The following is a 144,179-nucleotide window of genomic DNA, read 5'->3' as shown; positions in this document are numbered from 1 at the left end:
CTAGAAAAGGGAATATAAACCCGAGATATACCTGACTGCACTAAAACCGTCGAATTAGAACGCAAGACAAATTAATTTGAATGACAAACTCGCGAATTTGGCCGGGAAATCCTATATTTATAGGGCATGGGTTGGATCCACTGAGATAGAATTCTGTTTATGCATTGAATTTATTTAATGAAAGCCACTTAGATGAATCTCCCTGACATATGACATCACATTAGTTTCCGCTTCTCGCAATAATGCTCGTAATTGCCTGTGTGGCAAATTCAACAGCTGTGGTCTTCGTGATGTCGAACAATTAATTTACAAAGTCTAGACAGGGCTGATATCTCAGACTGAACAGAACATGTTTGGGACTTTGTTGGAGAAAAAAATAACCCTTGTTTATAATCAGAAATCTTATCCGGGTTAATCTCAATAATATTGTTATCTACGTTAGATGTGGACGTGTTATAAATTAATTGATGGTAATTTTCAAAGTAGACATCAAACAATATCAAATGTGAATAGGAAATAGTGGAGCTTTTACCAAATCCACCGTTTGAAGTTGTATACCACTTTAAAAAAAAAAGAAATAGAGAGGAAGGAAGCTGGAACAACTTTAAACACCCCCTGAATATAATTTGTTTAAGAGTACAAAAGCCGAAACAAACCCCTTCCAATTAAAAATTCACGTTCTACGCAGGTAATTCAACCCAATACTTCCATCTCCTCCAAAATACATATTTCTCTATCTTCATATTTTATCGATCCTTTAAGGTATGATACACCACGTCTTTGCTATCTCAGTTAGATGTGAAGGAAGTCATTGTGACGTTTCAGACCAAATCGTGATACAAATGGCACAGAGGGTTGTTATTACAAGGAAATTAAGTATTTATCATGTTCGTGTATTGTGTGTATGCACAATTTCGTCACAACTACGTCGTCTACGTGAACACAAAATTGGACAAGGAACACTTTGAAAAGAGGGAGGTATATTTCGAAATCAAGCTACGTTCAATTCTCGTTTCTTTAGTACTCAGTGTTAGTTTTCGACATCGATCACGTCTTGAGGTTAGAAACTAACATTATTACGAGAGCGTGTTTAATGTACTGCTCCATCCCCCCAAAACAAATTGCCTGACATAACTTTATTTAGTAATCTAAGGTAGATATTTAGCAACTAATTTTGATTGCTCGTAATTTTCTAGCGAAAAGAACAACCTCCCCCAACCCCCAATCAAAACAACAACCAACAAAATGATCATTTTATCTTTAAGCAAGCCCTTGTCAGCGTTGACACTGTCTAAGATCTCGTTCTTCGGTTATTTAATTTGAAAAGTCGTGGAACAGGAATGGGAAATGAAATAGTGTTTTGTTTAGAAAATTCCGTTTTTACAGAAAATATTTCCTAGGGTTGCCAGAACAACTGTGTCGACAAGTTAGCCCAAAATCTCCAAAGCTGAAATATTTTTTTCCAACATTTTTTTTTTCTTCAAAATTTAAATGAACCGACAGGTTAAGAACCGGTCGTCAACAACAACAACAACAACAACAACAACAACAACAACACCATGCGTTAATCTACGTTGAATGTAAAAATAATTTTTTAAGGCACTGCCATCGGAACTTAGATGTCTTATGTCAGGTTTGTATATCACATTTTCTTTCAAAGGGTGACTTTCGTGGAGAAGTGATACTGATACGTCTGCTCTTGAATCTAGACATGACTGTCACCATGGAAACGCCTCGCGCGCGTAACGTTACCACACACCTTTGGTATTCAAATATGAGCTCAGAAAATTGGCCTGAAACAAGAGCAAATTCCAAGAAAGTGACAAAGTATTCCACCGACCAACTTGAGAATTGAAATAAAAGATGTTATAGTAAATGAGGGAGTGAATTCATTTAAGATAATTCGAGACTTTGATTGCGATGAGCATTGTTTGTTGGGGTTATAAAATCTTAATTGCTCACTCTGTAGCGAATATGAATCACTTACGCTTTTATGAAAATGATATGATACATTTTTAATAAAATATAATTTGTACACAGTTCGGTAGAAAATCTGTGGCAGGTTACCAAGGATAAAACAACTAATCACATAATACTCAATATAATGCTAATGTTATTGCTGTTGCAACTGGTTAATTTTCTTATACTAAACAAAAGTCACGTTTGAAGGAAATATCAGCTAACAGGTTAGTGTGGTCAGACAAGTTTTGAAGTAAAGAAAACTGCAGCTTTTCGGCATGAGCTCATGATAAACAGAAAAATAATCTTTTCGTTTCCAGTCATTCTACAATGTTGTACTACTAATACCATTACAGAAACTCAGGGACATTTTTCAAAACCTAAGCAGAAGAACTCTGTTATAAAGGAAATATTTCCTACTTTTTTACTGCTTTAAATAAAAAATAAAAAACATTACAAATATTGCAGTTATTAAGCAGCCAGACTATGGGCAACCTTCTCATGGTGGCATGATCCGATTCTTTTAACCTTGGCCATTTTCCGACATACCCTTTCTCAAAATTCATAATTTCAAAATCAAATATTAATCCATTAAAAACCCTTGTGATTTCTCACTTCATTTCATAGGTCGTGTTTTAAAGAAAAAACATTTCACGCCTTCTCTTTGGAGCAGCTAGACCATGAAGATCAATTACTTTGGTAAAAGCATTGAAGCGATTTCAAGTCGTAAGGTTTTGATTTCCAAGCTCACGTTCATTCGATTTCATTTCGCGCCAAAATAAAAACGCCTGATTGTACAGCACACGTCTGCGGGATCACATTACCGTGGCGGGAAAAGAGAGTAATTACACGCTCCATGTTTTAGGAATAAAAACTGTGATTTCCTTTATCTCGTTTTGACCTTAATATCAGATTTTTTTATTGCAATAAGCTGATTTTTCAGCCAGACGGGGATTATTACATTCAAAATCTGTGTAGGATGTGTTTGATAAGGTTGAGAACTGATTATAGTGAGGAAGTTTTCCGTAGCCATTTTTACGTTATCGTGCAAACATCTCGAACAAGTTGCATAGCAGCTATACGCAAAAAGTTAACCATTAAAGTATTGCTTACTTTGTGTGAGCATTGCTCATGCCCATGTCACAGAGCCAGATAACGGCGTAATGTTTTGCAACATAGAGGACCGGATAAAAATACGATTTGTTTAATCAAGCTTAATTCACCCACAAAGTCATTTTGCCAATGTTTGATTCCAGTGGCGGATCCAGTCGGTGGGAAGGGGGGGGGGGGGCCCAATCCTTGAGAAAATATTAGTTGCGACTCAGCCACCGGTGAATAAGCGGGGGGGGGGGGGGGGGGGGAGGAGGCACTTTTATTTTGGTCCAATTTTTCAGGAAATATTTTACGCCGACTCGGCTAGCCGGTGAATAAGCGGAGGGAGGGGGGTGGGTGAGATCACTATTTTTGTTTGTTTGGCCTAATTCCTGATAATTTTTTTTTTTTTTAAATAATTATTTTTGGATGTTGTTGACCCGTCAGCCCCCCCCCCCCCCGTGAACCCGCGCCTAAAGAGGATCAAGTCGGCGACAAGGGGGGGGGGGGGGGTCAAATCTTAATACAAAATTTAGCGCCGACTCATCCGGCCGGCGAATTAGCGGGGGGGGGGCGCTTTTGTTTTTGTTTTAAAAAAAGGTTAACTTTACGTTATTATCCTATATTTTTTTATCGTTTTGGGGGTTGGGGCCGGGGGGCCGGGCCGGAAAAATTGCTACGTGGATCCGCCCCTGTTTGATTCATCAAATTAAGCAAACTGTATCTATTTTGTCGCGGCATGCAGACGATGGTTGACCTTCTTTCAAAGTCATGTGATTAATAGTAATATGCATACTAAGCCGTTCATACAAAACACGTACATGAAATGCTTTAGAATGGAATTGAGTCATGGTCATGCAATTACATTGCTAATGAAACTGTCAGAAAGCATCTGGGACAGGTTGAACAAAAGACGTGGTATATATATAATTTGGTGTTGTTATGAATCGCTGTAATACATATTTATTAGAATTACTATGTTATATCAGTGTATATTGCGAAATGTACACACGCACACACACACACAAACACCCACACACAAGCACCCACATGGGCATTATATACTTCCCCCAAATTCGCTCGAAGGTTTGGTCCAACTTTTCAAATGTGAGGGCATTTTTAGACCATTCCTTTAATAATGAACATTACTACTTCTGTGACAATCTCTATTAAACATGAACATAACAAACAATGAGAAAGTTCACGAATTAAGTGTCACCTTTACCAAAAGTCGACCTTCTAGTTTACCGTTCTGGTTGGAGTGTTGACACATCATGACCTTTGAAAAGACCATCGGGATCAAAAGTAGATTTATTTCGTATCTTTCCATTTGGAAAAAATGATCAACGCTTTCTAGCAATAAATTTGAAAAGGTCAGTGCTTTCTGCAAACATCTTGCCTTACAAACATATGCTTCCTGCTTTGGGCAAACACGCCGCCAGACGTCAAGGTTATTGGACACACGTGGTGGTCGTGGAGAATAAAATGCTGGCGGCAAAATTTATGATTCACCCGTAAATGCGATTCCTAGGGAGAAGCAAAGATGCGTGTCAAATATGCGTCCGTTTTTGGTGATCGAGAACAATATATGATGTGTATACGATATTTCTTCACTTTCTTTCTAGACTGAATATGAAATATCTCAACTTATTACATGACAAAATAAAAGGCCCGTCCCACATTTTGTTTATAATTTCTATTATTTGTGTATCTGCATATTTACTTGCTTACAAATATTATTCAAAGCACATTTATTATCCATGCTAATAATGGCCGTCATCTGGGGCTGAGGCCGCCATCACGTTCAAGATCTAGCTTAAAATGGCGGTCTCCTGCATTTTTAATTTGAAAATATGTGTTCTAGGAATGGTATAATTATTTAATTGAATTATATTATGATATGGTTATACATTTATTTGATTTTTGTTAAAAATATATATGAACCCAGCTTGTATGGTACTTTGTATTATGTTGACAAATGCAGAAATAAAATAAATCAAACAATTATCAATTTGTTACTGTCTGGGGAATTATAGGGGAGTAATGAAAGAGTTAATTGTGAAAATAAAATAAGATTCAAAGGCTTGTATATTTACATTAAAGTTTAAGGGCCAAACTAAGAATTTGATTTCGGTAAATCGGCAATACAAAACAAGAAAACGACAGGTGGTCTGATTGTGCTACAAAGGTCAAATACTTATTCTTAAATTCATGAACCTGAAAAGGTCATATCTGTGCCAACGGGCGCCTGTATAACCTCGTTGTAGAGTGATTTAATCATTTGACTCGGATTCATAGCTCTTTGGATTGAGCCAAGGCACGGCATTGGTGTCTTGCATTATCAAGGAATTTTATCTACACTGCTTCTAGCTACCCAGGTGAAGAACGACAACCAGGTAAGGATGGAAACGTCGTTGTGGTTGGATTAGCTTCTGCGCGCCTGTAAAATAGGGGATTGATTTGAATGCCACCACGTTTGAAGGGAGGGTGTGCACTTTCATATGCAGAAATTCAATTTGATCCAATTTAATTATGTTTTGTACAACCCTCGGAAATATTTTCTTGTAACTGGAAAGACACATTTTCTATAAAAAAACAATTAAATATCATTAAAAATCTCACAAGAATATGATGTAGTAATAAGACACATCCCAGATATTTTTTTTTATCAGAATGAAACACATGTCTGCAAATCTATTTATGTCGTGCACATTATCCAATGTACTAGGTCACGTTACGCTGCACATGTCGAAAATGTATTAAGGCCACTCATCATTAAGATCTCACTATACATTTACTGGCATCGAATTATTTCTAGATCCTTAGTGCCGTTGTCCTTAAAGCTGATGACTAGATGCGCACGTTCTCAGCCACCAGAACTTAAAACATGTCAAATATGTAACAGAGTATAGTGAATTACTATTGGGAATACGAGCCTAAACTGCTATGGCATTTCAAAACTGTAAGATATATCATTGTATATTAAACAACAAATCAAATATCTCTTTTAATTTGGTCTTATTTACGGTACCAATTTTACACCTGGGTCGAGAGGGGCAGATTTGTACAAAAACACCTTGTCAAAAAAGGCAATCAACAAGCGGGTATCGACCCCAGGACCTCTCGTAGGAGAGCCTTCACCAATATACCACAGTGGTAGGTATTACATTAACTGGCATAATAAATGGAATGTGCGTGTTGATCAAAGAGGGGGCGTGGGGGGGGGGGCTAATGATCTTTAAAAGCCTAGACATCGCTGTTCTCTTTTTGCCTACATCTCCCTCTTTTACACAGGCATGACAAATATAGGTGAAACCAGAAGCTCAGGGGAAACAAAACAAAACAAACAATCATGGTGGAAGTTTTGTTTTCCGCATTATTGTGGTGGTCGTGTTCATCCCATTGGAATGCAACAAGCACTACATTACATTCGGTTGAATTACCTTATCACCATAAACTCCGTATTAATATGCAAATTTAGTGATGAAAAATTCATTTTTCATCCTCTCTTGGTAACAGAATTCATTGAATTTTGTCAACAAATTAGTCATGATATTTTGCAGGTGTCTCTAGATAGTTAACACAGTAACCTTTTAGAGTAATTGAATCAGGTTAATATGACCTTTACCTGTATAATCACGATTTGATCCATGTGCTGTGCTGGTCGGGATTATTCCAAGGAAAATACAATGCAAAGCGACCATAATCAGTTATGCCGACCCACTTCTATTGAATGCCTTCAGATGGTAACCTTGCAATGTCTTTCACTTCTCCTTTTTTATATTTGGGTGGTTATCTCTCTCCCCATCTCTCTCTCTTTTCTCTCTCTCTCACACACATTCACTCACTCTCTCTTTTACTTGTCCTATGTGGGTATTTTTTATTCAGTCTCTGTTCTTTTTGTTTTGCTCCCATTTTCTTTCCCCCTTTCTATTTTATTCTTCATCTTCAGCACATCTATCTCATTCGGTTTCTATCTCTCTCTCTCTGCCACTCGCAAGCCGCGGCATTTTATAATCTGCTCCTTGTTTTTAATTTCTACTTCATCCTCTGATTTTAATATCTTTACAATAATCTTTAGAGAGGCACGAGGCACTTAGTGCATTCTCACGTCTTCGTGATGCCAACCAACACCGCCCTGACTACCAATCCTCGGATTTCACAGACTTTTAACTATGCATCGCTATCCACTAACGTATAACCCTCCAATGCAATGCGCTTTTACATTTCTGTTAAACGAATGCGACTTATTCATTAATTCAGTATCGCTATTTGAACGCTGTTAAAATGAATTCATGTCATCGTGCTATTCATATCACCTCATACGCAATTATTGCGATAACATGTGCCGAAAAGGTCACGATAAGTGATAGGTTGTATGATTTGTATCAATCATGTATATATCAATATAAAAAGCCAGCTACGGTATTCAGTTTGTACTGAGGATTATAAAAACCATGGCAACCGATGAAAGATGATTATAATATAATGACGACTCTTACCTTGCCAGATGCATACAGACAGCAACTATTAACGTAGCCAGCCTTATTTCTGTTGCCATTTTGACTGTTTTCCTCCGTCTTGCCTTTCGGTCGGATGAAACACCTGCTCGTGGCGGTACGTTGGATAGGAGTTCCGAGCTGATTACCCTCGCCCCGTTAAGGCTCTGACTTCAATGCAAAGGGGCCGAGTGCCCGACGACGACGACTTGTTTATTGCGCTTCTTCGGGATTCGAAGAGGATAACGGAAGATAGAAAACAAAGATGGGACCGATCAACTTGGAGACGCTCAGGACATAAACTTGATGGTAGCGATAAATCACTTTCTCCCTCTTCTTGGCGTGTTGAAAGTATAGTCTGTAGTTCAGATGTAATGCAATATCACGGGTGTTAGTTGACGCTGCATATAAAGCTAGCTATGGCGAATTCAAACGAGATCGTAAACTTCTCTTTAAATCAGGCTGCGACATTCGACCTTTGACACGTCACCTTTGGAATGACAGAGCATGGTTTTGTAGGAAATAATATGCTAGAGTAGTATATGCGAATGAACTTGCCGGGGACGTCGAGAAAGCCGGCTTTGTTATTTTTGCCCGCTGCCCGGGCAGAAAAGGCGAAATGAGCGCTGTCTATTTCGTGTGCCTAGCAGACGATGCTTGTTCGTGACCAGGTGACGGAGAAAGGGGGAGGAAAAAATACAAACGCGGGAAACGCGCGGCATGATGGGAACGTGTTTCGTTTTGTTCTCAATCATAATCAGCAAACATGACCGAAACAAAATCGATTTCTTTTCCCTGTATTGCCACAAAGAAACCCTTTCATAATTATTTTCCTACTTTCATCAACAGATGTTCAATCGCACTGCTCTGTTATTTATGATTCTGTGTTATTTTTTAATCTTACTGAATGCGTCTGAAAATATAGTATTTTAGGACATAACTCAAACTTACATGTAATATTATATCTACATTTTTTTTAATATGACCTTTTGTGAGATAAAGTATTCACACTATCTTTATTGATGTGTTAAAAGGGTGGGTACGCTAAGATTAAACAAATAGATAGTCTTTTTTCAATTTTGTACCAGCTAACCGAGGACCTTCAAGTATACCATGATATGACTTGTAACATATGATATAAAAGTTGGCTGGGTGTCCTCGTTTGTTTTCTCCTCTATGTAATCATCTGTATATAACCACTTTCTCGTCTAAACCTGGCGTTGTTTGCCTGGAGATAGGGGTATCCATTTCATGTTGCCCATATCCTTGCGGATTAGAGTCTCTCCCTCTCCCTTGCATAGTAATCTCAAGATTCCAGCTCATCAAACAATGCTATCCGACGTCTGGAAATAGATAGGGCCGTCGGCATGTATGACTCGCCTGCCTCATCCATGTAGCCTCCATTCAGTCTTGCTATAAACCGCGTGCCTTTTTTCACGATGTTGAATACGATATGCTACGTGATAAGTTATGTAAAATGCAAAGGTGTTACGATCTTCAATACGAACAACTACGTGTCTTGATATGATAGACGATTGTTTTTAATGATGTCCAAGACGATATTATATGCATCTTAGTACGCCAGAAGCTTATTTTAACGATGTTTTGCGAAATGCTTAGTACGATGTTCTGTACGATATGCTACGTTACCAGGTGAACGAATGTTGTTGTTGGTTATTGTTTTATGTTATGGCAATCAGCCAATTTTGACTATTATCACTAACAAATACTAAATTTAACGATTTTGAATACGATCTGCTGCTTGTTTTGTCAAAATATATCAATCCATGATGTTCAGTACGATATGCTACGTGCCTTATTATGAACGAAGTCACTTTGGTGTTAAGTACGATCTTCTGCCTGTCTTGATAGAATAACACATGCTTATTTTGGTGATGGTTAATACCTTTCTCGCTTGTCTTAATTTACCAGATACTTATGTTAAACGTGTTATTTACGATATACTACGTGTCTCGTTATGTCACATGACTATCTTCACATTTCAATAAGATCAGTTGCGTGCCTTGTTGTACCAGATGCTTATTTCAAAGATGTTTACAACTGACTTTGACGAACCGGAATCATTACATAGACCTAATACATCAAACGATTACGATGTGGTACGAGTATTGCACGAAATTCAACAAGTGTACAGTGCCAACTTTTCCGATATATTTATTCAATAAATCGTATTTTAGAGTCTTTCTTTACTTTGCATAATTCCAGATTAACACGTTTGCTTTACTGAAAACGCACCTTGAAGTCAAGTGTAAACAATGATTTACGTATTAACATTTTCCCTCCGGATTTCGTTAGAAGCCCGTTGCCTGAAAAAAAAAGACAGAGTATTGGGACAAATCGTTATTCATAAACGTAGGCTAAGCGTCGTGTAAACTGGTAAAAGAGGAGGGTATGTAGGCCTAGTTGTAGAAAAGGTGAAGATGAAGGACCACTCTGCCCTCACATTGGAAAACTCATGAAAGTACAGTCAACCTTTTTTTTTTAAATTCATTCAATTTCTCAGTCTAGCAACATACAGACAAGAATAGAGGAGGAATTCGGTGCCATACTGTTTTTATGTGAGTTCATAATTATGTCACCAAATGAATATAAAAGATGTACCATTTACCGCAAGAAACGTTGGAATGATAAAACTGCAATGAGATCTGAAAAAGGGCTATCCCTTATGTCAACTTTGCCCACTATACATAAAGAACAAGACATGGAACGTGATAAGCACAATTATAGTAGTTAAGGAAGAACAAAATAACAAAGCTTTGCAAGAAGGGTTTTAGTTAACCTGACCATATACTTAAAACCACCGAAGGAATGTTGTATTCAAATGCAATTACGACTACCTCTGAAAGAAGACTAAGTTTGGGCAGGCAATAATGATGGGGTCGAACGCCAATAATGGCAAACGCGTGAATCGCTGGCGATTGATTTAATCAAACGGACAGTCTTCAAAATGACTTCTCCGAGACACTCCAGCAAAAGAGCTACAGCTCATTGTCAACATTCCAAGCGGATGGAGGCGGGCATCTCTCCGCGAAGGTTTTGGACAAGAGGAGGTAGCAGCGAGGGCTTTGTCAACGCATCAAGATGTGTTATTTGAACCCCCCCTCTACTCTTTCTCTCTCTCTTTCTCTCTCCCTTTCTCTCTCTCTTTCTCTCTCTCTCTCTCCTTTCCTCCCCTTCCATCTCTCTCTCTCTCTCTTTCCCTCTATCTCTTTTTATTTCTCCCTACCTCTATCTCTTGTTCTTTCTCTCTCTGTCTCTCCCCTTCTGATTAAATTGAACAGTAAACATAATACGCTAGCCTATATTCTCTCACTAATGAATTAAGAGAAGTAAAGTAAATCGAAGGGTTAGTCTTCATTAAACGCATTTTGCGTCAGTTACATTGGATAGTTTTTTTTATCATAATTCTGCCATTTATCAATCTAAAAATCTATAAAATGTTTATGTTTATTTTTCAGGCATAATTAATTGTAATTTTAAGACATTTTTTAACAAGTATATTTAAAATAAAAAATTAGAGGGTATATGACGCTGTTTCTCTTTTAAACAAAGATATTTTAATAGTTATAGGAAACGGCTGCATCATTTTACTAAAGGAAATGCAAGGGATTTAAAAAATCCCATTCTCCTCCTTGTTTTGTCTCAGACGTGACACAGAAACCTGCATTTGCAAATAATTGAACAAATGAATCGAGAAAAGATAGACCGTCGAGGCAGGTGTGTCTTGTCTAAAAGCCACATTTCTTTCTCTCTCTCTCTCTCTCTTTCTCTTTCTCTCTCGCTCTCTCTTTCTCTCTATTTCCACCTCTCTCTCTCTCTCTCTCTCTCTCTTTCTCTCTATCTCTCTCTCTTTCCTCTCTATTTCAATTTCTCTATTTTTACTTGGTATTTATACTCATCAAGCTCATGTATCTATCATAATGCACCAGTATCGTATCCATGTTAAATGACTTGACAGTGCTCCTTGAAATTAATATTTGATCATAAATGATTACAAAAAACACAATATATAACTCTTTTCGTTTATTGATAACTATTCGTACATTTTGTTATGTTATCAGTTGAACCCTATTCATTTTCTCCACCCGCCTATCCCCCCTTCTCTCTCTCTCTCTCTCTCTCTCTCTCCCTCTCTATCTCCCTCTTTCTAACTTTCTCCCTCACTTGCGCGCGCACACAACACTCACACACATACAAGCCCACTGTCTCTCAATTTCTCTTTCCCTCTCCCTCCCTCTTTTTCTCTATCTCTCACCGTTTTCTAGTTTATATCCTGGCCGCTCCCTCCCCACTCCTCTCTCCTCTCTCCTCTCTGTCAGTCTTTTCCCCTCCATCTCCCCCTCCTCTCTCTCACTATCTCCCCGACTCTCTCCCTTCTTTCCCTTTCTCTCTCTCTCTCTCTCTCTCTCCCTCCTCAGGTCCCGTCATCAAAAGGCGGGATGGCGGCGGGTAAACATATAGTGTGGGATATAACACGCATGAGTGATCCGCAGAGAAGACCATTAGGGGAGAATGCACAAGCTATATTGGATTTCGAACGGATGAGCTGGCGTAGTCACGGGGGCAAATGACGGAGGGCAATCCCAGATATCCGTAGAGGTGTCGTAGGTCGAGTGGTTTGATCACTTGCCTGGGAATCTAAAAGGTCATGGGTTCGAGCCCCGGAACGGTATATTAGGTCCTTGAGTAAGGCATTTTATCTACATTGCTCTTCTTCAACCAGGTGTTAAATGGGTACGTGGTAAACTAAGGTATATAGGTCAATGCAATTAGATTAGCATGTGCGCGTCCATATAAAAAAGTGACTAGCTAGAATGCTACCCTAGGAGTGGAGAATGTGCACTGTCGTGTGAGGAATAGTAATTAATTCAAGTGATCGAGGTATTAATAACAATATTGTAAACACTTTGGGCCGTTGTAAAGAGCTTTATAATAAACCATTATTACTATTTTGCATGATTTTGCATGATATCCAACTATAAAGATAATCTAAATCATCAATCACATGAGAGGAATATACATACAAATCGAAATGCACCTTTCTCAGAATTTGTTACGTTGTTCAAAATAACACTTGTATTACTATTCTTTTATATCTTATGTATTATTATTATTCGCATCCTAATTCTTTAAATCCTAAATCGTTGTTAAGTGAAACTTTGACGGTACTGGCCGTCGGTGCTTTCATTAAGAATACACGTCATAAAAGAAGCTTTACTTCCCTATCCTTATAGAAGAATTATTACAATATATTTTTTAAAAAACACTGGTATATTTTCAATTTGACTTGATCATCCACAGAGTGTTTTCTACAAGATACAAAAACAACGACGTTTTGTTTTTCAAAAAGGCTTTTTCACACGTTCCATTACATTATACTATTGAAGGAGAGTCAAGGGGAAGAGGTGGTGGACAGAGAGACAGAGAGAGAGAGAGGGGAACACAAAGATAGAGACATAGACAGAGACAGACAGACATATAGACAGAGGGAGGGAGAAAGAGAGGAAGGAAGGGGCTCAGAGCTAAGTAGAGAGGGAGAGAGGAATGTGGCTGTAACATTAATCTAGTCTGTGACTTTCGTATACCGATACAAATAGTGGGATAACAAAAAGGGGGGAAGTATCTTGAATAGAGAATCACATAAGATGTAAGAATATGTAAGTAGAGGCAGTAAGGGGAGAGTAAGACTTGGAAAGATAAAAAACAAAAGTCTTTTTTTAATACCACCATTTTGATATTTGACTTGTATTGGACGTACACCGACTCGAAGTTGCGAAGTCTAAAACATCGTCGCGAAGATGGCCTGAAATCATATAGTTTATGGTTGGCCTGGCAAATCCGTGCCCAGTGGCGAGAAAACCGGTCATCCGTAGGCCCGACACCAACTTAAAGATGTCTTTATATCTCTTCCCAATGGTAATCCTATTATAAATGCTTATTGGTGGCGTACTGGTGACTTTCCTAAAAACATACGAATGGAGAGGGGCACGATGATGACGTCGCACCTTAGGGAACCTTGAAGAAGAAGGTAGCGTTCGAGTAAACATGATGAAAAGATCTATGGGTTTTGCCATTCTTGGTTTATATTACTGGGGTGGAATGACCTAGTAGAAATATCTCCTGGAAATGAATGCTTTAATATGCCCTCCATCCGAAAGATGTCACGAAAGAGTTGAAAATTGGAAGAAAATCGCGTGTAGTCCCATATCTCCATTTCTATGTGCAGTGCATTTGATCTTGTGGAAGTTGAAGCTAATTTCTTTTTACTTTGATCACCTGAAAACTTCACATTATATCATCTCTTATGCATAACATATCATTCTTTCTAATTGCTTTCAGAAGAGTTTCTTTCACAAAGCAATGCTATTTACCATTACCGAACTTTAGCATTTATAGACGAATATAAGAAACAACAATGCATTTTATAAATGTTAAAAGCAGAGCCTAATTGAAGTGCTGGTACTGACAAAATAACATGTACAGACGAATTGTCTTCTTAACTTGTTTCTATATACCATTTTTCTATTTTTATTATGGACTTCCTCTTTAACAGACACGATCGAAAAAGTGGACAATGAATGATAAGAGACTAGACGGGGGGAAATCAAAATCGACAATCCCAATATTTTTTATCACGCAGTCCAGTAATAACGTTGACCTAGGTGTTATAGCAGTGATTTTAAGCGAGAATAATCGATTCCTTTAAATTGTGCTCTAACACCCCATTTGCTGCATGAAAAACACTTCGTTGATTGTTAGTACAATGTACGTGTGATTTTCAACGAGACTTTTGATTATTCGTAAAATTGGTTGTTCTTAAACTCGAGTTTACCAAATGCCTGTTATTTACGCTCAACTCAATTATTCATAATAACACCTAGACGGTTTTTACAGGGCACAATGGTACCACCGGTTACGTCCATAACAGCCTAGTTCTGCATGGGGGGTGTTTCACAAAACCTCTGTTCAATGACAAATGACAAACAGTAAAAGAGTAAAAGAAAATCTACTGATAACCAATCTGAAACAAGGATTTCAGTAGCTTATTATGACAAAAACTGTAATTTGTCACTGATGACAAGTTTTGTGAATATGCATTTTGAGAGAAAAAGTGGCTTCAGTAAGTTTGCACGGTTTATCATGCGGTAAATAGACTCTCTACGACAGCAAATTTTAAACACCCCCTCCCAATAAAAATAATTACAAAAATAAAAAGTGAAAAAGGAAAGAAAGAAAAAGGTGCTGTCAATCATATAAAATTTTAAAAAGTACAACTCAAGTTTGATACATGACTCCACACTCTAGGAATCTGGGGATAGGTCTCCAAGCTCGATTATTATATTAGCCCTTTATTTATTGTTTTTCATAATGAGCCAATCAAAATAGTTTGGCAAATATGTTATAGTCTTGGTGATTTAATGATTTTTTTTTTCTTTCCGATTCTGATTATTTGCCATCATCGCTAGAACTCATGGTCATCTTTAAAATCCCTAAAATACAATTTTCGTCTTATCGTCATGCGAGCTTACCTCTTGAGAAGAAAAAAACACAACTCGTTGACGAAAACCTAAGCAAGAGGGGAGAGAATGGAATATGATGAATAAAAAAAAAGTGTTTGCATGATGTTGCGTGCCCTTAAAACTGTCCTGTTGAATTGAAATGGATAATTGGGTATTGATTCTTGATTTCTGAAAATAGATTGCTTTCGTCGCCTCCAGAAGGGCAGCATACCGTCAATTATGCTAATCATGCCGGATCAGAGGCTGCCCTTGGAGGGTGGTAATATGAGAGCCCCTGGAAAACAGAAGTCGTCAAATTTGGAAGTCAAAGGTACTTTTTTTGGAAGAGAACCGTGTGTCTCTCCGATGCAGTGTCCGCCCGATTCGACTTTTATCTTCTTGTTTGGCGTCGTGTCCTTGATAAGATGGAGTCATGTTTCGCTAAAAATCAAGGTTTATAATTTACAAAGTGGTTTAGAGGTAAATCGTTATTATTGTAGTAATTACTTACATAAATAACATAAACATGACAAAAAAATGGTTTGATATTTCCGTATTCAGTTACTCTCTTGATGACTCTAAATGTTTTCTGTTGCTCTAGCAAATTATACATAATATTTATTGTATTTAACTTTTTCAAAATACACATATATTTAGCAATATGTGAATTTGAAGTTTCAAATCAGAAGAAAAGCTTCTTTGGAAAAGTCATTTTTATCCTTCTATCCATCGCAACTAAATATCTTGACTTTTGTTGCTTTACCATGTTATCTCGTTGATTTTTATTCGTTATCTTTCCTGCTTTTTTGTTTTGTTTTGCTTTTCCTAATTGTCTCCATTTATACCTAATTATTTTCTTTTTTAATCATTTTGGCATCTAATTTGTCCTTTCCAATCATTCATCATCCATTCCCTTCTTAAATTCGACATGATACTGAATATATTTGTAACAAACACGAGTGATCAAATTATACCACACTGGTTTGAAATCGCTGTGATTTGCAAGCGTTATCACTTGTTATGCATCCAGGGGGTTGAACTCAATACTGTAGAATTATCCGAGTAAATTACCTGCTGAACTCCAGTTACCGGATAGAATAGCGACATCCAAGATACGAAAGAAGCCAGCGTTTAACATTTGTATTGTATCGTTTATTAGGCTCGTCCGTTACAATTACAATCTCGACATGAACACTTGATGCCGTTGTCGATTTACATTCAAATGTAACATTTCTAAAGCGATATATCTTACACATTAATGTTTTATAAAAGAAATTAAAGTTTAGTGGAAGAAAGTATAATGTCTTGCTATAAATGAGAGTACCAGTCATACGAGTCGAGAAGCTTATCGCCAATTCGACTACTGGGGATTCTAAGGGATAGCTTTCTTCCCCATCCCTCCCCCCCCCCCCTTGTTTCCACCTCCTTCTCTCTCTCTCTCTCTCTCTCTCTCTCTCTCTCTTCTTTTTCCCCTTTACTGTCTTTCCCTGTCCTTCTCTCACTCTCTCTCTCTCTCTCTCTCCTCTCTCTCTCTCTCTCTCTCTCTCTCTCTTCTTCCCCTTTACTGTCTTTCTCTGTCTTTCTCTCACTCTCTCTCTCTCTCTCTCTCTCTCTCTATCTCTTTTATTCTCATTTGTTTGCCTTGAATAACAAGAGTCCATCTCGAATCCTTTACATCGTGTTGTACACTTTCTTCATATTCAGAATATTGGCGGTACTGTATCATGAACATTTCTTGTCCTCATATTTCATCCATCTCGTTGCTCTCGGAGTCAACTTTCTTCTGCTATGGGGTGAAAAGCCAAGGAAATGTGATACATAGTTGGTGATGACTACTTTGTAAACACGTAGGAAAACCTGGGAAGCAACCTGGACGAGATTGCTCCCACCGGATTGACCTAAACCTTGCCTTGGGTCATCCTCGTTCAATACTTTAGGTATGGTATTTCATCTTTCCATCTTTCCATTTGTTTATTTCTCATTTTTTTCTTCTTCCTTTTTGCTTACTTTTCAAAAAGTAGGGCACGTAAGCTTCTTCGTTCCTCTTCATCTCTCTCTCTCTCTCTCTCTCTCTCTCTCTCTCTGTCGTTCTACCCCCATCTCTCTCCCCCCCTCTCTCTCTCTCTCTCTCTCTCTCAGCTTTTTCTTCCAGGAACACGTGATAGGTCTACATTTAGGTTGCTCATCGTGCTCTTTGTTTCTGTTCATGGAAAAGACTAAGATGTTAACCTTTTATATTCGGTAGCGTTATCGCAGAGAGGATGGAGATTTGATTTTCGTTTGTATCTTTAGTAATGCTATGCAGAATAGGAACATACTCCAAACACAAACTCAACAATTTCTAATCTGCCTCTTTAGTCGTAAATATCTTCATCACGTTCAAACATGAAGGTATCAGAAATTGGAGCAACGACAATGTTGGTTTTGAAATCGTCACTCAGTGTATGTCATCAAGGTCATTAACATGCAGCGGAATATGTGTAAACGTAATGTCAATTTATCACTCCATATTAAAATAAGTCGAATTGTGTAAAAAAAACTGGAAGACATAATGTGATAGACTTCCATCCATTAGTGACAATATAGCTACGTGATATTTTTTCAGGAAAGTTGAAGCTTAACATGTCTGAAATAAAAGTTGAGTACAAGTCAAACGGTTTAGAAAAGCATTGGGACCGGTTGATTATGTAGTACTTAAGGATTTGTGTGTACTCTGAGGTTTTGGAATGATCAAAATGATAAGGAATCGACTAAAACTGATTAAAATTACATGCAATTCAAACGGGAACGGGTATATGGGACTACGAATACACTGTGTGTATGACAACGATAAGAGCTTAAGGTACCAAATATGAAACTATTAAGACATTTTCTTTTAAAGGGACTTGGTATTTCATTTGTTCGGATGAGAGAAAATGGTGCTAAGGTAGTGACTTCAATGCTAGATGTACAATTAACGAGAATCTAAAAGTTTGAGTAAAAAGGGACCATTATAAATGAGGGTTAGTAAAGTAGAAGGAATATAATTAGTAGCATTTCATACACAAACTTTGCATTTTTTCCCCATCAACCTTCAACAATGTTATCGAGTCACTTTAATGAAACTGTGATCGGATAACGTAAAGGCTAAATGTAAGCTAGGAGATAAAGAAATCTTGGAATGGTAATTTCATCATTGTCATTTGCAGCAATAAGCAAAATACCTCCCCCCCCCATTCCAGATTATTTAAATTAATACTTTTTGATATACTCTATACATTTACGCGTGACCTACAATTAACCACTTAACGAAATATCGTTAAAAATACTACTCACTGAACTGTACACTATATAATTAACACCCTACTTCATCATAAATAATTACTCATACATGGTATTTTTATTTATAATAAAGCAAAATTAATTTTGATTTACAAATTACCCTTTATCCAGAAAAATTAATCACGTGGAAAATGGACTTAAATGGGCTTTTGTACTAGAAATATTGTTGATGGGTCACGATACAATACACCGTTATGTGTACACTGCGTATTTTCTAACTGACCCTTACGCCCAATTACATTTTTTGCATGGTTTCAGGAAGGAAATTAAAACGTGGGAAAATCGGATTAAGTTTTTAGCGATATTAAAATCAATTTGAAGGGTTGAATCTCCTGGTATAGCTGATGGACTTGCTAAATTGGTATCTGAAAAATTGCGAGCCGCCAGACAGAGCCTGCTATACAAAATGATAACTCAAATTTCTATTTGCTAATGAAGGTCTTAAATATATTCAACGACAATACTTTTTCCCTTAGAGCGGCGGACAATACAGATAGAAGTGTTTATGCTCGTGAAAAGAATTCCAATTTTGTTTATCGGAGGGGGATATAGAAATACGTATTAAATACACTAAACAAATTTTAAAAATGAAGAAAAAAAAGGCAACATAACAAATAAAACAACAAAACATTCCTTTCTCTTCCTCTGCCTATCCCCATCCCCTCCTTCATACATCAAACAAACACCCTAGTAGAGAAAAATATACAAAGGGATCGGGATTCTCTTTTTCTTTTACTTCTTCCTTCTTTTCCTTTTACCTTCAGAGATCTGAAAGTATGCCAAATCTTTCATTCATCAAACAAACACCCTAGTCGAGAGAAACAACATTGATGTTTTTCAGAATGAGAGGGACAAAGAGATCGTGATTCTCATTTTCTTCTTCTTTCTTCCTTCTTTTCCTTTTACCTTGAGAGATCTGAAAGTATGCCAAATCTTTGCCTTAGTGTCAATCGGCTTCCTGCTCTTTTCTCCTTCTCATTTTTTTAATTTCCTGTCCCTAACAAGATCTTTCACGCGGTCACAGATTCCCATCGGGGCAGGCAGGGGGTTGTATATACGGGGCGTCATCACAAAGAGTGATGGGAAATATGAAAGAACAGTGTGCGCTTGAAAGAATGAATCAGAGACGGGGGGAGAGAGAGAGAGAGAGAGAGAGAGAGAGAGAGAAAGAGAGAGAGAGAGAGAGAGAGATTTACTCCCTCTCTTAGTAAATTTGAAAGAAATGAAGACAATACAGTCTGAGAGAGGCGAGAGGGGGTGAACATAAGGGGGGAGGGAGAGGGGGAGATGGGGAGGGGATTTATGTAGGACAGTGCTAGATAAATGAAGTACGATGATACCAGGAAGGACATAATAACTCTTGGAACAACCACTCGACTCACTCTCCCCTTTTCCTTCCCCTCCCCCACTCTCTCTCTCTCTCTCTCTCTTTCTCTCCCCCTCTCTCTCTTTTCTCTCTCTCTCTCTCTCTCTCTCTCTCTCTCTCTTTCTCACACTCTTTCTCTCTCTATTCATCTATCTATATACCATCTATCTATAGCTCTGTCCTCCTCGCTGTTCCTGCCTCTCTCGTTCTCCAGTTCTTTTTTCTTTCTTCTTCTTTCTCTTCTCCCTCCCTTTCTCCACCACCTCTCTCTATCCTTCTCTCTCTATATAACTATATCTCTCTCTCTCTCTTTCTCTTCCCCCCTCTAACTGGGGATGAAAATGAGGGGAGGGAGAGAGGAGAGAAAGCGATATAAATGGAGAAACGAATATCGAGAGATAGGAGGCAGTGGAAGACGAATACAACTAAAACGCGCTCGAGATACCCATGAATGCCAGTTTATCATGTTTATCATGTTCATATCTAATTGAACGCATCTATGAATTAGTGACATTATGTATCTAGTATGCAAACATGTAATGCACTTACAATGTTTGCATACATGTACTCTTTTACAAGGCCAATGAAGTATAAGCGGGACTCAAATATTTATGCCTTTACGTCGTAATAAAGAGGCATGCAAACCCATATGAATGGCACTAAACGCGTCAAATCACCAAGTACTTGTACTAATACCATCCATTGCAGTTAAGCCATGATAGTATATCAAGGCTACAGCCTTTTTCTCACTATAACAATTATCTTCGAAATTGCGAAAGATTCCTAATTGCAGAGCTTATGAAACGCAATAACGACAGTGGAGAGGGTAGTGGTGGAGTAATCGGTCAAAGGCAAATTTTAAAAGGACGGGCACCTAACGACCTGACTACGACTAGATTTTCAAAGTTAATTGAGAGTAGGATTAGGTTTGAAATTTCAAAGGCGTCTTTTATGTCTTGATTAAGTGGCATTATCGTCTTTAAAATGTTATTCTCGAATTAACGGGATATCTTGAACCTTCCTGTTAGAGAGGAGACGATATCAGCTGCATGTACACGTTCGTTGGCAGTCGCGCGACTAGAGTGACGTCACTACGATTCGCGGCCGCTTCGACCTTTTTGCTGTTTACAGAGCTCACAACCCCTACATTTCGATAACTATCATGATTAATATTTACATTATTTTCCGTACCTAAATCAAGAAGAATTATATATATCTTAATCCTATCGAAGTATTTTCTTGAAAATCCAGTCGTAGGCAGGTCGTAAAACTCACAGAACACTCTACGATTTCACTGCGGTCCGATCTAAGAAGAATCTGCGATAGCCTTGGGTATCAACGATCAATCGAGAAAGATCTTTAAATTATAAGTTTAGAACAGTATGAAAATGGAAATGTGCTCTGTTGCAAGACTCCTTGTAGGAGAAATGGCAGATCAGAACCGAATCGTACTGATGTCAAAATAGTCGTACGGTTTAAGACCAGCTTTTACTCTGGCGGAAAAGATTCACAGTGCCAAAACTTTCGACATTAGTATTCATATCATTATTCAGAACCTTGATCAAGAAGATTGTGTTTCTATAAAATTCTATATCTAATGTATGCGATTTCTCCGGAAACCAGATCACAAGCTCGTCGTATATTTATCCTTGTGCTCAAGTTGAGCGGTGGCCTCAAAAAGGAAAGCCTAAACTCGTTGTGCACCGATTTGCGATTTACCTCATTGGCGTACCTCCCGGTATGTATTTCAATCTAGGCGACTCTTTCGTATCCCTTCGTCCACTTCACTGTTCCACTGCTCCTAAAAGCACCTCTTGGACGCATTAGGGATGATGTTGGTTGTAACTAAGGCGTAACCAAGGAGGCCCAATGATACATCCTCCCAGCTTCTCGGGAGATGCTCTAAATATATTTAAAGGTATGGATTGCTTGTGATGGTGAAATGACCATTTTTAAGCTGAATAGGACCTCCTACTTTGAGATGCTTCGACTTTTATTCCAACGACATTTATTCTGGAGTTTATGATGTCAAAAGTAAGTCTGAGCTGCTTTTTTCGGGGGGGGGGGGCAGGGAGTGGGTACACACATAATAATTATATATGTACATCTGGGGTTTATACACAAATCCGAAGAGTCGGGTTTAGGATTGCACTTGGGTTTTAAGTTAGCTTTAGGGTGTTAGGGTTTAGGACGGGGTTGAACATTCTGTTATAAGTTGTATGTGAAATATTTAAAACATGTCATACATCTTTTGGAGGATATTGGTTCCCCCTGATTGCGAGGAAATAAGAAATTTGACTAGGGTAAGGAAAGTGCATGCTTATTGCCAGAGACCCTATCTTCCTCCAACATATTTTACATTTAAAAAGGAAGAAGAAGAAAGATTGCGGATTAGTTCAACGCAAAACCTAACACAATTAACTACATACATGATATAACACTAAACAGTATGACATACATGTATATATATCCATAATGGATCAGAACTAGACTTTCTGAGTGGCTACTTTGAACACTGTATCCCTACTATCATAGACTTACGTCACTCATATGGTCACGTGACTCCTATAAGGAGGCACATGATCCAATAAATAGCTTGAGGGCTACTTGTTCAGTTTGCCGTTCTGCACATTGCCGTGACAAAAAAGACATTCAACGGGCTACCAATTCTATATCTAGTTAACTGCTTAACTTTCTTATTTCATCGCATGTGTCAACATTTCCAATTAGAATAAAATCATAAGTTAGCAACATCATTTATCCTCTTTTGTGTGCTCGAGCATTAATACAGAAATCCAATAAACAGATTATAAACCGCAGTCACAACGACGGGACCGGTACCAGACCGGCAATTGACAGACTGATCAGAAATTACATAACCTTCCCCTGAATGGTCCTTGTCGGTTATCCGTAAGTTGGAAGGCGGTTTAGCGGTGTGACCAAGTTGTCACATCAACGAGACCGACATTCATCTCACAAATAGTTAAAGGCCGAATGAAATAACATTATCCTAATAAAATGGCAATTTTTTTGTCGGTGATCGGTTGATTGGGAATCGGATTTGCGGGCGTAAATGATGTGCCTAGCAATTAGACCGACTTCTATAAACGAACAAAGAGTGAAAAACAGGATAAAATTACAATTTGTTGTCGGTTATCGGTTGGTTAGTTTGCCTTGGTTAACCGTCAAGGAAGGACGTCGTCTTAAGTGAATAAGCCCGGCAATATTTCCATGAATAATTCATCAATCTTAATAAGATATGGTACTCCTTGGATGAGATTCATTTTTATTTTTCGCTATGTTTTGTATTTTGAATGATTAAACAGTATGTGCGAGATCTGATTATCAATTTACATGGTTTGGGGCGCTACAATTTTGTCAAGGTCGGCCGGTTGCTTACGCACGAGGGGGAGGAGGAATTAAAAAAATCCAATGGGGAATACTTTTTCGTTGCGAATTTCGACCTTGATTTCAAGGATAAAAGCATGTCTTCAGATTTTTATATTTTAATTTTTCGAGAAGGCATAGCAAGGATATTTACTAAACAGCAGAAGAAAGAGCTGACGTAAATAATGATTTTAATATGTTTAATATGTTTGTCTTGCGGTAGGCCTAAACTGCCTCTAGGAAATGTTCCCCTAAGATCACCAATCTACTAGGGAAATTATCCATGTACAATCACCTCCCCCCCCCCCCCACACACACACACAAATACACTCAAATACCCACTCGCACAAAACTACCCCCAAAACCGTGTGCGTGAATGTTTTCTTTTTATCGGTGGTGGGGTCCTCATTTTAAGTTCGGAGTTAGGATGAACATTATGAATTGGCTACGTTTACCCCCCCCCCCCCCTCCTCCCCACATTCTTCTTCACATTCTCCCATTAACCATGGTATGATCCATTAGTGATCCCACTCAAATCCTCTCACACTTTTCACATCGCTAACTACCACTCATTAGTCTTCACCACTTAAGTTACCTTTCCTTTAAACCGAGAAAAGGTATTTAAGAAATGATCAATACAAATTACATTTCATTTCTTTTATCGTAAATAGGGTATCTGGGTGACGTTAAACAGCTTATGTGTGAGTTGGCAATGACCACGTCCCCACGGTATAGTGTTGGACTTCGCAAATGCATACTTCATAATTTCATTTTCCGATTTCTCCTTCCTAATTTAGTTTTAACTCTGCATGGTGCTTTGCTGACTGATGAATAATGTCCCTCAAAATCAGGCTTCAAAGCTTGCCGCATCTGGGCTAATTTGAGTGATGAGAAGGGTACTTTCAAGGCTAGGGCGGCCACCGAAAGTGTGTGAGAAAATGAATCGAAATTCGGAGGAGAGCCTCTTAGAGCTTATGTCGGGTCTTATTTATTCGTTAAACTTGCTAGTCCAGCGAAATTTTGCTTTGATAAAAAAGCAAAACAAACGAACGTACATGGCCTCTAAAATTATATTTTTAAAGCATTATAAAGTACCAAGAAGATGAACATGTTTAGACAACACAAATATGTTTTGTCATACGGTTTCGACGGTTATACATTTTGAGACTGGAGGTATTCATGTTCTGACCTTGTTCTAAAATATAAATTGTAACCATGGTAACTTAACGAGCGGTTATACATTCCATCAAGCTTATTTGATTTCTTAGTAAGAAGAGATTTGAGTAGGGGGGGGGGGGGAGGTACACAACATGTTTCTAAGAAGACCCCTGCCCTCCTCCGGTCTGGGAAATGCTATATTTATATCCAATAACGTTAATAATATACCTTATTTAAGAGAGGTTGTAGAAAAGGGATAAAACTTAAACAAAATAATGTAATAATAATGTACCAAAATTAGAAATAGATAGAGGGAGGGAGGGAGAGAGAGAGAGAGTCTGTCAACTTACCTAAACTAATTAATACTCCAACTAAATTTAGAATGAAAATTGTCACCATCGGGGACGATTACGCACGCAAAATGAATAACAAAGAAAGTGGTATTAACACAATCACGACATTTCAGTTGATTTCATTAGGGACTCCTCGAGATATGCCCATTAATAGCGAGGGATGTCCACTTTATCAGCTTAATTCCTCTATCATTGTCAATATACATGTAGGAGCATGCTGAAGCTCTGTGTATGTTTATGGAAACAAGAGAGAAAGAGACAGATTGAGAAACAGATATAGAGATAGATAGAGAGAGATAGAGAAAAGGAGAGAGAGAGAGAGAGAGAGGGGGGGGGGGAAGGGAGAGGGGAGAGGTAAAGACATATTTTGATAGAAGGGCGCATTGTCACGGGGTGGGAGTATGACAAAGAGGCAGAGAAGAAAGAAAGCGACTATACTTAGACCTCTAATTATAATATCCATCGCAAACGAAGCACGATTTCTCCCTTGTATAAGTTACAGTCAATTTGCATTTTAAACCTTGTGTAGAAGAATATATCCTTATGGGAGATGAATGCAAACTGACTATTTTTCCCGAGGTTAAAGAAAAGTCATGCGAAATATGAGCACTAGGTGTTTGTGGGGCAAATCCATCTCGTGTCCCCGAAAATCTGAAGGTGAGAAATATAAAAAATGAATGGTTCGATTGAAAACGGGGTAAGGTAAAATAAAAACATTAAGATTTCCCGAAGGATGTTGCGGATATCATAGAACCTTGGAAAATGGGAATGACAAAGTAATTGTCGGATCGACAAAGCTGAAAGATATCCCCCAAAGAATTACAATAATATAATTAAGTAGTTTTTAAATTTGTGATTTGGTTCATTTCTTCTCTCAAAGGTAAAATAAATGTGGCATGATTATTTACCAAACGGGTATATTTGCAGTATTGACAGAAAAATGGTTAGATTAATCGTTCGAATACGAGAACCTCTACCTCCCAGCAGACTCTTTAAACAAAGACCAATTTCCAGCACGTGACCTCCGGAAAGAAAAGATGTTACTTTGTTTACAATGCATTGTATTGTTGTATCGTTTGACCTTTTTCATATCTGTATAATTTCTTTGTTTAACAGTTATTTGTTTCTCTTTACAATTGTTTTTGTCTGACACGCAACAAGGGATTTTTACAAGTCACTTAATTAGACGGATACGTGAATAGTCATAAGTAGGTTTTCTTCAGATGCATGTTAAAATACAATGTCGAACAGTCTTTTGATATGTATGATCTCAGCGACATTATTTGTGCAAAAGAAGGTTGTAATGCTTGAGTCCTTGTAATACTAATAGGCGTAAAGATCAGACTGTCTATATAAAGATAAATCATATTAAAAAATATAAAATAAACAAAGCGGAACCAAATATAACAAGAAAAAATATAACAAAACAAAACCGCTATCCGCAACAAATTATACACTTCGTATATTTTAGCTGGATAAAAAAAATCTATATGATAGGCTCAAACTTCGAAGAAAAGACTGTCAAGGGAAAAACACAAATTACTATTTTTACACCAACTGACAATATATATTTTTAGATCTTTCTCTGAAAGAGAAACGCAACATGATAACAGAGGATTCATTTCACATCAAATTGACATGCCCGGCTTACTTTTTAAGAATAGCCACCGCGGCTCTTTCGGGGCGCGAAACTAAAATTAGCTGCGTGACTATTGACAAACGCAGTGTATTTGTCGACTTTCACCGTTTCTTTAGATATCTTTCTACATGTATGTGATGTTCATAAACGCCTTTTTAAGATAGAAAGGAGAATTGCTGTCCATAAGGTTGTAAAGGTTCCAGTGTCTTTGGAAACATGACGTGACACTGAAAATCGCATTGGCAGCGCATGGACAGCTATATGCTAACCATTAGCGTAGCCAGCATTTTCGGGAGTTGGGCGAGGGTAAGGGAGAGGGGGCACTAGCAAAATTCGCTGGTCAGTTTTTACAAAATTTCTAGTATCACACTTGACTTCACGGCCTTATTTTTGTTCGTTTTTATTTGTTTCGTTTTTGTGTATATTGTAAAAAAGATTACTTGCTTTCGCCATGTTTGTCACAAAATAAGATTATAGTTTAAGATTAGGGTTTGAGTTAGGGTATATGGTTACGTGATTTGAGATTCGCTTAATTTTGAAAACTGACAACGCAGCAAGTGACGTCGGAGCATGTATCGTGCAACTAGTAAACGCCTAGCTTTATTCGAAACACTAATTTCATCAAGTCTAAATATCGTACTCGTATTGAATCAGACATGCTTTGAATTACAAGAGAAAGTGTCTTTAGGGATGAGGGTCCAGTTACCATGGTTTCTGACGTGATTGTGCATGTTAATGTTTTCGCACCTGAGTCTGTTTTAATGACGACGACACAATTCGTGGGTCCTATGAAGTTTCGACTGGACTCAACGTCACAGGAATGCAACGCTGAATAACGCCGAAATGCTCGTTGATCACGCGGTATCGCTTCGACTGCGTTATTTCTTGCGTTAATCAAGCTTGTATTAGGAATGCGTTATTGAACGCGATGTTTTTTGTACCACCACTCTTTTCTCATTAAAACCGCGTTACTTGCTGACGCAGTCATGTAAATAACATTTCATGAGCAACTGGAATTTCTGCTCGCTCTCTCTCTCTCTCTCTTTCTCCCTCTCTCTCTCTCTCTCTCTCTCTTTCTCTCTCGTTAACCTCTCGCTCTTATTCCTATCACTCCCTCTTCTTCCTATCACTCCCTGGAGCTGTTTCAATTCGTTTCACATTATTTCCCCCATCATCAACCCCCATGTACGCTTTCTGTCAGAGACAATATGGTGTTGACGAAGCGGGGAAACGACCCCTCATACTGACAGTGGTCATTTCCGATGCACATTCCTCAGAGCTTTCGCGTCTTTAACAATCCTATCCATCACGCATTCATTCTTCCATCCCCGGCCCTCCTCCAGAAGAAAAAAAAAATCTAATCGTTCTCGATCAGTGCAACAATATCGAATCGAAAATAGATAGGTGCATCACATTTCACCTACATACAGTCAAGACCTCAGTCACACCAGCAAGACCGACTCCAGACCGAGAACAGACCGAGCAAAAAAAAAAATCATAATCAAATGGCCAAATAACGATGATTTGAAATCGGTGTGCAATTTGTTCGACGGTGAGACTTGGGTATAAAGGAAACATGACCATGACAAACGTTAGTTTCATATTTTTATGTTTGTTTAAACAATATACCATACTTGCCTTCATATTGCTTGGCCAATGATAAACGTGAGCTCTGGGTGATAGTCGACTCATGCCTGTTGGACACAAGGCGTTATTTTCCTGACGGAGGCCTGCGTCAACGATTGGTGCAGTCTTGACGCGCATTTTGGCAGTGATATTAAACAGTCCGACAAGTGAATGAAAAACCAATCTTTTAAAAATCTTTTTAATAGCTGACGTATGCGCTAATTGCCATCAAAAACTTGACTGGCGCATTGAATAACGCAATCAAAATGATACAACGAGCATTGCACATAGTTCGTAATTTTTATTGCGTTAATGTATACGCTGATAAAATCTCAAAGGGAATTTATTGCATGCTCCAAGTAGTTCAAAAATGTTTGCACTGTTCCTTTTACCATCAAATGTTGTATGACGTCACTCTGTCATTGCGGTATGCGCGTTGCACACGAGGCGTCGATTGCCTGACGTAGGGTTACGTCAGTGAATTGTTCAAATAAGCCAGAAGACAATAATCATATTAATCTATTGTTCAGTTTTGAGCTCTTTCGTTTTTGTATAAAATGTTTCACCGTAATCTCTTCAACTTGAGGTTAGACCTGTGAACTGTGCCTTAAAAGAAAACGGCAACTTAAGATATCATATATTTCTGTGCCATTACGTTACCTTAATTATCTTTGGTGTACTTCGATTGCTTATTGCCCCAAAAGTTTGGAAATAACTTCGCGAACCTATGCAAATGAATTTCAGAGACAGCCCCCGTTATACGGATATAAGTACTCAAATTTACATTGCAAATATATCATAAGAATTCAACAAGAGTGATTTTCCTCGTTACGTTATTTTACTTTTCTCTTATCTTCATCATGAGGAGCTCTGGTTTATGCAGGGGTCAATCTCTATTTACCTTAGAAAGTAATTATGGAAACCTTCTCTCGCCCATCCATTTCACTCAAGACATATTTGTACCTCTTATTCATAATGCTTACTCCCCATCTGTTTTTTTTTCTTCCCGGAATCAGAACATGGAAAATGTCAACGGAAAACGAGGTAATGGGGTACTCGAGATGACAGGTCATAACCCATAAATCCTCTTATACCAAAAAATCTCATATCACATGCAAATATTTTCCCTTAAGCCGAGATCTCGTTGACGGCGGCTTAAGATCGGGGGGAGTGGGGGGGGGGGGGCATTAGAGATTATAAAGACAACCGCTATAATCATGTCGACCTTTAGCGGCCCACTCAATCATTTTTTTTTCTATCCAGAGTGGATATAAAGTCTCCTTGCTGAAGATGGATGAGTAGTTACACAAAACTGATTTAGTATTCAATCACGAAATGGAAAGGCGCCTTCCAAACTGAATCTGCTGATACAAACCCTCTTCGCCGCATCCTTTATTCTTTCTCCTCTTCGTTGAACTCAACTCCTCTTTTCCACGCTTTCACGCATGGCGGATTCGGTAAGAGCGGTAGCAAGTTTTCGGCGGCAGAACAAGGTTACCCCTCCCCCCTCATCAATTAGTGTTGGCGTTGAATTAAATATTGATGATGACTGAGGATATTCTTAAATTGATCACCGTGTAGGTACTGGTCTATGTTGTGAATGATCATTCCCCGTTTCTCGTTAAAAGTATTGGAAACACTTTGATTGAGTATGGACACTTTTTATACTTTGAGTAAATGAAAATATTAAATTTATATCATACTTTCATTAACAATAAGCAACGTTTGATATAAAACAGATAAGTCTATGCATATTTTGTATTGATTATCAAATCTGTCATTTTCATCAGTTTTTAATAAAAACTGATGTCTCTTTGTCCATTTGTAAATTGAATAATAACGTGTATTTTCTATCTTTCTGTTTTTGTCTTGTATCCGTCATGTATTTTGTATGTTTATTGAAAGTTATTTAAACAAAATCCCATTTCTGAATATTGTTTGATATCAATACGAAATCATCAAATGGTATTCCCAAATTCCAATTGTAAAAGATCAAAGTATCTCGTTCTAACTTTTCGCAAGCAAGCTTTTCAGTGCACAAAAACAATATTTTAACCCCCACTTCTAATTTCCCAGATTATGGACCATAACAAATTTTAGTAAGAAGGTGAGAACAAATTGTATCCCGTTCCAAAGGCAAAACTGAATTAAGGATGCCATGTTAAGGATGCCATCCCTCCTATATGGAGAGGCTTGGCATTACCCTCCCCCAACAAAAACTTCAACCCCCACTAGAAATTGATGAGGAGTCAGTGAAGCGGGATGGGGCGGCTTAAATTCCATCAGATAATCTTCTTTTCTTTTATTGTCTGAGGTATTGCTCTACGTCATCACTTAGTAGTAGCGCGACGTGTGTAGTGCGCCGACATCGAAAATTGCGATTAATTTTAGGGTTTGTTAGCGCGAAGCTGATGTAACTTTGAAGGTTGTTTCATTTGAAGGGGCATCGGTGTAGCTTTGTTTTTTCTTCTTTCAACGAAATAGATATCGGGCGATATCAACATTTGCTTATTTGTTTGTTTGTTTGTATGTATGTTTGTTTGTTTGTTTGTTTTAGGGAAAATGAATAAGAGTCGGCAGCGGGTATGTGCCAATTAAATCTTTGACAACAAATTAGAGTTTTGTTTCAGGATAAACTTGTGAGATAAGTCCCTTTGCCCCTGCCCTTATTTAGCGTAAATGCAATTTTGTTTTCAAATAAGTACTTTCATACATCGAATACATCGAATATTTTAGTCTCCTGATCCCCTTTTAGTCACCCATAATTCATGATATCTATTAGTGGAAGTGACGCTGTTTATGCATGTTTGACAGTAACTAGTGATCAATCGTTGCTACTATTATCATCGAATACAATGTGATATAATATACAATTCACTTTAGTTCCACGTATAAGGTATGATTATCATGATTAAATGTCTGTCATGATTAAATGGTTATAAAGGTGTGACAATTTATTACATGTGTCTGGCTATTGAGATCATCCATTCTTCATTTACTTGCCACCCCCTTTTGTCATGTTAAGTATTTTCATCGTTATAGTTCATAAGCACGTGATTATCGCTATAAAAAACGACATCCATGATGTATGATGCATTGTGCGGAAGTGACAGTTATTTAATCATCTTTCACCCCGATTATAATTATATTGGAACTCTATTATAATAATAATTGACGATTTCTGAACTACTAGAATGTGTTTTGTTGGCAAATAATGAATGCAGTGGCATGGTAACACAACCCTTCCCCTCCTTTTGTTGTAATGCTACTCATTTGTGGAAAAATATATACTTTGAAGATAACAACAATTGCTCGTAGTTAAAGGGAATCTACGTTTCGATATTTGAATGGAAACAAAATATATAATATTGTGTTACTTCAAACAAATCGTTCTTAATTGTATCAGCTTCTTAAGAATACAACTCACATGAATTTAAGCATGCATCTAGAAGAGTAATACTCCTCTCAGCGAAATATGGTCTACTGACAAGCGTTGAGTGCTGTTGACATTGTTTCTGACCGCATTTTCACTTTTCGAACACATGCTTCCCTCTTTTTTACGTGGCCTATGATGAAAATGTTTCATACTAATTGAAATATTGGTATCAATCTCGATCTTGATATTGATCTCTGTAACATTTTTCATAGCTAGTATATATCATTATAATCTTGCTTAGGAGGAGGAGGGGTGGGGGAGGGTGGGTGGTGGTATTTTGGTGACAAAGCATAGCCCCAATGATCCAAGCATTGGAGGTAGGGACGGCCTCGGTAGGTTGACGAAATGTGAAGGAGCGGGGCATCGAAACATATATATTTATCCCCTCCCTCCCTCCTATTGAAAGACAATAGTCGAGAGAGGAGGGGGGGGGGGAGGGGGGGGGGCTACTTCCCATTGTATTCCTCGAATCTTTCTTATTTCCTCTCTTATTTTGATTTTGTTTTAATTCGAAGGTTGTTTGTAGGCAAGTGTCTTAAGTTTCTCTCTAGGTCTTCATGTACAAGAGTGGATTATGCAATTACATGAATATATCTTTTTAATTTTCACGCTTCCCATCCTCTTTTTAAACGCAAACAAAAACTTCATGTCAAGTCAAGCGCCAAATAACTTCCAACATTCTTGCAAATACTCTATTACCCCCTCTCTCAAGTCGGTCAGAATCCATTGGTTTATTTCTGCCCTGCCGATCCGTACCATCACACCACGTGGGTGTATCCCCAAAAGACGGTACATGACTTGTTTTTCTTTAATTTACCATCATTTGACGAAGCATCTGCGTCGCAATTCTATAACGGAAATTAAGACATGCCTCCAACAGCAAAAAATACAGCTATAATGAACAAGAATAATGTTACACCAAGCATCACTGCAAGGCCATTGCAGCTCCCCTGTTACAAAATTATATCCTTTATTTTGAGTCGGTGTTAGGGGAAAAGGATAAAGAGGAGAGAGAACGGGAGAGAAAGAGAGGAAGAGAGAGAGAGAGAGAGAGAGGGAAAGGATATGCAGCTTGTGGGCTCTTCGCCGGCTGTCAAGAGCGGGAATGCGAATTTGTGCAGGCTACGATGAGCGCATGCGTATTAGAGACAGTCCGATGTCGCCTGGCAGCAATAGGTTTTATCGAGTAGTGTCGTAAGTAACGTAAGTTTAGCACTGTGTTATGAATGCCGCATCGCGAATACGCCGGTGGCCCATCAACTCATCGCCGTCCCTTCCCCGCGACATATACGTACTCAACGTCTTTTATCATTTTTTTTTTCTTGATGGCGCTCGGAGATTGGGAACGTACAGGTGCAGTGTGGATACAAATCTTCGCAACATAAAGAGGCCGACATTGGATATTTGCTTGTGATTATCATCCGGATAAATATGACCCTGCTTTTGGTTCTGATATCGCCGTTGCTTTTGTTTCTTACGCTTCGAATGGGCTCGGGATTAGTGCAATGTAGGTAAGGATATGATTGACTGATTTCTACTTTTTGCTGCAGTATGTTTACATCGGGGTAAGATCTCATGAGCGACGGGCTGCTCCCCCGTCGATATACATGGTATATAAGGTCGACTTAAAGAGTAAACGCACACAAATAACGTTTATAATTGTACAAATGAATTGAGAAGATGTCATATTCTGCACGTTCGGTGCATAAGTAGTAACATGTGTCTTTCAAATTGACTGTAAATAGGGAAAATATAACCCATGCTTGTTTGTTTTCAACCTCCTAATGCACAGAGAACTCGAGGCGCGGAAAATGGACAATAGTCGGCGAATAGCGAACATAACAGCCGCCATTAAGGACATGCTGGAAGACTATGATATCAGATTGCGGCCCAGATTTGGAGGTAGGACTAACATGGCAGGATCTGCCAGTATTGATCTAACCAATGTTTACCATGTAAGACAAGTAGGGGTAGAGGGATGGTGTTAGCGAGGCGTTTTGTCTCCTGGAGAATTTCTAATGAAAGCTCCCCGGCCCTCTGTCTGAGTCTTGAGGCATAAATAATGCAAGTCGTGTCGTGCAGGTGCTTTGCTTTTCCTTAAAGCACAATGTCTAGCAATGCTAAGGTTTGTTTTCTTTCTTTGTGTCTGTTGTTTTAACTTCCACGTAAGCCACGCCAACCATCATTTACCGGTAACCCCAAAATAACCCCGACACAACCCACATGACTGTTACCCTCTGTATGTTGTATACTGTTACCTGTATACATGTACCTCTGTATCGTTATGTTGCTACACAAACATGTAATTACAATACGGATACTGTGTGGGCCTATGCGAAGATGCGTTTGAAGAAATGCGTTGAGTGGGAAGTAGGGGCCCCGTCTATTCGTTTAATATTATGTGATTTTTATTCCTTTTATCAAGTTTAAGACAGAGCTACTTGTTTTTCCCACAGCAGATTCATCTTAGATTTTATTGCTGTTGTTTGTTGATTAATATCTATCGTAGTTAAAGGGGTCTTAAAGTGGATCACGTTTTCCACGCATAATATGAAAACAATTTCAATTATAAGAAATAGCATATTATGCATCTGTAGAGGGCATTGTAATATACACGTAATGTCACAACGAATGGCAATTATATATATTTTTCTAAACATAATTATTAAACATGATTACTATTTACGTCACAGAGCAATAGAATCATCATTATCATTACATTGTTAGTAATACAAATACAGTATGATAAAAAAAGAAACACACCCATTAAAAGGATAGTTACTGTGATACACCACTATGGTACATACATAAAACATTGTGGCAGTAAAAACATCAACATGTATGGTAATAAATCGACCTATAACGAGTATGGCGTTGCCATCAAGATATTCTACATGTTTCCACGATGCTTACATAATAAATTTGTAGCTCAATCTTTGTCCATAGTTTCACTATTTTTATCGTCAGTTTTGTTGTTTTTGTATCATTGTCATTGTATCTTTATTAGTAGTATCATTATTATCATAATTATCATAATTATTATCATTACTGTTATTATTATTTGTAAAATTATTTTCAATATCATTAATATTACTACAATTAATATTGTTGTTATTACTATAATTAATATTGTTACTATTGTTGCTATTGTGTTTAACTGCTTTCTCATTTGCAATAAGAATAAGGTTACATTATTTTGTGATTTTGTTCATAGCTCAACAACATCAACACCAACAAACAAACAAACAAACAAACATCAACAATCAAACAACACTAGATATATGAACAGAAAAGCAATTAGGTAATATTTCCCTTAATGTGTAAACATCTACTGTAGATGTCCAATACTATTGCTGAATTGAATTAGATGTCTCGAAAGTTATTTATTTTTTTGTTTGTTATTTTCTTGTTATGCCATAACGTCTATTGTAACATGGGTTCAAGAATGTAGCCAATAAGAAGCGACGAAATAGATCACGTGTGCGTGCATAAAATTTCACCATGTGCACGGGAAGTGCATTTTGGTGATAGCAACTGTCAATTTCTCGACTTTATACTCGTATTGTTGACCCATCTTATAAAACAAATAATATATGAATTTAGCTCAAGCATTTGTGATATGCACTGCACCTGGTTAAGTCACAATGACATTGACAATGAACTCGACGCGTCTTGTTCATTATCCTACTGTGACTTAACCTGCGTGCAGTGCATATTTACTAATGCACTTGCAAAACTGTATTATTTTATAGCATTTTATGGTTAGCTTGATATTCATGTCCTTTCATGTATTTTTAGTTCAGATAAATATCTTGAACTTGGATTAATGAATTCAGCTATACCAAAAGTAGAATACATACGTATTACATAATACAATGTTGCCAATTTGAAGAATGGTTGGTGATTATGATTACTCTTTACGACATCATGTCCTTGATATGATAAGAGGGTTCATATTTTATAGAGGCTTGTGTTTCGCTAAAAATACCAACGTAATGGAATATCCCAAGTTAATATCTCTTGAACAAACAATCATACATTTTGTAACGCGAGACTTCGCGTGCCTGGAGTCCAATGTGAGTTTTGTAAACACGGTAATGCTCAAATTATGGATTTGCACATTTAACGGTTCTCTATTCTCTAATCTAATTGTCTTTTTATTTTAACTATGTTATCATAAGTTTCTCAGCTATTCAGAATACACTATCTGCTAGACTCATAACGAAACACGTGAGGGTACATACTGTGCGCGTTGACATGATCAAATCACTAGGGTAAAACAAGTAGAACTCACAACAACACAAATAACGGATATTTAATTTAGAATATACTTGCTGATGCTGGTTGTTTGCAAGTTAATTGATTTAACAGCAATTTTCGTTCCTAAAACAGCGAAAACGATGTGACTACAACCTCTCATGGATCGTTATCATTCCCATGACACTCTAAATGGTTGAGCCAGACATTTCCTCAAATGTGAGGATTTATGTAAATGATATGAGTCAAGGGACATCAATCTATGTTCATTTCTATTTAAAATGGAATATAATTTTGTTTATGGGATAATACAAAACGGTGTGATGCATTTTAGAATGGATGGTGATTATACACATGGTAATAATCATGATGGTATCGAATGGAATGAAATCATTTCGACCATGCAGCTTTGGAAACTGCTGCTTTAACATATATCGATCATAGAAGTACTTGGATTTATAATAACGGCGACTGCTATTACTACTAGGCCTACTACTACTACTACTACTACTACTACTACTACTACTACTACTACCACCACCACTACCACTACTACTACTACTACTACTACTACTATTACTATTTCTATTATGTGTACTACTATTATAGCGTTAATGACTGCTTTGAGAGACATAGTTGTTTTTATACGCTCAAGGGGAAGGTTAAAATCGAGCTATTGCCCGAGGCTTTTACTACTACTACTACTACTACTACTACTACTACTACTACTACTACTACTACTACTACTATTACTATGATTGTTACTACTACTACTACTACCACTACTACTCCTACTAATACTACTAATACTATACTTCTATTTACTTCCATGACTTCTTTTCCTACATGTATACAGTATATACTATTTTGTCTTGATACTTTAATTATCCTCTTCGATTTGGTATACGATTTGACAATGCATTTACCCTTAAAGCATGTGAAACATCATTTTAGTACCAACCTAACATGATATTGCAGATTTTGTGCAGATACAATTTTTTATTTGGTATATATTCAAGGCATTCAAAAGATAAAATGCGAGTGAAGAGGGCGCTGCTTTTTATTTCTGAATTTATTACATGGAGCAATACTTTCCTTCGAAATTCTTGCTACGGCGTGTCCCAAGTACACATAGTTGATAAATGTGTAATTCATAACGGATTTTGCATCGACATGACTTTAAGATGAAATAACTGTTCGATCCCGAGGCTGTGAAGCGATATAAAAACACATTTGCACAGCACATAAACACACACACATGTATAATGAGCATGTAATATAAACATTTGCATGAAATATGAGAGAATGGGAAGAGGAAAACGAAAGGAAAAGCGACCACAAGAACAGCAGAAAAGAACAAATAAGAACATGCATGTTACACAAATGTTAGGCATGCAAGAATAGCTTGCCTACTATGTTCTAAAATTCTAAGGTTGGTAGAAGGTTATTCCAATTAATGTGGAGTGGATTCCGCTTTTAACCGAAGTGCATTCTACTAAAATAAGAAGTGACGTGACCACTAAATAGTATGTGTCTTAAAAGGTAGATTTCCACTCGTCTGCATTAAATTTAGTCATGGAATGAGATTGTAAAAAAAAAACTGTCTGAAAGCAATTTAGAAAGGCTGATAGTAAACTGTAAGGTTTTGTAATCATCTAATCAATAGTAGTTGACCCCGTCCTGATGAAGAGTACTTGCATACCACACACAAATGTGTATATGGGACTACACCCATATTTTAAATGATTATGTGGTACAAACACTTCAGCTGCTTCTTATCATATCTTGAAGGACATCTTAAGAGCAATTCTTTTCAGGGGACATTTCTGTCATGTCTTTCTTCCAAACCACTATACAAAGAATAAGAAATCTCATAAATTATTTGTCGGCTTTAACAGAACTCACCGTTCTGTTTAAAGAGAAGGTTGAGTTCTGGGGAGAGTGAAAAATAGATTGTGAGCGTTATCATTGTTATTATGCAAGTGTGGAAGAACATCAGATAACGTTTCCTGAAAAGCATGGCTCTTCAAATGCCTTCATATTATAAATATGACAAATAACAGCTTAAAAATGAGGCCCGATTTTTATGCCACATGTTTGTGTAGTCCCATATACATATTTCTGTGTACAGTTAATTTACAAAGACTAGGCCAAATTTCTTATCATTTTGATGATTCCAGAACCTTGCCGTACACACCAATACTTATATGCTAGATGATCAACTTTTCTGATCGATTCCACAACGTTTCTTTCACAATGCAATTGCATGACCAGACTGACTCAACTTTATCTTTAAGACATTACATAGGACAGATCTGACGACACGACATCGTTCAGTCTTGCAAGAAAATTACTAATCAATGATGGGCGGGACTTTGACACGTGACTGTTATGACTAATTATTATCCAATATAATGTGGGATCCTTATTATTTTATTTAATGATCTAAGAGGCCAATCGATTTGGATCATAAACGCTTAATGGGTCTCCCAAGGTTGTGTCTATGTATATGTATCATTGATCGTGAAGTGTGCATCATGGTGGGGTCATCGAAGACAGGTCGCACTACTTGTAATTGCCCTTTTAGAAGAAGAAAATACGTTCCATTTCATGTCAAGTGCGTAATAGTATGCAGACACCTGAAACTTTTTTGTAAAGATCATAGGTTCTTTGAAAGAAGATCGTATGGAATCAGGCTATAGATACCTCTCCAATGTTTCTGTTTTTGTTCACTCCTTATTATCATCATTCCCCCCCCCCCCCCTCCCGCCCAGTTTTGTCCTCCATTTCGATTCTTAATTTCATTGGCTATACGATACGATATATTGTGTTATCACAAGTCTCGTTACTATTCTTGAGTCTAGTATTGAGAAGTTTCTAATACCACCACGTCATTGTATATACATGTATATTTAAACCCCCCCCTCCCCCATCATTAATTTATTAGTTGAACAATACTTACATAAAAAACACATGATTGTATTGCTTACAAAGAAAAACACATGAATTATACTTATATCACATAATTAATGATACTTTTTAAAACATAATTAACATTAAGACTGTTAAAGGCTACGGTGGGGGAGGTGCGATGGCTCAGTGGCAGAGCAGTGGTCACGCGTCCCTTGGTCGCTTACTTTAATACAAACATACAATTGCATTCTTGGTAGTCAGGTAAAATGAATTAAACCCAAACAACTTATGAATATTCCCCGTTTGTGTTCGTTTTCCATCAACGTGTAAATTTGTCTTGATATTTTAGGAAAATACTTTGTGGCACTTACATTTCTTATTTCAATTAGCTATTCCTATCATTGAAGAAATAGCGGAGTTAAGTGGTTCTATTCATCAATGAAATACATTGCATTGCTGTTAATTTGTTCTTTTATTCTTTAATTGCAATAATGTTTCATTCTCATTCATTGCTCGAACGATTGATATTTATTCAAATTGAATATGGAGTCAATACATACCCAGAGCGTATAAAATGCGACTTATTTCAATTATGCACTCCATAGCGCGTGAGAGCGTTAGCTTCACATCAAATATTAAACTTTTCAATTTGGAATTGGGTCTCTCAAATAGAAACTAGTTTTCAACAATGCGAATAGAACATAAAGGTCTACTTACCTTCTATTTCTTGAATTAAATATCGAAAATTATATATATATATTTTTTTTAATTTTTAGCTCACTCATACCTTAAAGGTACTATGTCCCATTTGCAGGTCAAAAAATGAAAAAGTTAAATTCCAACTGCATTTGAAAGATAATACTAATTTAGAACTTCCCTAAAAAAAGGTGGAGCTTGAAAATGTCTTCAAGTGGGAAAATAACGACTATTAGTTGTCAAATCGACTTTAGGGCAATAGAGCCCAAAAGTAATAGTCTTAAGTTTCAGACAATTGTACCGAATGGTCATACGTTTTATGCTGCGCAAAGATTCAATCAGTTTAATCTTGGCCATCACAAGAAGTGGGTTATTGATGTAGACAAACGCTTATGTACCCTTTACAACTCTTTTCATGTATGTTATTACCAAAGAAGAAAAAAGGCACTCAGTCACTCAATAGTGTCTGACAGTGAAGTCTAGCAAGTAAACGGGTTTCCTTGCATAATTTGAATATGAGGACACTGCTAACGTTTAAATTTCACAGATAGGACATACATGACATATTCATAATTTCTACAAAGTTCTACAGAATTTGAGGTTGGCTGCAAAAGGGAAATAGTACCTTTAACAATTACTGTACTCGTCCTTTTTATGTTTACACTATAAATCAATAGATCCGAATTTGAATGATGGTAGTACAAAAGTTGGGTTTGGTCATGACAGTTAAATTGCACAAGGAAAACATATTTATTTGTTTAATATCAACTTTATAACATTTTCTTTAATATCTAAAAATTTGTCTTACCAGATAGGGTTCACTATGGTTTGAGATAGTGTTCTCCATTTGCCAGACACAAGGAACAATTTTTCTCAAAATATTTTGAACATTACTAAAAGAGACTTTAGATTCCTAGTTCATAATGTAAGTATTAACGTTATCCAGCATATATATATATATATATATATATATATATATATATATATATATATATATTATATATACATCTTTCTAAGACCTTAAAAACAAAATTTATAACAAATTTAACAAACAGATATACATATCGACCAACAAAATATAATAGATGTGACCGAAGCACCTCGACATAATCCTAAACCCTTTGGAAAAGTTTACGTAGGCCTAAGGGGATATCATTTGGGAATGCTGCAATGTGCTTTACATTGGCTTTTGTCAAATGTTATTTTTATACTATTTAATCTCCATTTCCGCAAACTATTTTCTTGTACAAACTAATGTATGTCATCAAGATTAATATATTGATACGAAATTGAAACTCTATACACAAAAGGGCATATCGACATCGAAAACCGTTAGCTCGACTCCAACCTACATTTGGTGATTCAATTATATTGATTACGTAGATAAAATGGGATAAAACTTCGATTTTAATCTACATCGTAGACACTTCTTAGTATAGAAGGCTTGGAACGATATACACAAGCTACATGTACGTAACATGTTATACAAATTAACTAATCCTCGAATGCGTTCATTACTTTACAGTTCTTGTCTTCCTATTTTCTGTGATCCAATCGATTCCATATTTAAGATGCAAGAAACGTATCCATGCAACGATGTTCTTATGGTAACTTGTCTCATGTATGTACCAGGGGAGTTCCCAACAAGCCTTGCTTTCCTGGTTTTAGCCTCCTTCTATTTTTTGAATTATTTGGACCACTGTTAGATTGTACCGATCTTGAAAAAGGGAAAAAAAATGTCTTCAATTCAATTCATTATTCTTTTCCGATTGGCATGTTCTCTAGACTGAATTGTAACACTATACAAATATCCACCAAGGTATACGCCTGATAAGTAGATGATGTCTTGCAAAGGGCATGGATTACATCGAATGAATGGAAAAAAAAGTGTTGTATATACATGTAGTTCTGGTACATGCATGACTTTATAAACAGTGACATTTCTGACATTAGGAAAAACTATGAACTAAAAAGTAACATCGAACATAGTGTTATTAACCGATGCATTGATATCATATAGGCACCAAAGTTTTACCCCCTTTTTAAGTGCAGATACGAAATCCAGACACTATGCTATTCCAAGCCTCGTCGCTTGTTTTTAGCAGTGCGTCTATCCCTCTGTAATTCGATCTCCAAAAGTAGACCGGAAATCGGGGCGTGTCTGTCAATTGCTACTCTCTTGCAATGCATGCACCACTTTTACTTCTATTTCTGTGGTATCAGAGGTAACCCGAGACGGAGAAAAAAGTCTCCCTCACCGAACATGATTATATTTTGATGAGTTAGAGCGTCTGCGATATTAATAACGCGTGCTTATTTTCGTCAATTTTCTGTGCAATTATTTTGTATCTTTTATGTCTTTTTCCAAAATTGATTTGGAATTGTTCTGCAATTATCACACATGCACACTAATTCTTGTGGATGGTTTTTCGATCATATCAAATTTCGAGGGGATCAAATTATTTGCGTCATTGTATCTCGCCAATCCACGTAACAAAATATGCTTTAAAAGTAAAGGCTACTATTACTAAGAATTGGCGTAAGAACATAAAACTAAAAACTTTTTAAAAATAAAATAAATGTTATTCTGAAATTTCTTCCATTTTTTCTTTTTCTCCAAACATGACGAGTTATTATTAAATAATCTGACCTTAACGACTCTCATTGTATCGTCGCTGTTTTTACGAAGTGACGGTAGTGAAAAAAAATTGCATTCACTTTGCGTTACGATTTTCCTCACTACCGTCACTTCGTGAAAACAAGGACGGTATGATAGATAATCATCATAATAATTATCATAATAGTTTATCTCTTTACAAACTTTGTCGTCATATTCATTTAATGTAAGGCCATATCCATGAATAAAATTTAAAAAAAACAAGAACAACAACCGATCAAACAAACAAAAAATAAAACAAGACTGGGGCTAAACATTTATGGGCTGCCGAACACACGTTAGTGCCATAACGGATTTTGGCATGCTCCACCCAACCCCCAATAAGTAGTTATTGGAGCATCCGAGGTCTCCACTAATACTTTCCACGTTACTGTTTTCACACTGAAATGGCCGCGTCAGTTTGACAACCTGTTAGCTGCTGCTAGAGAAAGCACAGTGGGGGCTTATTCCGCCGCACTCCTGTGACTCTTCGTATAGGTGGATGAAAGCTTATGAAACACTCACAATTAAATATCGATATCTTTTACGAAATACGTGTTATTTTCTTTAAAGTAGGGGCAATTATAACAGAGTACAATTGCAATCATACTGAGAAAAAGTGGTATAAAGACATGCGTGTGACTTTAGGCTATGCAGTTGCAAAACTGAAGAGGAAAGAAAACGAACATTGAAACATTTTAATTGAATATAAACATGCGTACAGGTATCTCTCTCGAGGCTATACATTCTCAAAAACTAGCCGGAAAGCCACAAACATTAATATGTAGTGTACGAGGGCGCGGTTCAGCCTTGATATTTAAAGTTCTACTTTTTGTTCTCTGCTCCCCAACTGGGATATACATGCACACTTTCTGCTTTTGACATGCTTAATACGCCTCTACATACGCCTCTACAAATTCATAATATTTCAAAAGACTTTCATTTTTTTTTGTCTGGGGTATAAACAATACATACCACTGGGTAATGTTTACCCCCAAAGCAACTTGAAATGAGATGTATTACCGAGGGACGACTGCAGACATTTCGCCCTACATTTAAGTTCTAATGTAACCTACCTTTTATTTGCATCCACTTAGGCGCCACGAAATTAAGCAGTCTTCCGTGGATTAAAACCTAAATTGTAATATCCCCAAAGGACTTGCCAGAAAAACCCAATTGGAACTGCTAAAACAATCATTCTGCTAGGCCATGATTGATTTCTACAGTTGCATCGATAAAAACAATGAAACAAGTAATCGCGCGTGAGCTACCAACTTGACCTTGACACAGTAAATGTTTGCACGTGGGGGCATTATTCATTATTTCAATAGAAAGACGTCCTTGAGCGCGAGCGGCCATGGAGACTTTAGTTATAATTTGTAACATTAATAACAGGGGAATTAAACTTTTCCCCTACCTTTAATGAAATATTTACAATCCGAGACCTTTAAAAGGAGGCAGATTATGCTGAATGTAATATGATTTGCTTTCTTTGAAAAAGAGTAAAGGACTCGACCTTCGATAATAAATTGCTTGAACAAAAATCTACAATTGTTGAACAAAAATCATGGCCTTTCATAACAAAGAAATTACAAATGCAAAGATAACACATAATACACATGTAAAATCCAAATTGAATAAAGACACATCATGATGTCCATTGAATCAAGAGAACTGATTTTTTTCCTCTCTAGATTATGCGTCATTGACAAATAAAAGGTAGATGTTTATACATCCACCAGTTCACAATTGACTAAGTATGTTTAATTGTTTCCTAAAAGCAAATACGTTACAGTTTTGAAAGCGTGCGAATCTTATTGACATCAACAAAGCTCTCGCATTGTCGTTAATGTATCTTTGAAATAGGGTTAAAAGCTGGACACCGTCCCGCGTAACGAATACAGACGTATTCGCCTTGAAAAGATAGTTTAATCAACCCTTTCATCTGAACAGCGTTCCTGTCGATCAAGGCTTGAGTATTCTATCTTTTGGTGGTTAAAAATTCAACTAATGGCAAATTAAAGTTACATTCATGGATTTTCCATAGCATTTACGTCCACTATCGATGGAGGTCACTTTTTGTTTCAAATTAAAGTTTCGACTTGGCGAACAGTATACCTATGAGGTTAGAATTGTATTCAAAAGAAGCAGGGGCATAGCGATGGCTCAGGCATTACGGGGGGGGGGGGGTTATCAGGATAGGAGGGGAGATACGAATTTTCACGAAAAACGAAAAGCTGAGGGATCTGGAAGGGGTCCTACATGTATGATCTTCTTTTCTCTTTCCCGCCCCCCCCCCCGTCTCTCTCGTCTCTCTTACCATGCTAATAGAGGTTTTAGGAGGGGGAAGTGTAGGGGGTATCCACCGAGTACGCCCTTCGCTGAATGGATACGCCACTACATGTAGATTCATACCTCGCTCCATTGCAATCAAGGATAAGGGCGGGGGGTGGGGGGGGGGCAAGGTTTCCGTGTTGACACGGTATACTACTGCATAACTGTTTGACAACCACTATGATATCGTGCACATAGCGGGTTCCATCAGTTTGAACAGGTGATTGACATTTATGTCGCAAAAGAGCAACGAACACGTAAGAGCTCCTCTCTCGCTCTCACACTAAACCAGACAATCAAAGTACATGTATAGATCTTTTCAAGAAATTACATTATTACAATTGGGGCTCTTCGAGACTATGTGTGTGTGGGGGGGGGGGGTCAATGTTCTATGTCTAGTGATAATGTTGACATCGCTATGTTCATGTTCCTTCACTTATAACAAGTGGGATTCTTTTATCCTGTCAGAAACTGAAGTAATCCAATTGAGGCTAAGTGTATTTTGTATTTGATGAATGCCTGAAAATACACGTATCTGGAGTGTTACTACAAAAGTGTTTTAGAATTATCACCTTCATCTGACACGTTAGTTGTCCAAAATCATTTTAATTCATTTCCATTTATTGTATGTGTTGGGTTTGACCAGATGAGAATGAAAAATTCTATACAGTAGGAGGCCCTTTGGGTGTGCATAACTTTTTACTGTTCATCAAGTAAAATCAAAACATTCCTTTTTAAATTTCCCCACTTCAAAGACATTTTATTTTTGGCGTTATTTCTCGAATACGAGGCTGATGCAAAGTCACACCTATACGCTGCGATTGGTTCTAAAAACTGGGTTTTTCATTGTCACGGTCACACTTAGAGTCAACCTTCTATCCAACGACAGTGCTAAGTGCTGAGACCACATGTAAAGATTCTGTCATTTCTTAATAAGTACATGACAATTTCATGCTGGGCACACACGAGGGTATCAAATATTGTTGTAATACTAATAGTATCTCAAGGTGTTATTAAGACAGTGAGTTAAATAAGATAATTAAACGAACACCTGAAGCTCTTTTCCCCCTTGTTTGGTGATTAAATCTTGCCTGCTTGATTGGTGCCTTGTCTGTTCCAGACATTGGCGATTAAGGCTTTCCATCTCCTTCTATTTCTGGTTCTTTGTAATGTGATGTTGCTTCTCTTACCAGTCAACCAAAAGAACTTATCCATGTATTATAATGCGCTGCCCCCCTCAATTGTTCCTGTCAGTATCATGTTTTCTGTGACTTCTCTTTTCATAATATGCCCAACTGACTAAAGTTGTCTTTTTCTTATGATGTTAAGGAGAGATCTATCGACATATACCTCATTTAGTACTTATAATGTGCCATAAAGTCCCGCTTTTTGCATGGACATCTTTGGTTTATTAAAGAATTTGCCATAGATTTATATAACATTGATTGCATTTTCGACCTGTGCCCTCTCTCTCTCTCTCTCTCTCTCTCTCTCTCTCTCTTGCTCTCTCTCTCTCTCTCTATCTCTCTCTCTCTCTCTCTCTCTCCCTTGCTCTTTCTCTCTCTACCTATCTCTCTCTCGTCCTCTCTTTCTCCCTCTTTCTCCCCCTCTCTCTCTCTCCCCCTCAATCCCCCTTTCCCCTTTCTCTCTCTCTCTCTCTCTCTCTCTCTTCCTCTCTCTCTCTCTCTCTCTCTCTTCCTCTCTCTCTCTCCCTCTCTCTCTCTCTCTCTCTCTCCTTCTTAATTCCATTGAGCACGTCTTAATGGAACGGAAATAACACAGGCGTCAAGAGAGCCCCAAGTCAATTTTGTTGGGGTACCCGAATACCTCAGTCACACGGACGAGACCAACACCAAACCGATCACATACCGAACAAAAATGGTACCAAACCTAATCGCCAAGAATTGCACCGTTTGGGATCGGTGTTGAGTCGGTCTACCGGTGTGACTGAACTGTTACCCAGATGAGACACTGGTATAGAAGGCCTAGAGATATTTGTCACCGTCACCTAAGCTTTAATCTACCTGAATGAGAGCGTGTGTCTAGACTCCCTTACTCACCGAGGTATATGGTTATGCACTATTTCGTAGACTGTGGGGGGGGGGGGGGCATACCTATACATCGCCATCTTAAAAGGGGAAGTCCACCCTGATATTGAGTTGGTTTTAATGGAAGCAGACAAAATAATGAGAGGAACAGGTCAGCAAAAGTTTGAAGAAATATCTGACAAAACTTGACTAATTTTTGAAGCTGCGATCAATCAAACACGTGTTGGCAACTCTGTGACGTATCTTGCGAAGTCCCTTCCCATTTGCTATGTACTATAAAGCATTTATAACTTTAAATTTACCCTTTTAAAAATTCAATTGTTTCATAAAAACCCCTGTACGGAACAAGTCTACTCCGTCATCAATAACTAAGAAAATGAAAGTTTGTGAAATGTTCTGTACGGAGAAAATTGGAGAGGACCTCACCAGGTACGCCACATTGTTGCCAATTCACGTTTCACTGATGACAACTTCCAACAAAATTATAACTTTGTTTAAAAAAAATTTAAAAAATCGGATTTTGCTTAAACCTTCACTGTCCCTTTCCTCTCATTTAGTATGCTTCTGTCAAAAACTAACTTAATGGTGGACTTCTCCTTTAAAAGAATATGCGGTTTTAATAAATTATTTGAAATGCCTCCAAAGCCTACGGCGAGAAAGGATAGGCCTCGTGCCACCTTTTTACTAGTATAGATCGAGACATTTTGCCTAGAAAGAATTCTACACACTTTGCAACAACAGTACTGTCTTGCAGTCGATCCCTCAAAATTAATCCCCAAAGTAGTCTCTCAGTCTATTTTATGTTTTATGTGCATCTTTTTATTTTCATGTACAATGTTTATGGTTATGCTGCATCTCAAAACCCATTTCATTTCTGTGCAAAACCCTCTCCTAAAGTTTGTTAAATCATGCTTTGTAGGTCGGTAATTCTATATTACCTCTTTCGTTATTCCGTTTGAAATAGGCAAGTAAAGTAACAGAGCGTGCTTAATTTCGTGTCCGAATGTGCTAGATATGGAAATAGGCTATATAATAAAAGTATGTGGCAAGCATTCGAACCTAACTAACATTGTATCATAATAAGGGACTACATTTTTCCCCGGTCAACGCATCACCCCTAAAAAGCACTTTCCCATCGATCGCTCTTCGTTACCCGGTATGAATTTCCATCAATACCCGTGTCGAATAATGGAACAAAATGTCAAATCGCCAATTGCTTGACAGATTTCCATTTGGTAGGGTGTATAATGCCTGTTTGAGCCCCGATGTAGTTCTAAATTAGTTTTGTCTGAAAGCTTTAGATCCCTGTCCAGTAAGCTGGGGACGTCTGGAAAAGAATCGGTAGATTAATGGGGTTACAGAAATAGATAGCGCATCGACTAATGAGTACATGTGTTATATGAACGCATCTACGAATTGTAATTGTATAGATTCGAATAAGCGAGGGGAGTGTGTGAGTATGTGAGTGTGTGTATATGTATGTGTGTTTGAGAGAGAGAGAGAGAGAGAGAGAGAGAGAGAGAGAGGGAGAGAGAGAGAGAGAGAGAGAGGGATAAATAATCCTTGTGGTTCATTGAACTTACAGGCGGTCCAAACACAGGCTTTGTAGTTAATACAGACTGTTCATTCCCTATCCTGATACATGTACATACTAAATAATCATGAATTCAATTCAATTTCTTATTTTGATGTCATCCTTAATGCATATGCCATCTTAGTTGGTAGCATACGATCATGACAATAAATTCCATGATGGTATGATAGCGGTTGAGCGAAGCGAGCGAGCAACATGTTGTGAGAATCTTGTTCATACTGACTGGTCTTTGATGATGCATTGTCAAATTTCTCAAGGAGGGGAGATAAAAAAAAAAATTTAAATACCAATGTGCTTATAGGCTCTACAGCTTTTCAAATTGTCTTCTTTTTTCGTTCTTCATTTCGACAGGTCCAGCCATTGACATAGGTATAGACATCGAGATAGTATCAATAAACAGCATTTCAGAAGTTAATATGGTAAGTAAAATGCATTTTGTTTTACATCTTTCATAATGTTGTTTACCAGGTTGATTCAAAACACGCACAATATTTAAGTTGTGTTTCTCCGTGGAAGCATTTTTCGACCACTTTAATAGGAGAGCAGGGAAGAGAGGAGAGAGACAGAGAGACAGAGAGGGAGAGAGGGGGGGGGGGGGGAGTGGGAGCAGGAAAAGAAAAGAAAAGAAAAGAAAAGAAAAGAGTTACAGGAAGGTAGTGAGAAATAGAAAATATGAAAAGAATGTTGTTTACCAGGTTGATTCAAAACACGCACAATATTTAAGTTGTGTTTCTCCGTGGAAGCATTTTTCGACCACTTTAATAGGAGAGCAGGGAAGAGAGGAGAGAGACAGAGAGACAGAGAGGGAGAGAGGGGGGGGGGGGGGGGAGTGGGAGCAGGAAAAGAAAAGAAAAGAAAAGAAAAGAAAAGAGTTACAGGAAGGTAGTGAGAAATAGAAAATATGAAAAGAAATTATTCATGTTTCGACATAATCAATTCAAGATACATTTGACATATTTACAGCAATAATTTGTCGTTATTCATTTGTACTTTTAAGACGGGTATTAATATTTATCTTTTTTCTCTTTAAACATTTCACATTTGGCACTCGTGATCTTAACTGTCTTTCCCATTATTCCTCTCTTCTTCCTCCTTGTTCTTAGCATTCTACTTCTTTTTATTCCTTTGAAATGTAATGGGTTACCTCCTAAAAAGGAAGCAAGAAGAATAGTTTTTTTGGAAATTTGCGCGTTTTGTGATGTTTTTCTTAGAAAAGCTTTTCAAGCCATTGTTGGACAAGGTCCTTTGCATGATTATAGCATCTTGTAACACGATGTAGATATTTTCCCGGGATTCCTGCTACGGATACTTTCGGAGAATTACACCCGTGTTCAATTTGTGCGATAAATTTGTACTTCATGCCACTAAATTCCATTTTTTCCACGTTCATGTTGACACGACAAACAATGTACTTCATTGATCATTTCCAAGCCAGGGCTCTTGCGATATAAGTTTGCACGAAGTACAGAAAAGCACACACCACTGCTGACGATATGGATTGGGTAGCAAAAACTAATTAAATGCTCTCAACGCCAGAATATAAAACTGATACGCCCTTTTGTCTACCAAGTGTAACGGTCGATGAGCATGCATGAGATCGGGTGAATGAATAAATGAATGAACGCACGTGTTATTTTTCGTTAACAGGCTGTTAAAAGCAAGTGGGTTGAGTTTATTGGCTGGATAAGATGTTCTTAACATGGAAGTACATGAAAATGTTTAAGATGCAGTTCCAATTCTTAATGTATTTATATTGTTGTGGTTGTTGCTCTGGTACCCTTTTGAGAATCACTTGTAAGTGGAGGAGGGAATTCGATAAATACAAATTCTCCTTTAATATAATTGACCCTTTTTGCTACATGAATGATCATTCATATATACATCAATGTTTAACACTTTTTACCGACGTTGTGGTGCTATTCATAAATAATAAATGTATTGTATTAAAGTCATCACAGAAAGGCAATATTCATGACAATAAATCTACAATGGCGGAAACATTTAAGTTCATTTGATTGTGGTCCTTGCGATGTTACGAGGCACTGTGACAGCTATACGATGCATTATGCATAGGATATCTATTACACACCTGCATTCTATCAAGTCCATTGTGCAAACGTCTGGTATTTCATCTCGTGGACTTTATGAATAATGCGCATACAAGCTATTTACTGCGGTCTTCCTTGTTCACCCCCACTTTGGTCCCCTTTAGAAAAACCGGTGACTTTCACGAGCAGGTAACAATTCATCAACATGATAGACTGCTATTTATACATACAACTGTATCCCCCAGAGTCATGTTTTACCCATGCTTTAAGCAAGAATAATTCTCCTCATTAAAGTCCTAATCCATTACATGAAAATGCAAATGAACGCCCAAAGCCGTTTAGTCGTTCTTTAAATGTGTCTCGTTTTATTAAAGTGACAAATGGTCGTAAGTCTACAGTAAGTTAAACGCGGCGTATTTGTAATGACATACGATGTTAATTCTACAGGTAAAATGAATGCAGGTCGTTTGGAAGTTTACAAATGGTCGTCAGTTTAATGATTATGGTTGATTGTTAAAAATGGTTTGTTGAAAAAAGAGGGCAGGGATTAATCTTTCGGGGTAAAAGGAGCTTTAACAATTTGTTTCCTTCAGAATAACACAAGTTGCTTTGGAAGGCTATTATCATTACCATTCATTTTATTTAGAACAAAGTCCTCTTCTTCCTGTAACAGATAAGGAATAGAATATTCTTGACATGAGAGCCTGTCATAAATTATCCTCCTATTAAAAGATACCAAATTGTAACAGCTAGATTATTATTATTTTTTTTTTTTACAAACTCTTGTTATTATATGTATGTATATATATTTGTTGTTGTTTTCAAAAAGCAAAATGTCATAATCTTTACGAGAGGAAAAACGCGTTTCAGAAAAATCGGTTACCACTTCGTGGTCCTTGGTATTTTAACGTTGTGTAGGTTGAGAGAGTGTGAGAGAGAGAGAGAGAGAGAGAGAGAAAGAGAGACAGAGAGACAGAGAGGGGACAGAAATAGATAGAAGGGGTTAATTCCCAGGTACCAATTCACAGCTGGGCAAACTGGAATGGATGGCTTTAAAGTAATCAATTCACAAGCCATTTCTGTGCGACGCAGAAAAAAAGAAATTCATGGTTATAAGTAATATATATATTTCTCAAAACGGCAGCTTCTTTTTGTCAGCTGGAGATCGATATATCAAGAGAGAAAATAGAACAGGGTTGAAGACAATTTTGGTAAGAGACAGCAGGGTTGACACCCTCCCAAAAAATATTACTGATACAGAGAACTAACTTGTGTCTTCATTTTCACTAAAACGATCAGTGAATCAATAATTGATTAATTCAATGTGAAATCACTAGTTAAAAACGATTGAATAAGAAATGCAAAGATACAAGGAACTGGAAAATTGTATATATCATTTGTATTGTTAAAGGATGTATAAGGATGGTCAGTTTGTTGTTTGGTTTATTTTACCTGACTGCATATGTATGCTTGTAAGTAAGCAGTCAGGGGACTGGCAGCTTTAAGTCCTCTTCGAGGGACTTGGTAATGAAGATTAATACCTTACCAAAGGGCACTGGCGCATCGACTAGGGTTTTGAACACGGGACCTCCAGGTATCGAGACCACTGCCCTACCACTGAGCCATCGTGCCTCCTTGGTTGATTTAGCATTGGCTTGGTTTTATTTATGGCGTTTCGTTGACTTCTTTTTATGAGTTTTTCTTTAACATTGAAAACATTCTTTTTGTTTCTCCATCTCACTGTGTAATATAATTGTATATTATGACAGGTAGTTGTTTTAACAGGTGAAAGTTCTACATTTCAAATAAATGGATATTGCAGAATAATTACATCTAACTGCACCCTAATTCTAAAGTAGAACAACTAATCAGAATAAATATTCATGAAAGCAACACGTGTACAATAATTGAACATTCATTAGAGCTTCCGTATTTGAAGTAGGGGTAATGGAGGAGGGGGGCAGTTGCCCTTCTTCACAGGTTTTTTATCAAGAAAATAAAGTCAAAGTATTAGCAGATTTCATAACCTCTAATTTGTAAGGTAATTATGGTAGAATTGCTACATTAGACATGCACGAAATATACAAACGAATCTATACTGCTTGGTCGCAAACAATGAGGTTTAACATTGGTTGGGCGAACCCCCCCCCCCCCCCATGATGAACTACATGCGTTACTTTATTGCGAAAAGCTCTTGTTGTTAGCCCCTCCTAAGGGCCACGGTCTGGATACGCCTCAGACTTCTAGTCAGTATGGGAAAGCGATAACTCTCATAAAGTCGAAACATTAGACAAAGTCGAACATGAAACTAACCCGATTTAGAACACAGAATGAGCTGGGATTGAATATCCAGGCTGCTGAATCACATGCTAAAGACTTTGAGTAATTGCTAGGAAACATGACGAGGTAAAAGATTTTTGCCCGTGTCACGTTTAGGTTTTTTTCCCCCCAAGACGAGACGTGTGGATAATGACGCGCAATTAGCCCGTATAAGTGTGCTATATAGCATGGTAATGTCGTTTCGCATTTCAGCTTCTCGACCAACTTGACAAATCTAGAAAGATATCAGAGAAGGACCGAATCAGGATGAAGAGCATATCTGGTTCTAATGGCGTTGCGTGGGTATAGTCAGTCACGGGGGGGGGGGGGGATCGATCCCCCCAGATACCGAATCAGACGTTCATTTAATTAATTGAACAGGTTCTATCTTGCCTTCTTTCAATCGTCTTTAATAGTGTTTGTCATGATAGTCACCGTCCTTATTCCCTTCTCTATCCATCTCATTATTTTCCTAACCACCTTTTGGGGGGAGAGAGGGTTGGGGCATGAGCCCCTCATATTACGCTCCCATTTAATACTCATATTTCAACATGATCCATGTCAACACACGCTCAAGTCGCTATTTGAAAATTGCTGCTCCTACTTGACGTAACAACATGATCATTAGGGACTTTTCGATTTGCACGTCGACAGCTTTGACTGCAACATGTGACGTCATCTTAAGGCACTGCGCATGTGTCACGTCGTCTCCGTCGTTGATCGAGAATGCGTCAACCTTGATTTTCCTAAATCTAGTACGGTACTAGTTTACGCCGCGTGCGCATAAATTATACAGTTCCTCAGGAAGACAAAGGAACATCCCTTCCCTGCTATTTATGTAAAAATGTGTAGAACAGGTGTCACATGCATATTCACCTATTCTACACATTTTTACATAATAGCAGTGAAGGGATGTTCTTTTGTCTACTACTGCAATTGTTGAGGGTAGAATGGGGAACTGTATATTTTGTCCTCTTTCTTTGTCCGTGATGTTCATAGTGTTACTTCCTACATGCATGTGTATCGTCGAGTGCAATCTAAAAAAAATCCAATTGTAGTCAACATGGGCAGTTTAGTATGTTGACACGCATGATCAGTCGGCGTTCGTCGTGTTCTCGTCCACTCAATCTAAAAGTCCCTAATTTGACTTGAAAAGCGCGACTTCATTTTTGTATATGGCATAAAAGCTAAATAAGGCAACAGCTTATTAGGGACTTTTAGATTTGAGTGGACTGAAACGTGTGACGTCCATTCAAGGCAGTGCATTATTAGGACGTCGATCGTAGCATAGACCTATTGTCTTCGTGCGTATCTAAAAGTCCCTATTGAGCGCTTCTGTAAGACTATCTGTACTGGTTTGCCAAGGAGACATTAGACCTCCCTGAATGGTCACTTACAGGTGATTATCTCATCCAATCAGCTCTTGATTAACATAAGAAAAAGGCCATCACGGGGGATTAACGGTCACCGATTGGGCATTGTTTCCTATATAGAGGGCACAATTAACTATAAGTAGTACAGTAGGGATTTAAATAGTCCATGAAATTCAATGGTACCTTACGGTTTTTTATCCATTTCTCATTCAATGAAAAAATATGATAAGCATCAAGCGTTTATAGTAAGACTGTGTATCATAATATTGATAATTAGCAAGTCCCCTGGATAGGAAGTAAAATCACCATAACCTCAAATTTAGCCACGATGGTGTACTATAATAGTGCGTACACTAGAAGATTTTGTTTCATAATATACGATTTTCTATAGGTCTGAAAGCGAGAATAGCAGAAATTACGGCTACCGCATTGCGGGCACCGGGGACAAATTAGCAAGGTAATGAAACGATCGGAATTAATTTATTTGACAAATGCGGTTAATGAATTGTCGTATTATTCAGTCGTTTGGGTTGGATCAGGGATAGCTCCCGGAGATCCAGGGAGATTGACGTGCTCACTGACAGATAGCTCTGCAACCATTCTATTGTCTGCTTACCTGTATTTCTTATTTTTCTTTTTATAAAAACGTCGTTGCACAATAATTGTGATCGGGATGAATGCAGCACTTCTGATCATTCTTAGAGTCGTGTTGTTTAATCGCATTTAGGCCTAATTAAATCATATCCACTTTACATAAATAAAATAAAATCAATATAATAATGATTAAAAAATAACTATATATGACATTTCAATAATTTTGAGGAGTGAAAATATATTATTTCATTGGAAATAGAGCTGAGCTCATATGGGTGGTGTTCGGTCAGTCAGTTGTGGAAAGCACACTACATAAACCTATACCGGTATTATCTATACATACACTGTTATTGGAGGATGATATATCTATTGTTTATTTGTTTTTCTTCAAATTGTCTTCTTACCCAAAATAATGTGTAGTATTTTGTTGAGTTATCAATCATTATTGACATGATGATGCCTGAGATGAATGGAAAAAATTCAATTCAAATCAAAATGTATTCATGTAGGTAAATAGATAGGGTCATCGAAAAGTGTGAAATGAACATTCTAGGTCAAACCGCTTAAGAAGTCGACGATCGAAGTAATGCGAGTGTTCCGAGGTCAGATATGGAAAGAGAAATGAATGAGGAGATAGATGCGTGGTGTAGAGAAAGAGAGAACGAGAGAGAGAGAGAGAGAGAGAGAAAGAGAGGGGGTCGATGGGAGAAGGTCACCATAAAACCTGTACATGAGTGGATATCAATAATAAAAATAAAAAATAAACATAAACAAGTAATACTACTAATAATGCGAAATAATGTTAATTGCTATTAAAGCGAACATTGTGAAATAATATTTCAATGCACGTAACATGAATTTCCTTGATACGCTCATGTCAAGACAGAAATAAGACTTCAAATGGCCATCGGTCGTTATATTGCCTGACCTATACACCTCTGATCTATACACGGAGTGCCCGTTTACACAATGAAATGATCAGAGACCTGCCAAAGGAACCAGTGGGGGTAATGCTAGACACCTCTAGATGCTTGAGGGCGTGTTGAAGAGGGCTCTCGAGTTCCCGTGGCCATGGTGCTTTCGTCACGGTCACCCAGACTAGACGGGTACTGAACGGTTATCTTACACCACTCCACAGCCTAGAGTGAGGGAGGGAGGGGGCGGTTGGAAGGTGCTTGATTCGCGGGAGCCGGGTGGAGGTGGGAAGAAATGTTATGTATCTTGAAGAAAGAAAAAAATGTATTGTGGAAGGGATCATGTTTGGGGACCCGGGATATATTCGTAGATTCTAAGGTTAAGAGGCTTGGCTTTCTTGAACGAAACTACTGCGGCGTTCTTAGAAACTATTTCGGTTATGATTTTGACGTGTTCACTTGTGATGGGACCATTCACGAAAGAACGCAGGTTTCTTTTTTAAATTAGGGAGGGCGTGAGGAAACTATACGCCTATTCTTTTATGACATTTGTAGACCTGTTCTCTTTCTGCAGCCCTATTTCGATTATAAAAAAATAAATAAATAAAAAAAAACTTAAATTGCAGGTTGACATTTAATAAAGCTCCTTCAAACGCGACATGTGACAGGCTAATAACAGGCCAACTGTAGTCTATTTTCTCTTAACAACATACCAATCCAAAATTCAATTTCCTTTTTTTATATTAACAATATGATGTTATAGACATCAGGATGAACAGCAGAATTTCGTTTGTAAAATCATACTAAAATAAGCATATACATTTTCGGTAATTTATGTGAAGAAGGACAAATTCCCTCTTTTATACACAACCTTTCCTCTATGTAGATCTCTCCGGAAGTCTACCATCGCATCGTCCAGTGCTGTATCGTTTTACAAAACAGGAATGAGAAGCATAAGCTTGCCCTCTGTCTCCATTTTTGTTTGTTGAATCTGTTTTCCTTATTTGAATATCCCTTGGATTACTGCGATCAAATTGCAGGAGACAGAAGATGAAATAGCCACCGGGAATACAGCCCTTCAAGTAAATCCGCAAAATGTCAAACAAAAGGGTCAATAGCTGTACAAGAATATATATAACCATGCAGCACTTGCGATATAGAACTGTAGTTAAATCACCAGTGACAAAACCACATGTATCACGTTTTGGTTGTATACGTTGAGTTGGGGGAAACGCCAATGTCAAAGAGATTATCCATAAATGCAATGACGTCATGAAATGTCACTTTCAATCTATGGTTATATACAAAGCAATTTTTCTTGGTATTCTTACCCGTTTGAATATCAAGTTTGATATCAATCGAAATATATTTTCTTCAAAAAGGCGAGGTTACATAGCCTATAAGACTTTGGATGCTTCTATGCGAATGCCCTGATGTAATTGACGCCAAAGCCTTTTTGCTGTACGGTTAGATGTTTTCTTCTCCCAGAATTTTGGCCCAAATACGAAATAGGTATACCTGCAAGATCTAGTTGTTCTTATTATATCGATGAGACAGGCATAAACATTTGACATTGATGAGAAATAAATTTCCCCTGCGTTTAAGAAAATGAGAAAACTGGGAAGTTTTAGGGAGAGCGAGGTAAAGGTGAAACGAAGTCAACAACATTTACCTACATTTGATATAGTAAAGAAACCTGTTCCAGAACGCATTCCCTATCCACAAAAGTAGAATGAAGTAGGAGGGGAGGGGGAAGGGGAAGGGGAAGGGGGAGGGTGACGGGGGGGGGGGGGGTCCATGTAGTTAGAATGAAGGAAAGGAGGGGGAAAGTGTTTAGGGTAGACATTAAAACTGCGAAGAGAGATGTATTGTAAAATTACACAGGAAACGATAAACCACTGATAACAATAGTTTTAGATTAAGAAGGAACTTCGAAGAACTATACTGTCTTTATTAAACTGAAACAGACTGGGTGAGCCATGTTAACTGTGGCAATAAAATTGAATAGTTGCATTCGGGGTCTTTTACATCTCCTTAAAAAGATTGTCTAGACAATCACACCCTACCCTGAACGTATAGGAAGAATCAAGAAGACGTAACAGACGACATGAATAGGTTACATCCATCAAATCGAGGAACCTTAGTAATATGGGACGTTAGCCACAAAGGACATAGGCCTAATCTTGTTTATATATCGAAGCGACAACTCGTCCCACAGTCAACTGGGATGGCCGAAAATAGGACGCGTCGTGATACGTGGTTATTAAGTGTTCATGTTTATCTCTATACATCCAATGCCACATTGAGATTATTGGATAAACAATACATGTTAAAAAAAAAAAAAAATAACTCCAATAAATTTGGAATGATAAACACATACGACCTTCATTTTAAGAACGAGATAGGAAGTAGATGAGGAGGAAGGGATTGTATGGTAAAAACCCGAATACTATTTAAAGGGGGGGGGGGTGAATTATCAGGTGGGCTGTATTTTCGAATTGAATTGCCCACCATAGATAACAATCAAGATAACTTGTTGTAGAAAGGGCTTTTCTTACAGAAAAAGAAAGAAAAACAGCAAGTAAACATTTTTCAAAATCAGGAAGGAAAAACAAAAATCGTCACAAAATTTATGGGGAGGGGGGGGGGGGGGGGGCAAAAGGACGCTTCGAGCCGAGATCACTCCTAACGAATCGATGATTATTAAACAGCGCCCCGAAAATGGACGATCTCAGAGGGGTAACGACAAAGACCCTTAAACGTTCACACATGCATCGCGGACCGAGGGCATAGACGAAGGGACAGCCGAAAAAGACGAAGTCGTAGAAGAAGAAACTAGGACGTGCCTTGCACAGGCTTTCACGGGTAATTGATCATGTCCCCATGGCTTCGGGTTTATGAAAGACATGTCCCAGATATCATGGAGGTGTAAAAGGGCCACGCATCCTTCCCTAATCGTGCTCGAGAATGGGACTCTCTGGGTGGAAGCTCGTTTGGAGTGAAAGATTTGCTATTAAAGCGGGACTGCACTACGTGTAGCTACTTGCGCCCTCTATATAACAAACAATGCCTAAGGGGTGACCGTTGGACCCCCATGATTCACTTTTTCTTATGTTAATTGAGGGCTGATTTGATGAGATAACCACCTGCCAGTTACAACGCAGGGAGCCATAATCCCTCCTGGCCAAACTAGTGCAGACAAACTTTAAAGAAAAGTGGTGACATGGACTAATATCCCTGCTTTATAATCCCTATTATGTCACCAAATATATCGACCAGTTTACACGATCTTACCAAATATATCATTTTTTGGTAGATGAATTTGATATTAGGAGTAATGCCGTTCGTTTATCTTCATATTAATTCTAATATTACTATTCATCACATCTCACTTCGAATTTCACAAACACGTTTCATTTTCAAAGGGAAAGGCGAGAACTTCCTTTGTAAAAAAAAATAGAGAAGAAGATGACATGCAGCATTGACACGTCTTGTCGGCTAAAGGCAACCGCAGTATCGCAAGGGTTAGATGTAAGGTGAGGGAATGTGGAAAGAACATGAAAGAATAGATTTTTCTGACACAGTTTATATTTGACATGTGTTGAGTCCACCGAATAAAGGCAGGTGTATTGATCTTGTTAGGGTTTTGCACAGTGAATGGTGTTCAGGTTAGCATGGAAATTAAATAACAGCTCATACACAATTATAATATAATTGTTGGTGCTCTTGATGGCGCTTTGATAAGCAGACGATTTAAGAAAACGGAATTAAAGCATGTTTATGCCATGCCATGCCATTTCTCACTATTAAAATCTTAAGATCGAAAACTTGGAATATCGATCTAAAAAATGAGAAATGCATAACCGGTACACATTTTAAATAAACTAAACAATACTTTAATTTCTAGGAATGTTATTTGACTTTTTAAAAAGTAAAAAACATACATAATATCTAAAGAAAATTTTAAGAAAGTGATTGTTTATCCATAATCAACAGCATAATCAGTGATAATGAAATTTCGTAGTGTCCCGTTTCGTAAATATATTTTAATTAAATCGTTTGTAATCTGGCAAAGTCACATCAGATTGGATTAAATCACTCTCTGTCAGAGTTCTATTTACCAGTATAATGGGTTAAGTTGAATTTAGGACGTACGTATAACCCGATGTCGACTTCCCAGCTGAGTCTACAAATTCTGCCGCTTTTAACTTTGCCAAGGTATTACGTCATTCGTGATTCTCAGAAACACCCTGGAGATCAAAGTCACGAATTTCGAAGATGGAGACTGAAATGAAGTTGTAGATGAAGATAGAGTTGGAGCTAGAGAATTTGATTGGATTTGCTACTCTTTATTCGTCAGATTGAAGTTCTGTCTAAGTGTGTAGGGCCCGTGTAAAATTGCATTAGTGGTAGGCCTATACAACAAGTGTTAAACGACAGAATGCATAAATCGTGTGAGCACACAACAATCGTCTGTTAAAAATGGGCACTAACGTACTAATAGAAATATAAAACGACTTATTGATTGATAAATCTGTTCTTTCAAAATTTGGAGGAGGCTATCGAAAGGACAATTGGATGTATATATATACCATCCCAAATAGCTACGGCAAATCATTGTTTATAATATGGATGATCGAGACTAACCCTTGTTTGTTAGACCGGGTATGCGTTGACAATCAAAATGAACATCGGCTTATGTTCTCGTTTCAATCCATTGCACAACTGCCTCTCCGTAAAATGAGTTTCATATGGGAAAATCTGTTTGGATATTTCATCACCGAACGACGCAATCTTCGTTAGATGTGGAAGGACTGTGTTGTTTGTTCGGTCATCGGATGGCTTTATGACATGTCGACAGATACCCGGCTTCCAATGTTTGCAGTAATTGATCTCAACATGATTGGATCTTATTGCCTATCCATTAAACCAAGGTCACGGGACACTCAGTACACCCTGGCACACGCACAAGAACGAAGCTCAATAACGCTGAGATGTCGGTCTCTGTTGCACACGCGGTGTCATTTTGAAGGCGTAGGATTGCGCTAGGCATTTTGATAATGTAGGATTACGCTAGTCATTTTGACTACATTTTTACGAAGTGACGGTAGTGAGGAAAATCGCATATGATATGCGTGACGATTTTCCTCCTGACCGTCTTCGTGAAAATAGGGCCGAATTGCGCTAGGCATTTGGATAACGTAGGATTGCGCTAGTCATTTGGATAACGTAGGATTGCGCTAGTGGCTAGCGCAACCATTGTTATGAGAATGATATCGTACAAAAAGTGAAACCACAATGACCAATGCAGCTACTACTCCGAATTGTTGGCGTCATATCCCAATTTCCTTTACAGACTTAAAGATTAGCGCAGGTAATAGCGCAAAGGAAACGATGCCTCATGTACATTGTCGTTGCGTCTTTGCATGGATGTAGCAGGTATGGTTCGACTTTCCACTTCACGGTGAGAATGAGACGAGTCAAAGTCCCACACTGAATCGCTGAGTTTCACCCATATTGTCTAAAGAAATCGGGGCATTGGGACTGGGGCTCAACAACAAATTTGAAGGAGATCATAGCCCCACCCTTTCGCCCTTTACCCCTCCTCCTCCCACACTCTCCTCAACTAGCGTCTGGGCAACAATATTATCCTGGCTTCCACCACTTCCTGATTTCAATTCCAAGTTTGTTGACTCGCGGCCACTCGGAGAACAGGAGCTAGTTGTCCCATCGTTCAGTCAATAGACAAAACGCCATTCAAAATAAATTTTCTGCCTTGCCTGATTGTTTGCTTTCATAAGTCAACGTGTATTGGCTGGCAGAGGACGATTGGGTATTACTGAATGTCTTGCATGATACCAGTGGCGTAGCCTGGGTTCGGTCATATTGAGGGCGCTGGCTACATGGGGGGTTGACCCAACCCGGATATGTTTGGTGGGTGAATGCGAGAGAATAAGGCTTTATGGTTAGGCTGCAGGAAGAGGTGCAATCACTTTATTTATAACATAGCATCTCTCCTCACTGTTTCTTGCTGTCACTTCTTTCATCCCCCCTCCTTTGTTCTTCAATCATTCTATTGGAGCAGGACAAGTGCTTCCGTCGTAGATAATAAAAATAATAAACCATTCTTATATAGCGCATATCACACAAATAAATGTACATGTAAGTCCCTATACACCAATTATCGTTACCATTAATCCTCTTTGCACTGCTGACTACTTATTCATAAAGAAGGTTTGCGAACGTTTTGGTTATCCTCATAGATTTCAGGGTCAATCATTATTTTCTACCCCACGTTCTGTATAATACTCAGTATTCCTTGTGCATGTGTGTATGTGTGAGTGTGTTTAATTGGGTAATAATGATTCATCATTTGTAGATAATCTTGATGCTATCATCAGATAGAACTGTGTACCTGGAAAATACTTCCGATATTCCCGGTATAACATGTATACAACCCATACTCGACACTACACCTATACTCGGTGAAAACCATACACTTTAAAGAGAAGGTTGAGTTTTGTGAAGAGGTGAAAAATAATTTGTGAGCGTTATCATTGTTATTATGCAAGTGTGGAACAACATCAGGTAAAAAATGTTCCCTGAAAAGCATGGCACTTCATATGCCTTAATATTCTAAATGTGGCATGTAACATCATAACAATCGGGACGGATTTGTATGCCACATGTTCGTGTAGTCCCATAAACATCTTTCTGTGTACAGTGCTTGTAACTTTACAAGACTGGGCCGAATTGTTATTATTTTGATGGTTCCAGAACCTTTAAGTACACAACAATACTGATATGCTAGATGATCAACCTTTTCTGATCGATTCCACAACGTTTCTTTCACAATGCAATCGCATGACCAGAACTCAACTTTATCTTTAACGATGCCATAGTTGTCTCAGATACAATTGTCGATACGTCGTGCCCATATATCAAATTGAGTTGATTCTTTTTCAGGCGTTGTGCTCCAGATTTAAAGTAGGTCGTTGGAGAGTCAAGCGCATGTTTGAGGAATTACTTTTCCGGGAAGGAAAACTCGTTATGTTTCGTCCGGGTCTATAGGATGATTCCTCGCCAACGCAACATGGCGAGAGTATCGTTTGTTCACCTTCTAACTGCGTGATTACTCTCCAATCATGCAGCCATAGCCCCAGGAAATCTGATCATTTTCAACCATTTTCCATAAGCATGGTTGTAAACCGGCCTAGACGCCGGCGTCAGACCGCGTTTTCTGTTTGCAATCTTCATATTTTATTTTCCCCTGTCGTTATGTATTAAGGAAAAGGAAGATTAACAAAATATATAATTGTGATATATTTACAATTCGGCGACCAATTACCCAATGTTGTTGTATATTTTAATGATCCAATGCAAACTGTTCTCTTTTTTCTAACTAACATGGATACCATTATAGGCAACACTTTACAAAGTGCTGTAACTGACCCTTTAGCTTGTCCCTTTACATTAAGCTTTAATAGTAATTGCCAAAATACGTTAGTGCCAGACTGAGATTCGAACCTCCAACCCTTGGATTGAAAGTAAGGTGAATGAACCACTAAACCACGCCACCTCCTTCTATCATCGTTTGTTCCAAAATGGTTGGAGGACATGAGAAGACTCTTTTGAGTGGACATGCGGAAGGACGTACATGTAGGTTCAAGCTCCGACACTGCACATTCCCTTAGATAATACGTTCTATGCTGGCCTCTCCGTACCCACCCAATGGTTGCGTACTTGCCGAATCCGATAACCGATTAATATAATATTTCATGTCTGTAGACCACTTAACATAAAGACGTAAAGATTGCCTATCAGCGCTAACACCCCCCCCCCGAAAAAAAGAAGAAGTAATAATCAGAAAAGAAGGAAGTGAATAAAGAAAGAAAAAAAAGGAATACGAAGAAAAATTGAAAGATATGTTTAAACTATGGTAATATAATAAATCGAATACACACTTATGATTTATTCTAATATTTTCGTTGTTGATACGAAATCAAACTTAATGCAAATTGCTTCATCGAGTGTGTCATTTTTCTATACCTCTGAGTTCTAACTCAAATAAGAAACGGTGTCCTTTGTTCGGTACAGTTTCTTCATAACGTTTCTTAAATGGTTAATATCATGAAATCTTCATAAAATGAAGGTGATTCCGGTGACGGGGCGGAAAAGTGCGATGTCATTACCGCCATCCTCAATATTCTTAAAATGACACATCAATCTGAAAAGCTACACTTTCTTTTCCATGTAGAGATTACATTATTGGGATTTACAGCGTAATAACACAGATTACCTAGCGGTACCGCTTTAAAACTCCAAGAGCGTTCAGATATACCGTCAAAAGAAATGGTGACTCTTCTGGGATTACCTTAATACACTTAGATTACGCCCACGCTCTGATTTTATCGAATATTGTTAATAATAAATATAAAAATGACCCAAGGTAGCTTCAAGGTCTACCTAGTAATTAAGCAGTTTTCAAGACCACATTAACTGGAAATCCAACTATTAATAACCCAGTGGCTAAACCGACAGAACTATGCCGATGACACTATTATTTAGTCATTACCGTATCACTATAAAATCTTAATCCAGGGAAAGGGGTTAGTATAAAATGTACATGGGGAAAAACAAATACAATGATGTAACATTGCTTCAGATTCTGAAACAAAATCCTGGATTTAGTTTATGCTGCAATCGTAATTATAAACATTGTAAACATTCCCTTGAGTTTTACAAGCAGATCGCCTGTCTGATTTTCAAGATATTTATGATTGGAAATCGAAGTCATTTATTGGGGAAAATGAGTATGGTAAAACCGTCACACAAATATTTTTACTTTTTTGAGGCACTTCACAATCATTTCGAAGCGCAATCTTTTAGGGCTTCCATATTACACCATAATTATCACAGACACTGATAACACATAGCGCCATGCATCTCAGATTTAGCATTGTTAAACGATGCCTTTAAACGGCAACCAACGGTAAAACTGAGGAAAGTGGTTGCTGGGAAGAAACTACGTTGATGCCAGTGAAAGTATTACTAATCAGGCCGGAGGAACCAGAATAACAGATATTGCACTATATCAATGCTGCTTCGGCTTCTGGTCATATAGAGGAAATCATCTTCCATCATTCTTCTCCGTTCCCCCTAACAATGTTGCAATTCTAAACAGATGGACTGTAAGGGCATTACCCCATCCCCATTCATAATTCTGCTTGCATATTGTATAGAACTTGTCCTCCCTTCCCCCTTTCTCCCAATCCTTCCACTCAATCTCTTTCCCCCTCATCTCGTTCTTTCTGCAATTCACCCTCTCTCTCTCTCTCTCTCTCTCTCTCTGTCGTCTATGTCTCCCCTTTATTTTGTTTCTCTTTTCAGGTCTATTATGTCTTTCATGTTATTTCACTTTCTCTCATGCTTTACTTTGCTTTACATTGGTAATGAAAACATTTATATAGCTAAATTCATTTACGTTTTGAACAAAAGACATAGTGCTTTTGTTAGTTTCCACTGAGGTCCGGACATAGTAGAAGTAGAAGTTACTTGGTCTTACGATTTTAAGAGATTTCGGAACATTAAGGTTAAACCTGATACTCAATCAACAACAATACTTCGCATTAAAAATGTTGTAAACAAGATTCGATACAAGAATACAGAATAGGATTTTTTGGAAAGCGTGCTAGTCATGACTTGGAATCGTTTCAGCCAACTAGTTGTCACGAAGATACATGTTTCTCCGTTATATTGTAGATTGGGGGGGGGGGGGGGGTGAGATCAACACCGTCAAATTCATTAACCTCGATACTCTACCTGGATGGCACAGGTGACACCGTTAATGAGCTTCCAGGGAACCATCAGTGATGATTCACACCTTGACAGTAACGGCCTTGATGTGTTTACATGATCAATTGCAGGGGACTCATTAACGATTGGAGTGGCCGTGATCTCGGGTGGAAACATGGCGTCAAGGCTTGGCCAGGTTGTAATTGGACATTCGTCAAGAGTGATTTGATTTTAAAGGTTCAATGGGCATGAGGATGTGAAAAGCCCACGGCATGCACACCTTGACAACCTCGGCCTTGGTTAGACTGGAAAAATCTCTCTTTTTTAATGAAGAAGCGCAAAAACCTTGTTAAAGATGGATAATTCGTTGCACGACGATTTAGTGATTCGAATCGTAAGAGAAGGGGAATACACGTCGACTGGATAGCCAGATGTTGTTAAGCAAATATAAACGAATTAAAATCCTGTTAAGCTAGGGGCTAAAAGGTAAAAATCGCCAAGATGGAGGTCGCGTGAAAGGTCATATTGGTGAGAAAATGCACATCATGTCCAATTCGGGGCGATCTTTTTAATGTGCGTACCGTATTTGCACCCGATCAGGGTTTTCTATGATTGGACTTTCCACACGCTTGAAGGATGTCTTTCGTCATGTACACATATTGCCGTCATATTTAGTAACAAGTTGGCTATGGAAATCTTGATAGGCATAAAAGGCTAATTAGATGACCTTGATAGCAATGTCAAAGTCAATTCATCACTTGCTTCTGTACGACACAAGATGACACCGTCTCAAACAACACTTCCAACTGCTTTAAACTTGTCTCTAACCTTTTCAGTATTTTAAAACGAATATTCGATACAGAAAGTTTAACACCAATATTTGAAGAAGTCATCCGTGACTGATCAAATTATTAACCCCAATGACTTTGTAAAGACGTGGCGATTTGTTGATCCATTGATTGCTTGGTCCACGATCTTTGGCCAAGGGAAATGATCAATGACTGAATGTCTGTCTGGAAGGCGTTTATTTATAGACGTCCATTTTGTTTAGCATTTCTTTGTCTCATCTATTCCACTCACCCAGACAGGTGCCACTGTTTTGATCTCCCGTCTTCTGAATATGAATACGACCCCGTCCTGTTTTTTCTTCCGAGAAATGAATAGACACCAATCTAGACGACGAAAAGGTCGAGATTGTTTAGTCTAATGATGATGATGAAGTGATGTTGCTGGAAAATAGTCATGTGTGACGTTCCTTCTTACAGGCTTCTCTTATGTCTTGTGTGGGTAATTTGAACGCGATATTACGCTGTACTTTGGGAGTGTTTTAGTGATGTTCCCTCATATACTGTACAAAGAAGACGAATGATTTTTCCATTTTTGTTAATAAATATTGTCATAACTTGTTGGAATCGGTGAAAGATAGTAGGACTTGCGGATACATTATCTAGCAGAGTGCTTGATGGCGTATAGGACTCGTATCATGTCCGTGCATGAAAATCAATTCTTTGTAGCAAATGTAATGGTTCACCCCCAACACGCTATCCTCTCATTCGCCACCTCTGGTCTTTTTAATATTACCTATATTTCAGTGCATGGTGTGTAGGTGAGTGTAATGCTTTCTTCAGACATGTTAGATTCAAATATGTACATCATATTTAATACTCCAAAATAAGCCTGTTGTTTACCACTAATTGTGTTTGTGCAGTCACATGGCAAAAAGTCCATTACAGGTCAAAGACACAAATTTGGTATTGCTTTCATTGTATTTGGGTTTGTAGTGACAAAAGGTTTCTTTATTATTTATATTTCCTCTTCGTGCTGGTGAATCGTCAACGAAATGACATGCATGTTTGATGTAATCATTTTCATGTTGCCCTATTTTTTTCTCGTTACAGGACTACACATTAACCATGTACTTCCGGCAGCATTGGAAAGATGAACGGTTGTCGTATGACCCTTGCCTTGGCAACGTCTCCCTCAGCGGTATACTAGCGGAACGCATCTGGGTACCCGACACTTACTTCCCCAACGACAAGCGTTCTTTCGTCCATGACGTCACAGTCACGAACAAACTCCTTCGTTTCCATCATGACGGCACAATCACATACGGCATGAGGTAACGTAAATAATATCTGCGCATGGGCAGATAAAGGTCATTTGTGATAAATTGTAAAACCCACCGAGAAGAATACGTGCCCATGTTATGTAATCATTATTCATGTGTGAACCTACGGTACATTCTATGATACAAGAGGTCAAACAAAAGTTTTCATGAAGCACATACATGACTTTGGCATTGATTATTTAAAAATACACAAAGTGGGACTTCTCCATGAGTAAAAGATCTGTGGATATTTGGGGTTATTTGCATTTGACCCATGTGCTAACTACGAAATGGTACATTACGAGGAACCTTAAAAAAGGGAAAGACATCACACAAATAAAATCAAAACAAACAACATGTGTCCTTTAAAACAAGTATAATAATAATAAGAATGTGGTCTTTATATTCGTACCCAGGGTAGCCTCATCAGAATGAACATTGCTCTCTCTCTCTCTCTCTCTCCCTATTAAAGAGCCCTATCATTATTACCCCCAGTATGCCACAGTTGCCAAATACACATTAAATACTCTTGGATCGAGTGGGGTAAAACGTGGGCAAAAAACACCTTGCCCAAGGCTGTACATAAATACCGAGCCTAGATAGAACCCTTTGGAGTGTTTCACAAAGACTAAGATCGACTTTAAGTTGGACTTAACTATGGCAGGCCGTTTATGCCTCTGTTCTCACCATCTACTGGCATTGGGCTATTATATTGAGGGACGTACACATCATGGTCACAAATCTACAGAATTTACATTTGTTGATAATCCATTATTGAAGGTAAAAATATTATCTAAAGATCATAATGATGTGAGCCACCAGTGGCCTGCCATAGTTAAGTCCAACTTAAAGCCAATCTGTTACTTTGTGAAACACCCAGAGAGTCAAGAGATTTATATTTTGGAGCTCCCACGAATATGTGATTATAAAACATTGTATTCCGGTAAGAAATCCAAAAGCAGATGAAGAACTGACTTCCCTGACATGTTGTCTTTATAAAAAAAAGATCTTGATGTCCTTACCTATGAAAGTCATTAGGTCATTCGCTCATTACTTGATACTTATCATTACAACCTTCGTGCGTGTGTTCCGCTCCTTGAAGAACGCGCTACGATTCACATTTCCTATCAATCATAGCTTCCGACCATGAACAGCGTGAATGCATAGATACTGGTTGTACAGCTATTCCCGCATAACTCGATTAAGAAATGTTTCGTAAGTTCATGGACGGGGCATAGGTGTATCAAAATATTACTTGGTTAATGGATCCATAATTATGAAAACAGTCGTGTGATGCTGAGTATTGGAGGCTTCAAATGGCTCCCATTAATGCTATGACACTTGTATCTTGAATGAGAAAGTTGACATTGGAATTGGGGACACTGCTCCCACCCGATCGCTATAACATAGGTATATTAATGCTACATCCATGCATGACACACTAGTTAAAGTTAAACATGTTCTCGATTCTATCCATTCTCAGTGAAATATTTTGCTGAAGTATACGACCAATAAGTTTACAAATACAACCTTGCTGGTACCACGTGCATTTATCTTACATTTTAAAACCAATGAACAAGTAGCTGCACGTTTAACTTCACATAAATATTAAAGGGATTGAATATCTTTGTCTCAGATTCTGAAACAAAATCTTGGATTAAGCTCATGCTGCAATCATAATTATAAACCTTTAGGTCAGCTAGGAACCCCATGACTTTTGCAAGCCGCTCGCCTGTCTGATTATCAAGATATTTATAATTGGAAATCGAAACTTCAAAAACTGTTTTCCTAACTGTTTTTATAGCGCAACAGTCTTTCGGGGAAAATGAGTATGGTAAAACCTTTTTGAGGCACTTTATGATCATTTTGAAGCGCAATTTCTTTAGGGCTTCTATATTACACCATATCACAGACACTGATAACAGGTATAGGCAATATATCTCAGATTTAACAATGTTAAATGATGCCTTTAAAACAATATTTATTCACGTTTTTATCACTGGTCAGCACCATATATACTTGGAAACGATGCACGAAACCTGAGCAGTAAACTATCTCCGTACCTCAAAAGTCATTTAACCCGTGTGTCTTGAGAATTCAAGAAGGGCCAGAATCCCAGGCATTGCGATTTAGCTGAACCTAATCTTTTCGATCTTGACTCTATTAACATCCCTGCTTGTTCATTCAACGATTCGATGCCCCTGCGAGCAAGAAAACGGATATGAAACTAAAGAAAAGGATGACTTTCGAGATAGATTGGAAAGAAAGACCTTTTCCTCGTCTAAATTACGAATGCGATTCACGGCAAAGGTCTCAACTTACGGGTGTCTCTGTACTTTATCACTCGTCGAAACTTAAGTCTCTATAAACGCCCCCTTTTTTCAATGATTCTTCAAATATTGTGCCGACGTTCCCATAGGAATACATGGGGCCTTGTGAACAAACGCGAAGGGCGAGAGAAGGGAATGATCTAGAGAAAAGACGGGATGAGTAAAAGAGAGAGAGAGAGAGAGAGAGAGAGAGAGAGAGAGAGAGAAAAAAAGGCGGGAATACATTTTATTTCATTCGGTTTATGGCGATCGTCTGCATTTGTTCGCATCTGAATGGCATCGTGTTGCGCGGCCCGTAAAACAAATCGGGGAAGGTTTTCTCTTACTTACGTAAAGTACGCTGAGTAAACGAAACTATTCGAAATTTCATTCGGTTTTATGTGTTCACAGTTCTCGATTTCACTCACACTGCGATATTTTTTTGCGTGATTGCTGGGAATTTTGAAGAAGGTGGAAACTGGGAACAGAGGCAAACAAATATCAATAACCACCCATTGTTGCTTGAATCGAACGAACATGTAGCAATTTGTTTGATTTAAGGCACTTCTCACGTTTTCATGAGACTTTATGAGAATTCATGATAACTTATTGATCATAATTATATATAAGATATAATAATTGGAACTTGAAATGATGAGTTTCAATGAAAATATTATAGGTAGATATGATAGAAACAAGAAAAATTACTTTTTTGTTGTTGCTGGGGTATTCATTTGATTTGTTATTTATTTCAAATATGATAAAAAGCAGATTTTTAAATCACCAAATGCCATTATGCTTTTAATATATGTTGTGTATGCATATTTTCATAATAAAACAAATACCTTATAAATAGAAATGCCTTTATTTCATAAACTGTACACATTTACACAAGAAATATGCGACAAGCTTAATATCAAATGTCACGATGTATGATTTCCTTCTTTCAACGCAATTCTAACTCTGTTATCTGGTTATGAGCATCATGCTGGGGTTCTGACAACTACCAATATCACATTCAACAATGTTTGTACAAGTAACATTATGGTAGCGGAAAAAGTCATGTCTTATGCGCTTTTCCAATAATACGATCGATAAAATATTCATTCATCATTCTGTGCAATAAAACAAGCATATATGGCGTATGGGAGATCGAGAAACGGAGTGATCATGTTACATCGCCAAAACGTAGAGCAGAATCTTGTTTCCCAAGTGGTGCATTTAGTAATTGATGAAAATGAGGGTTGAATAATCCCAAGACAGTGGGTAGATTGGAGGGGAGACGGGGGGGGGGGGGGTGTAGTCTGCCGTTCCCCTCGTACCGAATACCATGCAACTACAAGTTGTATTGATTTGTTTTTGTACGGCCCTTCGAAACGAGAAGTGGTGAGGGGAGTTGGGTCACCTTGTTATAAAACACGACGCATTTAAGATTTTTTTCCCCCTTCATATTATTGATTGTATTGATTTCTTTCCAATGTTCCAATTAATCTTTTATAATGTTCCATTAAAAAATGTTTTCTTTCAATTTCAATTTAGGATTACAAGCGTTGCTTCGTGCTACATGGATTTAGTGCATTACCCTATGGACGAACAGAACTGTTCCCTCGAAATTGAAAGTTGTAAGTGAACGCACTTTTCTCATATCCAAGTTCGTTAGACCCTAGACACGCTAGATTAACTTGATAGTTACTTTCGTCTGAGTTTCCCCAGACTTGTTTAGCCATTTATACAACATGACCCAAAAGGAACGGTCATGGTAAAACGACAATTCTCGAATTCTCGTCATCCTTTAAAAATTATAAATAAACTACTATGGTAAAGGAAAGAAAATATTTAGGAAAGACTCGGCGATAACATTTAATTTCTTGCCATCATCGACGCAGTTCTTTTCCTTTAACATTTTTAATGTTCGCTTTGTTTTCGAAAAGTCCCTTCAATACTCTTTCTTTTGATGTGATATCTAGCGAGGCATCCTTCTCAATCATAAAAGGTCTCAGCGAAAGCTTTCAAATGTCAAACAAAAACTGTCATCAAGGAAATATAGGTTCTATTTAGATTTCGCCATTTGGAAACTGATTTTGTGTAATTAGTGAATTGCATTGTTCCGACCAACCACCTCAAAGCTAACGGGTGATGAACGGTGCTGTATGGGAAGCTCTCTATAGGTCGTCGAGACATACCGCACATAGTACTCGAGCTTCCAAGCATTCCAAATCAAATACAGCTACCATGTTGTCAACAAGTCTGCTCCTGCCAAAACATAGCAGAAATTTATTGAATGGGAATGTTCACACTACACGGATTTAACACCTGACTCCCTAACATCATCCGCTCAAGGCTCGATAACCACCATGTAGAGGTGTTGTGGTCTATAGTGGAAACGTCTCCAGACTGTGGATAAGATGATTCGCGGTTCGAGTCCCGCCCGCGTTACTGATGTCCCTTGGCAAAGGCATTGATCTACATTTGCCACTCTCCACCAAGGTGTTAAGTTGGTATCTGAGCATCGGTTTTTGATAGCCCTAGAATTTGTCTGATTCATCGGTTCGACATTAGAACATGATGCAAGCATAATGCTGCAGACAAAGATACGAAAAATCTATGTATAACGCACTAACATTAATAAGTTGCCTATTTCTTACGGAGCTCCCTCCTACCCCTTTACTCTTGTAGTTTGTCCCTACTATAAATTACAAATCCATGGGACTATGAAGATTTTTCTTTTATGCTACAACGGTTGCAGCGCTAATGGTGTTTGGTGCCGTACCACATTCGGATACTCAACCTTACCTTGAAGAAATTCGACACATATGACATTCTGGATTGTCATGGACGCCTACATAATAGTAATCCGTACTACTTATATTTCGGAAGTCATCGCTCATCGATTCACGACACCTTCATTGCTAACCTCATTCATTATGGTGATGAGCTGCAAGTAAGGCATCTAATAATGCTCGAAAAGGTGTCAGTGAATAAATTGGGGATGTAATCCAATAATGGGAGTCAATTACAGAAGGAGTTATATTGACACCCTTTCCTTTCATTAATCATAAGGAGTTTCAAAGATTGGTTGTGAAGGTCTCTAAGATCTGCCTCAGGCAGTCATGGCTTATTGACTCGTCAAGCAAACGAATTGCTGGGACGATTAACCCAGATATCTATCCCCGCACCACTATACTTCCATGACAAATAATCATTACACCAGATAGTTTAAACCATGGGTTAATCGCTATTACCCGCGATTACGGGTTTGCGAATTGCACATGGGTACTTGTCAGTGGGCTAAGTTATCCGGGTGTCCGGATATAGTCGTGCAGGAGGCGGTTACCCGATAATTAGCTTTGCATAGCCAAAGACGGGCCTCGGACGACTACCCCCGAGACAACTACCAGGAACAACTACCCCCAGACAAATACTCCCCTGGACAGCTACTCCCGAGGAAAGTTGTCCGGAGGATTGTTGTCCTAGAGGATAGTTGTCTGGGGATAGTTGTCCGGGACAGTTGTCCGGGGGTAGTTATCCTAGGGGAAGTTGTCCTAAGGGTAGTTGTACTAGGGGGTAGTTGTCTGGGGGGAGTTGTCCGTGGGTAGTTGACCGGGGGTAGTTGTCCTGGGGGTAGTCGTCCAGGGGTAGTTGTCCTAGGGGTAGTCGCCCTAGAGGGTGGTTGCCCTAGGGGGTAGTTGACTGGGGTGGTTATCCGGGGTTGGATGTCCAGGGGGTAGGTGTCCTAGAACCGTAGATAAGATCTAGGTAAGATGTGAACATGTTGAGGAGATCAGTTGGCCTTTGCAAGGTCTGCCTGTCAGATCAAAGACCATATCAGCCAACGTTCGAATCAAGGCTAGACTGGATTCATTCTTTGTTAAAGCCCCACTGAACTACTGAGAGCTACTTGCGCCATCTATATAGCAAACAATGCCAAATCGGTGACCATTGGTCCCCCATGGTCCCCTTTTTACAATGTTTATTGAGAGCTAATTTCATGAGATAACCAGCCGTCAGTTACCATGCAGGGAGATCTAATTCCTCCTGACCTATCCAGTGGAGATAGGCTTTAATGCGTCTCTCCCCTGATCCATTGACGCATGATATGCCACAGTGGAAAATAATCCGTTTCTCGGATAGGACATTGAATAACGGTTCCATGTGAAGTGGAGTCTCCATCGATGCACGTTAAGAACTGACTGTACTTTTGCCTTGTAAAGAGAGTAGGGGAAACCCCTAGTTTCACCTGCACGTTCCCATCGATAATACTTGGAGGATAGTACCGGTTTCATAGTGATGTCTTGCTTCATGATCACCTATTCCCTCCAGAAACAGCTGGCGCTGAAAAATCATTAATTATACTTTAGAAATAAGATGATTGTTCACAATTTTAAGATCAATCTACGAGAGTTAAACTATAAAAAGTGAGATATTTAATCTGCTAAATACGGGACACTGCGATTATTGATCACTCTACCTATAACATTATTAATGATCAGTAGGGCTTATGGATCCCCTCCCCCTAGCTCCCCTCCCCCGAATATATATTTGTTTTCTTTCTTTTACGCATCAATTAATATGTCATATTTTGTTTTGTTGCTTTTATGTTTATGGTTCGTCTCCGGCTTTTTCTAGAGCTTTGGGTCTAAATATAAATCCCAGGTATGGCGTAGTTCTGTCGTTATGTCTTGGCCTTAATTTCTTGTTTTAAAGTGCATGCTCAAGTCAGATGTCCACAATATACACGATATTCACACTTTGTACACGCACTAGTGAAAGCGACATGACCATGTTGACGGTACTTTCAAACACTGAATTTTTGTTTAATGTTTTCATATTCTCATTCGTCTACGTGAGCGATGCAAGGGTTGAATGTTGATGTACATTTAATTGCCAATCACAGCGTTAAGCGAAATGAAAATCCAAAGCAAAAATGCAATGTTATTGGAGGGATTTCAACCAGTATCAGCATCGAGCTCAGAGTCACGGATACTTTCGAAATTGATCAGCTCGCTATACCGCCACTGCTTGTTCCTTTCCTCTTTGGCTCGGGTCAAATTCACTTTCAGCACCTTGCCTCCCACTCTGCAAATTTGCCCAAGCGCAGGCAGGGGCTTGCGAGCTATAGCAACCAAAATATCATTAGTATTACGCGCCGTCCAAATGAAAACACGGCGAAGTTTACAGTGCTTCAGACCAGCAATGGCGGGCGAAGACAGACTCGGGGGTAGCAATATAGTCTGGTCTAAGCCTCAAGTGGACTTGGTGCTTTGCGTACGTGAACAAGGGACTAATCAAGCCTTCTGCGATCACGACTCTGTCGCCAGAATAGAGTATGATCCGTGTTGGCTCGGTAAACATGGCGTGGACTCGAGGTATTAGCCATCGAGTGTATTGCTACTAGCTCGGCTTGCAAGTTTTCGGACCCACAATTGCCAGTCATGTTTGTTCTCATGTTTGTACTCATATTCTGTCTTTGCATCTCCCCGTCTCTCTTTCTCCCTCTATTTCTCTCTCTCTCTTTCTCTCGCTCTGCTTCCTCACCCATTTTAAGAACTTGCAGCATGCAATAATCAAGCCTGAAGCGATGGTTCATAAATAAATTATGTCAAATTTCCGATTCACTGTAACAAGCTGTTTGCTTGATTTATGATAAACAATGACTTCTATAAATATAGTGATTGTTTTGAACTTATTAACTGTTACTGTTTGAAGGACTTACCTATGCCTAATTGAATACAACGATTGTTTTAAACTACGTCACGACTATTACATTATATTGTTTATAGCAGGTATCATTTTAAAACGACGTTTGCAACTGCGGGTGCCACAAATGAATTTTAACATTGAATCCAATAACTAGACTTAATAAAATATCAACAATATCGCAAATACGTTCAAAAAAACCAGTTCAAAGACAGGTTCAAGACCCCTATATATTTATATATATCACATTTAGCATGACCATATTACGTATATATTCGAAGTTTTTGTTCTGTTGCTATGGGGATTTTCCCGAATTTCATTCTCATTCTCTTGATCGATATTTTTCCTTCTCCAGATGGTTACACAACAGCAGATGTCAACTTTGTATGGCAGTATGGAGACGATTCATTAGAGGGCGTAAACAATATCGAAATGGCTCAGTTCACATTAAGCGACTACAAACTCATAGTCAAAATGCAGAATTTTTCAACAGGTAAGTCACCCCAAAATCGCCTTTCAGAAATTGATTATAGGTAGTCAGAACCAATAACGACCCTCCACTACCACCAACAATAGCGATTTGTAACTATTGTTTTCGCACAGTCAACAGGGGTGCATAGGACAAATGCATTTAAGGCAATGTTACTATAACATTCACATGAAGCGATTATAAACTCAGAGTCAAAGTTCAGAATTTTTCTCCCCCGAGGAAAAATAATTGTCTTTCGGAACTGTTTGATATGTCGTCTGAACCAGTAATGACTCTCCGTTATCATCAGAACTGAATAGCAATTTTCCCCTATTGTCTTAACACAGTCAACAGGGGTGATAGCCGTAAGGGGCAACCATGTAAAGGTCATCGAAGAAATGCAATTAAGGTAATATTACTAAATCTCGCCTTGTCAATTGATATATGCCTATGGCCACATTGAACTAGTGTGAATGTTCACCCCGTTGGCACTGAACAAACATTAGCAATAAATCGCTATTTTGGGGCAAAAGGAACAGTCGATATTGGTACCGACAAAACTCTCAATGTTGATGTTGTAAGAAAGAATGATGTTTTATTGTCCCAGTATTGTCAGCGAATCTCAATTTTATTAGGTTTGTTTCATGTACATTTTAGATCCCTGCCTTGATATTCTTTGGTAAGCCTGTACATTTATCAAGCCACTATTTATGGAACCCATACACATCATGAATGCACATCCGCATTTGTAAGGTACCATTCTTTTTGTCAAGTGACAAGTTTCGAGAGATGATTTATTTGCTTCTCTTCCTTCGTTGATGGAAGAGGAGGTTGTGGAAAGAAGGTATTTCACTATTTTAAATTATTGGATACAGCGATATGCATGCCACCGCTGCGGATTCCAGGAAATTGGGACTGAAGAGCTTTAAACAAATTTTGAATTGAAGCTTCTCAAATCAAATATTGATATCTCTTCCAAGTATACATGAAAGATTACATTCTAGGATCACATCTCTGTTACAGGTTTTTTGTAATATTGGGCTAGCATCTGCATGTAACAACCCTGTAAGAACAAGCGAAGTAGATGATACTGTGCATGCACAGACTCTGTTATGATCTTTAAAGCGGGACTGCACTACGTTTAGCTACTTGCGCCCTCTATATGGCAAACCATGCCTAAGCGGTACCCGTTGATCCCCATGGTCCCCTTCTTATGTTAATTGAGAGCTGATTTGATGAGATAACCACCTGCCAGTTACCGCGAAGGGAGGTCGAATCCCCCTGGCCAAACTAATGCAGATGGGCTTTAAACGAACACTTGGTTCCTGCCTACCATTTTCGGTTTACTTGGTCGTGATATTATTATGTAGATGCGTCGTGGTCTAGTGGATACGTCCCCGGACTGTGGATCACATGGTTCATGGTTCGAGTCCCGCTCCGGATGGCAATAAATAAATCTACCTTTACCACTCTCCACCCAGGTGAAGTAAATGGGTATCCGGTAGGAAGGAATTCCTTGACTGAATTTACACCTTATTATGGCGGCTCGGCAACAGCAGGAATAAAAATATGATACTTTGTATTCAGCGCAGTCGAGTTTATATAGAAGCTGCTTTATATAAATGTACCTATTATTATAAGTATATACTAGACTACATAGCTTTAATGGAAATAGTCAACATCACAGCATCATACACCCTATTACGTGATTTATGAGGATTGTGTGCTTCGAAAGCTACGTCCGGGCCACTAGCAGATTCATTGGATTGGGGCACAACCATTCCCGTTCCCCCTCACTACCTTATGTATACAACCCCGATATGATATGCCCCTTTTTTTGTTTTCGACATGGACATTGTCAGAAATTGTCTGCATTGAACCCCCTCCTCTCACTGTTCAAAATTCTGACTCCGCCCCTGATCGGGGGCGCTGAGCGCCGACTAACCCCTAAGCCGCTGCCACAGGCTTCAAGACCCAATCGATACGACTTGTGAACGATTATTTACCTGCCATGTCATACTTCAATTCCGTTAAGTGGTGGGCCGGGACAGCACCCAACGAACCTGTTCTGGTTCGTCACTCTCCCCCTCTCTCCTTCAATCACGTCATTGTGACGTCATTCCCTGTGACACGAGGGATGTCAGGGGAATTATGGGTCATCATGACAAGACATGAGAGGACAAGACATGCAAAGTCGGGATGAGAAGATGGGGGAAATATGGAGACTCTGGGAAGATTTGGGGAGAGTAGTCGCATAAGCCTTGAGGTATTGGGACAGAAAGCGCTCCCTCGTTAACAAAATAACCACTGAATCTTGACACTAGTATATAAAGTGCATTACAAGCGGTTGGTTTTATCAACATGAGACGAATTGGGAGAGATTGATGGGAAGCAGAATCGTAATGCAATATGAGATATACCAAGAGCTGTTAACATATTTTAAAGACCATGCACAATTTAAATTCAATTTCAATTTCAATTTATTTATTTATGTTTCCAATAAAACATTACAAATCAATTATAAACACTTACAGCAAATGTAGAAATGCATATTGATAACAGAGGGGTAAACTAAAAAGTAATGCTTGTACAAGTGTAAACACCTCAAATGATACTTAGGAATACTTGCTAGAGAGTCGCATCAATCGTAAAATACATTTTGCTTCTTTTGGATGCAGGCAAATTCGTTTTGATCTTCTACTTGTATGTATATTACGTGAAAAAAGAACGTTATTGATATTACATTTAACAAAGAAAAAAAGAACCTCGAAGCGATCTTTTTTGTAGGGTATTATGTCATGTCAAAACTTTGAAAGATATGAAAAAGTTAAAGTGTAAACGACATTTGACTAGCGTATTAATCCAACATGACATTGCAGTAAAAGGGTACAAAGTAATGGTAGATATCTTTATATATTTATTTCAGGGGGCGAGCAGACGTTCTTACGTATTTTGTTAAAACATTACCACGATTTCTTTATTACGAAGAAAACTTTGTTTAATCTATTGTCAAAAGGCATGTTTAAGGTGCTGGAATCACAAACATGGGGAAATATATTTACAGATTACAATTCGTTTATTGTTCGCTATTTATAGTAACATTAATAGAAGTGAATACAAACCACTTAAATAATTCACTGTCATATCTAAATTTTATGTTAAAGAGGCAAACTCGTCGTCTCACATGACCGAAACAGGGGAGCACAGTGAGTCAGACAGAAGCCCACATACAAGAAGAAGTGAGTTTCTTTAACGTTTGATTGTATTAATCTAAAATGTGAGACCTTTTTTAAGAAGAAAAAAATAAAAATTAAAAAATATGTTTCCCATTTAAGTGAAAGGAGGCAGGATAGACACAAAATTAACTGCTTTATATCTATATAAAGTCCACGTCACAAACATGAAATCGGATTAATTTTCAGTTTCTATTGAACATCAATTCTTAAAGAATGTTCTATAAAGATAACCATATGCCTCTAACTAGAAGTAAACAAATAGTGGGTTTCTCTCTTTTTGTTTCCTTTCTTATGAAGGAGATTGTCACTAAACATATCAAAGGAAAGTATAACTCTTATAGAGAACTTAATAGATGTAACTTGAGATAGCTTTACTGCTTTTAGACCAAACCTGTTTCCTTATTGTGTAATCCCATATGGCCATATCCTTGTGCAGTGCTTTTGCTTTAATTTTGGTCTTAAACTGCAAGAATGAGTAAGTTTATAGTCATATGATGAAACCCCACCCTTAAATTATATAACAAAATTATTTGTTCAAAAATGTGTTATCTTTCATTATATAATGTTTACTTGAGTACCGTGCCTAAATTTATAGAATGCTTTCTAAACACGACATTTGAGGATAAACAAATATGAAATAAAATCATCAATGTGTTCATAAACATGAACAGGATGTATAAATTAAAAAATATCATACAAACGCGCTTACATGCACAAATCCTGTAAATCACATTAATGATGCCATTCAATTTTAAAACACCCCCTTGAATAAAATCCTGCGTACACCACTGTCACCACCATCGTCTGTCCCACCCCCTTAGCCTTACACCCAACGCCTAACCATCAACCCCTACACCTATAAAATCAAAAAAACAATTCCTGCATATGATATTCATTCAGAATGTTATGGAAGTAAGATATTGCACGGTATTATTATTAACGATAAGGAAAAAGCGGTCATTAGAAAAAAGGCAAAAGTTCAGGTCTTGCCGAGACTCGAACTCGGATTACAGGATTCAGAGTCCTGGGTGCTAACCATTACACTACAAAACCTGTCATGCTGATACGAGCGTTCACAGTGTTCATATCATTGATGGATTGATTGCTTGCTTGCTTGCTTGATTGATTGATTAATTAATTAATTGGAAATAAGTTCTCGACCTTTCGTGGGTTATCCTGTTCAAGTTGACTTAAATTTGATCTGTTATTCTCCCGCCCCCTCCCCCCGCCAATCAGTGTTATTGAGGGTACGGATATGCGTGTTCCCAGCGAACCCCCCCCCCTTTTTTTCAGCAAAAGTCCGGTTAGTAAAGTCAATACGGGTAGACTTGTTTCTTTTGTTACGAGCCGGAGAGTTTGGGAACACGCATGGTATCCCTCCGTTCACGAAGTGGCCGGGGGGGGGGGGGTGTTATTCTTTGGTGTATGTTGGAAGCTTGACGAATATAAATCAATCAATCAATCAATCAGATGACCAGGGCGGGGCAACATAGACTTAGCAATAAATCGTTTGATTAAATTTTGCGATTGAGTGCATTGATCACTATGTGCAGGAAAGCATAATGACTTCATCTATGCTGATGTATATATATATCTGATAGAAAAAAAAATGATAAAAGGGAAATGTAGAAAGGTCACAACAAAGTAAGCTTAGGCCATTGACCTGGTCAATCCCTAATACCTTAAAGACTGCTAATCCTCTAAACCCATCTCAAACCCCTCTTGACCACCTCTTAGCTAAATTTGAGGGCGTCACTCACAGTGCTAGCCTTCAAGGTGTGTGTCTTGAACATGGTGACCAAGAGGGTGACTTTGTTATTGACAAACGATGTGTCATTTGGTATTAGGCAGAGAGGTATGGACGTCTTCAGGGGTTCTTACGTATTTGGTTTGAAACAAATTTCAGTACTAATAGTGGGTTTTTTAAAGAATCATTAATTGTATATATTAATTAAATATTGTGTAAAATGACGTCATCCATTTGTTAGCATCGGCGAAATAATTGAACTACAAATACAGAAATGTCGCAAGAAACTAAGTTAATAAGGCCATTGACCTAGTAAATCCTTGTGCCTTGAAGACCGATAAGCCTCTGACCCCAATCCCGACCCACTTGACCGCCTCTTAGCTAAACTAGAGGGCGTCACTCATAGAGCTCGCCCTCAAGGTGTGTGTCTTGATTTGGATGTCCTGTAAGATTTAGATTACAGACTTGGTATCATTTGTTGCAAGGACTATTAAAGCCCCACTGCGCTAGTCTGGCCAGGAGGAATTATACCTCCCTGCAAGGTCACTGACAGATGGTTATCTCATTAAAGCAGCTGCCAATTAACGTAAGAAAAGGGGGACCGTGGGGATCAACGGGTACCGTTTTAATAGGCATTGTTGGCTGTATAGAGGGCGCAAGTATCCATAAGTAGTGCAGTCCAGCTTTAAGGGGTTGCTGCAGGTTCAGATTAGAGCTGATTGTGGGTACTTGTTGTAAAGCCTCGTTTCCAGAACAATATCTTCAAAATCATTTGTATTGGCATGCAATAATCATACCTGTATAACATGGTAATTTTTAGGAAATCCGAATGTAAACCAAAGAATAAACAGTCCCTGAATAACTGCATACCTATTTATAACCGTGCCTAAATTTACAGGAGACTTTCATAACACGACATTTGAGGATAACAAAATATAAAAGTGAAATGACTCCGTCTGTTTGCATCGTCTGCAGAATTTATAGGGAACTTTCATAACACGACATTTGAGGATACACAAAGTATGAAAGTGAAATGACTCCGTCTGTTGGCAACGTCTGCAGAAAGACAAGAATGATAGAACTAAAAAAAAAATCAAGTGCCGCAAAAAGTAAGCTAGTGTCATCGACCTAGTTAATCCCATCACCCCATCTTGACCACCACTCGAGCTTAAGTAGAGGGCGTCATCCAAAGAGCTATAGCCCTGAAGGTGCGTGTTCTAGTGACCAAGAAGATTTTACTGACACGATTTGTATCATATGGTATCAGACAGAGAGTGGAAGCCAAGAGCGGATCCCTGATTTGACAAAAGGAAGGGGGCGTAGTTCCGGAAAAAATTCAACAATTTAAAGGGGGACAATTTATGTTGCTTTGTAAACAATATTTGCCAAGTTGGCTAGAAATGCTTAAAAAGGGGCTTTGACTTGGTACCCGCCCATCACACACACGCGCGCGCGCTGTCTGCCAGTGCATGGAACGATTTATTTATTTTTTTTTTTTTGCTATAGAAGGGTGAAATTAATCTTAAGTTTGAGGTGAAAAGAAAGCAAAACAGGGATAAGATAAATTGAACACCATGGGGGCTGTCCTATATATTTCTTTATGTTAGAATACTGATATACTTCGGTGTTCAACTTTTTGTTTAAAGTCATTTCTTGTGGTCAATACTTCCGACTACAGAGATAAACTACATACCCTTAAGATGTTATAACCTTATACATGGTACAATAATTTCGTTTAGTAAAAGTGTAATCTCAGCCACCGGCTTAAAATCCCATTCGTTTCCTCACTCTACAATTGTCGTATCAAAGCCTTTGCATTGAACTACAAACAATATTGAAAAAAGTATGCACGACTCAACGCATAAATACATTTTTAACAGTGTTTAGCAAAGACGATTAAAAGACAAAAAGTGTATTTTCATTTAGACTAACACATTCTTAAAAAGTAACGGTCTACATAAACAAGCTTACGGCATTACAGTGTGTAATAGTTATTATATGAAAATACGTCGGAACTACATGTATAAACGGTACTGTCACTTTGCTAGAACGTTTCATCCAGTCAAATCCAGTCAAATACCCCAAAGCTAACATCCTTTCATTTTCTAAATGGATGATACAATTTTTCAAGTAGGGCAAGAACTGCCACAAGCCGCTCTCATTTAAATGAGTGGGTTGTACCTTTTTTATTTTCTTCTTTAAAAGAAATTATGTCAGACTACGATGATTGAAATTATTCATTATTCCGTTGACTGTACTTTCTTGATCCTATTTCCGGGCTATATCTAACCGTGACGTTTTTTGAGACACGCATCGTCACATTTGATAGATGATAATCCTTTTGTAATGATCCCATCAATGTCATTAATGGTTCGTGACATATTGCGTGAAATAGGAATGCATGAAGCATACAAAGTGGAAGAACGATTTAAACCGTATCAATCACGTCATAATGGTCTATTTGTTGTGTTCTATTTCATAACCTTGCCCATGATCCATATCTGAAAAAGTTATTGTTTGTATTAAAAGAAGGAGTCGGAGCAGAATGGTGGCATTTTAATAAAATGTGATATGTGAACATTAAAGAGAGCTATAGATTTCTTTCCTTTCAAATCTACGAGTACAGATATCATGTAAAGCTCCTCGAGCTGTCCTTAAAACGTTTGCTTTATAAATATTAAGGCAATACCAATAAAAACAACGACGCTCTTTGCCTACGATTCAGACACATTAAGATTTTCTTTTTAAGTAACCCAGTTTTGCCATATACGGCCTTCATACCTAAAGTATGAACAGTTTAATAGCACCAGTGTAAAGGGTGTAAGTTGAAATACATGGGTGGTACGTGCGGGAAGAAAGGTAAATGATTCCAGTGTGCGTTGACACACTAGAGGTGTCAACACAGGTGAAAATAGATTTCGTTGAGGAACAGTTGTGTAAATCATGACCCAAGGAATCCCGTCTTACCGCGTTCTGCTTTTGCCGAGTGATCCTGACTCTTTTCAACTACATTCTACGTAATGACATCCAAACACAGGGACCCACATGACGCTAACATGGAATGCAGTATGTGATGGTGGAGGCATTCCGCTATCATGTGCAGCCACCCCTTACGTGTTAACAGCACCATCAGGCTAGATTTGTGAATTGGCACTGGCGTCCGGCATTTAGAAGAAATATTTAGGTGTAACACCGAGTGCGACTGACTGATAAAGTCATTATGTACATCAACATGAATCGACATCAAGCCGAGTCAAGGAAACTCAGTGAGCCAAACATGCCAAAGAGTACCAATGACATTTTGGGGGGCGTAGTTGTGAGAAAAGTTATGTTAGTACAAATCGAAGAAGTAGCTGTAGTTGTATCAGCAGCGGCTGTGGAAGTAGTCGTATCTGTAGTCGTAGCGGTATTTAAGTGGTAGAAGTTATAGCGGTAGAAAACGAAGGAAGAAGGAGAAGAAGAACTAGTTATAGTAGCAAAGGTAGAAGTAGTAGAAGTAGTAGTAGTAGAAGTAGTAGTAGTAGTAGTAGTAGACAGAAGAAGGAGAATAACTAGTAGTAGTGGTAGCAGCAGTATTAGTATTAGTAGTAGTATTAGTAGTAGTAGTAGTAGTAGTAGTAGTAGTAGCAGTAGTAGTAGTAATAGTAGTAGTGGTAGTAGTAGTAGTATACTTTCAACAACAGAAAGAATATTAATGGTTATATCAATAATCATAGTCCAGATGATGTACGTGTGTCTTAAGATCAGTTGAAATGGGTATCAGGACAAGAAGTGCAATTAGTAACAACAATATACTTGTATTAATGAAAATAGAAATCGTGATGATGAAAGCAGTGGTAGTAGATGTCGTAACAAATAGGAAAGAATAGTGATTTCAGGAGCATTTGTAGCAGAAGCAAACAGAGCTGTTTGAGTACTACACAACACTAGCAGTCTAGCAGTAGTTGAATTAAAATAATCGTAATTTAAACACATGCAATTTGTGTTACAAGGGGGAAATCAAATATTAATCGAACGATTTTTTTCCCCAGAACAACCTGTAATGACTCTTCATCCAGGTACCCCATTGTGCCTCATGACTTCAATCATTTTTTGACCTGCTCTCATTAATAAAAAGCCACCAAACTTTCCCTCATCTTCCATCTACCACCACCACCTTCCCTTACCCCCATGGGACCCTCCACCTATGGGACCCTCCCCCATCTTGCGGTGGCGGTGTTTCTGGTTTGGCAGCTACTTTCGAAGTCGACTGTCATGACGGTATGCCGGCTGCTGCTGACGCGGTCTCTCCTCGCAGAAAACTTAGACAAATACTCCCCCTTCTCCTCTTGGGACTCTCGCTCCGTGACAATTTCTCTATTCCCCTCAAACATTCCTGCGCACATGGAGACAACAAGAAGAAAACTCCTCAATCAATAATCCTGAGAGGGAAAGATGGGAGGGCGGCGTCTTTCTTTTCATATTCTTTTCGCACCTTTATTGTGTGTGCAAACGCTCTTTGCACATCTTTCTCCGCGAGTCTCCCCTCTCTCTCTCTCTCTCTCTCTCTCTCGAAAGTTTCCATTTACAGCGATCACGTACTTGTGGATGGAGGAGAATTACCGAGACGACCAAAAGAAGGGGGCCTGGAGAAAGGTGCACCCGGATTTCTCATATTGTATTTATTTTGAATCCAGGGTCTTAAAGGCATCTCATTGCTTTTACAATATCCCCGTGAAAAACTCCCAGGTCCTAATCATTTCCAAATATCATTATCAATTTTGTGAAATCGACTTTCCAGCGTCGGTTCTCAGGTTTCGTAATTGAAAGGTATTTTCCTCGATATTGGCAATTTGTTGTATTACTCCAAAATTAAATGGTAGTTATATCACAGACATGTGTTTGGCTGTCTTGTTTTCCTTTGCTTTGCTAGTTTTGTTATAGGGTTCTTGAAATGCAAACAAATATATTACAAATGTAAGTTGATTTGATTGTGAATCGTTTTCTGATAAGTTGGCAGATATCTACAGGATCAAGCGAACCAATTTTCATTATTCATTTCCCTTTATGTATGCTTTATGTTGCGAAGTATGTGATGTCAGTGTCAAACCAAATTTATATCTGTAGCTATACCCTTTCCTTTGAGAATGAAAGGGCACGCGGAAAGAAACGAAAAATGTTATTCATAGCATGCTTGTCTCATAATCTTGCATTCAGGCGCGATAGCCCAGTCGGTAGAGCAGTGGTCTCGTAATCCGGTGACCAGGGTTCGAAACCAAGGCGATGCGCTAGTGCCCTTTGGTAAGACATTAATCCTTATTACCAGGTCCCTCGAAAAGGGCCTAAAGCCGTCAGTCTTCTGGTTGCTTACTAACAAGCATTTATTGTTTTCTTAGCTGTCAAGTATAATAACCACCACAATTATTCTTTTCTTCTTCCAGGTTCATATCCTCGACTGGCGTTGACGTTTAGGATCAAGCGAAATGTGGGTTTCTTCTTCCTTCAGACCTACCTTCCATCCATCTTACTCGTCATGTTGTCCTGGGTATCTTTCTGGATCAACCATGAAGCAACATCAGCCAGGGTTTCACTGGGTAAGGAAGAGTCAACCAAAACTTGTCATCAGTGACAAATGACAGCTTGTGTTATAAGCTACTGAAATCCTTGCTTCTGATTGGTTATCAGCAGATTTGTCACTGGTTTTTGTCATTTGTCATTGAAAAAGGCTTTGTGAAACAGTTTACAGTTATCAAGGAACGTCTATTGCACAGCACGCTGTGTTTCGCAGGGGAAGGACATTGTCCATGACGTGTGAAAGGATAGTGTTGAAATAAGGTGAAATAGTGTGGACTTAGAGTGAGACATTTGGAAGTAGTGTGGAAATAGTATAGGATTGTGTAGATATGTTGTGGAACAATGTTTAAGTCGTGTGGAAACAGTTGACATTTACTGTGGAGTCAAGCAAAATGTTGGCTTGTAATTCCTCCAGATATACCTTACATCCATCTTACTCGTCATGTTATCCTGGGTATCCTTCTGGATCAACCATGAAGCAACATCAGTCAGGGTTTCACTGGGTAAGAAAGAGTCAACAAGTTATCAAGGAACGTCTGTTGCACAGAACGATGTGTTCCAGAAGGGAAGGACATTATCCATGACGTAGTGAAAGAGAGTTTTAATATAGAGTGAAACAGTGTGGACACGGAGTGAGATATTGTTTGGAAGAAGTGTGGAAATAGTGTAGATATGTTGTGGAGCAATGTTAAAGTGGTGTGGAAACAGTTAATATTAACTGTGGAGTCAAGCGGAGCGTTGGTTTGTTATTCCTCAAGATATACCTTCCTTCTTTCTTACTCGTCATGTTGTCTTGGGTGTATTTCTGAATCAACCATGGAGCAACATCAGCCAGGGTTCTACCTGGTAAGAACGGTCCAGCAGGTTTTAAGGGGGGTACCATTATGACCACTGCATTTTCCTGAGACAACACGGTGTTCCACAATATTAAAAGGGTTCTATGTCAAATAGATAAAATACAGAGTATAAATACAGTGAAATACAGTGTAATACAGTATGGGGGTGGAGTATTTGATCATCATCTTACTCGACTTGCTGTCCTGTGTGATTTTCTTAATCAACCATGAATCCACATCAGTCAGGGTTTCACTGGGTTGAGAAGAACCAGCAGGCTAAAAGGAAATATCCATCTAATTTTCTTGAAAAACACAGTGTGGAAACTGTTTCACAGTGTAAAACCTGTGTGACAACATGTAGGACTGGGTGGAATCATTTACGATACAGTAAACAACTAGGGTGGAGACAGTGTGAACATTATGTGGACATTTACTGTATTATGCGGACACACAGTAAAATAATGTGGAAACTGTGGAAAGAATGCAGAAACAATAGTGTGAATTTTGTGTGGAGACAGGGGCTTGGAAGAAAACTGTGGTCTTTGGACATGGCTTTGGAATAGTGTGGACACTGTGTAACTAGTGCAAAAAGGTGTTCCACAGTTTTGAAACGGTGTGTATGCAGTGTGAATAAGGTGTTAGCATGGCGTGTTCACATTTTTTCAAATGTGCTATGTATTTACATTGTGGCGCATAATAAAGACTGTAATTCCGTGGCTTTCAACTTTTTGGAAAAGTCCGTTATCATGTTTTTTCCGATTCAACCACTTTAATCTTGTATCTGTAAAAGGAAACAGCAGTCTTAGGCTGTAACCTCTCAATTCTCCATACGAGATCAAGGTTACATGATAAATTTATGTCAACCGGGTCAAGTGTTCAGACATTACCGTGAAAGGGGTATCAATGATAAGGACGACCTAAAAATCAGAATAGGATTCAGACATAAATGTATCTGTTAAAGAGGGCAGGCCATCCACTCGAACTGTCAAGCCCTCTCAAGTGATGTCATTCTAGAACCATCCCATTGTCCTGTGTTTCAACTCGAGATAACGCGGCCTGTCCCCGCGGAAAGATCGCAGCATCACATACACAATGGCATGACCGCAGAAAAAGATTTGATAATTTCACAAATGTTGCCAGTGTGAATACACCGTATTTACTTGGTAGTTTTGACTTTATAATCATGGTAATGGACTGTGGTCATTGCAAGAATTGTGATGTGTTAACACCATATAGAGCGAAAGTGGGACATTTTGGACGCTTTTCTAATTGTGGATGATTAGTTTAGTGTTGGCAACTTTGAACAAACTTTATGATACTCATTTCTCAATTTTGAAATTTGAAATTTGAAATTTATTTGATTTCCAGGTACATGTATAAACAAAATAGGAATGACAACACAGAGCATATAACATTAAGAGTAACAAGACAGTGAAAAAGCCACCAGCGGACGCCTGAGGATTACCTAAAAGAATATCCATTCTGTCAAGAGGTTCTCCACATCCACTGGTGTTACATATAAATAGATTTAAGAAGTAACGGTAAAATAACATAACATAATTCAAGTTCATCCATCAAGCATAATAACTAATAGAATGATTGCATGTATGTTGAACTTTGTGGCATGAAGAAAATAACAATCATGTACGGCATGTAACTGTAAAATAAAATAACATAATTCAAGTTCATTCATTAAGCATAATAACTAATAGAAGGATTGCATGTATGTTGAACTTTGTGGCATGAAGAAAATAACAATCATGTATGGCATGTAACGGTAAAATAAAATAACATAATTCAAGTTCATTCATCAAGCATAATAACTTATAGAATGATTGCATGTATGTTGAACTTTGTGGCATGAAGAAAATAACAATCATGTACGGCATGTAACGGTAAAATAAAATAACATAATACAAGTTCATTCATCAAGCATAATAACTTATAGAATGATTGCATGTATGTTGAACTTTGTGGCATGAAGAAAACAACAATTAGGTACGGCATGTAACGGTAAAATAAAATAACATAATTCAATTTAATGTAATTTATTTAATGTAATACCTGAAGGGATCAGAGATCCGCGCGTAGAGACCTCCACACCACCCCGCTCGAATGCGCCAAAAAGTTCACTCCCAGAACAGCCTCCCACCGAAAAGGCACTCCGACATAAGTGCCAGAACTCAACTCAATTCAATTCAACTAATTTACTTAATTTAAGAAAATCAGCTAAACCGAACCGAACCAAATTCCAACACCTACATCAGAACGCCCTCTCAATGGGAGACTGCTCAAAGAGCAAACCCCTCAGCGCACCCAAACAGGGCGATATAGAGGTGTCCACACACAGATCCCTGATCTCTTCAGGTAAAGTATCCCAGAACCTAGGAAAGGCATAAAAGCATGAAAATTTCAGAGCATTAGATCTTGCAAGTCGATGGTTGAAGAAAAGACTATGGGAGCGTCTTGAACTGGGAACGGGAAGAACATAATCGGGTACATCATGACAACTACGGATGCATTTTACAACAAATGACACCGTCAAGTAAATGAGACGATTATATAAGGGTGGCAAAGCTAGCTTCTCCAGTCGTTGCTCGTAAGTAAGAGTGTTGGAAATATGGTATGGGAAACAAGAACGAGTAAATCGTCTTTGAATTGCCTCAAGAGCTAAGATGTGGTTCTTTTGGTGTGGCAACCAAACTGGGATGTTGTATTCAATGACAGGTCTACATATGGTACAGTATAATCGTTTTAGGACGGTTGCATTTCTGGAGTTTACAATCCGACGCACAAAGCCACATAATCGTGCACATCGGGAAGTCACAGATTGGATGTGTTTACTCCAAGAAAGATCACTCGAGAATATTAATCCAAGATGTTTGTGTGAGGTAACTACATCAAGTTGACGACCCCCCAAATTGTACTCTATATCGATTCCTCTTCTAGAACGTGTAATATGCATTACTTTGCATTTGGATGCATTGAGTTCCATCTTATTATGTGTACACCATTGAGATATTAGGTTTAAATCATTCTGAAGTACATTGCAATCATTTGGATTCTGAATCGGGCGGTACAGTACTGTATCATCTGCATACTGTGGGAGTGAGGAGGATATTATGGAAGGTAGATCAGAAACGAAGAAGTTAAAAAGGGTCGGACCCAACACTGACCCTTGAGGAACTCCAGATGTCACACTGGACCATTCAGAAAATGTACCCTGAAACAAGACCCGTTGGTTGCGATCTGACAAGAATGATTGAATCCATTCAAGAGCTTTTTTACAAATACCAAAATCATGTAGTTTTCTTACAAGTAGTGCATGGTTTACCTTATCAAAGGCCTTAGCCCAATCCAAGAAAACAGTATCGACTCTAGACACTTTCGCGCTTTCTAAACATTTGGCAAGGTCATTGTACAAAGTTGAGGTCTGAGTAGAACAAGAGCGTTTTTCCATAAAACCATGTTGAGATAACGGTATAATACCATACATATTAGAATGTTTAAGTAGATGGGAAGCAACAATTCTTTCCAACATTTTGCAAGGCACTGAACATAAAGAAATCGGTCTGTAGTTGGATATAGACTCACGATCACCACTTTTCAGTAAAGGCACAACATTCGCCAATTTCCATTCACGGGGTACCGTACCTAAACTTAAACTTAGATTAAACATGCGTGTGAGAATAGGGGCCAAAGAATTACCTGCTAACTTTAAGAAACCCGGCAAGATGCCATCGGGTCCAGGGGGCTTTGACGCTTTTAGGTTGTTGATAGCGATTGAGACTTCCTCAGTTTGTACGCTTATTTGGTTCAGGGGTAACATGCCAGCACTGTGTCTATTACAGGCATCCAATATATTGCTAGACATTGTATCAATTGTAGATTCTGAAAAGTTCGAGCAAAAATATTGATTGAACACATTAGCAATATTTCCAGGATCATCATAATGATTGTTATCAAGTTTAAACGTTGAAAGCATTGAAGTTGCCTTCTTAGCTTTTACAAACGACCAAAATCGTTTGGGGTTAGAATTGAGGGAGATACTTGAGATATAATCATTATAGGAAATCCTTTTTTGTTTGTTCACAAGAGTACGGATTTCTACATACTTATTCCATAGATCTGTATTATCATTTCCAGTGCTTTTCTTTGCAATAGCCTTTTTAAAGGCTCTCTGTTTTTTCTTTGACAGTTTAATAATATCTTGTGTTATCCAAGGGGAGCGTCGTCGACCTTTGGCTTGTGCGATTGGTACAGTATCCTTAATTGCAGCATGTATCAAGATACTGCAATTCTCCCATGTTTCATCAACATCAGATTCATCAATGAATAAATCCCACGGTATACATTCAAGGGTTTTCCGTACATCGTATTGATCAGCTTTGTGAAACTGATGGAAGTAACGAGAGAGTTCCTGATGATTATGATGGACGTCAAGATCAAAGAGTACTGAGAAATGGTCACTACTAGCAAGACCTGGACCACTGCGAAGGTTTTTGACGATATCCGGTTCATTGCAGAACACCAGATCCAGCATAGAATGCCTTCCATTGGATCCAATGCGAGTCGGGAAGGAGACCAATTGCGTTAGACCGAGACTGTTAGTAAGATCAAGTACATCTGACGTCTTCTTATCAGGGACATGGGCTATGAGCTCATCATTACTTGTGTATTGTAGATTTAAATTGAAATCTCCTAAGAGGAATATTGATTTAAAATGATGTATTACTGGAAGGATATGGTTGATGGATGTAGTAAGCTCTGTAGTAAAGTGATGATTTGACGAAGGAGGTCTGTAGCACGTGCCTACGAGAATCTTTCCTTCGTTATTAGGCAAATTGATCTGCACCCAAATGATTTCGCATTGTTTACATTCAGTTGCACCTTCAAGATCCAATCTTCGATTTGCATTAATGTTACATTTGCACGCAAACAAGACCCCACCACCATTTCTGTTACGGTCCTTTCTGAAGACGTTGTAAAGGGACTGATCAAGAAGTTCACCATCAAAGATGGCATCACTGAGCCATGTTTCAGTAACACTTAAGATATCTATATTGTCAACAGACATCTTAGTTTGAAGTGCAAGTTGTTTATTGCCAAGGCTTCGTGCATTTAGTAGAGCACATCGCAGGTGTTTCTTGTTACTGACAGTGTCTGGTCCAGGATTTGGATGGATATCACCACATTGTGGTGTACAAATTTGAATTTGAAATGTACTAGTCGTGTTGCTGTAGTGAGGGATTCTAGTTCCCAGGTAGTGCACTTTCACAAAAGATTGTGGATGAAAAGACTTTATTGTGCAGTCTTGAACTATAGTGGAGCTATCAAAATCTCTTCTATTCAGGATGAGGGCTATCAGTCCAAGAATAAAGAGCTTAGTAAGTGCCTCCATTATGCTTCTTTCATACCATTCGATTGAAGAGCAGTGGTCAGTTCACAGATGGATGACCGCAAGACTGATGTGTATAACAATATGGCTTCCACCTTGTTCAGCTTGGAACATTCCCACAAACAAGTTAACTTAAATTATTACTCACTGACAGAAGTAATCCAAATCAAATTTGTCCTCCAGAGTCAGTATAACTCAAATAACAGTTCTTAACAATTCATGAGGTAGTTAGTATAGTTCAATCACTGAAATCAAGCAAGTCATCAGGACCAGATCTGTCACTCTATCTGTCACTCTATATACATCGAACAATGTGATATGATGTTACCCCACTGTGGCCACAGTAAAAAAGTTGCGATGTGATCACATTGAAATGACTTTATAGAAGACGTTGATCCATTCACAGTTTTGACGACGTCTAAACAGTCTTGTTGACAAAGTGTTCACACTTGCCAACTCTGGCCATAGCTATCATGCCGATTTGCACATATGCACGTATATTTCTCTAAATAAACAATTCCAAAATGTTAATACTGTGAAAATGATGTAGACTCATTTTGTCCACACTGGGCCGCAACAAGAATGGCGTTATGAACATTGATTATCAGAGTTTGAACAAGGATATCTTACTCTCTCTCTCCCTCTTTCTCTCTAAGCTTCTTGATATGACCACCTACATGTAAAGATATTTAAACTTAATCTTAATTTCAGGAAAATTTCGCAATGTTTTCATTTCATCTTTACTGTAGTACACGTTGGCTACAGTGAGCATGTTGAGATTCGTCGTGTGCTTGTTTCACAGTGTGTTTACACAGACGATTTAGGACAATAATTTGTTGTTTTTTTCTTTCCTTTTTCCACTCAAAACAGAATATTCACAATTGTCAACATGATAGTTTTTGCCACAAACAAAAAGAAAACTACTAAAATGCAAACAAATTTTGTTTTAAAACAATATACATTCATGAGAAAAACAATTATCATTATAGTCATTTGAGTTTTGAAAATAAATTATAGTTGTTTAGAGAAAATTTGTCCTGACAGAAAAAAAAAAGTTTTAATTAAGTAGTGTTTGACGGTATTCGTGCGATATGTAGCCATATAACAACGTGTTATCACATTGTTCTTATCCTATGGGACGCTACTTCCATTGTTTGTGTATGTGGTTTCACGGCCAAACGGGGGAAACCCCTATTTAAAACAAAATTGGTTGAACGATATCAGTTACTCGGATCTTAGGGACCCTCATGTTTACTGTGTTTTCCCGTTACCACTGTATCTACATGCATTATTCAACCGGATAAATTAGACGGGAATTAGATGTGTTAAGTTCCATGTATTCCATGTTTAAATCTGCCCGTTCACAATTTGTCATTATTCTTATTTCTTCGAATGTTTACTTTTTTAAAGGAATAATTATAAATTGGAGACGTAGATATACCCTTTGGTCATATGGAGGCTAGTATAAACCATATGCAGACATTTAAAGCTACTTTGAACAAGGAATATACAGCTTTTACGATACTAAACTAAAAGTATGCACTCTTAAAACTGAAATGTTAAATGTCAATTTAAAAGGGCCGAGGAGTGACCACTCTTTCAAAGTGTCAGATTCTTTCTTTTAACCTGCTAGATTCAACCTTTATAGTGTTGGATACAGCATGTTCAAAGTGTTAATCTACCATTTTGAAAGAGTGGTCACTCCTCGGTCATTTTAAATGGTGATTTAACATTTCAGTTTTTAGAGTGTGGACTACTTAGTCAAAACGAAATACTGCTAACGTGACTTATAGCGAATATTTGGAGTCAAGGGTTGTTTAGATGTGCACATTGTGTGTTATATCTGTCATTACTTGTTCTTACAGCCTTAAAAACATATTTCAAAAATTGATATCAATTTGAACCAGCCATGATTAATTTTCACTTGGTGCGATGATAAACATTTTTCCTATATACCACAAACGATATCTTTTAATTCATGTGACTTATGTGATAACCTACAAAACTTTACCCACTGGACTCTACAAATCATTTTAGTATTTGAGTCTTCAGTCTTTCAGTATTAAAATAAATAATACTACTTCTTTACTGTACTTTTCAGTCACTTCATTTTGGCTAATGCGAAACATTATCACCGATCACCTTGATCTAATCGATTGCCCTTCCGATCGTTACATCTTCACAGATTAAGCGCGGGAAAAAGGTGGCAACAAATTATTCTCTTCACGTCTGCTCTTAAGCTGTTCGTCCAGTGAGCAAACAAGGCCGCGTACATCCACGTGATACGTGACACCAATTTTATAAAATCATAAAATATGAATTTCTTTGCTTAATCCTTTCCCGTTGAAAGGCGTGTTCAGTCATTTAATGATCTCACAACCTTGAAGGGTTGAAGTGCACCTCAAGGTCAAGTTGAAGGTCAAAGCAATCCTGACGTCACTTTAAAAGAAAATGTAACCTTAGATGTACTAGCTCTGTGTGTATCGACAGACATTTTTAGTTTCTTCTTTAATAAGAAATTCTCTTTTAATAAAAAACAACGAAGAGAATTAAGCATCCAAATCTTACATTGCGCGATCTTTGCATGATATATCCTTGTGCACGACCGACGGATTATAACTAGAATGGCATGAAAACAAATGCATTCTACATACACCTTTAATACTACCTACAAAATATTTAAGCAATACATAAATGAATGTAATATTCCGGGAAGCAAGTAATGGGTAAACCGTTTGTATAGTTACATCACAGGGGTTAAGGTCGCTGACCAGAAATTCCGTCTGGGAGGTAACAGCAATAGCAGTGACTACACCAGAAAGATCACGGTGTCTACAAAGTCCAAGAATCCATGTGCTATTTTGATTGGCTATCACGATTTCGATTCATTCATGATGCATTCAAAATTGCCTCGATGATTTGAAAGGGGGACGCAGAGGTAATTGGCGAAAATGTGGATGGAAATTGAAGAATAATACTGAAATGGAACTGGGTAGATATGTATTCATGTGAGCATGGTCTGCAGTCAATTGGCAAGATAATGGTATCAACATTGAGAGGGTTCCGACGTGAATCTTTAAACGGTCATTCACTTCTTAGATCTACACTGAAATTGCTGATCAGCTTGACAACAGTGCCCACAAAGGGAGGAAGAATGGAGGACTCATATTCTGAGATATAATATCAGGAGTGTCGGCAAAATGTACAATGCACATTATTAGGTAGCAGGGGAGGTGGGGCTGCACCCCTGGCAAGTTAATGAAGGTTAAAAACAGTATGAAACACGATTCTGTGCCAATGGTAGTACGCCGTAATGTAATATAGATGATCAACGTCTTTCTTGGAAGATAGAAATTGAATGATAAAAAATATATATACCGAACCTCTAGTTCGATTTTGCTCTCAAATTCCTTTGGCATGTTTGGTAGATGTGGTAGTTAAGCCTTATCATTAATTTATAGGATTCCACCACATTTGGTGCAAATTTCTTTCTTTCTTTAATTGTTAGAAGCCATATAACAGCGAGTCAATAACACCTCGGCACATCCGGTGATCGGTAAAGTTTAGATTGAAAGTCTTGTTTTGCATCCCTTGTTTATATTCGATTTCCCTTTGATTAAGGCCAACCTATAGGAGTGAATGACCGTATTGCCGATACTATATGGGTTAATCCTCTTCCCAACACAACTGGGGAATCAAAAGAAAACATTCGCGTTGATACCCTCATCAAACTTGTAATGATGATCGAAATGATATACAGAGGAGATAGGCATGCAGGCGATATAGGGGGTATGACAAAACAAAATACCCATATGCACAGAATTACGATTGGCACCTGCTCGGCGCAAAACGGGAAATTAAAGAACGGCAGCTAAGGAAATCAGGTAACCCTAAGGGCCTTCAGTTCAGTCATGTCTGAAAGAAGTTCCTTGATAGGATAGGGCTACTGTCACGTCTTTAGTCGGAGGTTCTCTAACCTCTATCAAAAAAAAAAATGGCGGGCCATATTTTTGCGCTTGGCTTGCCTAATGTTTGCCCGGATCCAGTCGAAATATCATTTCATTTGGCCATGCGTGTAATGATAGCCGCTTCGGCGAGCGCGATCTGCCAAAAGTCAGTTATTGCAATATTTATGTGTCAATTTTATGAGCTGTAATGAATATGATATGTCAATGTATATTTCAGTCCTTGTCTTGTTCTCTCTCTCTCCTTTATTTGTGTATGTTGTTTGTTTTATTCTCTCTCTCTCTCTCTCTCTCTCTTTCTCTCTCTCTCTCTGTCTGTGTAGCTCTACCTCTCTCTCTCTCTCTCTCTCTCTCTTTCTCTCTCTTTCTCTAATGCTCTACCCCTCTCTCCCATTCTCTTTCTAATGATTTAACACCCCTCTCTCTCTCCCTCTCTCTCTCTCTCTCTAATGCTCTACCCCCTCTTTCTCTCTTTCTTTAATGTTCTACCTCCTCTCTCTCTCTCTCTCTCTCTCTCTCTCTCTCTCTCTCTCTAATGCTCTCTCTCTCTCTCCCTCTCTCTAATGCTCTCTCTCTCTCTCTCTTTCTCTAAAGCTCTATCCCCCCTCCCTCTCTCTTTCTCTAAAGCTCTCTCTCCGATATACTCTACCTACCCCTCTCTCGATCCTCTCTCCCTCTTCTTCATATCTAGACTAACTTTCATTTTTCCTCCATCTGATTGTCTGGCATGGCATTCTCTCCTCTTTCAGTTTTCAGTTCGTTGACTTCGTATTTATCACAATCCGATGATCATCTGTTTTATTAATAGAAATATATTATAAAGGGTATCGACTTTTGTCAATTATTGTCATTTTATCGAGTGCGTTGCGACTGTCTATACGTGTCCCGTCGTCCAGACACGGGGTGAATCTCCTGTTTGCCCGTGTGGTTTGGTTTTTAAACCACTTCTGCGATCACAGTAACGATAATAAAGATAACGGAGAAAATTAGACTTATAACTGTTTTAACTATTATGATCCTAATCGTGTTGTTAATTATGTGTGTCTGAAAATTAACATTTTTAATCGTAGGATTGCGTGACATTGATTTTTTACAATTTGTTCCCCTCCTATTCTGAAACATCTTACAATATGCTCATTTATTCGTGGCTGGGGTAGAAGCCCTAAGTGTACGGGAAATTTAATATTTAATTGGATATTTACAATTTAATGTTTTCTTTTTGCTTGTGCAGATCGTCACTCATTAGCGAGTGTTTCATTGGGCTACTGTGACTCATAAAGGTTAACAATAAACTTGAGTTCTGGTAAAATGCAATCGCATGACCAGAACTCAACTTTATCTTTAACTGTAGAATTATACTCATGAGGCGTCTCACCTTATCTCCCCCAACCACTCCGCAGGTATAACGACCGTCCTGACAATGACCACCATCAGCACGGCGGTTCGGCAGTCGCTGCCCAGGATCTCGTACGTCAAGTCAATCGACATCTACGTCATCACCTGCTACTCGTTCGTGTTCGCGGCCCTGGTCGAGTACGCCATCGTCAACTACAACTACTGGCTGGAGCAGAAGAAGAAGGTGAAGGAGGCGCACGGCATCAAAAACAACCCTACGCAGAACAGCAATAATAAAAAACCGCCTGAAGTAAGATATGACCAGGTTTGTAGAAGTGATTGCAATAAATTGCATTTTTGCTTTCTATCGAGTTATGTTTCATGAAATAAATGGAATCCATGGAATAATTTATAAAGCAAGTTATGTCTCAAAGCCCTAAATGAAAACAATTAGTTTTCATTTTGTTTGCTTCTCAATTTTTTAGACAGCGATGAAAATAAAAAGGCTGGTTCCTTTCTCAAGAAAAAAATATTCTTTTTTTAATATTTGCTGTAACCAATTAGTTTAGGATCTGGTATCCTCCCCCCTCCCCCCACCTCCCAAAAAATGACTATTTATATTTATTTTAAAAATGCAATTTACATGTTATTCCAAATCACACTGTCTTTCCTAATGTTCTACATTTAAATCTATTATTGTCTACAGTTACAGCAGTTCAACCCTCAGGTTGCACTACGGCTTTCCCAGGTCGATTCCGAAGACGACATCCTCGAAGACGATGAAATGAAGAACAGCATGGGTATGGACGCCCTCAACGGTAACGACCGCGGTCATCGCCGAACGTCGCTGACGTATAGACCGCAGCACCGGACCAACGCCCAAAACAACGCGCGCAATAACACGGCATACGGACCGCGTTACACGAACGTCAACCCGAGCATCACTAGACGTCGAAAAAAGAAACCGAAGAGGATCCGAGTGTTGCCGAGGATCCGAAATGTAAATACAGTCGACCGAGTGTCGCGAATCCTCTTCCCGTTTTTGTTTTTATTATTTAATGTATTATATTGGGTCGGGTATCTCTACGTGTTGCCTAATAGGTCAAAAAATGAATAGTCGTCATACATATATCAGCATTAAATAAGTTACATGTATTAGATACATTATATCTTCACAGTGTAGTTATTTTATAGTCGGAGCAACGAAGCAATTACTCGGTTTTCTTTTTTTTTTTTACTTATGAATTACACTTAGCCTAAAGTATACATTACATTGCAAGTTAGATATTTTATACTATCATACGAAAAAAAAATCATAAACATCCATAAACATGTGAATGCATGTTTAAGAAAAAAAAAACATTATTGCATACTCCGTACTGTAAATTCTACACCATATAATATTTGCGGTATCATTGTTTTCATTTCAATGATGGAAAAAAACGCTGGGATGTGTACTTGCATTAATCTTGAGTGTATTTCGGAACTTGACCCCATGATAAACTTCCTACGAGTGTACGTTTCAGATATGGATATGTGGAATATAATGTTGCCATGGTAACAATATTAAGGTAATAATGTATGCATACTTAAAATGTGCCACCCTAAAAATATACCAATGCTCTTGTAACTCAGTAGTTTTCAGCTATTTATTCCCAATTACATTTAGATTACATTCCTCCCATTATGTCCATTCGGATGACTATGCTATGCCAATGTTATACCAGCAGGTGGATATATCCCAAAGGAGAACATATAGGGCAGAGAAGGAGGGCGAAAAAAGAGAGTTTGGGAAGCAGAAGAAATTGAAAGAGATAGAGAGGGGGAGAAACAAAGACAGGAGAAGCAGAGACAGAGAGGGAGAGAGAGATATAGGGGAGCAGATAAAGAGAGCGAAAAAATGGGAAAGCAGAACAAGATTGAGAGAGAGAGAGAGAGATAAAGAGAGAGAGAGAGAAGGAAGGGGTGAAGGTGGAGAGAAACAAAGATACAGCTATTGGGAGAAAGGGAAAGTGGAAGAGAACTAAAGAAATTGAAAGTAGATAGAAAGGAGAACAAAAGGAAAGGAGAGTAGAAGACGGGGGGGGGAATAGAGAAACACAAAGAGGGAGAAATTGGGTGAAATAGAGAGAGATAAATGAGGGATGGTGCAAAGTTAAAGTTTTAAATGAGGGCAGGGAGAAAAGAGAGAAATAATATTAATAGCTGGAATATACAGGGAGAATGTGTAAAGAGGAGGAGGGAAGTAGAAGGTTATGAAGTAGATTAGGGAGTTGGAGAGAGAGGTAGCTTAAGACAGAGAAGGAGAGCAGAGACGAACAATGTCAAAAAGAAAAAGACAGAAAGGGAAAGATAGAAGAGTAAAGAGAATTGGAAGCAGAGAGAGAGAGAGAGAGAGAGTGAAATGAAAGATGCAAATAGAGAGAGAAAGAGAGAGAGATATAAGAGGCAAAAAAAGATAGAGAGAGATGAAAGTGGCAAATAAGAGAGAGAGAGAAAGGGGTGCACTTTTCATAGCTTTAGTAATTTTTATTTGGTTTCCCGCTAACCCTCTTTCGTCCCAAGGAATTAACATTAAAAGTCTTTGACCCAATTTTCTTTCATACAGTCCAGAAATTAACTTGGTCCACTTTTTCTCGAATTGAATAATTTCAAGGGTCGATTGTTTTCAAATCTTTTTTCATCTCAAGTCTTCAAAGTCACCAATAATTTACCTTGTCATATTTTTTGTTGGTCAAAGTTGAGTGAGGCCATCCACTTCACGCGAACGATGGCCTTACACCCTCTAGCAGCTCCCGGGGAAACCAGGGGGAGACAAATAAAATAACGAAAAATCCTATCTTCCCCCAACCTAACAGGATTTTACGTCCCAATGGGTTTAGGCAAAGCTACCTGGCTTGGCGGTACTCTTCAAACTACAAATCCAACACGGTAAATTGAATTACAACCCGGCAAAGCCAATTACGAAGTGCCATCGTATTACATGCTTTATCCAACTATGAAATTATACGACACAATCGATAAACGTAAGTGCGTTTTGCGCCTTGCAATTTTGTGTCCTGCTTATTTTTAAACAAGCTTCAGTGGACCTGAGTTAGGACCGAAAGCTGATTCTTTTTCAAAGGATTAAATAAATCTCGGCGAATCATTGACTTAATAATATTTGTTTACGTCGACAAACGTTATTGGAAATATGACAAGAATATTTTTCTTGTGGTATCTGATTGGTGGAAAATTGTCACGTGACGTCGGAGACTATAGACCATCAGTGAAGAAGCCTTTCTGACCCCGTAAGAGGCGCTGTTCCTTGTTAAAACTTTACCTTGCAGGCAAAATAATGTCAACGTAGGCTAATGGAATTCTTTTGTAAACCGCAATACTATTGCAGTCATAATACCCGCTATTTTTGTTTTCATCTAAGATGTATTAATTTAATCGTTCGAAATTTTACCAAATAACTTTCTATCAAGTCTTTTCAAAACACATTTGTATCATTGTTATAATATTTCTTTGTGTTAGTCTTCTATTTCTATCCCACTAATAGTTCTCTTTCGCTCGCTCCATCTGTTTATCTCTTTCTCTGTCTGCCATATTTAGTTCACAATTTGCACGCCTTTTCTATAATTTCCACTAGATCTCTATTACTATTTTTTTAAATTATGTTGTTCCATAATATTGCAATGACAAATGTAACTTCATGTAAGTGATCGACTCATTATCATTAATCAAAGAGAATGAAATAAGAAAGGCGTAGAGGGGAGAGAGAGAGAGAGAGAGAGAGAGAGAGATAAGTGGTGGGGTGATGGATGTTGTAGCCTGGGAGAGAGAAATAGAGAGAGAAGAGTCAGATAGAAAGAGAAGAGTCAGATAGAAAGAGAGAGAGAGAGAGAGAGAGAGAGAGAGAGAGAAGTGGAGGGGTGAATAAGAGAGAGAGAAAGTGAGAGAAAAGTCACAAAGAGAGAGAGAGAGAGAGAGAGAGAGAGATATATAAAAATAAAAAAATAAATAAAAAAAAAACATTGCATGGGGGTAAGAGAAGGTATATATCAGATAGGGATGAACCAATCGTGAACAAATGTATGAGTGTAAGATCAACAGCTACTGCAGACTGAAGTTTATTTGATATCACAGCAGTTTATGCATTTTTAACAAATTATCTTGATACACCAAATATATTATTTACAAGCGCCACTCATAAGCTCATAATAACATAATTTGTATGTGTAACTCTTGAGCTTTGTTTTTTGTTTTTTTGTATGAAAACCAGTTCATTCGAGGTAAATTTATTTATCATGCAAAACTTAATGCCTTTTTACTCATCATCAAATTTTCTATTACAATGTAGGCATATAGATGTGAGTAATACTACCTGTATGTCCCCATGTGTACACTCCATCAATGTAAACCCTTTAATGATAATGTTGTCACGATGGTTACTTGGTATTACCAATAGTTACATACAATTTGTTACACGGCTTTGTAGAATATTATGTTGGGAGAGAGGGAGAGAGACAGCACTTTGAATTTGTTTATCAGATACGTCATCAGGGTTATGTACTATATGACACATATTATTATGACGTTATAACATATATGACTAGATGGAGTATATTTTAAATTAAACGACATGTGTAGTGTTTATGTGAAAAAAGGAATTTCGTAAAGTGGGGACTCGACAAATAAGATGATTACAAATGACAATTATTCTTTGGTGTGACTGAAGTGGTATCGATTATCCATATTTTATAAGATGATTACATTTGTGATAATTATGATTTATATTGCAGTTTAACAATCCACCTTGCTACATGTATTTCAAGTAACCACACCATCATCATCATGATTATAATCAGTCTTGAAACTCTCGGATTGCATTTATATGTGCTGTAAACATGGACAGTCATGTACAAAAAATATTGTCTTTCGCTGATATCCGCAAAACAGCATGATAAAGAACTAGAAGTATTCCGATAAAGGACAAAGCAAAATAATATCATTATATTACTCGTCAAAATAGTTCAAACGAAGTAATGGGTATATACTATCAAACGCTTTATATCACAGTTGTAATCAAAAGTAATCTAAAACACCTATTAAAAAAGCTTTAAACCCCTTTTTGGAACGCTAATTTATACCTTTATTGGAAATTGGAATGCCTGACGCGATGTTTCTTGTCTATATATTTGTTTGTAATTATACGCACTCTGTATAATTTCAACATCATGTTCGTGTTTCGTTAATAGGAAAATAACGCATAATTGGTCATCATCTGTTCGATTCTACCACCAAAAAATACACCCTAAGGGCAACTTCCATTTAAGACAACTACCACCAGGGACATGCAGTATTACTACCCCATATGGAAAATATACCCGGGCAGGGAGTAGGGAGAAGGGGATTGCCCAAAAATATTAACATGATGTATTCTGTGAAGCTCCCCCCCCCCCCCCCACCCCCGGTTATATTTATAACGCCCTTGGCAACTCTGCATATATGGGGGAAATAGTTGTTTTAACAAGAAATGTATCACGTTTCTGCAATGCTTATTGATTGCGAAATATACTGTTTGCTTGGGAAAAATACAATTTGAAAAGCTGTACCTGTTTTAAACGGATCAAGCGCCATTATGGCACCATCATTTTTTCTTCTTCCTAACATTGATTTCTATGATTTCCCCCAGCACTACTTACAAATGACAGATATATATTACGAGTATAATCCTTTTTCGCTTTAATCACCATTTGCTTTTTGAACAATGACATCAGTTACAATTTTAAATACGCAAATTTGACATGTTTACTACCGAAAACTTTCCAACTTAGCATATTACTTCACGTTCATGAGTTAATGTCTTCAAATAATCGATAATGTACGCATTTTTTTTTTAAAGAAGTGAGAGACGGTGAATATTTACAACAGTATAAGAGTATGATAGACATGTCTATTGATATCCTAAGGATCATCTTGATATCGATAGTGCATTTTAGCCCTTTCATTTTACGTTTTATACTTTGGCATGGAATGAGGTTTTTTAAGCCTTAATTCATAAATATATAGAATAAATATATTATCATGTCTAACACTATATCGTGTCAATATTATATAACTATGTACAAAATTTACATACAATGCTTGTGATTTTATCTATAAGAAATAAACTGTTTTTCTTATAAAACCGAACATCTGCTCTACTGTGTTATTTGTACGTTAACTTTGTACAGTGTATTTATAGGTAATGTTCCATCATCATCATTTCCGTCATCATCATTACCATCATCATCATTATCATTCATTATCTTTATCGTTACTTCACCGTTATTTTCATAATTACCATACTTATTCTTATTCTAGTTCACATATATTTATGTTGAATAACTTTAAAGATCGTTGCAAAACAATACATTTATCTACAAACGGTCAAATTAAATAGATGCAAAGTCCCGTATTCTTAACAAAGATCTGTAATAGCGGATTGAGCTACACCTAGGTGATTGAAATAAATGTTTTATGAAGCATCAAGAGGCGACTTTTTTATCCTTTTATAATTAATTAATTGTGTTATAAAAAGGGAAAAAGATTGACAAAATTAATTTCATTGATATATAGTTTTTGCTTAGGCAGTTATTGACAGAAATGTGATAATGAGAACTAAGAGAATCATTAAGGTATAATACACATGCATGGCCATTTGTTGTTCTGCATGTCAGAGATAACTTCAGCCATGTTCTCCTTCTATTTCTTGGTCGTTTCTTTGTTATTGGATTGTCAAACATCGGTATGAGTTACTGCACTCCCTGCACTGCCTGACTTCTTCTTACTGAGGGCGCTATTCATATTTCCTTCCTCGGAGGCGATCTAGAGCCCAGTGAAAGAAAAGAAAAAAAAAAAACGTTTTGAAGTTTGAAGTTTATTATCCAAACAAAAATTACATCAATATAACAATCAAATGTGAATGTTTAATATTGAGAGGATAAATGGAACCATATTGCAACTCATATCGCTATAAATTGGACAGCAGTAATAACGACTATCAATAGTAATTATTTATGTTGGTTATTTTGAACCATACACAATTTCAGATTTCATTTCATGAAGTTATAATCTTGAATTAAATTAGTATTCTATTAATATCTAAATCGCAACTGATTCATCGCTAAAACAGACTGTTAAGTATTTGTAGACATCCAGGGGGAAACAAACGACTGCAGATAAACAATTGTCCAAACTATATATACTACGAAATATCATTTTGTTTGGAAATTTCAATATGTTCCTCAACGTATGAAAAGAGATTTATTTGTATTTTTTTACTACTCATGAGAGTAAATTATAAAATCTTAAGTTCCCCCTCTATCTCTAAAAAAAACAACAAAAAAACAACAAACAAACAGACATTGCCTTTGTGGATTGTACTCCTTAGTTAAGGATTCTTAAATTACTTGTGGACAACAAAACACAGTCGTTCTGATTATCTTGTTCAGAGATTTATGTTACAGTGTATTGGGGGATTTTAGTATTATCGCATACGGGCAAAATTTACTGTTAAGAGTATTTTAGTCATCAAAATACAAGCCTACTATTAAAGGTACTATGTCCCATTTGCAGGCCCCAAAAATGAAAAAGTTAAATTCCAACTGCATTTGAAAGATAATACTAATTTAGAACTTCCCTAAAAAAGGTGGGGCTTGAAAATGTCTTCAAGTGGAAAAATAACGACTATTAGTTGTCAAATCGACTTTAGGGCTATAGAGCCCAAAAGTAATAGTCTTGATTTTCAGACAATTGTACCGAATGGTCATACGTTTTATGCTGCGCAAAGATTCAATCAGTTTAATCTTGGCTATCACGAGAAGTGGGTTATTGATGTAGACAAATGCTCATGGACCCTTTACAACTCTTTTCATGTATGTTATTACCAAAGAATAAAAAAAGCCAGTCAGTCACTCAATAGTGTCTGACAGTGAAGTCTAGCAAGTAAACGGGTTTCCTTGCATAATTTGAATATGAGGACACTGATAACGTTTAAATTTCACAGATAGGACAAACATGACATATTCATAATTCCTGCAAAGTTCTACAGAATTTGAGGTTGGCTGCAAAAGGGACATAGTATTGAGTATATGAGCCTATACATATTTTAAATACATTGGATGAATATTTTCTTATAAAGGTCCATCCTTGATGAAATGTCGATTAGGAATTCTAGGAATGGGGGGGGGGGGACCTTTAACTCACTGAGGGGACGATTGACTTCTGCGCAGTGGCGGGTGTAGACAACTCATCAGTGCCTGTCTCGGATATGCCGTCAGAGGGCGATTTCGTGGGAGCAGGCATGCTACGTCGACGGAGGGACGCTACCAATCTCTCCTGTTTCCGAATTCGTTGAAGGATGTCGCCAAATGATCGGAGGATGTTTGAAGTCGTAGGATTTTGGAGGGAAAAAAGAAAAGATAAGAATATTTAGATTAGTATTGAACCTGATCCTGGCTAAGATTAACACGTTTTATAATCTGCAACATCGGCGCTTTCTGAAATCAAAAGTTAATTATCCAAAACGGGCATCTCAGTGATTTTAGATTTTACATTTAGATACGTCGAAATGATTTCCTTTTTTGTCCTACAATGTTCTCCCCTTTTAGCAGTTTGATCAAACAGTTGCATGTATATTTAAGTTCAAGAGTTCAAGAATTCTGCATGCAGAGCCCTTTCAGGCTGCCTACTTACAATAAAAAAAGAGTAGATTGCATGTGCTTCTTGTGGGAATTGCCCTACTATCGTATGAGACGGGAGGTTTCATCGCAGCCAGAGAACACCAAACAAGAAGACAGCCCCCCTCCCCCCTTTATCATCAGTGACAAATGACAAAAATCAGTGACAAATCTGCTGATAAACAATCAGAAGCAAGGATTTCAGTAGCTTATAACAAAAACTGTCATCTGTTACTGATGACAAGATTTTTGAAATGCCCTCCATGGACCTGCAATTTCTACTCCAGGGCCTCGTCTTTAACAAAGAGTTATTGATCCAAATCAATCGCAATTTTGCAGTCTCTTATCTTTATGCACATAGTTCTGATTGATATCAAATCTTTGTAAAAAAGTGCCTTCGGGGGGGGGGGGGGCATTTAAAAAACTTGTCATCAGTGACAGATGACAGTTTTTGTTATAAGCTACTGAAATCTTTGCTTCTGATTGGTTATCAGCAGATTTGTCACTGATTTTTGTCATTTGTCATTGAAAAAAAGGCTTTGTGAAACGGGCCCCTGATCTCTCTTTTTGAACATTAGTTCATGCTTACATGTGCAATTCTTGCACGGAGGTTGAGCCACATCCTTCGGAACCCACACGAGCTAAGTTCATTGCGGACCTGCTCTTTTGACCGGTAGACGAGATCGACGATGGACACGAGTAGAGCTACAGCCGTGCCTGCCAGGAGGATGTAGAACACACCAGCAAGTTTGTCCAGGTTCAAAGCTCGTGTCTCAGTCTGTGATGAAGAAAACAAAAGTATTTTATTTTATTTTATTTCAACACAAATCAATTGTTCTTCTGCAAGTCCGTGAGTGCATAATTCATTGTAAATTCATTTGCGAATACAAACCTTGTTGTTTGGAAGGGATATTGTTTATTTGAACCATAACAGACACCCCACCCCCCCCCCCTTTGCTATGCCCCAGTCAGCTCCTATGTAAAATTATGTGGAGGGGGGTTATTATGGAAAAGGACAGTTTTTTTCTTTTTCCACTTGTCTATCGGCCAATTTTGTTCATAGCAATAAGCAACAACAAAAAAAAAATCAAAATCAAAAATCAAAAACCAAAACAAATCAAAAAATATATATATATATATTAAACAAAAACAAAAAAAATAAATAAATAACTAATCAGGAGTTTTGAAAGGCATATGGAAAGAAACAAAACGTTTTTCTCAAACATGAATACCTGCCTTTTAATTTATTTTGTTCTCCCCTTCCCTATTATGATTTCCCGGATGGAGCTAAAAAGTGTACGCCAATTGCGTCAATATAGCATACACTTACTGCGTCTGTGGTGTCTTTGACGCACTGCGATCTATTCACCCAGTATTTCTCTTCCAGCCGTCGCAGGGTGTCTCTTTCTCTCAACTCCAAGATGGCCACTGTCAGTTCCTTCCTGTTTCGAGACGAGGAGGGAGAGATCAGACCACACTTTGGGTAAAAGGACAATCTTTGTCTCTAAGACTAATCAAAATACGATTTGTTGAAATCTCTAATTTGATATTTTGACCGAAGCGGCGTACATGTAGCTACAGGGACGGGCACAGTGGCACGTACCCCCATGCAGCCAAATGGAAAAGAAAAAAAAAGGGGGGGTGATTACACCTGGAAGGACATTGTCGTTAGAGAGAACGTGCTGTAAATAGTTAAACAAACGAACCGATCAAAATATCATGACACAAATTCATGTTTATTCATGACAGGGGAGGGCGTCAAGCCATCATCATCAAAGGGGAATTCAATATAAATATTTGTTAAAGAAAACGCTCCACAGGATGGAAGTCAAGGACTACCCCCCCCCCCCCCCTCCTCCTGCCCCCCCCCCCCCCTCCTCCTGCCCCCCCCCCCCCTTGGTTGACGCTACAGCCTCACTTACTGCAATTCAACAAGGTGTTTGGACACTGCTATGCCATAGCTACTCGTGCCGATGGGATCCCCTACGGCCATGGTGTCACATGGTTTCTGGGTCTCTCGGTACTCGTTCATCTTGGACTCGAGCAGGTAGGCGTACTTGCCGTCGCTCTCCCGGACACGTCTCACCCCATCTTCGGTACTCTCCGCCAGGGGAGACGGCTCGGTGTTCGCCATGAAAGACCACATCTTGCGGTAGAGCGGACTGCTGGATTTCTAGGGAGTTCAGAAAAGCAGAGAATTTTTTTGCATTTCAATCAAACATGTTCCTGTCCTAAAGAAAATGGTACTGTGATGACTTTTTCTAGCATTTCAATTAAAGGGATCTGGTAACTTTGTCTCAGATTCTTAAACAAAATTCTGGATTTAGCTCATGCTGCAATGATAATTGTAAACCTATGGACGTGTCGTTCCTTTCTATCTATATACGAGGAAGCGAAGCGAAAGAGCCTTAAACAAAAAAGTGGAAATATTCGAAAACACTCACTGCACTTTCGACAGCAACATATACAAATAGGATATAAGAGACCTCGTCCTCTCTGCTAAAATGTAAGGACGCACCAGCGGTGTGTTTCACAAAGATTAAGATCGTTCATACCACTAGGTCCTCTAACCATTCCTGGCATTGGTTTCTTAAGGGACGACAAATCATGGTCACACATCTACAGAATTTACATTTGTTGATAATTCTTTATTGAAAGAAAACATATTATCTTAAGAAATTAATTGAGAGAGCAATGGTGAGAGCAACCAGTGGCATAAATGGCCTGCCATAGTTAAAAAAATCCGACTTAAAGTCGATCTTAATCTTTGTGAAACACCCTCCAGGTTAGATATACATGTAAGGCAACTGTTGTTCAACATAAGGCAAACTTTAAAATTATGGATGGGGGCGTGACCTGCAGTAGCCCTATAGCCCTCAACAACGCCCCCCCCCCCTCCTTCTCCAAACCGCCTTACACGCCTGCTTACCCTAAAGAACTCGACTGTGGAACCACCCTTGTGGACACCGTACTGAATCTTGGTCTGCGCTGCCAGGTCTTCTGCAGACTTGATGGGAGACTGCATGCTCTGGGTGGTGAGGAACGCTGCAAGGTTGGCCGTGTAAGAGGAGATGATGATGAGGGTGAAGAACCACCACACCCCACCCATGATGCGACCAGAGATGGACCTTTATGATGATGTTGTTTAAGAGACACACAAACATCATGGTACGAAGTCATGCAAACTATATAGGACAACAGTATTCTGTGGACAAGTTACCCCGGACAAATACCCAAGATAAATCCCCGGACAACTTCCCTTTGGTCAAATATACAATCATCGGACTATAATGATAATAATAATGTTCCGCTTATATAGCGCTATCACCTTCAGACAGCTAGCGCCAGTGGGGTAATACAAACAATTTGGCTTTATCTTTTTTATGTATTTGTTATGGTCAGTGGTTGTTATCAGGAGGATAACTGTTCTAGGTATAGGGTATAAGTTGTCCAGGTGGTAATTGTCTAGGGAGTGCTTGCCTTGAAAAAGTTTTATTGGGCCACGCATACACATACGATTTCTTTTTTTAAACAAAAGTACAAAAAAACTGGCATGCATTCAGTAATAAAATGCTAATAAAACCCAAGACATTAATGTATACATGGTTTCTGAATAAATACGGCCGAAGCAAGGTATGTAGGCATGACTTCGATTTAATAAAATAGACAGACACAAAAAAAAAAGATTCAGGATGTAAGTTATACACGAAAGTATCTAATCAAGAACCCCTATTCCTTTTTAAACACAACGCTGTCCTTTTGTGGCGAATGGAAGTTAGCAATTTTAGGAAAAATATGGATGATCAGATTTTGTTGTCAAGAAATGCAATGCTTATTCCTTGCGTGGTAGAAAATTGATGTTTACACCCTCTCTTTAATTATTATCAATATTATCATTTTTATTGTAATTATTGTCATTATTATTGTTGGTATAATTATTACTGTAGGGGTGCATTCCTTTTTGTTCTTTAACAAGAAAAGGAGAAGCTCGCGCATATTATCACATTATCTCTTCCACGTAGTAAGCAGCATGTGAAATAATTCAAAGTTTGTCGAAGCGTTAAAAGACAAGGAAAAGTATGGATGATCAGGCAAGATTGTTTTACTGTCAAGGAATTAGATGCCTGTCTATTCCATCCGTTGTTGAAAATGCACGCTGTTATTATTATCATTGACTTCCTTTAGGTGGGTAAGGGGACATGATTCTGACTTTTAAACGTGTTAAGTGTTAAGAAATTAGGGGAACCTCGTGCCCTTTATCTCATAAGCTTTCCCATAGGGCCCGTTTCATAAAACTTGTCATCTATAACAAATTCTAAATTTCTGTGACAAATTTGCTCTCAACCAATCAGGTGCCATGATTTCAGTAGCTTATAACAATAGCTTGTAACTTGTTATTGATATCAGGTTTTATGAAACAGGGTCTAGACTACATGTATTTACCGTGGTAAAATGTCACTCCCTTGCTGCATGAGGGCGCCCAAGGCAAACCAGAAACTGTTCATGACGTAGAAATCGTTGGTCCATTTCACACCCTTGCCTGCCCCTGTGGCTCTGTTGCCATTGGATACGTCATCAGACGATGAGTTATCCGTTTCGATTCGCCATTCCGCGGTACTGAAGCGACATATCTAGGACAGGAAAAATTACAATAAATGTTGATTGATACAGTAAAGCCTGGATATAAAGACGAGCCAAGGATGCCAGGTATATCAACGGGTACAGTTGGTGTCAAGTGGTCTCTGTTTGCAGGATCAACTAGTACGTGATTCATTGATGGAAACTGTTCAGGGGGATAACAAATACTGAATCATGTCTCCTAGACAGGTTGTCTTTCTATACAGTTGGATGCTCAATCAGGTGACCCTGCACATTGATGGCAGGTAGCAATTCCTCTTTGTTTCAGTTTGTGTGTTCGTTGTCTTTTTGTTGTTGTTGGAAATGCAGAATACCATACCATAATTAATTCAAATGAATCTAAGTCATGATTGAATGAATCTAAATCATGATTGAATGAATCTAAATCATGATTGAATGAATCTAAATCATGATTGAATGAATCTAAATCATGATTGAATGAATCTTAATCATGATTGAATGAATCTAAATCATGATTAAAAGAATCTAAATCATGATTAAACGAATCTAAATCATGATTAAATGAATCTAAATCATGATTAAAGGAATCTAAATCATGATTAAATTAATACAAATCTCACCTGAAACATGATTATGCTAACACCACACGTTGCGAGGGCGAGACAAATCCATATCTCATTGGTGAAGGGTTGGAAGAAGGAGAAGCCAGATGGACGAGGAGCCTTGCTTTTCTTGACCATGATACTAATGCCGAAGCTCATATAGGGTTTGGTGAAGGCGACCACGCGCTCCCGGTCGGTATTAATTGTGAGAGGAGCAACCGATATATCAGCAGTCTGCATGGAAAAGCACGAACAAGATGTTATTTCTTTTCCAGAACCGACGATGAAAAAATGAGGAGTTGAATTAAAGCTCGGACTTGTGACAATAATTGGGCACTTGCATAATCTGTGTCGCTCTGTCTGTCTACATATATATCTAATAATCTGACCTCTCGTTCCCTTTTCTGTCCCATTCTCTCCCCTTTCCTCCCCACTCGCTGTCTTCCACTCTCTCTCCCTATAATGTCCGAAGAATAATGAAAAGCAAAGGGGAGACTTAGAATGAATAATGATTATTAACAAAAAATTGAAAGAACCATAGCCCCCCCCCCCCCCTTAACAAAATAAAAATGATGATAATAATGAAAATAATAGTGATAAATAAATACATCAATACATAAACAAATAAAAATAAAAATACTAAGGGGTCGGTCTTACATTTTAAACAAAAGTACTACTGGCTTACCCCATACATGACTTCCCCGATCATCCCATCCCATTTTCCATTCCTCTGAAGCGTTCCATAGTTGCCATCTTTGACCAGCTGTATGCGGTACTTGAACGGGTAGATTTCGACGATTTTCTTGAGTAGATCCACACAAAATCCTTCAAAGCGAAACGTTCCATCCGGGAGGGTTACATTCATCAGAAAGGGGTCATCCTTCATAAAAGTTTTAAAGAAAAAAAAAAAAGGAGATTATTTAAAAAAGGCCCTTCTAGTAACACGTATTCCTTCAGCTATATCATAATCTATTTTTGATTTTGAATTCTGTGTGTTAATACTTACCATGCAAATATGCAAGTATTTTTTTGACCCATTGGTTCATATGTAATGACCTTATTGAGGTCATACACATACACGAAAAATATTCAAAATATGACTTCATTTATTAGAAGGTTCAACAACGAAATGCTGAGACATAAGAATAGATGAAATCACATGATTGGTATCAAAATAATTACAGCAAAATTGTTACAATTATTTAGTGTACATTTCCACGATGATGCTGGTTATTCAAAATGAATTAGGAGTTACATACATGTATGTAAGCGGGCTGTGAGTAACGCCCCCCCCCCGCCCCTCCCCCTTACAAAAATGTTTACAAAGTCGGAATTTTTAACGAATATGAGAATTCGACAAATTTATAATTTGTTCGTTTTTTATACTCTGAATGCACAAATTTTGTATTTTATGAGACCGTTAATGAAAATAGAATAAAATAACACGATTACAAATGTAAGTAAATCTGTAAAATAATATTTATGTGTTGATGAGGCTAAGAGGAACGTTTCAAACGGTGTATTCAAACCTTTCTACTTACCAATACTGATGAAATAATGAACGTTCTGTTGTCGTAGTCGTGGCTTCCCTTTCGGCCGTGTGTCTCGCTATCGAAGAAGTAGATTGGAGGGTCGTTGTTCTGACTCCATGTGCCAACCTGGAGCGGAGTATTGTCGGGGGGGGGGAGATATTTAGAGAGGGAAGCAACGGAAGAAAAAGAGAAAAGGTAAAGGTGTTGAAAGATAAATCATCATGTTATCATCCTGTAAGTCATGTTTATATGAAGAGTTTAATTCCATAAGGAGCTAAATCCACGTTGGGTATTTCCACCTTCAACTTTGGATACATGTTAGAGGTAATACCCTTGACCAAAAGTATATGGTTTAAACAAATCTACCAAGTATATTTTATTTTTGCTGAATTTTTAAATATTTGTATTCATTGATTTAGCTCATTTGGAATTAAATATAATTTTGTAGCTGATTTTTTTTTCTTTGAAGATGAAATTCAGAAAGTGATTTAGTGCATTTTATTGCCATGTAGGAAATAAGTATTTGAAACCAACAAAAACTCAATGTTGATAAAAATGGATTTAGCTCCTTTCGGAATCAAGCTCTTCTTATATCTATTGTTTAGGAAATTCCTTCAAGTATACAGAAGTTACTTTACAGTGCGTCCCAGAAAAAACGAAACCGAGAAGTATCGATGTTTTATCACAACTTAATCGAAACCATAATTAATGAATGATACATATTTAGAAAGCTTAGAGTCTCCTCTTTCAGTTGATGCTACTCACGTGATGCATATGTTACGCATGAGTGATTAAAAGCAATTTGAAGGAAGGAAACCAAAAAGTAATTTGGCGGGCGGTATCTGAATTTCAAAAAGCAGATTTGACAAAAGACTTAACTCCGTTTCGTTGACAATCAGCCATGCATGAAGACTCTCGTCTACGGCTGATTGTCAACGAAACGGAGTTAAGTCTTTCGTTAATTTCGTTTATTGATACGGCAGGCAGCCAGTGAAAACGAATTCGTTTAATAAAATCATGGAAATGCAAGCACTACTTTAAACAAACAGAACTTTGTCATTCCTCGCTCATTTTTCCTGATTGAGGTGTCATATGAAAGGGCAGAAACTCAACTTTCTAGAAAAGTGAATTTTTCTTCGAAATTCAGATACCGCCCGCCAAATGTCTTTTTTGTTTCCTTCCTTCAAATTGCTTTTAATCACTCATGCGTGAAATATGCATTATCTGAGTAGCATCGCATGAAAGAGGAGACTCTAAGCTTTCCAAATATGTATCATTCATTAATTATTATTGTGATTAAGTTATAATAGAAAATCGATACTTCTCGGTTTCGTTTTTTCTGGGACGCACTGTATGGAAAAAGAAAAGGGAAAGACAATATAGAGCGACGCAAGGAACAGGAAAAGGGACAGATGGACATAAAGTTATAAAAAGAGTACGTGGTGAAAGGGACGATTTATCGAATTGCATCTGGAAATATCGTTAAAACGTTTAACAAATTTGTTTTATCAATAGCAAGCGTCAAATTTCCACATTAAACTTGTTCATAGCCAATCAAAAGCATCGATTTCAGTAGCTTATAACGATAAAGTTGAGTCCCGCTCATGCGATACAATTGTGAAAGAAACGATGTGGCAGCGATCCTTGCAGTGTACTGCAAGGTTGTGGAGCCATCAAATTGATAATACATTTGGCACAGTCTTGGTAAAAGTACCAAGCTTTGTACACAGAAAGATGTATATGGGACCAAACAAACATGCGGCATAAACATGAGACCCACATTTTAAAGCTGTAACATGACACATTTAGAATATGAAGGCATTTGAAGAGCCATGCTTTCCAGGGACATTTTTGGGCTCTGATGTTCTTCCACACTTGCATGAATAACAATGACAACGCTCATAAATTTATTTATTTTATTCTTTATTTTTTTATGGAACGGGCCCTCATCAATTCTTACCTGCTCCACAACTCCATTGTGAAGTCCGACTATTTGAAGGGAATAGTTGGTTCGTGATCCGTTTCCATCGAATTGAACTCGTCCACTTAATTGATTCGTTGCCGTCTGAACAATCAAAATAAAGCAGAAACGGAGCTTGTCATAATCACACTTATCTTTGGTTACATTTTGCTTTCCAAGCCATATACAAACGTGTCCTATTAAATATTAAAGACAAAATGAGTCCAAATCAGTCCAAGTTGTCATCACATTTATAGGCAGCTTTTTGTTTTACAAGGGTTGCGATATTATGGATTTTCTTTGAAATCAATCTTGTAAATGTACCTATGATATACATGATTTTAACATTACTCTCACTGAGACACATACATAATTCTTTAATAGTTATACTCTTTACCGCCACTGATTACCCTTTAACAAACGTTCATCTTGTTTTACAAAAGACGTGTTCTAAAAAAAATGTTACTACTTTCACGACCTTGTCGAATGTATTTTTGTCTGTTTGAAACCAGTTGAGTGTTAAATCATCATGTTACACAGAATTAGCGCCCTTTGTGCCCCAACCTGGGGTGTTCCATAAAACTGTGCGTAAAGTTACGCATGACTTTACGAAAGAATTGAATATGAAGACCTAAATGGGATCATCAAATCCTTTTAATGGTCATTTTCGTAATGGAACCAAATTTAATGCATAAGTCTTTTGAAGTGCCTCAATACAAATTATTCCATTCACCTGATAAGAATAATAGTATCCAAGCTGCATAATAAGTGTTGCTAGTTAGATCAAGCCATAATGTTTGTGAAGTGCCTCAATACAAATTATTTCATTCACCAATAAGAATAATAGTATTTCAGTAGACAAAGTGCAGACTGCATATATTAAGTGTTGCTAGGTAGGTCAAGCCTTAATGTTTTTCCTACCTGGCAACAATTAATGTATGCAGTTCGGATCCTCTCTATTGAAATATTATTATTATTATCAGGTGAATGAAATAATTTGTATTGAGGCATTTCACAAAGACTTATGCATTAAAATTGGTTACATTACGAAAATGGCCTATTGCATAAGCTGAAGTTGAAATATGCAGATGTAGATTAATCTTATCATTATTAACAAAACATTTTAATGCAAAGTGTATTTTGGGCTACAATTTAATGGAGATTATGGGAAATACAGTCACACTTTGTTAAAATGTCAGGAAAACTGTGGGCATCCCATTTGGCTCTTCATATTCAAGTCATTCGTAAAGCCATGCGTAAATTTACGTACAGCTTAATGAAACACCCCCAGATTAGCTTAACGAACCGGTCACCGAAACCAAATGATGTACTCTGTAGTTCATACAAAATCAATATTTCTGTTTTACCCTTTTGATGGCGTCCAAGAGCTCCGGTCCAACCGTTGAAGCAACAGTCTCGGTGCCTTCCTTGACTTGTTTAAAACACCTGTGGTAGGTATTGACCCTCGGTAGCGGTAACTCCCTGCCGCTCTCGTGGATGGAACGCGCCGCGGATACGGCTACTCTGCAGAGGTCGTGAGCGAGGATGGCCTCGTACTTTGATACAAAAACAAACAAATATATTTAAAATAACGAACAAACAGAAAATACGATTACTGATAACCTACGCCTCGTAAACGTACAACGTGAAGATCTCGATAAATGAAATGTTTCTGCTTTTTCCCATTCAGCACGGGTGGCAGTAATTCTGGTATATCAAACAATGATATTAATTATCATTATTATACTACTGCTAGTATGCTACTACTACTACTAATAATGATGATAATAATTATAATAATTATAGTAATATGTCTTGTTTACCCAGGGTAGCCTCATCGGTGTTAATGCTGTTTTCCCTGAGGGCCCTGCAATCCTGTTTTTACTCCGGCTTTAGCCGAGCTACAATGGAAAGGCGCTCAAGAATTCAAGGAATGATCTTCCGACCGGGTACCCATTTACGTCACCTGGGTGGAGTGTGGCAAATGTAGATTAATACCTTGACAAAAGGCATTAGTGTTGTGGCACTGAATAACAATATTGTTATTGTACGGCACTTGTTCTTGCGACGATTTCTCCGCGGCCATTCCTTACACTATTAAACCGAATTCTTAACTTCAACATTGGATTCCTATAAACCCCAAGTCAAAGGTTGCATCCAGTAGTCGTGCTAGCGATCAGACGCAAATGCCTGTTATCACATTATAAAGCCTCACAAGAAGATGTGAAATTAGTTTTCTAAAAACTATTTTTACCCCCCCCCCCCACCCCCCACACACACCCCTGTTCCCCTTGCTCGTGTTATCTTTACTCTTACAATCAATTATCTATGGTACGCTTTTATTTTGAATTTTGTTATCCAATGTATAACAAATTGAGAATGATCCTATTTGTTTAGATTGAAATCAATAACATTTGAATTTGAATTTGCTGGTTTGCTTGACTGAAATTTTGTCTGAACTGTGCCCCCACCCTCTTGTTAGAGAGAGGGAGAATCCTGGATACGTCCATGAGTCTAAGAAATGTATTTATTACCAAAATAAAAACTCTACTTACCCCTACATTGGAGTTCGCAAGTGTGGGATGAGAGTCTCTGAACTTATCTGACCAATCACCGAATAGATCTTGATACGCTTCACTGCTCTTGTTCGTGATCAGAGAAAAGCCGGTTAGGTTCATTCCTCCAAAGGACATGTTACTGGTGTCGATGGTGTCAAAGTCCTGTGAAAGAACGAAGTTAGACGTACATTAAAGCCCCACTGCACTAATTATGCTACTTGCGCCCTCTATAGAGCAAACAATACCTAAGCGGTGACCATTAGCCCCCCATTGGTCCCCTATTCCGTATGTTAATTGAGAGCTGATTTGATGAGATAACCACCAGTCAGTGACCATGCAGGAAGGTCCAATCCATCCTGGCCAAACTATATAGTGCAGATAGGATTTAAACAAAAGTGGTTATGCCGTCTTCTTATTTCCAGAATGTTGAGAAGGACACTGGTTATCCAATAACTCCAAAACGAAGACGAAAAGAGCATAGCTCCTTTCCCCCACCTAAATTGCATGTATATTATTATGGAGATGTCGCCGATGGCTGAATAGCGCTTTCAGGGCCGAGTATCTTTCTTGCCAAAGTACCTTGGGACTCTGTTGAATTATTAGTTTTATTTCAGATATTAGTTCTATTTTTGATAATGTAATTTAATTCATATTTTATTTGATAAATCAGCTTTTGCGTGGGAGTCTGCTATTTCATTTCCTATCATACCACAATGTCCTCGGATCATGGGATCAAGATATGCATTTATGTCATTTCCATTATATATAAACTTTAGTAGTATTTAGAATTTCTGTAATAATGGGTTCGTCATTTTTTCGTTGTAGAGAAAAGGGTGCGCTTAGTGATTCAGTGAATATAACACCACTTGTGTACTTTGAGATATAAGGTACATATAAAGCAGCTGAACAGATTCCTTTCTCGGGAAGTTTTGATCCGTAAGTAACGTTTGTTGATGACACAATCTGTCTGAATAACTAAAGAGAGTATTTGTTTTTTTTCAGATGGCAATTGGGATCAACTTTTTGTTCATTCGTTTATCATTTGGTTCCAAAGATTGAAGAAGAAAATATGACCAAAGATCTATTCTTTCTCTCTCTTTCTCTCTGTTAGAGATGTGATATCTTTCCCATGTTCGACAATTTTTTTTTAATTTTTTTTTTTACCAACAACCAAAAAGTACTTATGGGTTCGATAAATGTTGTTCTCTCTCTTTCTTTTTGTCTCTCTCTCTATCTCTCTCTATCTTTGTCTTCGAATTTTTCTCTTTCGGTTTCACTCCTAATGACCATGAACAAAAATGAGAAGACTTACCAAATTTAAATAAACCATGTGAAAGGAAGCAGTAACCATCTCCAAATCCAGGGACTGTAAAATTAAAGAAAAGGACATAAAAAAGCAAATCTTTATATCATTACATTATGATGACCATGTTATAACATATTGGTACATTATACGTTCATTGTTAAAGCCTCGGTCACAAATACCATTACGAACTGCTACGAACGCCGTACGAACGATTTTCAGACAATGGAAATTCGGAAAGACAATAGAAAAACAGGGAGATTCGTACAAAATTATCGTTCGTAGGAACCTTTGTGACCGTAGCATAAGTTACATTTTTGATTTTTTATTTGATTTCTTTTTGGAGAGCAGGGCTTTAACAATGGCCTGTAAATGTATTTGTTTGCAAAGACACACCGGGTAACGTTTAATTTTTTTCACTGTGCGTAGCGCATTTTAATATCATAAAACTGTTTTTCTCAGGATTTATGCAAACTCATGGAACATCGCCGATTTTATATGTAAAAGGTGTATAACTTAGACAATATAATGACAAAAAGTTGTTTGTGTTGAATATGATTGCATTAATTAAATTGATTAAGTTAAGAATGAATATAATATTGTATATTTTTTCCCCTAAGAGTGTATTTATTCAGGGGTATTTTATTAAGGATATAATGATGTACCCATTAGGAAAATGAGCTGGATCCGGTTGTACGACAATTTCTTACACTAGCAGAATTCCTAATTTCAACCCAAGGCCCGACACTATACCTAGCCTTAACCCTAACCCATACACTATCCTAAAACACAATTGCACCCCAACTAGGCCTAAAATAAAAAACTTGTTGTATATACAAATATACAAAAATCTATATAAAAAAAAAACGGTTTAAAAACAAAAATGCCGACCGTAGATTTTCATTGGGGTCAGTCGCAAAGGGCAATACAACAAGTTTTTATTTTAGGCCCTATAATCCTAAACTTCTGACGAAATAAAGCCCAGAGCAATTTTCGCCAGAGAAAATGACGGAGTACCGGTGCCCACGTATCAAAACGCAAGGAATATAATTAGCAAAAGCTAAGAGAAATAATTACAGTTCGAAGAACAGTATTCGTCAATGCTAGTCCAGTATCACAGATGATCCTATGTTTCCCGGTGTCCTTTAGCTCGACCAGGGTCTCGTTCACCGTATCGACGTTAATCCGTCGATGTGACACCTCGATTCCCAAGGGACGAATCAGCTCCAAGAAGTTATGCAATCGAAGAAACCCTAGAATGGATAGTTATGAATAGTAAAATTAAGAGGCAATGAAATGTTGGTCATGGTTTTAAGTTCGACGAATATGTATCGGCATTAAAGGTAATACAAAGTTTTGGGAAATTTTGAAAATTGGCTGGATAGTGATTCTTTACAATGTTGATATATGTTGATGCCTATGTGAATGTATTATAAGCTCTAGAAAATTTAGCCCCTAAAACACTTCTGCTTTTGAGAAAAATTGAATATCAACATTTACCGGTGGTACTGGTATATTTTGATAAATTTCAAATAACGCCTACGGCCATACAATGGTAGCTGCGACCATAAAAATCTCAGAATATGTAGTTGTGATATATAATTTCCAAAAGGGAATAGCCAATTGGTTGATTTTAGTCAAGAAACATTGTTTATAGTTACATTCATTTTGACCTTTAGAGGGAGCTATACAACATAAAGTGTTAATTATTTACAAGTTCATCACTTTAGACTCGATTTCAACCGCGACAACGATCACTGAATATTGTAGGATCGCATATGCTTCGAATATGTTCATTTACCAATGACCAAGGCTTAATTCTGAAACTCATGATTTGAAGTACATGTACCAATGACCATTTTTGTCGCTTCATTATCTTTTGCATGTATTTGTTCCTTATTTCATCTATTTCATTCTATAAACGTAATGTATTTATTTCTTGTAATTATGTATTTTGTTGAATATGACTGTAACGCCAGTGGAAAACAATTTTCTATGTAACTTGTTTGCAAAGATCAAATACAATATCTTGTATCTTGTATCTTGTATCTTTTATTTGAACTAAATTCATGATTCCATACCAAAACTTTGTATTACCTTTAAGCGCCACTAGTGTCTGAATGCTAACAACGAAACTGATCACTGAAACACATTATGTTAATTAGTAGTCTTTCTGTACCCAATTACCAATGTTGGTTCCTGGGTCCTGGGCCTTGTGTCCTGAGTCTCGTATATTGAATGTGACTTCAAAGGATCAACCCCAGAGGTGAAATGTCATATCTGATTGACAGATGCTTGAAAACCCCAAATAGCGCACTTACTAATGTTTGTTATTCTTCTTTCTTTATTCATATGTATGGTCCAAGATCAAAACAACAATAATTCAGTCACACCATCGACCAAACCGACACCTCACGTCCTCACCAACAACCCACGACAATCCCAAACGACCAATAATCGGTAGGTGTTTGAGTCTGGTCTAGAGTCGATTTATGGGTCTAATACCGAACGAGACCGTAACTACACCGACTATAGACCGACTACAGACCGAAAAAAAAATTACGAAACCCTACCGGAAACAAAAGAAATGGTCCATTTGGGGTCGGTTTGAAATCGGTAGTGCAGAGCGACTGCGGTATGACTAGGGTATAAGCAAATATAGGCCCACCTGTCTGTCCTTCGTAAACATATGCCAAGCTGGTCCAGTGGAAATATTCGATGTAGTCCACCAATGGCTGCAGTACTTGCGGCTGCATGGCCAGGAGATACTCGGCCGTGAAGTCCGGGTACACGTCCCGAGGGGCGAAACTGGTGATGAAGTATGGTATCTTCACCTCTCGGCTGGCGGACGCGGCGTTGTAGATGGTGGTCACGTCAGCATCACCAGCTATCAGCATGCGGTTCTGACTCAGTGCTCCGCAGACTAAAGGAACAGGAATGTGGCAAAAAAGAAAATGAGGTGATCCGACATTAAACTTCCTCTGCACTAGTTTGGCATGGAGGGATTAGTATGTCTCATGGAAGACCTCCCTGCAAGGTTACTGGCTGGTGGTTATCTCATCAAATCAGCTCTCAATTAACATAAGAAAAGGGCATCATGGGGGCTCAACGGGCACCGCTTAGGCATTGTTGGCTGTATAGAGGGCGCAAGTTGCTAACAGTAGTGCAGTGGGGCTTTAAATGTTCCTCCTGCAACTTGAGTTCCAAGCTTCATTTCGCCAGAGTTAAATGTTTAGGGTTAGGGTAATTACAATTGGGTTGCATGCCAGATGAAGGGTTCCTGTAAGTGGTTATGACGAGGCACTTTACGTGGTCTAGAGTTGAAGTTAGTGATTAGTTAAAATAAATTGATACTGGGGCCCGTTTCATAAAACTTGTTATCTATAACAGCTGCTAAATTTCTATGACGAATTTGTTCTCAGCCAATCAGATGCCAGGATTTCAGTAGCTTATAACAGTAGCTTGTAACTTGTTATTGGTATCGAGTTTGATGAAACAGGGCCCTGGAGCATCTGCAGATAGAGAAGGTGTCGTAGAACCGATAATCAACACACAGAGCACAGGAAGGTGGGTATACTGTGGTAAATTTATGGGGACAAAAATGTACTGAACTAGTTTAGAGAGAGCGGGTGGAGGGGGTAACATCCATGTACATGTAGTATAGAACAGGTCATTTGTTAATTCATAGCCTGCCATAAGGCTGCATGCGCGCTATTGTTATAGTGCTTTGTACATGCGAGAGAGCTACCACTTGAGTGCCATGTGCGTGCAATGCAGCATTCGTAATAGCAGTTCATGCTCATTTGACTGTTTGCTGTGTATTTTGCACTCGCTATTCATAGAACCATCGCGTTAATCAGATTATCTCCAAAACAACCTGGCACGGGGGGATTTGGGGCTTGGCACAATGGGGATTATCCATGTGGCATGATAAGAGTTAAAAGTGAATTTGCAAGTTCACCATTCCCCGTTACCGTTACCGGATTATGTATCATCATCATCATGAAGATGCAAGGATTTATGAATTATGTAGTTGTTAGCGAAACTTGAATGTACGTTTGGTTAACGTTGATGGCAGGCTTTTTGCCCCATTACCTTCATTCTGTTTCTTATTCCGAATAAGTGTTATTTGTAAGCTCTGTTTCACTCTTAATATTAAACAAAATATTATGATATACAATAGAGAGAAGTGATGTATTGTTATTGGTATAATATTATCGATTATAAAGGACAATGAGCAATGAGGGTTTGAGGGTGCGTGATTTGAAGTTGTGAAGGCTTGTTTATACATAATATGAAATGGGCGTGGCACACAAGTTGTTCGTGCATAACTTAACCAGATTAGTGAACGGACATGAAAGTATAGATTGTAATTAAGCAGTAAGTTTTCATATATTGGTATTGTTGTTCATCACTTTGTATTCGAACCCTGCTTCTCATCCCGAATAGCTGCCGCTTCAGCTAGGATTTGGCATGTGCGCTGAGGGACAAGTCCTTTGTCGCGGCATCCTTCATTCTATTGTTTTGCTATCAGCTTTACAGGTTTTTTTTACCTTTATAAAAAAAAAGATGATAGCGTCTTACTAGATCAAGCAAGGAGTTGACATAACATACCCTATATATATATGTGTCTGATATAACCGTAACTCTCGGAAAAAATGATCTTTTATTTTGTTCTTGGACTCTTTATTGGGACCATAATTGCTGTAAAAGGATTACAGAAGCCATAAGATTTCGTACAACTTCCCTTTCAACAACAATGAATGGAAAATAGCATTTGGTTAGTCAGTTCTTTCTCAAATATCTGTGATATTATTGCTGTAACATTAATACAGATATAAACTTTTTTTGGTACCAATATCATGTCAACAAAACTCGGTATACTTCAATTTGATGTCGTATTCGTAGCCTGCAAGATCCTGTGTGTCGCAAGGAGCTCTCCGCAATTTCTCTTCCGTATTAGATCATTCCCATTTCGTCTTCCTCTTCTACTACTTAACATTCTTCTCCCTGTTTTATTTTGTTTTTATCCACGCTCGTCCGCCTCATCAAGGCTTTCATGGCACAAAGGGCAGGGTCTAAATAATTAATGGTGTCTCAGCACCGAACGTGTGACATTTCGAGCGGTGTTAATCCGCTGGAGACTTGTGGTGTATCGGACTGTCTCTACGAATAATCACCCTCTTCATGATCCCCTTGCACGCTTGCAACCATGGATGCGTTCCCGTTGCCTTGGTCATTGTTTCGTCCATGAACCTGTTTCATGCATACTATTTGTACCTTGATGACTCAAAAAGCTTGCCACAAGCTTACCTGTCATAGCAACAACTAATGTATGCACAGTAGATTGCTAGGTTTCGTTTAAGAACCTGTTTCATGCATACTATTTGAACAGTAGTTGATCTTGATGACTCAAAAGCTTGTCATAAGCTTACCCGGCAAAGCAACAACTAATGTATGGAAATTAGATTGCTAGGTTTCGTCCGAGAACCTGTTTCATGAATACTATTGAACAATGCTTGCTCTTGATGACTCAAAACCTTGCCAGAAATTTACCGGGCATAGCAACAACTAATGTTGCAAAGTATATTCCATCCATGGAGATACCATTACGCATAGCAGGTGAATTAATTGGTAACTAACAGATCTGGAGAGAAATTTGGATACATTGAAACTTATTAAACGGGACCGTTCACATCGTTTATTTTCGTCTATAAGATGTGATGGCTTAATGGAAAATTCCATAGTTTCGTAGCCTAGAAGCTTACGGGTTCGAAACAACTGCGATGTGCAACTGCCCTTTGATTAAACTTAATGAAATCCTATTTTCCAAGTCCTCTTATCATGCTTGTAGGATGTAACACAGAGGATAATCTGATTGTTAATGTACTATAAACAAAAGTGAAAAGGGCAACAACAATAGAAGTATAAAAAAAATCATTCCACATAGTCTATAATTACAGAGCTGTATGTCCAGATTGGCATATATCAATTGTTAAATCCAGTTTCCAAAGCGGTTAGAAAGACATTGATGTGTTTACATATTTCCCTCAGTCATTTACATGTGGCATTAAGCAAGACAGTGTGGAAACGAAAGTTTCTCCATAACAATATTACTTTATGTTTTTTAATTTTAACTTATGGGAGTGTTAACAGACCAACTCTCGATGTCATGACTTCACACATGCGATCAAGATGGTTGCCGTTCGGAAACATGAATTTTCACAAGTACCCCCAATTTGATCTGTACTATGAATGGGTGTCATGGGGTACCAGGGGTATGTAATGACTCCCTGGGTCCGAACAGAATCCCGTTTCCATCAACGTGCGTACAATTGGATTGCATCGAGTAGGGATACAGTTGAGCGTTGCAATCCAGAGGCTTATTACGAAGCGATCGTGAGACGAAAATGCATGTCAATATGTGAAGGATTGATATGTATTAGTAGGAAGAAGAAAATCCTAGCAGAAAAGAGGAAACAAAGATGCAGGGCTGAAGTTAATATAATTCCATAGTTCTATGATTTCAGTAAATAGGCAGCCCCTGAAGTTTCGGAACTGCTAATAATTATTCGACACCATTAATTCGGCAGTGAATTGTTTTCTCGCATTTCGATGACGAATTTAAGAAGTACTGTAAAATACAAGCCAGATAGATGTTTCAATAAATTTTAGATATAAACAATTGACACCTTTTGATCGTTAATAACTAAGAATTGTAATTTGTGGCAGACTAAGGTTTTTACATCGTAAAGAGGACGGATGTCAAATTAATTTCGAGTAGAGTATAGAACATTTCCTCGAATGCTCTTCTCAAAAAATGCTGGGAATATTCAATTAATTTTCACTTTTTGAAGGAAAAAAAAGAAACAACGCCACAATATCGGTGTGTATCAATGATTAATTCAGATATCGAAAAATACTGTAGGATAGAATTTAAAATTCCAATGCTCCTCTTTTAACCTACAGTCATGAATCATTAATGCCAATGGATAGCAAAACGTTAACAGAATGTACATGACATTGATGTATTCTGAAAAAATTACTGATACACAAACAAGAAATCATTGGCCTCGATTTGTCGAAAATTGGAAATGTAATAAAACATTCAGAAGCATTGTTCTAAGAATAACTTTGAAAGTCTAAATTCCAGTCGGTCTAATTCCCCGTATGTATAATGCCCATTACTTCTGCTATCCATATGGGCTAATAATTAGGCCTACTTAATCATAAATAGTAATAATCATAGACGAAAGGGGTATTAGAAAAAATGTAAATTGGGCTGACTGGTTAATAGACTCTATGAATAATAGACCTAATGGGGTGTAGACTAGTGAGATTAGACCAAATTGTAATTAAACCAAATGGCTATTAGCCTAAACCTTCATTAGACCAAATAGTAAGTAGACGAAATTATTATTGAATCATGCGGGTAGTATAGGCGCGCTGGGTGTAGGCCACGTTTGGGAATTTGGTTAGTAGACGAACTTATTGTAGACCAAACGGCAATTACCCCCCCCCCCCCAATATCATCCTTAGTAAGCGAATTTTGGAACGGCGACGCAAGTGCTGACTACGTGGTATTTAAATGAGCTCGCCACTCCGTAAAAGCTCGACTTCCGACGTTAATACAGCTGAATACCGTCGTAGGTTTAGACGCTACGCGAACATTTTCGCTCTGAGTGCGATCCCCCGCGAAATTAGCGTTTTAGAAGTACCCGTCGCCGGTTGCGAAAACTGCCTAATGTTATTATACTACACTAGCTATGTTAGAACTGTTCAAAGGCCACAGTCCTTATTTACTTAGGTTGGTCAAGATGAAGCTATCTTGGGGATGTTCAAAGACCACTCTCCTTACTTACTTAGGTTCAGCGCTCAAAATACACGGGGGCGATGGGCGATTCGCCCCCGTGAGCTCCATAATCGCCCCCGTCAGGTTGCCCACGGGGGCGATTGCAAAATAAAAAATCGCCCCCGTGGAATTATAAAAAAAGATTATCTTTTCTTTTATAACTTTAACACAATATTGAGTATCAATTTTCAAACCTTAAACCAATGAAATGGACGATGCTCCACATCGTATTTGGTTTACCCCCCCCCCCCCCCACCCTTAGCAAAAAGCTAGATCCGCCCCTGTGTTTTGGAAGTATATGGTAAAGACTAAAAGTAAAGAAAGAATGTAAATAAGGTTGCTCTGAATAATGAGGAGAACATTATGTGCAGAACGGGAATAAATGGAGAGAATGTCATCACGGGCAGGCGCGGATCCAGGATTTCTTAGGGGGGGGGGGGCAAATTTGAAATTATGCGAGCCAAATATTGGTACGTAATGGTGACCAGTATTGACGTAATGGGGGGAGGGGCGATTTTCCCACTCCCTCCTCCGCAAAGCGCCGAAGCTTTGACGTTTCATTAAATCATTAGTGAAAGAAGGCGATTCGTTGCCCGTTCTCGAAAATAATCCTCGTCTGAATTCAGTTTATCCCCTCCCCCCTCTTGCACGAAGCGCGGAAGCTTTGACGTTTCATTAAAGTATTAGAGAAAGAAGGCGATTCGTTGTACCGTTCTCGACTCATAAACTTCGTCTGAATTCAGTTTCCCCCTCGAGCGCGATATGCGGAAGCTTTGACGTTCCATTGAATTATTAGAGAAATAAGACGTTTCGTTGTACCGTTCTCGAAAATAATACTCGTCTGAATTAATTTTACCCCCCCCCCCCCCGTCCGCGCGAAGCGCGGAAGCTTTGACGTTTCATTAAATCATTAGAGAAAGAAGACGATTCGTTATACCGTTCTCGACTCTTAATTCTTGTCTGAAGCCAGCCCCCCCCCCCCTCTTGCACGAAGCGCGGAAACTTTGACGTTTCATTAAAGTATTAGAGAAAGAAGACGATTCGTTGTACCATTCTCGATTCTTAATTCTTGTCTGAATTCGGTTCCAACCCCCCCCCCCCTTCCGCGCGAAGCGCGAAACCTTTCACGTTTCATTAAAATTATGAAAGAAAGAAGACGATTCGCTGTACCGTTCTCGACTCGGCTCAAGGGTTTTAGGCACTAAATTACGGTCAGCTGAGTATCAAGGGGCCCGCCTTAGGGCCCTCGGTTGGGTCCAGGGCCAGAGCACCGGAAGCTCAGGGATTTTAGGCGTTTAATTACGGTTAATACCTTTTTTTGTTGTGACACTGGCAGTTAACTATTTTTTCTTACTTGCTCTCTTTCTTTCCATTTTTCTTTATACACTATTTCAAAAAAAGTGGAGGGACGTCAAGGCTCCCGATCCCAGCCGTTCCACGGGCCCTGACGTGTTTTTCCCTAGGCATCTCAAGAAGCATAGTTCTTGCCTGGCTGTAAATTTAGGAATTTGTCATTTTACAACAAACGCATAAAAAAGTATAATTTACTAAAAAATCTCGGAAAATTATGTCATTTCAGCATTATGTGTAAACCACCGTTATGGAATCAGAAATAAACCCCGTTTGAGTTTTATAACCCCCGAGCCCCCTCCCCAATCAGTACGCCAGTGCCCCCCCCCCCCGATTTACACTTTGTTGGCAATTGATCTCCCCTACGTTTTTTCTTTCTCTTTTTTTTTCTTTCCCTTTCTTTCCTCTTTCCCTTTCCTTTCCCTTCCTTCTCTCTCTTTTCACCCTTTTTTTCTTCTTCCTCTCTTTTGATCCCTTTTCGCTCTCCTTTTTTTCATTTTCCTTCCTTCTCTCTTTTTTTTAGCGGGAGCGGGGGGAGGCAAAGGCCTTTTGCCCCACCCCCATCCCGATCCGCAACTTGTTGGCGGGAAAAATTGCAACTGATATCCCCCTTCTTTTATTTACTTCTTTCTCAATTTTCCTTCCCTTTATTTCCTCTTTAGTGACTGGTCCCTCAGAAACTAGTGCTAAGCCAGTCACAGAGAATTCATGATTTCAACTGATGCCTGTCAGTGCATTGTAAATTTGATTTTTCTTCAAATTTCATTTAGAAATCTTTTCATATTGATAAATATGGTGCATTGGCGTATGGGCTATGGTTGGAGCGTTGGTGTATTATGTTGATTTATCATATTCATATTCTGAATATTTTCAGCGAATTGAATAATATTGAAAAGGATGCAATTCATGGTTGTACTCGATAATGCTCACTTAACATATTCTCTCTTTCTCTCTTCATGTCTTGCATAAAGAAAATATGAAAATAATATTTTGCCTTGATTAAGAAAAATTGAAATTTTATCAGTTTTAAACAGGGAGAAGTAGAGGGGAGGAAATTAATCAAAACAAACATTGAAGAATCCAATTCAGTGTTCTTTCGTGATTCATAAGAATGAAAGTACATTAAAAGGTGAAATAATAAATTGAAGAGCGATGATAAATCAATTCTTTGGCGTTGATTGATTGAACACAAAAATAATGAAACAATATGGTCTGAAGGTCATATATCTTCGAATATTAGAAAGTTTCATCCACCATCGTGTTGTTGAACACTATTTGCAATTTAATTTTACATACATACATACATACATATTGGTATTTATCTAGCGCCTTTACATGAACATGCAATTTTAATGCGGTGACTTGTCGGTTACGAGCAGCAGGTCATTTCAGGCTTCTATATTCTATAATACTATCAACAGATACATGTATCTGGATAGAGACACCTCGTCACATCAAGCTACGAGAAAGTATATCATCATCTCACAGAATTCTACTCGAACACCGCATCGAAATTCTTTTCACCCTTTTTTTTTCTTCTTCCTCTTTTTTGGTCCCTTTTTAGCCCTCCTTTTTTCCTTTTCCTTCCTTCTCTCTCTTTTTTTTTAGCGGGGGCGGGTGGAGGCAACAGCCTGGGAGGCAAGGCCCTTTCGCACCCCCCGGATCTCCTTCTTTCCCTTTTCTTTTCTTCTTCCTCTTCTTTCTTTCCCTTTCTCTCCTCTTTCCCTTCTCATTGACGGGTAAACTTTTTTTTCTCAATTACTTGGTCTATAACCATGAAAACCGTCTAATTTTACTTTAGATTTTCAAACAGTAACAGTTACGACCTAAATTAGGCCTAAGGCCAAGGGCTGTACTCTACATTTTAATAACAAATTTAACGTTAGCGTTAGACTTAACTTTAACTGTTGTTTCTCTGTGATACAAGTGGGATGGGAACACTTTATTTTTTCCTTCTTTTTTTTCCTTCTTCCCCCCCCCCCCCCCCTGGATCCGCCACTGATCACGGGGATAAAAGTATACAGCTATGTAACAAGTATGTAACAAATTTCTAAGAGGGAAAATTCCGACTTAAAAAAAGGATAATGATAAAATACCAAGGAATTTAGGAGTTTCATGGGTACCAATTCAATGGAAATTTGTATTAAAATAAGAGCCCCCGTCAACACTAAAAGAGCCCCCGTGAGAAGGCTCACGGGGGCTCTTTTTTGAGGGGAAGAGCCCCCGTGGACAAAAAATTAATTTGAGTCCTGCTTAGGTTGGTCAATACTTACTTAGGTTTGTCAAGATGAAGCTATCTTGGGGCTGTTCAAAGACCACTGTCCTTACTTACTCAGGTTGGTCAATATGAAGCTATGTTAGGATTGTTCAAAGACCACTCTCCTAACTTACTTATGTTGGTCAAGATGAAACTATGTTAGGACTGTTCAAAGACCACTCTCCATACTTACTTAGGTTGGTCAAGATGAAACTATGATTTGACTGTTCAAAGACCACTCTCCTTACTTACTTATGTTGGTCAAGATGAAGCTATGTTAGGACTGTTCAAAGACCACTCTCCTTACTTACTTGGGTTGGTCAAGATGAAGCTAAGACCACTCTCCTTACTTACTTAGGTTGGTCAAGATGAAGCTATGATTGGACTGTTCAAAGACCACTCTCCTTACTTACTCAGGTTAGTCAAGATGAAGCAATGTTAGGAGTGTTCAAAGACCACTCTCCTTACTTACTTAGGATGGTCAAGATGAAGCTATGTTAGGACTGTTCAAAGACCACTCTCCTCACTTACTCAGGTTGGTCAATATGAAGCCATCTTATGACTGTTCAAAGACCACTCTCTTTACTTACTTAGGTTGGTCAAGATGAAGCTGAGGTTGGACTGTTCAAAGACCACTCTCCTTATTTACTTAGATTGGTCAAGATGAAGCTATGTTAAGACTGTTCAAAGACCACTCTCCTTACTTACTTAGGTTGGTCAAGATGAAGCTATGTTAGGAATGTTCAAAGGCCACTCTCCTTACTTACTTAGGTTGGTCAAGATGAAGCTATGTTAGGAATGTTTAAAGGCAACTCTCCTTACTTACTTAGGTTGGTCAAGAGGAAGCTATGTTAGGACTGTTCAAAGACCACTCTCCTTACTTACTTAGGTTGGTCAAGATGAAGCTGTTGTTCACCTGCACGCGAACCTCAAAGCCCATCAGTTGGAAAGGACTTCCGGTGCTGTTGCTTTGGACGTTGTACTTGATCATGCCTCGACGGAAGCCGACACTCTTCGGATCGTCCGTTGTCACATCCTGGTCAAAGATACCGACTGTTTGAATAAATAAATTTAAAAAATCAATAATTGATTAAAGTTTAACTTTTTCTTCTTCCTCAAATAAGCACCAGTTTTATGCACTGAATATCACAGAAGACATATTTAATAAAGCAAACTTCTAAACACAATTGTTTTCATTGTGGTTGTGCGACCCATGTTATAACCGAATTCCTAACTTAAGCCCTGGACCGAAAACTATAGCATTAACATAAATTCTTAAACAAACCACAAACCTAATTGCAGCTATAACCGTAACCCCATACTTTTAATACTTACTTACGGAGCAAATGTATGTAGGAGGCCGATATAAAGGCCTATATATATATATAATAGAACAAATAATTTGATTTTGACAATCCTCCGTCATGGCAATATACAAATAAACATTCGAAATAAAAAATCCTTGAGAGTTTTCTTCTTTACTAACAAACAAAAGGTCATAGTGAAGCAGAGAACTCTCTTGCATTTTCATTTCAATTGTTTTAATTATTTGTATAAATATATATATGAATATACATATTCATACACATATATATTTTGATAATCTACAGACTACATGAAGATCTGCATTACTGGAAATTAATAAGCGTATCGAGGAAAATATCACCGGATCAACGGAATCAATCCCCGGACAACATCCCTAATTAGAAAACTATTCCAAAGGGTAACCTACTTGTTTACACTACGGACATGGCGGGGTAGTTCCCTAGGGCAGTGGTCGAGATGGTAGTCCCATTTAAGTAGTCCAATGACATTTGACTGGACTGATAACCAAAACAAACTATACTTCTTATCAAAAGTTTCATCACATTATCCTTGTTCGTTAACTTCAATGTTTTGAACGCGTATCAGTAAAAAAAATGTGACCGTTTAAATTCATTGTAATCATATACAATGTTATATGGGGTCAAGGGGCCTGAATTAAAGGGGTAATATCCATTAAATAAGTTTTAGATTTTCTTGAGTATAATGCTAAGGGTACAATACATTTTCGAGGCCATAAAACGATATATCCTACAAGGGCTACCTTGCTTTGAGTTATATAATTTCTGTACGCTGCTCCAAATAAAGCTATTTTGGTCCGATTCTTTATAAAACGACCCCCTCCCCCCCCTTCCACACACACACATACAGACACAAAATCTGACTGTCCATATGTCAGTCTACCCATTACAAAATGTTCCGCCTAGTCTACTTAAGATAGAAGCCCATTCCGGCAGTAAAGCATGACTCTATCGTATCGTAACACCGTTGAAGTTAGCGAGTGCTATCAAGCAAACGTTCCACTTCGTATTTTATTCGAAATCTCGTATTATCATCATGATAATGAGTCCAATTTTCCATCATTCTAATAATATTCCGTAGCTGTGAGCTCATCCTTCCATCGGGTGTATCATTATTGTTCGTTATTATACGATCGGCTAAATTGATATTCGGGAGGCATTGGCAAAGATTTATTGATTTCCCCATGGATCATCAACTATTCATGAACTAATCATGGGTTTATTCCCACTGTCGGGACGTGACTTAACTGGAGATTTGATCTACTTGGTTGGGTATTATCATGATTATAAATCATATTAGTCTACACTCCCCTCGTTCTCGCTCACTCCTCTTTTGCTCTCTCTCTCTCTCTCTCTCTCTCTCTCTCTATCGCTCTCTATCTCCATTTCTCTCTCTTTCTTTCTTTCTCTCTCTCTACCCTTCTCTGTCTCTCTGACTGACTCTCTTTTCGTTTCTCCGCTATCTTCATCTAGGTACCTGTTTGTCTCTTTGAGCATTATTTGTCAGTATCATGAGTTTCTCTTAACTCTTTTCCAATAATTTATTTTTCAGCGAATTAAAGGCAATCATTAAAAGTAGAAATGTGGTACAGGTGAGGAATAGAATCCCCTGCACCATTCATTCACCCGATAGAAAAACAGCTCCTTTGTTCTATAATAACGATTCAATTTGTAAACGGGGTAAATAAAGTCCTTTTTAAAACCATGCGTCCTACATTTCACTTCTCCAAAACTTTATTCGAATGCATGGATTTGGTTAGCACTTCACGACTTACAATTCAAGATAAATAATACGATTCTAGAAAGAAGAAAACATTAATAACGATATGGCAGTATGGCAGATATCGCAAACATGCGAACTTCATATCTAAAGTAGATTATTAAGAAACAGTCAGAAAAACAACAACATAGGATTTGAAAACGACGCACTTCCACATCTTTAGTCCAAATCGTTTTGTTTGATAAAACATTTTTCCAGTTTTTAGCTGGTTGACAGTGCCCTTCTCGATGAGGAAAGAAAAAATTATGAAGGTTTATTGTGCCAGATACATGTATGTTCATTATTCTGGAAACGGCTGAATGTATACATAGGCACCATTAACGGATTTTTTAGATAAACTTTGTCATATTTTTAAGGTTAATTTTCAAGATGTCATTGCAATCATCAGAACTACGAATGGGACTAGATAAAGTCTCCACTTCATGTGAGGAGTAACAACTCAATTAAAAGTGTAAGAAAACATTTGTAACAAAACTTACATATCGTGATTTGGTAGCCGGCAGATGCAACGTAAAGAAGACTCGATATGATACAAATCATAAGGTGAAGCTTCTCTTGTTGAAAAGCCATACTTTCCAAGTTCAAAAATACGCTTTAAAATTAACCGACTTCAAGGCGTGTTCCAGTTGCAGAATAGAAATTGTCCAAGTTTTCGTAACCAGTAGATGCAGTGGATGCAGATGATGGCGTTTCATGAAATACAAAACCAGAACGAGGCCTCACGACAAGTGTTTCCTGCCACCGATCACCCCAGTCCGACGAATATGTGTCATATGAAGTTTATCGGGTGTTGTCGATGTATACTGTATTCGTATAAAGAGTTTGAAAATGTCAGATTAGTTCCACAAATTAAATCTTATAGAAGAAGAAACTCCACTTTCGGATGATACCTCCTATTGCTTTCATATAAATGGCGAGTGTTCAAAGGATCATCATATGCAGCAACAGAGCATTGATTGGATCAACTGACTGCTAGGTGAGGTGTTTGGTAAAATAGAAATCAAAACACGCCAAGTAATGATCTATCAGGTCGATTAGATGATTTGCGTTGTGATCGCTTCAAACCTTTTATCTTGGTTTCAGAACGTCAGCGAGATGGATGACTATACACTTCCCACAGACACTCTCCACAAACAGCTGTTAAAATCTTCCTCTCCAAGTTTAGTATACTGTTAAAGGAGGGGGTGAAGGGGGGGGGGAGTATGTAGCACACTTCTTCGGAAACCGCAAAGCGAAATTCAGAAATGATGCATTGATTTTGTAGAAGGTGAGAAAAGGGATCAAATGCAGGAGGTAAACCTCGTCGAGGGTTCGAGCGCTCTGATGTGCTATAAATAATTGTCGAGACGATCCACTGTGTCACATTAGTGTAGCTCCTCAAAATATTGCTGCATTACAAACAACAACACAAATCAAAAACAAAAATATCCGGGTGTCATGAAAGAAATAAACGAGCATTATCTTACGAGCAGATGACTTGTGTGGCTTCAAATAATTAACGATTGGATCATTAACCGAGTAATGAAGTATTGAGGAGAGATTGAATATGAATGCGTACAAAAATTGAATCCAAGCACCGATCGAAAATAATTCGAAAATGTCCTCATGAAATGGGATCAAGCACGCATTTCTTTCAGACCTGGCAAAAAAGGATTGAATTATGTTACCAGCAGATCCACGAGTTACATCGTACGGTGATAATCAGATCTAAGCAGGCGCGATGGAAATGTTTCGTTTCCCTTTCTTCGATCCTCATGCCTTGCAAGTGAATTATTCCAGTCACTTACTCTCATATTCGATCTTCATCACCTTCTCATCTTCTCTTCCTCTCTCTCTTTCTCTCTCCCTCTCTATTCCTCTCTCTCTCTCTCACGTTGATGGTGATAGAGGCGAAGTGAAACGATCCGTGAATGATGAGCTGCGCTTTACCGAGCCTCGATATCTCTCGCCCGCCGCGTCTCACCCGGGGAATTATTCTCCGGCAAATCACGCTCTTCTGCCGAAAAAAAACTTTTGCAATGACTTTAGTTGATGACAAGGGTTCGCATACAATCATGTATCAGTTCTCTTTGGGGGCGCCCATTTTGGTCGGGGGCCATGGGGTCGGTGATCAATTATGCAGACTTGGTTACTTTTGAATCCCCCAATGAAGAATAAAAGAAGTATAAAGAAAAAGAAAGATACAGAAAGAAAGAGAGAGAAAGAGATAGAGAGAGAGAGAGAGAGAGAGGGAGAGAGAGAGAGAATTAGAGGTAGGTGAAGTACGCAAAGATAGAAAGATGGGGAAGATAAATTTTATATTGATCATGCTAACTGTTATATATGGATGACGTCATACGATGACCCACAATTGTAAAGCTGCGCATGCGCCTTGCGCAATAAACTTGCTTTGGAATCTTATACCATGAGTATCAAACGTGTGCTATTATCTGTCTTGAGTATTCATCTGTGTACCTCAAGTAAGAGTACATAACAGCTATTTTGGCGACGAGGATAAACTTTGTGTTTTATTCTACTTTTTGGTAAAGCTTTGATACCCAGGAATGGCTACTTTCGGAACAATTGGTGAATTTCGGGAGGACGAAGGGAGTTGGTCCCAGTACATTGAACGTATGGGGCACTACTTCGACGCCAACAGCATCGTGGATGGGGGACGAAAAAGATCCATCTTACTAAGTGTATGTGGAGCTTCAACCTACAAGTTGATGTCAAGTTTGACAGCACCAAGAAAGCCGGGGGAAGTTGACTTCCAAGAACTTGTTGAATTAATGACTGACCATCGGGATCCAAAGCCCTCGGTGATTGTTCAAAGGTTCAAGTTCAACAGTCGTGCTAGAAAGCCGGAGGAATCAATTTCGACTTATATTGCAGAGCTTCGACGAGTAGCAATCGAATGTAAGTTTGACACCATTTTGGATGAAATGTTGAGAGATAGAATTGTGTGCGGGGTGGCGGATGATCGTATACAGAGACGATTATTGGCAGAGCCGACATTAACATTCGAGAAGGCAAAAGACATCGCCTTGGCAATGGAGTTGGCAGATAAAAATACGGCGGATCTACGAGAACAAAATCAGAGAAGCGACATGGTAAACAAAATCGCTTTTGCTGGTGGCCGTCGTATGCCAACGCAACGCCAGTTTTCAGAGAAACATTCTAGGTGTGGTCGATGCGGTGAAGGACCCCACAAACAAGGCGCGGACTGTCCGGCGATAGATCGAGACTGTTTCCGTTGCGGCAAAAAGGGTCACTACGTAGCGGTTTGCAAAGCCAGGGGAACGAAAGAGGACAAAAGAAAAGTCACTCATCAGCAGCGGAAACAGGCCAGTTCCAACAAGTCCCGCACCTATCAAATAGCAGAGGAAGAAGAGGAGGAGGAAAGCGAAACATACGGGTTGTTTCAACATTCCGTGAATAAAGCAAAACCTCCGCCGTACATGACGAAACTTTCTGTGAAAGGAAAGGAAGTTAACTTTCAAGTAGATACTGGCTCAGCGGTTACCATAATAAACGAAGAAACATGGCTCTCACACTGGAGTGAGAAGGACAGACCCATTCTCAATGACTCAACAACCCGCCTACGCACTTACACCAAACATTTAGTCGATATTGTTGGGGAATGTGAAGTCACCGTTTGCTATGAAAACCAGACGGTACGCGTGTGTCTAATCGTGGCGAGAGGGGGTGGGCCAAACCTCATGGGACGAGATTGGCTAGACGTCATTAGGTTGAACTGGAGAGAAATCTACTTGGTCAAAGTCGAAAATGACGTCTCGAGTTTGATCGCAGACTACAATGAGTTGTTCGCACCAGAACTCGGGAAGTTGAAAGGTGTGGAAGTTGACCTGGATATCGACGAAGGAGCTTCGCCGAGATTCCTAAAGGCCCGACCAGTGCCGTTCGCACTGCGAAATAGGCTGGATGAGGAACTGGATCGCCTACTAGCGAATGACATCATAGAACCAGTTCAATATTCGAACTGGGCGGCTCCAATAGTTCCTATAGTAAAAGGAGACGGATCAATCAGGGTTTGTGGCGACTACAAAACAACCATAAATTCAGCCGCTCGTTCCGACACCTATCCTATACCTCGAGTAGAGGAGCTGTTTGCAAGGCTCGCAAACGGAAAGCAATTCTCAAAACTGGACCTCTCACACGCATATCAACAATTGGTCCTGTCGGAGAAATCGAGGGAGTTGGTGACCATCAATACCCACAGAGGACTTTTCCGCTATAAGCGACTGCCATTTGGCGTATCGACAGCGCCCTCAGTGTTCCAGCGGACTATGGAATCGTTGCTGGCTGGCATTCCAGGCGTGGCAGTTTACTTAGATGACCTGCTCATCACAGGAGAGTCAACGGAAGAACACCTAAAGAACCTAAAGCGGGTATTGGACGTTCTTCACGAAGCAGGGTTACGCTTGAAGAAGGAGAAATGTGCGTTTCTCAAGGACGAGGTTGATTACCTCGGCCATACTATCACGGCGAAGGGTCTACATCCGACGGGGGACAAGGTGGAAGCAATCACCAAGGCACCAGAGCCAACAAACGTGAAAGAGCTCAGGTCTTTCCTCGGGTTGCTGAATTATTACGGGAAATTTATGCATGACCTCGCTTCTACATTGGAGCCTCTACATCGATTGTTGAGAAAGGAGACAAAATGGCAGTGGGGCAAGGAGCAAGGAGATGCGTTCGCGAGAGCCAAAAAGCTACTCCAATCAACGAGGGTATTGACCCATTACGATCCGAAAGAACAGTTGATACTAGCTTGCGACGCTAGTCCGTACGGCGTCGGAGCTGTTCTCGCACATAAGTTTTCGGATGGATCCGAAAAACCGATCGGATTCGCGTCGCGAACCCTAAACTCAGCGGAGCGCCGATATTCGCAGCTAGATAAAGAAGGATTAGCAGTAGTTTTCGGCGTGAAGCGGTTCCACCAGTACCTATATGGTCGGAAGTTTGACATAATAACCGACCATAAGCCGCTACTTGGACTCTTCGGTGAAAAGAAAGCTATTCCGCAGATGGCTTCTCCGCGCGTCCAACGGTGGGCGATTACGTTAGCAGCATACGAATATCGCATAACGTACAAGGCGGGAGAAGAAAATGCTAACGCGGATGCACTCAGCAGACTACCTCAAGAGTCAACAATCGGGGATCCTCCCGTCCCAGGAGATATCGTTCTACTGATGGACATCCTCGAGAAAACACCTATCACGCCCTCACGCGTCCGTATAATGACCGATAAGGATCCAGTCTTATCACGCGTTCGAAATTTCGTCATGCATGGATGGGTTTCTTCGCATGAATTGAAAGACGAAGCGTTCGGTCCGTATCTGAATCGTAAAGATGAGTTGAGTGTACATGAAGGAGTACTGTTATGGGGAGCTCGCGTGGTGCTGCCCCCAAAATGCCGGGATCAGATGATGGAGGAGCTACATGATGCTCACCCCGGAATAGTCCGAATGAAAACAAGTGCGCGAGGTTGCGTATGGTGGCCGCAAATTGACAAAGATTTGGAGCGAAAAGTGAAATCTTGTGAAAAATGTCAAGCACACCAACGACAACCATCGAAAGCACCGCTACATCAATGGGAATATCCCAGCAAGCCGTGGTCGCGAATTCATGTAGATTACGCAGGCCCGGTAGAAGGTAAAATACTTCTCGTAGTAATTGATGCGTATTCGAAGTGGATGGATGTTCACATCACTACGAAATCGACAAGCGAAGCGACAATAGAGAAATTAAGAGAAGTTTTCGCAACACATGGCCTACCCAACACGCTGGTTTCCGATAATGGGCCCTGTTTCACCAGTGATGAATTCGCCAAATTCATGAAGATGAACGCAATAAATCACATCAGAGGAGCGCCATACCACCCAGCTACAAATGGCCTCGCGGAGAGAGCCGTGCAAACTGTGAAAGGAGCCCTCCGAAAAATGAGTGGTCCCCTTCACACTAGGTTATCGCGGTTCCTGTTAAGTTACCGTACAACACCGCAAGCTACTTCAAAGCAATCACCGGCAGAGTTGCTAATGAATCGTAAACTGCGTACTCGCATTACGTCAGTTCTGCCAGATGTGAACGCAACCGTAGAGAAAAAGCAGTTCGCCCAAAAGATCGCTCACACTACTCACGCCCTTCGCGAATTCAATGTAGGCGACGACGTCCTTGTGAGAAATTATGCTCGAGGCAACCAATGGTTACCCGGTAAAATAACCGACCGTACCGGTCCAGTATGTGGTCAATGTCAGTGTCGACGGTGCGACACTAAAATGGAAGCGTCATGTTGACCAACTCCGAAGTCGAGTTTCCTCATCGACCGCGCGGAAACAAGACTACGCGAACGAAGGTGTTGTCCCTACACTCGATGAAGATGATGTTATCAATTCTGATAACGATAATAATGATCGCGAAGATTATCACGAAGATCAAGTAGACATCCGCGAAGCTCGCGAAGACGACTTCGACGAAAACCGCGACGTCAATCGCGATGCCGGTAGAAAGGATTACCCTAGACGAGAGCGAAGAAAACCAAATTACTATGGATTTGAATAATTTTGGACTGATGCAAACTGCTAATCAGGTTTTAATTCTAAGCAATAAAACCATATCTCACTTGTTTCATATATTTGAAATAATAGTCAATAAAAGGAATTGATGCCTTTACTCATTTGGTTAATTTTTAAGTTTATAGAAATTATTTGATATAAAGTTAATGTACAAGCAAAAGTATACTCAACTTGTTGAAAAAGTGGATTTGCAAACTGTTTATTTGTTTAATCATAGTTTGGATTACCTAACATTTCATACCTACGATATTTGTTGTTTTTACAATTACTGTTTTATAATTTTAAGAAGGGGCTTTAAAACTAAGGGGGGAGAGATGTTATATATGGATGACGTCATACGATGACCCACAATTGTAAAGCTGCGCATGCGCCTTGCGCAATAAACTTGCTTTGGAATCTTATACCATGAGTATCAAACGTGTGCTATTATCTGTCTTGAGTATTCATCTGTGTACCTCAAGTAAGAGTACATAACACTAACCATTTTGATAAACACATCATTCGTTTTTTTTTCTACAGTCGTACAATGCATTGTTCTCCCTATATTTCTAAATAATATTTCTCTATCTACTTTTTATAAATCCAGCCCATTATAAAAGCTTTCTCTTGATCTCTTTAACCCACAAAACGCACAATACACATTGAGAAATCAACTCTCTCTCTCTTTCTCTCTCTCTCTCTGTCTGTCTGTCTCTCTCTCTCTCTCTCTCTCTCTCTTCTCTTTCTGTTTCTGTCTCTCTCTGTGTTTGTCTCTCTAATTTTCTTTCTATCTCTATGCATCTCCCTCTCTCTGTGTGTCTTTATATGTCTGTTGTCTGTCTGTTTCTCTCTCTCTCTCTCTCCCTTTATCTCTCTCTCCCTCTTACCTCTCTCTCTCTCTCTCTCCCCCCCCCCCCCCCCCCCCTCCAACCGTCCACTTTTTTGCTCTAGTTTTCTTTCTATTTTTGCTCTCCTTTCATTGTGTCGTATATTCTCATCCTTCATCAGTTTATAATGACTCACAGATTACATCAATATCAAACTTTATGGGAAATCCTGCCAGACCGACCAAGCCGGCTTTTATTCGAATTTTATCTTTTTGAACAATCTTGAACAATCTTGTTATATAAATGCCATCTAATAAAGGTTTTGAACATCAAAATAATTTCAGTTTTTAAACTCATTCTTGATTTTAAAAATATCAAATGAAAATATTCTTAATATTGCATAATTTCAATCTCAATCGTCCATGTTTACACCTAAATATATACTGACGGTGTATAGAACATTTGCAAAATATTAATTTTAAATGCTTTGATCCGTAACCTGCATGGGGCTTTGCTTTTTTGCCCCACGCCCGGACCGATTCCCTAGGTTGAAAAAACAGAGATAAACTAAATAAGGCAAATGATCTGGAAAAACCTAATGGCAAATCGTCACAATAAAAATAATATATTTGAATCTCTATACCTCCTACAAAAACAAACATCAAACTATTGTTCTTTATTAAAATTTTCACTTGAAATTTGTGTCCTGTTTCTAGTGTCTGACAAAGCTAGAATGGCTACCATGCCCATTTCCCTCTCTTATTATGCCTTTCTGAACATTCCTTTCCTTCTCAATACAATAACTTTCACCTGCCTATATTCAAACCCTTCCGCCTCGTGGGATCGTGGCGTCTCGCCACTCCCATTACGTAATCGTTAAAAGGATCCGCATATACAACATTTTCCTGCTATACGTTGTACCGCAGGAAAATACAATTATCTTCTGTTGAACGTTCCCCTTTTGTCTAACCCCAAAGCTATTTCATTCAATATTTTGCCTATGAGACTTATTCGCTCGTTACAACATTTATATATATCTTTGGATTTAAAGTGTAATGCCATCCTTTCCAACATTCATGCTATCGATCATAATTATAATCTCTTTTATTTAAAGTTGGTATAAACATTTCATTAGGCCATTAGTTACAGATACTTATTAAAATAATAATGAGTAAATAACATGAGAAGAAAATATCAGAATATTGTGATATTTGGAATATACGTAAATCATACATTTAATATCTTAGCTTATAAAATTCAGCTGTATATCCTTGTTTGTCTCTTCAAAATAACACCCATATAATAAAAACACAAGAAATCCCATTTGATATATGAAAATTGGTACTTGTTTTTACAATATACCATGTATATAATCGTTGAAAAAGACTATTATTTCGTGTATGCTGCCCTCTTGGAGTACGTCATCGTCATCTAATCGTTCAATGCACTGCTAAAAAAAAATACAATTAACACCTCAAATATTTACTAGGAAATACCTAAACCAAGTAAAATATAGAATGCAACGTGTTTCATTAGTAAACATATAAGTAAGCAGTAACATTTAGTAAACAGTAACATATCACTTCAACCGACGCGACATATAATTTTTGAAAAACGTTTATTGATGTCATCGCCATAATTCTATTTAATACTATGAGGCCTATCATACAGGAGAGAGAGAGAGAGGGGTGAGAGAAGGAAACAAAGGAGCAAAATAGACAGAAAGAGAGACAGACAAACAGATACAGGCAGAGAGAGAGAGAGAGAGAGAATGAGAGAGAGAGAGAGAGAGAGAGAGAGAGAGAGAGAGAGAGGGGCAAACTAGGCTATTGCATTCCCCAATCAAATATAATTTGTAGTGTGACTTTATGCAACTTTGATTGTTTCTTTATATAAACATGTAAGTATTTATCAATGTTTTGCGTTTAAAAGTGATTTTTTTTTTGTATTACTGAATCAGTTATTGTTATTGTTGTTGTTTTTTTCTCATAAAATAATAATTCATAATAATTACTTTTACAGGGGGGCTTACACCCTACAAGCTCTGCTCTTTAGTCGGCCGTTCTTCCCTTTCAATTTCATGTTTATTTTGTAATGTATTGTATTGTGCAAATCGATCTATATGTATATAATTACGTAACAAATCGATCTATAAAATTATGTATATAAATATGTAACAAATCGATCTATATGTATATAAATATGTAACAAATCGATCTATATGTATATAAATATGTAACAAATCGATCTATATATATATATAAATATGTAAATATGTTAAAATGTACCATCTTTGTAAATATAAACGATTGGAAGAGGAAAAATAAAAGAATTGAATTCAATTCAATTCAATTCAATTGAACAAAGACAGGCAGAGAGAGAGAGAGAGAGAGAGGAAGGTGGATGGGAGAGAGAGAGAGAGAGAGAGAGAGAGAGAGAAAAAGAGAGAGGGAGGAAGGTAAACAGAGAGAAGGAAAGCGGGGGAGGGCGCACAGTCATGATAGACAAAATGAAAATGAGGAGACAGAAAAGAAATGGGAATGAAAACCGGCAAAAATATGAGCATGAAGTTTATGTACCAAAAATGTACCCGTCTGAGTATACAATGTATATCAAGATATTACTTTATAAATCATTATCAGTAAATTATTTCCGCCTTAACTGATTGCACCTTGGAAGCGATATCATGATTTTATACAAACAATATTTTGGCACATTAGCTGAGATCAATTATTACATACATGTAAATCAAATTAATTGAAAGCTAATTAAACGGCTTAATTACTTGAATGAAAGCGACTCCGTAGATTTACTCTTTAAAACTTGTTGATCAGTCATTAAATAGACATTCAATTTCAAGAAGAACATAATTACTACGGTCGTAGAGACTGAGAAGAAAATAAACGAAGACAATGCCAATAATCTAATTAACCTTGCGGACTACCTTTACGAATATGCGAAATTTTATAGTAACGTATAATGTAAATCGGCAATACAATAAAATATTGAAGTATAATCGAATTTAAAGACCGTCAGTACTAGTTTGGCTAGGAGGGATTAGACCACATAGCGAGGTCACTGACAGGTGGCTATCTCATCAACTCAGCTCTCAAATAACATAATAAATAGAGGATCATGGGGGACCAACCGGCACCGATTGGGGAAGTTTTATATATAGAGGGGGCAAGTAGCTACAAGTAGGACAGTGGGGCTTTAATTCCTGAGAATATGTGTGACCGTTTTATAAGTGTGTGTGTTTTTTTTTTTAATGAGATAAATTCAATAAAAAGAGACTATAGTAATTCTCATTGTATCACGGAAAATCCAATGAAGTCATAAATTCATTAGCCCCAATGCGCACTCTACGGCAGGAAAAGGTTATACTCATCTTCATTCTTTCTTTTCCCT

General features: G+C 38.3%; 3 protein-coding genes and 1 non-coding gene across 4 annotated transcripts; 2 read left to right on the top strand and 2 right to left on the bottom strand.

The window, feature by feature from the left end:
- The first annotated feature begins 32,553 nt into the window (after nucleotides 1–32,553).
- Nucleotides 32,554–99,395, top strand: LOC105447122 (gamma-aminobutyric acid receptor subunit beta-2-like). Its single transcript, XM_030980912.1, has 9 exons — nucleotides 32,554–32,867; nucleotides 33,149–33,258; nucleotides 48,206–48,273; nucleotides 66,796–67,016; nucleotides 70,853–70,935; nucleotides 75,366–75,503; nucleotides 85,883–86,035; nucleotides 97,615–97,874; nucleotides 98,256–99,395. Exons 1-9 carry the CDS (start codon nucleotides 32,788–32,790, stop codon nucleotides 98,664–98,666), a joined length of 1,524 nt encoding a protein of 507 aa, XP_030836772.1. The 5' UTR covers nucleotides 32,554–32,787; the 3' UTR covers nucleotides 98,667–99,395.
- Nucleotides 79,697–79,768, bottom strand: TRNAQ-CUG. The gene has a single exon. It is a non-coding gene; the product is annotated as a tRNA-Gln (tRNA).
- A 4,730-nt stretch (nucleotides 99,396–104,125) lies between the features above and the next one.
- LOC590116 (glutamate receptor 2) lies at nucleotides 104,126–133,963 on the bottom strand. Its single transcript, XM_030980195.1, has 18 exons — nucleotides 133,873–133,963; nucleotides 131,156–131,323; nucleotides 121,480–121,734; nucleotides 119,889–120,064; nucleotides 118,821–118,874; nucleotides 117,506–117,670; nucleotides 116,318–116,506; nucleotides 114,951–115,055; nucleotides 113,000–113,116; nucleotides 112,144–112,338; nucleotides 111,477–111,692; nucleotides 110,701–110,888; nucleotides 109,187–109,385; nucleotides 108,180–108,430; nucleotides 107,588–107,699; nucleotides 106,847–107,035; nucleotides 105,785–105,916; nucleotides 104,126–104,404 (listed from the first exon to the last, which is right to left on the bottom strand). Exons 1-18 carry the CDS (start codon nucleotides 133,961–133,963, stop codon nucleotides 104,315–104,317), a joined length of 2,892 nt encoding a protein of 963 aa, XP_030836055.1. The 3' UTR covers nucleotides 104,126–104,314.
- Nucleotides 133,964–135,936: 1,973 nt separating this feature from the next.
- LOC105439883 (uncharacterized protein K02A2.6-like) lies at nucleotides 135,937–139,686 on the top strand. The gene has a single exon (XM_011669408.2). It carries the CDS (start codon nucleotides 135,937–135,939, stop codon nucleotides 139,684–139,686), a length of 3,750 nt encoding a protein of 1,249 aa, XP_011667710.2.
- Nucleotides 139,687–144,179: the final 4,493 nt, after the last annotated feature.

This window comes from Strongylocentrotus purpuratus, unplaced genomic scaffold, assembly GCF_000002235.5.
Source record: "Strongylocentrotus purpuratus isolate Spur 01 unplaced genomic scaffold, Spur_5.0 spur5_scaffold_11, whole genome shotgun sequence".
Taxonomy (NCBI): Eukaryota; Metazoa; Echinodermata; class Echinoidea; order Camarodonta; family Strongylocentrotidae; genus Strongylocentrotus; species Strongylocentrotus purpuratus.
The sequence above is the reverse complement of the archived record's forward strand: the minus strand, read 5'-3'. Positions and strand labels throughout refer to the sequence as shown.

Excerpts from the sequence above, each read along its gene's own strand:
- LOC105439883 (XM_011669408.2), top strand. The coding sequence starts at position 135,937 with ATGGCTACTTTCGGAACAATTGGTGAATTTCGGGAGGACGAAGGGAGT.
- LOC590116 (XM_030980195.1), bottom strand. The coding sequence starts at position 133,963 with ATGGCTTTTCAACAAGAGAAGCTTCACCTTATGATTTGTATCATATCG. Across the intron at positions 116,507-117,505 it reads TTGCGAACTCCAATGTAGGG|TACGAGGCCATCCTCGCTCA; the intron begins GTAAGTAGAGTT and ends TTTGTATCAAAG. Across the intron at positions 110,889-111,476 it reads TTAGCATAATCATGTTTCAG|ATATGTCGCTTCAGTACCGC; the intron begins GTGAGATTTGTA and ends TTCCTGTCCTAG.
- LOC105447122 (XM_030980912.1), top strand. The coding sequence starts at position 32,788 with ATGACCCTGCTTTTGGTTCTGATATCGCCGTTGCTTTTGTTTCTTACG. Across the intron at positions 86,036-97,614 it reads ATCAGCCAGGGTTTCACTGG|GTATAACGACCGTCCTGACA; the intron begins GTAAGGAAGAGT and ends ACCACTCCGCAG. Across the intron at positions 97,875-98,255 it reads CTGAAGTAAGATATGACCAG|TTACAGCAGTTCAACCCTCA; the intron begins GTTTGTAGAAGT and ends TATTGTCTACAG.